Source organism: Mastacembelus armatus, chromosome 14, assembly GCF_900324485.2.
Source record: "Mastacembelus armatus chromosome 14, fMasArm1.2, whole genome shotgun sequence".
Classification (NCBI taxonomy): domain Eukaryota; kingdom Metazoa; phylum Chordata; class Actinopteri; order Synbranchiformes; family Mastacembelidae; genus Mastacembelus; species Mastacembelus armatus.
The window spans coordinates 23,731,895-23,863,696 of NC_046646.1; the positions used below are offsets into that span (position 1 = coordinate 23,731,895).

Genomic DNA, 131,802 nt, shown 5'->3' on the forward strand with positions numbered 1-131,802 from the left:
GGTCGCACTAGGCTAAATGCTAAACTCAGCATGCTAACATTAGCATGTAGTTTGTGCTGGACCTCGCAGGCGTCCACAGAGAGTTCCTGGACTTCATGTCCTGGTTTCTGTCCTGACGTGCAGTGGGAACTGTGGGAACCTATAGACACAGGTGTGTTCCTTTCTAGTCTCTGTCCAATCAGGCCAGTTTGCCTCAGGTGGACTCCAGTCAGGTTCCAGACACGTCTCAAGGAGAATGAGAATGAGCAAACAGGAGGAGCAGAGTTTTCCACTTTTAATAAGTCTGCAAACACAGCCAGAGTCCTGAGCTGGGTTTTCAGACTGGCTCTGAAAGTCCTGATATTTAGATTCATCCTCGTTTTCTTCCGTTTGTGACCTGTAATGGTTTTAAAAGTCGCAGGCGTCAGATGAGAAAATGCTTCATATGTGAATGTTTAAACATATCTGGGAGGTGACTGTAGTATGGAAGGAATAAGGGAAAACAGTAATATTATGTAATATATTCTGTTTTTCCCCAGTTACTCAGTGTCTTTCTTTACTTCGCTGTGAATATTTTCTCTGAGCTGCTCTCTGACGTGTGAAACTGATACTCACCCCCCGAGGTCGTTGTCATAATCCTGCCAGAACAGCTGAGATCTATAACCCTGCAGCCTCTGCTCTGTTTTTTCTGCTCTGCGTTCTCTGTGTTCAAAGTGTGGCCTCTTCCCCCCGTGTGTCTCTGCAGAGCAGCCTGAGGCCGAGGAGTCCGGCCGAGATCTGAGAGGGAAGAATTCGGTGTCCCGGCATCGTAGACGGACCCCTGAGTCCGGGCGGCGTGAAGTCCGACACCGTGACCAGCTGTTTCCCTTCACGTGGCCGAACCGGTCCGACGAGGTTTCGCGCAGCACCTCTGGGCTCTTTGTCGCTTCTGATTGGACGATGCCTAAGTTCATCTGACCCACAGCCCTTTGTGACTTCCTGCTTCAACTTCTTCTTTCTGATTTTTATTTCCTTTTGTCACTCGAGCTAAAGTTCTGCATCAAAAATCAGGTGACGATGCCACTGCAGTTTGACCTTCCATCAGAAAAGACGTAAACACTTTCAGCCACTGCAGCTGCATCCACCTCCCAAGAGGGTCTGATTATTGGAAGGAGTCTGGAGGAGGATTCAAATGGATGTTTGCTGCTGCTGAAACACCAGGGAAGGTGCAGGGTTGATCCGTCGACCTGTGGAATAACAGACTGAAGGTGTGTGTTTGTCCTGGGGTTCACACACACTCCCTCTAAATGAGAAGTGCAGCTGCTTTCAAACACATCTGGGCAGATACACAGCATCTGCAAACAGAAAGGAGAAGTCTTTTTTATTTGCAGGTTAAAGACTAAATTAATCCTTTCCAGTCACATAGTTTGGACCCGGACCATCCTGTGATCTACGGTCATTTATCGCACCAACAAGCAAGAAGTCCGTGACTGCTGTTAACGCCATTTCTCATTTGCATCTATTTTTTCACCCTGGGATTACAGCCCACAGGAAAGCTGTCAGCATTTTAATTAGTAATATTTTTATCACTGAACGTGGTGAATGTGCCAGAATCTGGCTCTTTGACCCTGGAGAGCCGACTCAGAAGTGTGCAGAGGACAACTGGACCTCATACACATCCCATCCTGCACATCTGTAAACTCACCTCTTCGGGCCTTGGGGGGAACTCGCTGCCCGTCCCGTCACCGCCATGGTGATGTCACAGGGCACCTACACCTTCCTGGCCTGTTTCGCTGGCTTCTGGTTGGTCTGGGCCCTCGTCGTCATGCTCTGCTGTTTCTGCAGCTTCCTGCAGCGCCGGCTGAAGCGCCGCCGCGAGGAGAGGCTCCGGGAGCAGTGTCTACGAACCGTAGAGATGGAGCCGCTCAGCTGTCACCCCACGGGATTCCCACCAGCGCCACCTGCTCCACCACCACCGCCACCTCAGCTGAGCAGGGAGCCGCCGCAGTTCTGCCCTCCTCAAACCCTGTCGCCACCACTTCCTCTGCAGGTTCCTCATCCTCTGCCACAAGCAACCTGGGTCAGCCTGCCAGGTAACATAAAGGCTGTTTGTCCGTATTACATTATATATGTGCACAGTGGTTTTTAATCCTGCTTTATGTTTCTGCAGTTGAGTTATAACATGTTTGTTGTTCGGTTTGTATTTCCTGTGTTTTTGCTCATTAGCACTGGTGGATTATAGGGGGGCTCTGTAATTTCTAGGATTTTCCTGGATAAATGAGTTGAACCTCGAGTGTGGGCTCAGCACATGCTCAGTTCCTCATCAGCTTTTCGGTATTTGGCATCGTGCAGCATCCAGAGCACAGGGCACGCTAACAGGATCTGTGGATACTGAGTGGGAGTATTTTATGCTTCGTTATTCTTCTAAAAGTTCTTGGCTCCATGAAGTTAGATCTGTTATAAAGTTCTTAGAATAACTAAGCACTGGGTTTTAAGATGCAAATAGAGCTGAGCTGAGGGGATGACGGTTTGGAGACTGTGGATGTTTGTTTGCAGACTGAATTTGACACCACTAGTGACACGAGCGTAAATGAGAACCCAGTACCTGTGAATGATGGTGGGCTGGATGTGTTTCTGGGGTTAAAGTTGGTTATGATCCGTTTTTACTACAAACTTTATCTGCGAGAGACTCAGCTCAGAAAGGTTGAAGGTTTTCAGAGCCGGCTGCCTCGGACTCGGACACATCCATAATAATCTATAATGCATGAAACAATCAGTGAGAGTTGGCTCCTTCCATTTCTCTGACACTGTAATTACACTTCAGCAGAAACACTCAAAATATCAACTCGTTCATGAATTAGCGTGGACGACAAACTCACTGCAGGGCTTCTCTCCAGCACATTACTCTCCTCTTTACTGCTGAGTGTGAAATCACTGACAAATACCAAACCTGTCACGTCCTGTTTTGTGCTGATTTAATTCAGTTTCTGTACTTTCACTGACAATCACGACAAAGACAGAGAAGAAAGTCCCTCTGAGGATCCAGACGCTGACAGAAGAGCCGAGGACAGGAGGAGGATCATTACGTAGTCTATCAGAGTGTTTTAGCCTCAGAGTGTTTAGGTCCTCAGCCTCCACCTCCCTGCCTGCAGGGCAGCTTCCCCCCCGCGGGGCGTCATAGTGACAGCTGCTGCCGAGGCGTAGGCGGTGGCTGTGGAGGATCGGAGCGAGCAACAACACGGCCGGGGCAAAGTCAGAGAGACGAGCAGAAAGACACAGTCAGTGGGAGAGAGAGAGAGAGAGAGAGAGAGAGAGAGAGAGAGAGAGAGAGAGAGAGAGAGAGAGAGGACCCTTCCCCTCAGTTTGTACATAGACGGTTCGTAAGCAGCCCTCCTGTGCTGAGACGTAGCTGAGTCCTAACACTCAAACTTGCTGATTTACTCACAATTCACAAGTCAAGTCTCTGAGCTTCCTTTACTTCCAGCTGTTCCCTGGGTCAGGACCCACAGACAACCTGCTGCAGACGAGACGGTGGAGGCAGCCGAGACTGGCTGGACGTCTAACCTGTGCAGCTGGGTCTGGTCTGGTCTGGTCTGGTCTGGTCTGGTCTGGGGCATCCACCAGGTGCATGTGCAATGGGAACACTGAGCTCACACATATGGATTCAAAGGCCCGAGTCAGCAACAGTTCATTGTGAATGAGACTGGACTTTGCAGCCTTGTGGCACCGAGCTACATCACAGGGGAACTTCATGCAGATGTTGTCTGCTGCAGTGCAGGGACAGCCAGGTGAGAGCCAGTCCGCTGCCTCTTCACCACAACAGTCCAGTACAATGTCCGCATCACTGCTGACGCTGCACCGATCAGATCCAGAGACAGTGCAACATTCAACTGTTAACCACAGAACTAAAAACATCTCTGCTAAAGAAAAAGTGTGTGAGAGATAAGCAGGAAGAGCTTCCACATTAACGCAGATCTTAGTTTTAAGAGAAGCAGACATTCTGTGATGAGTCTGAGGACTGGAACCAGATCCAAATGCTCTTTTCATCACCGCCCTGCCTCATTCATACAGTCACTACTAGCAACCACAGCCACAGTCTAACACTGCAGGTTATGTGCCGTGGTCCAACTCTGCAAAATGCCTGAGCCCACAACTTGTTCCAAGCATCTTTATGGAAATCACCAAACATCAGAGATAAACACGAGGCAACTTGGCTTTTCAGGAATTCAACCTTAAACCCTGGAACAGCCGGAAAAACTCATCTGAACTGGGAAAAATGCAACTGCAGAGAAAAAGACTGTCAGCAGCATCACAACAGTTAGAATCTCCAACAAGCTCATACAATCATACAATAAAACTAATACATCTAGACACAGGTGAAGAAGGCAGAGGAGGAGGGTAGACAAAACCTGTACAGAGACCAGGGGAGAGCTGGAGCGACTAAAAGAGCATCAGCTGCTGCCAAAGATGCTTAACGAGTTCAGGCAGACAGTAACGGATAAAACAAAAGGCTCCTGGAGCCTCAGTCACAAAGCAGACTGATGAAGAGGTTCAGTATCCAGGCAGCAGCAGAGCAAACGGAGAAGCAGGTGCCGACCAGCTGAGCACAGCAGAGGACGAGCGAGCTGAGACGAGGAGAGAGCCACTTGGAGACTCGCTGTGGATTCACGGAAACAGTCTGGAGCTTTTTGGCCAGTTTCAGCTGATAGTTTAGGTTTTTAGACCAGTGGATGTTTCTCCACACTCTGACCAAACCAGAGCTAAAAGCACTTTGCACATGTGAACAGTCAATTACAACTGAGGGCAAAAATCCAAGAAACTGGTGTTAAACTGGGAAACTCCAGGCTCCATGGAAACTGAATCTGCTGGGAGTCCGACCATCGCTGACCACATCCGGTTAGAGACATGGTCCTCACAGAATCAGGCGTCATGATGGTCCCAGTGGAAACAGTAGTGTTAGGACTGAGCTGATCCACTGTGAGAGTCTGATCCTGTAGGTGCAGTCTCTGTGAGGCGTGATAGACTATGGCCAGGCACACACACACACACACACACACACACACACACACACACACACATTTGCATCCATAAATACATGCAGCACCATGACAACAGCTCAACAAACAGCTGTAGGTTTCCAACACTGTGCTGTTTGTTTTTGTGGCTGTAAACAAGCTCAAGAATAAAATGTGGACTGGTTTTGTTTTGGTGTCATAAATAAATAATATTTAAATAATTTGACCTGGATTATGGCGTCAAACGAAACATCGGAGCATCACCAAAGTTTTTAGATTTTATCCTGACGGAAACATGAACGTCGCAACCAAATTTTATGCTAATACAGTCAGTAGTTTCTCTGAGGATGCTGCCTGAAAAACCTCCTGTTTTGCACCAGAAAATGACATTGAACGCACCACACAGACTCCAGCCGACGGCCAACCAGCACGTACGATCTGCACCTGGTGAGAGGAAATGCCTCTCCACACCAGCAGGGGGCGGTAGAAAGTAGAAACGTATACTCAAACATTTTGACCTACACCCCAGGTCATACTAGGCAGTGCTCTCTTTGCCAGGGATGATAATGTTCTTAATATTTTCCTAAATTTAGATGTCAAGCTGACAAATCTCTGCAGGAAACTGATGTTTTTTTCATTTCTCACTGCAACATTTCAGAAATAATCGAGCGCTTCAGTGAGACGGGAGCTAAATTACTTACTTAATTAAGAAAAATGTTTCATCCTGGGAGACATTTCACACTGTGATGTGCTACTGTTCGTATCTCAGCTCCACTGGAGTCTAAAAGCAGGACGGGAGGTTGTGTAACATTTTCACAGATATTGATCAGGATCTGGGCAGATTCTTTAGTCTGGAAATAGAAAGTCTCTTCAGCGGTTCCAAAAAAAAAACGGATGTTTTCAGCCCATGTGAGTCTCATCAGGTCAGAAATCTTTTCCTCTGTACTCACAGTACTGAAAGTAGTATCTCACTGTGCCCACAGACTGTGAGGACAAAGGGAAAGAGTTTTTTATTACTTCATATTCATATTACTTGAATCAGTGCAGTATGTCAAACTAATTCGTGTCAGGTAACTATGGGGGCCCCAAGCTGCTCCATTTCAACATTATTCAGCTGTACGGACAGAACCGAGACCGGACAGAACCCAAGTCAGCTCAGATGGGTCAGGATGGGGCGGGTACGGGGGCGCTGCGTATTCTGCTGTTTGTTTACATCTTGGCCTTTATTGAAAAAAAACCAAACTACTCCTCAGCTCCAACAGTCGGGAGCTGGAGCAGCTGTTGTCCCATAACACCTGAGAAGTCTGCACAGGTGTTTCTGCTGAACCAATAATACAAAGTCTGTTTGAACATTTTGCTGCTGAGCTTTTTAATTGCAAAGGAAAGTGAAATGAGAGCAGCAGCTGGGAAGGCTCCAGTTATCAGTCAGTCAGTGCACAACAGGCTGACAACAGGCTGAAACGGCTCTTTGATAAATCTGCATCAACCCCCCCAGACCACAGTCCCTGACAGATACAGGTCCAGACGTCTGGAGGACAAAACAACATCCACATTCAACAAAAAGCCACATTTGTTACAGGGAAGCAGGAATTAGAGAGAAAATCCAAACTGCTCATTTACGCACCAGGAGTTTGAAGTAGCATCAGTAAGTGCAGTAATCAGTGCTTTTTCTGACTTAGTGTGCAAACCCAGCTTTCAGGGGGAGTGGGCTTTTGTCTTTACCTTGAAGCGCTGGGAGCCGGTCAGAGGTGAAGCCTGCTCCCATCGTCCAGCAGATTGTGCAGCTGCTCTAAACGAATCCGGGCACATCTGGATGGAAACAATTTGCCCGATAATGTCAAACCACCACAGCAGCACAGTGTGAAATCACTCGTTCACGGCCTCGCCGCTGCCGACCGTACGTGACAGAGCAGCAAACAGCAGCAGCAGCAGCAGCAGCACACACTTATGACTCATTACAGTCTTCTCTGCTTTCACAACTGTAATTTTCACATCTGTAAAATGGTTTTGATGATGGGTTTGTTTGTAAAAAGGAGCAAACGAGCCACGGGCACAATCTCCTCCGACGTTACTGTTACTGTACGGTGCAGGAAGGCTGGAGTCTTCAGACAGAAGCAGCGTGAGCGGAAACAAGCGCGCCTGAAGAAGGAGGGTGACACGAGGGAGTGAAATGTGTGTGAGAGAGAAATGTGATGGGAGAGTTCAGACCTGACGTGATGGGTTTTGTTCCTGCAGCTGAAACACTCACGTGTGTCAGAGTCGGCTGGTTTCTGATGGCTGCAGTGGATTTATCATAAACTGCCTCCCTTCAGCTTCAAACACAGACTCTCCTCACTGTCCTCGTGAAATTGTGGGGAAAATGTATTTTGGGCTCCTGCAGATTTTAGTTTTGTGTTTGACCAAAATCAAGACAATGTTGTGATTTGACTCTTTCTTCTTTCAGACACAGAAGCTTTCGGGAAGCCGCCCTGCTACGAGGAGGCGGTCCTGATGGAGGATCCCCCGCCACCCTACAGCGAGGTCTTGGCTGACCCACGGGGGGGAACTTACCTGAAACCTGCTCCACATCGAGCTGCACCACTGCCTTTCAGGGAGCACCAGGATCCTGCGCCGGTGTTCATGTCCGAGACCAGCAAGCCTCCCGCGGAGACTGTGATTCCCGATCGGGGTTACTCCTCCCTGATACGCCTGCCTTCATCCCAGCGCTGGGACTCCCTGGGGCATCTCCTGTCCAACATGGACCTGAACCACAACAACCTCACCCCGCCAGGGGCCCACGCTCTCCAGGCTGCTGCTGCGATGGCCACCATGCCCCGCCGAGAGCCCAGGACACACCAAGACGGAATGGGGCTCCGAGGTGGAATGCAGACCCTCCAAGGGGGGATACACGGACTCCAAGGAAGGTTGCAGGGGCTTCAGGGGGTTCATGGACTGAGGGGACTGGAGCCCAGCTGTGGCCTACCGACAGCCTTCCCCCTGCTGGGCCGGAGCACTGCTGTCTAGGCCTGAATGTTTTCTGACCAACCCCTACGTAGGTCCATCCCCATAGAGCCTTAAGCAGGAGATCTTAAAAGACAGACCTCCATCTGTGCTTTGCTGCTTGGTGTTTACGGCACCGACGCCACCAGATGAAGAGAGAAAAATGGGATAAAGTGCTGCAGAGGCATCAGGAGTTCAATTCCCCGTGCAGCTCTGTGGGCGGCGGTGCCACTTACTGTGCTGGGACTGTGGATTTCATCTCTGTGTGTGGGTTAAAGAGGAAATTACACAGCGTTTCAAAGCGGTTTGTGGAGTCTCTGAGGTATCCGGGTGTCAAAAGCTAATTGAGTCAAGGTTTGTTTGAACAGCAGAGGAGACATCAGGAGCAGTAGCGAGGAAGAGCATCAAACGAGGAGACAGTCGTCCAGACTCCCTCCGGCTTCCTGTTCATCTCTACCTCCGCTCTTCATATCGCCCTCTCATTCTGTTCATCCCTCCTCTTCTCTTCCTGCGCCGGTGAAACCTATTGTACCAGTCTGCTGTTGCCATGGCTCCCGGGAACTGTCTGTTACCCACGACGACCTCGTCTCCTCTCTGCTCTGATTTTTGAAGAGTGATGCAGCTTCTTCTCGAGGACTCTGAGTATTAGCGCCTGAACAAGAACACACGTCGACCTTCGCTCTGACTTCAGTGTTCACCATTACCACAAACTCTCCGGTGAACCGAGTGTCCATGGCCTGTGTTTGGTAACATGCTTTTGTTACGTCTTTATCTGCTGTAGTTTGGCTCATCCTGGTACTTAGGGCCTCCTGGTGGCGTTAGCTGGCTCATTCATGACACAAACCTTATTTTTCACCTATAGATTCTTTCTTTTAAGCTTTGTGACAAAGTTTCTCTTGTAAAATAAGAACATGTTCAGTTGGCGTCATCCGCTACGTTATGGAGTGAAAAAGGGTTAAAATGGGAAAATAAAACTCTTGTTTGGTGTAAAAAGTCACACGTGTTTTTATGTTTAACACTATTTCCCTATTTCTCGTTCAGCAGTGGATTCTCTCTAAGCATCGTGGAATTAAAATCAACTGCATGTTCAAATAAAAACATATTTCTACCTTTCATTTCTATATTCTTCCTTTTTTATTGGATTCTTCTGTATTTACTTTTCTTTTACCTGCTCGTTCTTGATTCTGAGATTATTATGGGGAGTAAAAGGTTTTGTGGGTTCTTTCTGGTCCCACTGAGGCCTGTCCCGAGTCAGTCTGGGTCCAAACTCTAATATATTTACCCAGCAGGCGGCCTGGCAGCAGAAGTGGACTGTGATGAAATGCATGTATTGTTTCCCATTGGACCATTGGTGTAAGGATCCTGAGCAGGTTTTCAGGCAGCTACGTTTGTAAAAGTCTGTCTCTGTTTTTGATTTGGTTGTAGGTGGTAACATGCTAAGAAAAGCAGAAAGCACCAATAAAAGCTTCACAGGTGTCACGTTGTCTACTTTCAACACTAATTAGTAATTAACAGTAATTCTCTTAATTAACTCTAATTGCATTGGGTCTGACTGTGCTCACCAGTTTCCACAAAATAAAGTCACAGTTTCAGTTTCATCACCAACTTTACTGGGGAATAAAACCCAAGAATCACTGACTTTACTAACGATGGTCTGATGAAATCAATAGACTGAACCCTCAAGCCTCCTCAGAGGTCTGATCTTATTATGACGGGACACTGACCATGGATCCTGACTGCAAATCAAAAATAAAGGCCTGGTTTTACTGTGGGGGCCAGTGACCAGCAGCAGTTTGCATCTTCATCTGAGCAGCTACCGTCCAATAAGCATCAGTCCAATAAGCATCAGTCCAATGAGACCTACTTGTTTCCTGTTGCTTTTCTTTGGAATCGGACATGATGAAGCAGATGTGGTGGACGTCCTGCTCTGTGCTGACCTCTGAGGCTCTCAGATCAATTATTCAACAGGATTATTTATGTCTTTTTCTCTGCTTCTCTGTGAATAATTGATTCTGAATGTCTTTATCTGCCAATCAGAAAAGCCTTTGATTTCACTTTGACTCCATTTGGCCTCTGAGTCACTTTCATCCTCACTTTCTCTCTTCGTGCTCATTCGTTGTTTTATTCCCGTCTTCCTGTTCTATCCCAAACTATTCTCTTCTGCTGTCTCATTCAGCACTGGGGGACGGGGAAACGGAAAAGTCGGCACAGCTGCCAGGCCAGTCGCCATCGCTGGGGAAGCTTTTCGTGAGTCTTTCCTGCTGGTTCTGTGCTCCCTGCCAGTCACTTCCCTCCGGTCTCAGCCCAACACCGAATCCCAGAGGAATAAAGAGACACGAGAACTAAAGCTCAGAAAGTCCTGGGGTTTCAAAGGTTCCGATTTTAACAACATTTCTTAAACTAATGAGATTTTGCTTCCTGCTAACAGGCCTGATTTCTGATTAAATGCCCAAACTGTGTCACAGTGGGAGACTCTTCCGACCAAATGTGCAGTTAATGAAAATCAAATGCATGACTTAAAGCTGTGACATTTCCCTGCTGTTTGAAAGCACGCTGCTAATTTGACTTGTGTATAGTCTTATTATGTAAAACAAGGGCACAAAAACAAAATTACACACTGTGGTTATATTTCCAGCACGACACACTCAAGTCACAGCTCGGCTGTGTTTTCACAGCTCAGGAGATGAAGTTCAGCTTCTAGATTTTCTTTCTTTGTAGAGATTATTAGATCGAAATTGTTAAATTCAGCGTTCAAGCTTCTAAAAGTCTTTGAGGGTGTGGAGGTTCTGGGTTTCGATTGAGGGATTCTGGGGTTCTGTTGTTAGGGTTAGAGCAGATTTTGGGTCTGAGGCTCTAAAATCCTTTGGGGCTGGTGGAGTGTAGAGAACTATGACTGACTTTCCAGCAGAAATTAGGACAGTGGAGACTAGACTTCTAGAAAACTGTCTGTTTGTCTTTTGTGATAAAGATCTAAAGGTCTGGGTCTGACGTTCTAGGATCCTTTGAGGTTATGGACACTCCTGTGTTTGAGGGTCTAGAGTTCTCCGTCTGAGGCCATGGATCTAAGATTGTAGGTTCTAAGGCTGACCATTGACTTTCTAGATATTGTGGGTCATGCAGTTCTACAGTTCTATGTAGAATTCAGTATTAGGTCAGGTTCAGGAACAGATCTGTTCCAGAAGCTGTCAGTCATCTTGTCTTATTTGGACTGTGTGATCACACCTGGGCCTTCACAGATGGTCAAACGCTCCACGTTCACACCTTCAGAAAACTGAATCTGATTATCTCAGTTTTATCTCAGCACAGACACATTGATGATGATTCAGCCTGAGGTTACATAAAGAACCAGCGAGGCCATTTAACACTGTTCCACCAACGAGCTCGAGTAACCACAGATCTGCCGACACATCTCAGCATCCACAGTGTGACGTCTTTGTTTTTATTATTGTTCATACACTTTGTCATTACATCAAAATGTTCTTCCACAGAACACGTGCACACGGAGTCGGGCTGGTTTAGATGCTAAAACAGCCAGTAAGGAGAACAGGACGTGAATAAAACAGGCAAATACTTTAAACAACCTGCCTCAAATACAAAACCTGCACAGCACTCATTACTAAAAACTGAACCCACCATGAAAGATCTCATGGTCCGGGTCTGGGACCAAATGACTTGTCGTCATAGTCCAACTCTACATGTTTTCTCACAGGGTGAACTGTGTGAGCAGACTGTCCAGTCGACCAGTCAGGGTTTCAACCCTTTGTCCTGCTTTCTAAGAATAAAGTGGGGATTTGCTGTGTCTTTAGTCTTTGCAGTGCAGAGTAACAGAGTTCACATTTTACCTTCAAATTAGTCAGGAGAGTTTGTCGTGACGGCTGCAGGACTGAACCTAAAGCTCTGAAACTAAAGCTTTCCCTTTAAACCACAAATACTCTCTGACCCAAATTCGAGGAGTTTATGTGTCTTTACTGATTTCAACATTTGATCCACGTCTCTATAGGAGTAAGTTGTGACAGCGGCCCTGAAGAGACCCTGAAGTTTCCTGGTCAGCGTTTGGTTCCCGCTGTGACTTGCTGACATTTTTCCAGCAGAAGAAGACGCACACCGCTGACATCTCCTCCCCCCTCAGACCTGAGCCTCATCACATCACGGCTGGGGGGTTTATCTGTGGGAGCATGTGTTGCCTGGCAACCTGCTCAGCCTTGTTTACATGCGAGAACATCAGCCACCTCTCCAACCGCCTGCCACATCGCCACAGTAACAGCTGAGCATGCTGGCCTCTCATTGGAGCATCTGCTGTGACATCACAGCTGCACAGCAGGAAGTTAAAAAAACTGTATTTTTCCATTTTCTCTGTGTGTGTGTGTGTGTGTGTGTGTGTGTGTGTGTGTCACTGAGTCCTGATCCCATCCAGAGACTGGCAGCACCAATGAATGTGGTGTCCTCAGCCTAATGTGTGTGAATCCAGAACCTGGTTCAGCTTATGGGTCTGAGCCGTAGACCTCCATTGTTGTCCACAAACTATTAAAACCACAGCAGGGAGCCACACCGCTGACCTGGCTCACATGGTTCTTCCTCACCAACAATGGGAGGCCCGTCTGTTTCCAAAAACCAGCTCCAGAACCTGAGAACGGCCGTCACTGGTTACAGGCTCTGGTTCTACTGGAGCTTCTCTCTGCTCACAGTGACGACTGGAGCTGGTTTCTGTGCCTCACGTGATGAATGTGGAGGTTGTACAGACGCCATTTGTCCTCTACGCCAACAAAACTTCACCAGCACCCAAAGGTGCTACAGCCTGCAAAGGGTCACGTGACTGGACAACGGCTGCTGAACTGGCAGTAGCGTTTGCATGGTAACAAACCTGTAGCTCACTTGTGGCTAAAGCTGGATCAGACTGTAGATTATCATCATCTCTGGGTTGGACAAATATAAAGTTTCATTCCTGAAAGCAGCTTCTACCAAACTGCAGCAAAAAACAAATTCAGTTACCCAGGAGCTTTGAAACCCAACGATCAGTGTGTTTTACAGGAGGAAGGAGGCATGAAAACAAAAAAGTATAGAAGTGTCACAGCCCTGACCCGACTGGAGCGAAGCCTGTGGAGCTGCTGAATGAAAAGCTGGAAACACAGAAATAAAACTTGGACTCAACGTGGTCTGAGCAAAACCCGGCAGGTCGGGTTGAAATGACTGACAGCAGACACACAGGCCTGTTTGTCTGTAAATACACGTTTGTTGACACTAAACTCAACTGTTGCTACAATTGAAGACACTAACTCCACATGGTGGATACTTGAAGGAAGATGGAAGAAATGACTTGTAGGGGACATTAAGTTTCACTAATTCCTGGGCAGGAAAAATGGCGTTCTGTGAATGGAGAGAAACGTTCAGCTCCGTCCCAGCCCTGCACCAACAGGCTCAGGTTGTTAAACTCATGCACTGATGACTCTCAACCAGCAGCGTTTGATTCTACAAACAGAAACCACAACAAACCGGAAGCTGCACGTCCTCTAAGGGTCGAGTCCGTACAAGTAGGAATTTTTAACTTCCCATCATCCTGCGTCTGTTATGTGGAAATGAGGTTGTGCGATGTCTGTTTGCTCCATTGTCCCACCTCATCTCCAGCCGACATTGGGTCCTGAACTGCAGGGCCCTTCCTGTCAAGGAGCCCCCAGGTAGAGAAAGTCCTTCTAGTCTTCAGCAGCGGAACAAGGACGAAGAAACCGCACAGCCCTGACAACAAACATAAGGAAGTGTTTACACAGCAGCAGCTCTGGACCCACACAACTTTGTAGAGAAACCCTTATAGCTCATCCAACCATTTACGACGCCGCCTCTGACGTTTGCTCTGATCTGATCTCAAAACATCGTGTGCAAAAGCAGAAATTCACCAGGAAGAAATTGTGTTTTTCCCAGAGATGATTGGACTTTAATCCGCCCTAACACGTCAACGTTTCAATCCTCCATAAGAACGAATATCCGAACAGTGATGACAGATTTACAAACCTGACATGAGACCAAAATCCCCCCCCATGCAGACCTTCTGAAGAAACTAATCAGAAGCTCTCCCACTGAGTAATGAGTGATTAGAGGAGGCCTCTGGAGTATTCTCACCTGTCAGGGTAGTTACTGTAAACACACCTGCCTTCCCTCAGCTCAGAGGAATATTGGTCCCTCTCAAAAAATCTGCTTTAATGTGTCACCAGAACAGCACAACCCTGAGGAACATCCCTGTGCTACTGAAAATAGAACTGCAGCACATCAGCATCATTACAGTCTTTAAACCTGCACCTGAACACATCAACACATGATCAACCACGACCCTAAACAGGGTTTTAATTCCATCAATTCATTAAAAGTGTATTTCACCACTTTCATCACAGCTGGAAATGATCCTGATTGGCTCCCAGATCATCCCAGTCCAGATGTTCCAGGATGAAAATCCTCCAGTCGATGGGTTCTGACTGATCTATTGGCCTGGTGCACAAACTGTAATGAGAACATTTTCTTGTTTTATTAAGAAAATGTTCCACCATCAATCCTTACAATGACAGTTGGTGCTACAAGCAAACTAAAGTGTGTCGTGTTGAAACAGAATAAACTGGGTTGTTGCAATAATGAGATGAGAGTAAACAGTTTTTTGTTGCAGGTGTAAACCTCAGGGTGTGGCTGCATTAAAGAGATCAGTTGGCAGACACACAGTCTTTCCTTCAGAAAGTAAAGAACATCTGAACAAACAAACAAAGGGAGGAATGAATGTTCTGATGCTCTGAGCTGAGTGGAGGTTTCTCACCTGTCAGGTGGGACACAAAGTACTGGCATCCACAGGTCACAGGTGATCACAGTCTGTGGCAAAGCTGCGTCTGTGCTGTTTGTTCCTCACTCACAACAGAGAAACAGAGGAAGGACAGTGGTGCCCTCTGGTGGTGGGGGAGTGAACTGCAGGCGGAGTGGACGAGAAAAACTGGCACAAAGTCTGTTTGTTAAGACCCTTCAGATCTTCAGATAAAGTCCAGCTCAGCTCCTCAAGAGTCCACCAAACCTTCACAGACCCTTTCTGGACAGAAACCCACGTGAACAGAAGCTGAGCTCGGTCTGTGTGTTTTGGTGATTCTGGTCAGTTCAGTTTCTAAAAGCATATTCTCGGTCAGTGAGTGTAAACTGGAACAAAAGTGGAAGATTTGTGGATTTAAAGTGTGCAGAGTGAGTTCACCAGGAGCCCACACACTAAAAACACACAAACTGCTGTTTCTTTTGCACTTTATTGCTCCTGTTTCCATCAACGTGGGCAAAACTGGTTCCAGTCACTGAAATAAATAAATCTGCCTCATATCTCTAAATAAAGTTCCTCACACTGGAACCTAAAGAAACTTTACTGTCACCACTTTTAAATCTGAAAATCAACCAAGAAGAATAATTCTCTCTGAATCGTCATCCAGTATAAAAAAATCACCTGAAATTTGTATTTGTGCATTTTATTCCACCACTAGCTGCTAAGGGTCAAAGAGATACTACATGTCCCATAATGCAACTCAATAATGTCTTTCACTGGATTCACCCCCACCTGCTTTTTGTTTTGGTTTGTTTTTTTTTGGAAAAAAAAGGAAAATTTTCTATGTTTCATTAAATCACCAACAATCTGAAACAGAGAACAACAAAAGATACAAAAACAAAAATACAAAACCTTCTGTGTGGATCGGTCAGAAATAGACCGTGCACATGGGGGAAGGTGGTCTGGATTCAGCTGTGGTTCTAGGGTCACTACAGGTCATTACAGCTGAAGCTGTGATATGATAAATCCTGAACATCTGGGCCTCTGTACAGATGAGTGTTTGTGTTTCCAGCTGTTTCGTCCCCCCAGTCATCCAGGATCTAAACCAGCCTGTCGGACAGTATTCATATTTTAAAAATTAGAACAGGTGAGGCATCCTGTCTGTCCAAACACAAAGGAGCAAATCTCCTAAAAATGTTTATCTGTGGGAAAATATTAACAGTATATTCATCAGGTGTAAGAAGATATTTATTTCTGCTTGTGTAAATATACAGTTACATACTCCTGGCACAATCTGAGAAATATTGGCCATTTTCTGGAAAGTATGAGTGAAGATGCAGAGCATGTGTCTGCCTTTTTAAAAATCATGACTGGAATCACTAAACATACTATCTGACCACTTCCCCTATAAAGAAGAGTTTCCCCTCTTACACTGGGCTAAAACTGATGATGGAGGCTGATGGAGAAGCTGCTGTTTATACACAAGGAGGCAGAAGAGGAAATAAAATAGAAAGCCACAGGATTTACAAGCCATTTAATCTCGAATTCAGTCTCAGAATCATACAAAAGGAGTGAAAAAGGTCAAAAGGGAGCCACACCTGCACTTGTTTCAGGAATCTGAGAAGAGACTTCTTCAGGAACGGTTAGTAAAGAAGTTCAGATACATCAGAATAAATAAAATATTTCACCTTTGTTCCAGTAAAGCGAAGGCTAAATACAAGATTAACTGACTTGCAGAGGTGAATATTTTTGGGAGAAAGGCAGAAGGAAGGAAGGAAGTGAAAAAGGTACGAAAAGAAACAGTGAAGATATACGTCGCAGCTGGAAGGAGCCACTGTATTAGTTGTATAGGGTGTTGTTAAAGCACTACAGACTAGGCGTGTCGGCTGCCTGCCGCACACTGGGCTTCATTGTCTCTAATATGCAGCAGTGCGCTACGTTAACTCGTAATAAATCATGTACACAAACAAAAGACCCCCCGCTCCCAGCTATTACATCTGCATATCAAAAAAGAAAAAACAAATAAATAAAATAACAAACACACAGAAAAACCCCCAGAACTAAACCTTCAAACCATCGGTACCCAGAATTCAAACCACACCGTTTCTTTCAGTGGCTACCGTTCGCTCTTCCTCTAAAAGATAATACAGAAGGAGATTTGATGCAGGACTTGTTATTATTATTATTTTTGTTTGTGTTTTTTTTTGTTTGTTTTTTAGAAAAAAAAATCTTCATGAAGCGCACTTCCTACTTCCTCTTGGTCTGGTGGTGTCTGATTGGCCGGTTAGTCGTCATCGTCATCGACCACAGGATCCGTGTCCCAGCAGGTAATGTCAATCTCTGAAACACACACACACACACACGTTTTTTAGGTTGAGTTATTGTATTAAAAAATTCTTAATCAGAATAAATAAAACAACATTTAATGTATACAATTTATTTATAATGATTTTAATACCCATATATACTAATAACATAATAAAAATCGATTTAATAGAGTTAAAATGCCTTTATTTGTTAGAAACATTAAATAAAGTGGGAAAGACATCATAAAGAAAATAAATAAGGGAGCATTTGAACTATATTGTGTCCCTGTATTAAACCTTTCAATTAAACATCTTTATTTTGATGAAAACAAACTGATCTGAATATTATGGGACCACTATTAAAGGCTTAATGAAAACCAGAGAAGAACAAGTTGAAGGATGAATCGGGTAAACACTGACAGCAGTGCCTCACCTGGTGGCTTGTTATAAAACACTGCTGCAGGTTTAGCTGAGGACTCCTCTGATTGGCCAAACTCCTCCTCCTGTGATTGGCTGAAATATCCCTCACTCGCCTGAAGAAAACAGCAGGAGAAAGAAAATGATTAACACAAAAAACAAGCGCATGTTGTCTGAACTGACAGTCTATTCTCCATTTAGAGTGTAACACTCAACAGCTGAAACCTGTGATAGATTTTATTGTGGTTTTATTGGTACTGTTTTCAATACATTAAGACATTGTTTACTTTGTTGTTTTAATTTGAGTCTCTTAAGTGAATAGTCTCATACCTGAAAGAACACAGTATGTAAAACTTGACTGTTCTAAATCCAGATGTTCCTGGCGTTCCACAGGGATCCGTACTTGGACAACTCTTATTTAGCGTATATATTAATGATCTGCCTGTGCGTCCTGATGAATAGATCCAGCTATATGCTGATGATACAGTGATTTATCTGCATGGTCCTCTAAAAGTCCCGAATCAGAAACAAGACAGTACAAATTTTAAATAAACTTTTGAGCTGGGAAAAAAACAGGAATTTCTATTGATGTACATCAGAGAATTAACACCTACTGCTCTTGAGATTAGATGTGGATATTGGACTAATAGCTGCATTTACCTGCTGCCCTATTGTTTGTTGTTATCTGTTTTTTGTTTTTTTTTGTTTGTGAGTTATATCATATGAAGGTTGGATTGTTTAATAATTACCTTATTTTAATATCAATGTTTTGGATCATTTTGATTGGGTAAATTAGTTCTGTTTTGTTTCGAGGGTGTCTTTAAAATCTGGTCAGGGACCACTGATAAAAGTTAGCCTTGGCTAACTCCGACTCATTACTGGATTGTCTTCTGCTGATTAATGAGCACTGTCCCTGATAAACAAATGAAAAGCACAAAAACAGCGTTAATGTGTCTGACCTGAGTCCCTTCTTTCAGCAGTGTCTCCCCATTTGTCATCAGCAGCTGTCCATCGTCCAGCTCCTGCCCCTCGCCTGACGCATGCTGCAGTGCATGCTGGTAGCTGAGTGTCATCTGGTCAGAGCCTGCCACGTCCACTAGACTGGAGGGGTTGTCCTCTGCACCAGTGCCCGAGCAGAAAGTCCCGTCCATCATCTCATCGAAGCTGAGCAGAGGCTGAGGCCGACCGCTGGCAGCGGCTGGACTGGCTGCAATGTTGTCGTGCAAGACATCAGTGTCTCCCATCAGGTCCACCAGGTCGGAGGACTGTGAGGGGTTGGCGGGAGGGGCAGAGCTGCTGTCCCACAGGTCGACCAGGTTGTCTCTTCCGGACTCCCATACAAGGGGGCTGGAGGAGTCATGGGCCTGTGGGGCGACACTCTGCACGGGTTTGGTAGGTGTTGACTCCTGGGCTGGTGGTTTCTGCTCATGCTTTGTCACTGAATCTGGTGAAGACAAAAAACGTGGCTTAAGAAATAATTCTGAGGTGTAAGTGTCGTCATCATCAGCTTCCTGGTGAGCACTGATGTCATGATGTTTATTACTGAAATACTGTCGAAACAGTAACATGTAACTTAGGTGTCTAAAAACAACATGAAACAAAAGAACTTCCTGTATGTTTTGAAATGCAGTTAACTGTAGATGTGATAATTGGTCGTAGATTAGTCTTAGTTTCCGCTTGTTTGATAGCAACAAACAAAAACAACAAATCAGCAGCAGGTTTAAAAATGTTACATGTTACAGAGCCAGAAAAAATGGGCATGAAAATGTGACTATCGCTGTTTCATCAACATCAGACTGAATAAAACAAACTGATCTTTGAGCGGTGTGACGTTCGTTCTGTTCTCTCACCCCACTCATCTTTGCCGTCCTCGTCCTCTCTGTTGGAGTCTTCTTTGATGGGTGTAGTGACTATTTGAGGAATGGGTGACACGGCAGCCATGTTACGTTCTGTGCTCGCTTCGTCGTCATCGTCATCTGGAAGGACAGAACGACACAATGACAAACAAGCCAACTTCCAACAATCCTCCTGGACCGGACGTGTCGAACTAACACAGGATCTGTGGTCAACTAAGGCAAAGCGTAATAAGTTGTGTTTGAATGCTAAACTGGTTTTATAGAGTTTTTCTTTGTAACTGCAACTAAAATATTAACTATCAGCTCCTGAAACTCAAGTTTCATGAAGCGTCCAAGTCATGAGACATTTGTTTCTAACCTCCATCGTCATCCTGTGTTACTTCTACTCTCTAAACTGTGCACAGAACTGCAGCAATCACATCACTTTTCCTCTTGTAAGGTCCACAAACGCAGACACAGTCACCAAGCCAGTTTCCAGACCCCAGAACCAGAACCCAGACCTCAAACACTGGTGATGTCCCATTAATGAAAGTTTCCTTGGTCGAAGATTCAGTCAGACTTTCTGAGGATGGGTCTACAGTTGGTGACATGAACAAACTGCATCAGACCGACTCCTCAGATCCACTACAGCATTTTAATGGACTTTTAGTCTGCAGGGCAAACTCAAAGACACAACCTGAAACATGGACTTTGTGCTGTGTCCAGAGTCTGGTCCAGACCGAGACAACTCAACTGGTAGTGGCTGCATTGGCATGAACTACTATTCACGCTCCTGCAGAATGAAACCTACTGATATATGATTTTTCCTTCTCCAGATAAATATCTGAACATCTACAGGACAGGTTGGCACAAATGTTGAGGCCTGGATCCCCTGACCTTTAACCTCGCAGTACGAGCCGGTTGACATTTCTCAAAGGATGACTCCTCCAATCGGCAAATTTTAACATGATGAGACTCTAAACAAAGATGGTGAAGACTAAACTTTCCACTTGCTGAACACCAGCATGTTAGTATTTAGCACTGAGTACTGCTTTGCCTTCCTCTAATCTGCTGTGTCTGAAAGCGTGAGACTTGGAAACACTGTCTGCAGCACACTCTGGGCTTCAGCACCCACACACCGACACATAAACAGGAAAAGTTGTCGGGGGAGTAACTGGGAGCAAAGGTGATGATACTGCAGCTTTGGTACATATGATGGTGACGTATGTCAGCGAGGACACGGCGTCCCACACAAGTCCATTCAGAACAGTAATCAGATATCCACGGGACAGGTACCACCAGTGTGTACAGCAACACAAACACCCAGCAACACACGTCATCACAGGAAACGCTTCCCAACCAAGAGAATCACCACCACCACAAAACATCACATTCACTCAAATAATCAGTGATTTTCATGCTCGATGACGTCGGACGTCCTGTTCAGCTACTGGAACAAGATGATAAGAATAAAACAACAAACTGACTGAGCCGTGTGATCACATCCAGCTCACCGGGCAGATTCTCCAGTTCAACCAGTGGGTGAAAACTCTGCAGGTCAAACCCTCTTATTTTGAAAATTCCTCTAACGGCACATGAATGAGGAGATTAATTTGAAAGGAAGGTTTGAAAAGCCAGTTCGTCTGTTGTAGTTTGACTGTTACTCATATTTAAAGCCAGTGAGTATCCAGTGGTGGAAAGTAACAACTACATCTACTCAAGTACAGTGCAATTCTAAGTATTTGTACTTTACTTGAGTATTTCCATATAGTACTACTTCATCCTTTGGACTTCACTACATGTCAGAGCCAAACCTTGCACTTTTTCCTGCTCTACATTTATCTGAGAACTTTAGTTCCTTTTTAGAACCAGATGGATCCAACAAAATACAGACTGATCATCAAACTTTATTGATCCCTGGGGGGAAATTCCCAAGATACCCAGCAGTATGGAAAGTACTTCAAATTAGAAGTATACAAGGTAGTTAACGTCAGCTACCCAGCGGCATATAAAGTACTTCAAATTAGAAGTATACAAGGTAGTTAACGTCAGCTACCCAGCGGTATATAAAGTACTTCAAATTAGAAGTATATAAGGTAGTTAACGTCAGCTACCCAGCGGTATATAAAGTACTTCAAATTAGAAGTATATAAGGTAGTTAACGTCAGCTACCCAGCGGCATATAAAGTACTTCAAATTAGAAGTATATAAGGTAGTTAACGTCAGCTACCCAGGAGTATATAAAGTACTTCAAATTAGAAGTATATGAGGTAGTTAACGTCAGCTACCCAGCGGTATATAAAGTACTTCAAATTAGAAGTATATAAGGTAGTTAACGTCAGCTACCCAGCGGTATATAAAGTACTTCAAATTAGAAGTATATAAGGTAGTTAACGTCAGCTACCCAGCGGTATATAAAGTACTTCAAATTAGAAGTATATAAGGTAGTTAACGTCAGCTACCCAGCGGTATATAAAGTACTTCAAATTAGAAGTATATAAGGTAGTTAACGTCAGCTACCCAGCGGTATATAAAGTACTTCAAATTAGAAGTATATAAGGTAGTTAACGTCAGCTACCCAGCGGTATATAAAGTACTTCAAATTAGAAGTATATAAGGTAGTTAACGTCAGCTACCCAGCGGTATATAAAGTACTTCAAATTAGAAGTATATAAGGTAGTTAACGTCAGCTACCCAGCGGTATATAAAGTACTTCAAATTAGAAGCATATAAGGTAGTTAACGTCAGCTACCCAGGAGTATATAAAGTACTTCAAATTAGAAGTATATAAGGTAGTTAACGTCAGCTACCCAGCGGTACATAAAGTACTTCAAATTAGAAGTATATAAGGTAGTTAACGTCAGCTACCCAGCGGTACATAAAGTACTTCAAATTAGAAGTATATAAGGTAGTTAACGTCAGCTACCCAGGAGTATATAAAGTACTTCAAATTAGACGTATATAAGGTAGTTAACGTCAGCTACCCAGCGGCATATAAAGTACTTCAAATTAGAAGTATATAAGGTAGTTAACGTCAGCTACCCAGCGGCATATAAAGTACTTCAAATTAGAAGTATATAAGGTAGTTAACGTCAGCTACCCAGCGGTATATAAAGTACTTCAAATTAGAAGTATATAAGGTAGTTAACGTCAGCTACCCAGCGGTATATAAAGTACTTCAAATTAGAAGTATATAAGGTAGTTAACGTCAGCTACCCAGCGGTATATAAAGTACTTCAAATTAGAAGTATATAAGGTAGTTAACGTCAGCTACCCAGCGGTATATAAAGTACTTCAAATTAGAAGTATATAAGGTAGTTAACGTCAGCTACCCAGCGGTATATAAAGTACTTCAAATTAGAAGTATATAAGGTAGATAACGTCAGCTACCCAGCGGTATATAAAGTACTTCAAATTAGAAGTATATAAGGTAGTTAACGTCAGCTACCCAGCGGTATATAAAGTACTTCAAATTAGAAGTATATAAGGTAGATAACGTCAGCTACCCAGCGGTATATAAAGTACTTCAAATTAGAAGTATATAAGGTAGTTAACGTCAGCTACCCAGCGGTATATAAAGTACTTCAAATTAGAAGTATATAAGGTAGTTAACGTCAGCTACCCAGCGGTATATAAAGTACTTCAAATTAGAAGTATATAAGGTAGTTAACGTCAGCTACCCAGCGGCATATAAAGTACTTCAAATTAGAAGTATATAAAGTAGTTAACATTACAATCCAATAATATCAGATCCATTCATGTGAAATGGGCCATTCTGTACAATGAGTACTTTTACTTTGGATACTTCAAGTACATTTGGATGCTGCTACTTTAGGACTTTTACTACAGTAATACTTTGACTGCAGTACTTTTACACTGGTACTCCTACTGTTATTGCAGTAAAGTATCTTCCACCACTGTGTTGTTCCAAAAGATCTGAAGATTTAGAGGAAACTGTATTTTTGTCACATAAAGATGGATGAACTGGTTCTTCCTCCACCCAGTACAACATCTACCATCACAGTACGTGCAGACATGCAGTAACACACTGCAGATCCTACAGCTCTACACCGTTTGGCCCATTAACCACTTCACTGCTGACCATTACTCACAGCAGCTCAGGGGGAAAGATCTTAAATGGATGCAAAGAGTCTCTACACGTGTCCCGACTGCGACAAGACTGAAACACATGTAGTCGCCTTCAGGTGTAAATAAGAGAAGTGATAGTATAAAGTGTAAATTACAGTGTTTTTAGCAGCAGAGGTTTGTCAAAGGAAGGCAGGACACTGGTCAGCAGTCATCTCCAGTGTTTGGAGCTGGAAGCTAATGGGCTAAAACATGCAAACACACAGTTATGACCTTCAAACAGAATCAGCTCCACAGAAGCTGAACAGTAAAGGTTCAACGTTCAGTCGGACCCAGGCCACAAACTGCGGTGACGGCGCCACAAGCACTCACAGGTCGGTCGGAGGTTCAGGATTAAACGCAGCAGCATGTGTGGAGGAAGGTGAGAGAAAAACCAGTAAGACTGTGCAGTTTAACTTTCAGCTCTGTGGCCATGAAAGAAGTAAAGATGTTTCTACTGCAGCTTTAAGATTTAAAGCACAAAACATACGAAAATAAGCCAGAAACCAAAAACATCAGCAGCTGGACGACATCTAAAGGGGGCGACAAACTCCACATTTATCACACAAACTGACAAACAGCTTCATGGTTCACAGCCATCGAGGATTGTTAGTGGCTCAGATGCTAAAGAGAAACCGGCTCCAACACGGACTGTGGGTTAAAAACAGCATCACCTGGTTTAAATAGATTTGGATTAAAGTAACAACAACACGTGAAGCTCCTTCCTTTAAAAACACACAGGCCTTCTCTACTTTGATACTTAAGTATTTTTACTTAAAAACTACTTCTTATAGTGTAGTTTGAAAACCTGAGATCCTACACTGTCCGTGCTGGTGCTGTCAGGCAACCAGAAATCAGCAGAAATAAATACTCAGCCAATCAATGATCAATCAATCAATAATAATCAAGTCTGGCAATGCAAAGGATGTTTGTGCTTTTGGCTGGACCTGAAACAGTGAAGGTCACACAGGAACCAAGATACGGTGAGAGTCGTGTGCACAGGAAGATTAATAAGAAGATCATGTAGAGGTGACGTCCAGAACATGATCCAGACCACAGACTCAGAACTGGGACTGGGTCAGTGTGCAGGTCCGACTCTGTCTTGAGAGACTGGTTTTCCATCTGTCCTCCCTCTTTAGTTTTTCTCCTGCTGCTGTTTACCGGTTACCAGCTGTACCTACCGGCTGCAGCGGCGGGCTGCGTCCGCGATTGTGGCGGGGTGCGGATGGGTGACGCGCCCCGGGGTGGGGGGGTCGGACTGGGGCTGCTGGGACTGTGCTGCTGCCTCAAGAATGGGCTGTCCAAACGGCCTGGCGGTCGAGACGACACACAACAGCCGCACACACACACACACACACACACACACACGACAAGGACAGGAAGCGACGTACCAGGACAGAGATGTGGGGAAGACGAGACAGACAAAAAAAAAACAAGAGAGGAAGACAGCAGAGGTCAGAGCCAAGACAACAGAAGTTCAGAGGAAACAGGGGGAAAAACAGAGAGCATTGTGGGACAAAATGTGGAAATCAAACATGACAGAGAGGAGGAGCGAGTGATTAAAGGAGGAACGCCCGCAGAGAGAGAGGAAGAAAAGTGGTTAGTGTGGCGTTAAGACACCGACTGAACACAGCGGGCGATCAGACAGAAACCAAACGCTGATGGAGCTTCTTGTTTGTAACCTCAGGAATCAAACATCACGTTTCTGAGAAACAAACCCAGAAAAGAAAAACCTCACTCTGAGTCCTGGTGCACAACCTTACTGTGCTTTCCAAAACAAAACCCGACGCAGCCAAAATCACGTTTAGCTGCAAGTGATGTTGCGTTTGCATCTGCACTGTACAGAGCACTGGGCTTTTACTGTCACATCTTCAGCTCTGCAGGAACAGGAAATTTATTCCACCCCCCCCACAAAACAACAACATGTGAACCAGATGCAGATGCTTTTTCAGCCCTGAGCCTGCAGAGTTAGAGTCAGAGGCCGTTCAACACTGAAACGATGAAAGTCGCTTTGTGATAATAAGAAACAGGCTTTTCCAGCTGTGGAAGTTAAAACAACTGTTCCTACAGCTGTCAAACAGCAGACAAAGTGTTCACGGTGTGTGCTGTGGGCGGTCCTTCACCCTGGACTGGAACCACCTACCCAAGGTGAACCGGTCTCGGCCTCTCTTGGATTTCCTCCGCAGCAGTCAGAACCGCTGTAGGTGCTGCTGGTGTTAGTTGGTACCAGAGGTTTGGACCCTCTGGACCAGAAGTGTTTTTATTTTCGCACTGGGCAGTTTTTTTGGAAAACAGATCCCAATCTTTACACGCACGGCCCTTCAGCGTGCACTCTCTGTTGTAAAGAGGTGATTGGCTCAAATGTCAGTACTAAATATTTGCACGCTACCTGACGTTATGATGGAAACCACAGGTGTCACGGCCAATCGGACTGTGGTTACCTTCATGAATGAGCATTATCCTCTTACTTCAGGTGAGTAGGGGCCTGCTACACCTGCTGTCACCGCACGTTCGTTGCGTCATCCGGTGCTTTGACGTTGCACCGTCAGCCTTTATCTGGTTCAGCTCCTTCATGTTGTGATTCCAGTTTACGCTAAAAAGTTGTGATTCTGCAGAAGCAGCAGCTGGAAGGCAGATGTTGAACGTGATGTTGGATCTGACAAGTGATGGTCACACACCCACTGCCCCCCCTGAGTCGTCTTCAGGTGCTGAACCCCCCCCCCCCAGACCTTTGTTTTCTACAGGCTCCACAGGAATAATTAAAAAAGACATTATTAAAGATCTGTTGAAGGAGAAGAGCCTCAGACTTTGGACTTTGACTCTCTGCTCTGTCCTTCCTGTTATCTGAGCTACACAGGTGTCTGTGTGCTGATTCTGTAGAATTTACCGGTCCTGTGGATGGAGACGGGCGAGGTGTCCACACTGATGGTCATGGCTCTCTCCTTCTGCTTGAAGAACTCGCGAGGGTTTCCTGAGCGCTGAGCGATGATCGCCTTCGCCTCCTGGACAAACACACACAGATAAATACGACTGTCTGATGCCTGAAACTAAATTAAGCTCAGACACTAAAACTTTCACGGGCCAGTTACTCGTCAGACTCACCTCCACCTCAGACTCCTTCCTGTCCAGGTTGAGGTCTTCGATGCTGGGCTCGGCCGCCTGCACAGGAGACGGATACAGATGAAAACACAAACCAGCAAAAAAACCTTAAGGATTCAAACCTGAAACCAGTCAGACGCAGTAAAACTTTCCAGGTTTCCAGTAGCAGTTACACGCTGACACCATCGAGGGGCGACAGACGCTGCAGAAAGACCAGGAGAAACTATAGAGGGACCCTGACAGGTATTCTCTTATTTTTCTTTGAGTCTGTCCACAGACAGATTTTATATATGAACTTTTGCAAATGTGTTGGAACTTCGCCCCAGATTTTCTCCAGAACATATTTAGCTAAAGCTGCAAATGAATTTTCCAAACTTATTTCATCAAACAGAAACTTGTGCAGCATCAGCCCGTTGTCACAGCGCCCCCTTCAGAACAATCAGGAGACTCTCTGTATCTGTCTTGATTCCTGCCTGCTAACAACAGGAAGATGCTCAGAGCAAATCAGCAAAACGCTAAAGGTACAAGTGTCAATGAAAGAGCTTAATAATATATTAACCTTTTCAAATTAAAGTGTGTTGGATTCACAATCACTGACTGCACAGACAGAAAGACCAGACACTTACCATGGCGGCCTGGTTCCGCAACCGCTCTTTGGCCTCTTCCTCCTCCTGCATCTTCTTCCTGCACCAACACACACACACACACACACACACACTGCTCAGGTAACACTCAACACACCTGTGACTTTACACTTTATACATCAGGCAGATAATTTCCTCTCTTATCTGAACATGGTTCGATCAAAACAAAAACACCAGACCCACAGACGTATCTCCAGTCTTCAGGGAACATTTCTGAATCTAACGTGACCACGTGAATATGAGCAGGCCTCAGTTTTTTTAGGAGACCAGTCTGCAGATGTTCGAGGTGTCTGCTCCTCACCTGTGCTCCTCGATCTGCCTCTCCCTCTCACGGTACCTCCTCTCTCGGTTCTCCTGCTCTTGCCTCTCCAGCTCCATCCGCTCCTCCTCAAAGCGCTGCCGCTCCTCCGCCGCCTTCCTCCTCTCCTCTTCCTTCCTCAGCTCCTCCTCACGCTGGAAAGCAAAGGCAGAGAACATACGCTGAGACGTTCCGGCGCTGCAGACCTGCTGCTGCTCACCGACCAGGCGTCTGGTGTCGGAGACCGTGAAGGTCAAACCGGGTGAACGACCTGCAGCTGCACGACGCACGGTGTCGTTTTCTGTCTCTTCTCAACACAGCTGGAGGACGCACAGCTGGAGGACAACACCAACATCTGCCTGTTCCTCACTTCCACTCAGCTCCAAACATGACAGGGACTCATGGTTCCTACACTTTCTGCACCCAAGATTGATCAGACTTAGAGGAACAGTTCCACACTTTAGGGAGTAAAATTAGCTGAGAGTTGGATGAGAAGATCGAAGCCCCTCAGCCTTGTTAACAAAGAGCTCACTAATTCTTCACTAACTCACTTTCATCCTCTAGATTTAGTTGAGTCTGTACAGAAAACCAGAAACGTGAAAGTGTGAAGAGCCTCACTTTGCTCTCACTTCTCTGTGAAACTTATTTGGAGCAGAATCAAAGGGGATCAGTAAAAATGGCGGAAACCTCCAGACCCACCTTCCAGTTTCAGCTTTGACCCAAACACTTTCAGTTCTACAACCAAACAAACTGAGCACAATGTTATCACAACCAGTGGAAGCTGAAACACACCAGCATGATCCCAGAACGATCCATCCTGTCTTAAACTCCTTCACTCATGCTTTCCTTTCCTTATCTCCTTTCCTTATATGCTACACACTTACCTTGGCCTGCTCCCAAAACTCCTCCCTGTTGATTTTCTTCATCTCCACCTCTGCGTTGGTCTTCTGGTACACGGTGCCCTGCATCGCGACACAGACGGAGAGAGTTTGCTACTGGTCAGTCCCTAAAAATGAACCTAAACGTCGTCTGTCACTTTCATCGTTGTTTCATTAATCATCACGTTCTGGACCTTCGCTTGTGATTTTACTACAGTTCTGTGTGTTTACTGTGAGGAGTCTCTCTCTCTTCCTACCACGTCTCCGTGCTCTTCGTCACGAGTTTTCAGCCGGCTCAGGACCGGACTCGCCACCGCCACCGTCCCATTGGTCAGTCGCTGTCCGATGGCCGAGGGGTCGATGTCGTCCAGACTGCTGGCGTTGACGGTGACCTCCACCCCCTGGAGAGAGGCAGAAACCTGATGATGACAGGTGACATCTGACCCAGGGAATATCAAGAACAAATACAATCAGTAATGTGAAATTTAGCGATGACAGTAATCATGGCCTGGGTCCACACAGGCAGAGACGACTCCAAGAGAAAAATGAGCCTGAGAATGAGCAGCTTGTAAAGCTCATTTACCAAAGTCATATTTGACATTTATCCTACTGCTGTTTTGTTATAAATAAGTAACTTAGAATCTCAAGGTCTCGATTTGCTGTTGGCTGCTCAGCTACAGACTGTTCAGCAACAGACTGTTCGTGTCAGTAAAGACCTGTGGGATTGTGAGTTGTTCCATAAAGGGTCATTGAAAAGCCTGATGGTGTGATGAAGCCGAGGCTGCGTGGGAGAGAAAACTGCCAATGACACTTCAACACACACACACACACACACACACACACGAAAAAACACGTCGCCTCTGCTTTAATCTTACTCTTTTTATCTACTCCATGAATCTAAAAATACACAGTGAGCCAGGTGTACAGGTGCAAATACACTGTCACTCAGCTCAGAGAGACTGGTTTTGTGTTAGTCATGCACTGTAACACACACACACACACACACACACACACACACACACACACACACACACACACACACACACACACACTCCTGATTGATCCTCCTACAGGTTTATTGTGCTGCAGCTCCTCTCTGGTTGGAAATACTCCACAGATCTGACTATTTTAGAAAAAGTAAATTATGATTGAACCAGCGTCACCGTCGGAGCAACAACCTTCTTTCTTCAGGCAAAAACAATGAAACAATGATGTGAAGCCTCTCACATCTAATTATCATCACGCTGCCTTCATAACATCATGCACCGTGAAAGATGTGGACGTTGAGAACGTGAATCTCAGGGATAAACCAGTTCACTGAAATACTTCAGTCCAACTCCGAAGTATTTGTACTTGAGTATTTTCATTTTTCACTACTTCATAGCTTACTACATGTCAGAGCCAAACCGTGTACTTTTTACTGCACTACATGTATCTGATAACTTTAGTTCTTGTTTCTGGAGACACTAAAACCACGACAGCAGCAGCATCTGAGTCTCTGCATGAATGTAAGTGAACGCTGATCCCTATGAAAGATCGTCCACACGCGTCTTGTCAGGATTTAGATTAGGAATCTGCAGAGCGTGGTGGTGGGTCTGACCTGGAAGAAGTCCGCGATGGTGGCGACATGGCTGGCACAGGCACACTTCCTGGCATCCGGAACGTCTTCCCCGACCTGCCGGGGAGAGAAGTGGGTTATTACACTAAAATTAGAGAGAGAAGTGGGGAGAGGAGAGGGAAAGGAACAGCAGATGTGGTGACCTGAATCTTTAATCAAAATCCACTAATTCATTCCCCAAATGTTCAAATTCATGAGGACAGTTTTCCCTTCAGTTCATTAGGTCCTTTGTTGGGCCGCGGGCGTGTTCGGTTCCAGCCTCACACCAGGCTGGATGTGATTCAGTAATCACAGCTCATTCAGACCGACACAATGCAAATGCAATAAGCAGCAATTACAGAGAGAAAGAAACAAGAAAATTGCCCCATCTCATGTGAATTCATGGCAATTTATCTCTCAGTAACAAAATGTACCCGCATTATTTAATATCTGTGTGAGAGACAAACACAGGACGCTCTGAAGTGGCACGTTTAGGGCTCTTTGCATATTTTAGGGCATTTTTAACCTGGTCCCACCCGGTTTGTCACAGTCTGATCCTCTTGTGGATCTTAATGCTTCCACCAAGTGTCTATTCACTAATGACCAGATTTGTTGGTTTCTAGCGTTTATGCATCAGAGTCTCCTAATATCTCGATTTATATACGACACAGAGATAAAATCTTCCATGTTCCTGCTGATTTCATGTTTCCTCACAGTCCGACAGTTTTTTTATTCAGTCACGTGAAAAGTTATTTTAAGCTCGTATGGGCGGCAAAAAAAAAAAAAAAAAAAGCTTCTGCCAGTGGGAAAGACTTTGCCAGTTAAAGCGAAAACGTTCAGAAACCGCTGTCAAGAGTCACAAATGATTCATTTCTCCCATTTTATTTCCATCATCGATGAGTGTGTGGACACGTTTCTCTGCTTCATGTGGTTCACCTGCTCAACACCTGTAACACTCACCGCTGCACAGAAAACACAGGGACTGTAGCTGATTTGACCACCAGCTCTGCTGTAGATGCATCCTGGTCTTAGATCCACATGCAGCTCCAAGTTTTATTTCTTTGTGCACAAGTTTAGAAAATCGCTCTGTGAATAAGTCGAGGTGAGCAGCCTGGCAGCAGTGCCCTTAGCGATTTGATACCACTGACGACTTTTAAGGGTGTGTGTGAGTGTGTGTGTGTGTTTGTGTGTGTGTGTGTGTGCGTGTGTGTGACTCACCCAGTTGATGAGGATGTATCGGGGCAAAGTGGCGTTCGGCTCCTTCAGGCTGCAGAAGCCGTACATCACCCGGCCGCTGTCGAAGGTCAGTGTGATCTCTGGCAGCCCGCCTCCTGCAGCAGAGAACATCAGACCCATCACCCTCAGAGCAAACACCAGACCAGTCTCCACCGTGGAACAGTCCTGGCAGCTCTGCTTCAGGTCCATCTCCTGATTCTGTTTCGTCTTCTAATCAAAGCCTAAAGATCATTTTCAGCCCCACTCTGAACTGGTCCAGACTCCAAAGTGTTTTTGTAATCAAAGTTAAGTTAAAGTGCTACAGGACTTATTTCCTGTTCATTCTGCTGAGGCAAAACCAAACTTCCATCTGCGCCATGTTTGTGCTCCACTTCCTTCCACTAATGTGATTTTTACATGGAGAACTTGGTGATTACATTAGACTCGGAGAATAAGCTGCACCACGAGACACGTCCAGCTTAAAGTTCCCCAGCAGAGACGTTTTATTGCATATTAAAAAAATCCTGCTGGGAAAAGTGTTTTCAAACATTATTTTTCCACAAAAAGTTCAATTTTTCCGGCACATAAAAACTGTGGTCTTTGGAACAAGGTAGAGATCTTCTTTTTAGAATAAATTCAGAATAATGCAGAAGAGAGGGGAGACTACAGAGCTCATGTCGACTGACTGATTGACCAACAATGTTCCCCTTGTTCTTGGATGTTTTTTCGGGCAGACACATTTACAGGACTCCAACCATCGATAATATTACAGTCTGGAGAAAAACACATTTGTTAGTGCATGTGAGTATCTTCCCATCGAACAAGGAGGAGTCTCATTAAGCTGTAATCATCATGCAGGGCTTCATTAACTGGGCTAATAATGCATCCAGCCCTCTGTGGCTCAGTAACAGCCAGGAGACCAAGAACAGGATATTTTCCCCCAAAGCAGCAGCAGAATCTGCAGAGCTCATCAGAGTTTCAGCTGCAAATTACAACAAGCTCCACATGTGATGTTAACATGACAGCAGGCAGCCCTGTTCAATAAAACATGAAGAGAACAGCAGCAAAATGTCACACCTGGGGGAGATCAGATTGTAGGACTGGTGTTTGTGAGAGAAACGTGAGAAGAGAAGAAGAAACGTACCTCCTGACGCTGCCAGTATCAAGTCATTACTGTCGTCCTCATATGTGTACAAGGCCCTGTGAGTCAGAAAACACATATCAGCATAACGGTAACATGCTTAACAAACAGTCAATATCCAGACGCTGAACAGTCAACAACTTCCTGCCAAATAAAACGCCAGGAAACGTTGATTTATGGTGAAAATAACTGGCTGGAAGGAATAATTCACTGCTCCACAGGAGAACATAGCTGATCATAGTCGACTGGAGGATTCACAGCTGCTGGAGGGGGGGGGGGTACCAGTCAGTCCCAGTCCAGATGATCTAATGCTGTTTCAGCCTGAAGCTTTAGTCTGACCTCATGGCACCCCCCCTCCGGTCCAGCCTCTGTCTGCACTTTGTCTCGTCTTTGTGTCTCTTTATATCCCAGACTCAGTCTCTGAGCATTGATTTGACTGTGTTGTGTTTACATGGGGTGGACAAAATAATAGAAACACCTGTCTGAAACAAAAACTGAACAGTGTCACCTCCACTCTGCATTAGACTGGCGTTCCTAATAAACCGAGCAGCACATCACATACCGATCAATATCTAGGTCTGTATTGATAACGATGACTAACTGGGGGCAGATAGAGACGAGGCGGAGGGGGTTTGATTTGAAAACAGAACAATTCATGAAATAAATGGCAGATAATAGAGACGAGTGCGTGGAGGACGATAGAAGAAGAAAAAGAGGAAGCGTTTAAGATTAACAGAGCGACAGAGAGAACGTGAGTAAGTCTATAAATAATTCCCTTTGAAGCAGACAGCTGTTTATTATTCATATAAAACCCTCCTGACCTAGAAACAGCTCCGGGAAAGTGAGTGAGAACAGCTGAGCCTGGAGGAAGAGGAGGAAACGAAGACGATGGGAGAGAAGGAGATGATGATGATGATGATGATGAGAGGAGGAAGGGACTGAAAGAGGAGAGAACAAGCAGCAGCAGGAGGAAGAATAACGAGAGATTGGACTCAATTAATCAGCTAATCAGACGCGTGGAAATCAGTCCAGAGCATCAATGAGCTCCAAAGCTCATGTCTCTCTCACACACACACACACACACACACACACACACACACACTTTTCATTCATATTTAAATGGAGAAAATGTCTTTTCATGGAGATAAGTGTGAACTTCCTGGAAGTACACGCTGTCCTGTAACCACAGCTGCAAAACGTCCAGACAGAGAATCAAACGTCGTCTCTGGTCTCGTTACAGGTTAAAACAGAAGGAATTTGAAGTGAAGCCTTAAAAGATGCTTCAGGAAGCAGCTGCTGATGTTCAGCACCTTGTTTTTTTTTTTACATCTGTGGTGTCAAATCCAAAATGTTTCCTCGTGGAAGTTGTCAGATGATTTGGTATCAGCTCTAATTCAGTCACTGAAAACTAAGAATAAATAAAAAAAACATGAAATCACAATGAAACTCAGAATCATACAAGACTCTGAATCATTAGATGGTAAACACGCCCGTGACACCGTCTGAACCAATGCATGATGAGGTCAACTGAACAGATGTGTGTTTTCTTTTACAACAGAAATGTCCTGCACACACACACGAGCTGGAGTCAGCAGCAGCTGTGGGCTGGTTGGCTACTGTGCTGGGGAAAGACGGACGGAAGCTGCTTCGCCCTCGTCCCATTTCTGTTGCTGCCTCCGCCTCCTGTGTGCAGGACCGGCGGCGCAGAGACTCACTGTCGAGACAAACCTCCCCACACTCCTGCCCCATGGGGAGCGTCGCCATGGCAACCGGAAAGCATCCCTTATCGTTACCTCAGCAACAGCAGCCGGTAACCTGAGGGGAGCGAGGAAAGAAGAGGGCGAGTGCTGGAGACATGAAGGACAGAAGGCTGAGGACCCCTCATCATCAGGATGACTCTGTCTGCACCTGCTGTAGTTCCCCAAAGACCACGCACGGTGACGCCACAGCCAACGCTGCCATCACTAACAATCAGACGAACGAGCATCGCGTTAAGGGACGATCATGTTACTGACGGGATTTCAGTCAGGTCATTTTCTACACTTGACTCTGAGGCAGAAGAGAAGACGACACAGGACATGACCATCTGTGTTCGCCGTTACAGCGTTAGATACATAGACCCGGGGCAACTTCCTGCCTGACAACCACCTCTTTCCCTCAGTCCAACACAGGATCCAGAGAAGAGAACTACACGGCAAAATTACAATTTAACAAAAACTGCATCATTTTTCCCAAATCTCAAATACGTGTCATGTGGTGCTGCACGTCCCGCATGCTCAGTGACGCAGAAGAGTAAATCTGCATTGAAGGATAAAGCTGGTCTGAAGTCAGCTGCAGATGAACAATGGACTGTGGCCAAACCAGAGATGTTGTGCGAGTTATTTCAGATTCTATGTCTGTTTATGGCAGAATTTACGGCCGTTCGGGGCAACGTTCTAAAGAATCCTCAGCTCTGGGGTCTGGTAATGAACAAACGTCTCCCAGTGCAGCTGTGTCTGTTTTTAATGGTTTCTGAACAACAACAGAGTCTAGACCAACCAGCTAATCCAGGCTGGAGCCTGACACACATTAACTGAGTAGACGACTCATTGCTGGTTTCAGTCTCTGCTCATACAGAAAATGACTTATCCTTTCGTTTATCGTGCTCACACAATCTTCTTCTTGCTCCGTCCATGAAATAGGCACACCCTCAGTCTGAGAGCAGCCTGCTGGCCCTAATACTACACATTAAAACATTTGTAGGACCCCACACGTTAAAACGATCCCACTGGGTTTATCAGCATCTTCTCTATGTTACAGATCCTCTTGTGAAAGGTTTTATAGCGACATATTAAAGGTTTATTTGTTCACACATAAGAACAGATCATTGTTAATGCAGCTGGTCTCGTCCAGAAGGAAACATCATAATGAAAGTGAAATAAGACACAACACACAGAGCAATTATTTGTAGTAGTGAGTCAAACTTTGGAAAGAATTAGGGTAAAACCACTGAAGCAGCAGGAGCTGCTGCTCACAGGGTGTCTGATGAGAGAACAGGGCTGAATCAGGGATGTGGGTTTGACCATAATCTAATAACATGAAACCATCAGCTCTAAAAAGCTGCGTGTTTATTAAAATCAGTTTTACGCTCGGTGAGAACTGCACAGCTGCCATGAGAACCTGATGAAAATTGGTATAATTTACCATCTGTAGAAGTTAGAGGAGTCCTGAGTGTACCACAGGCTGAGCACAAAACAAGGCAGTAAAGCTGCCAGAGCCCCACAGGGGTATCCGGCCTGGGGAGCAAAAATGTTAAACATGTCCACTGGTTCTCTTTCCAGGGCCTCCTGGACACGCGTCACCAGACTGATGTGATGAATGGTGCCTGAAAACCTCTGAGCTGCCGTCGGCCTTTTCTACCGACACACAGGAGAGGAGCCGACCGCCGAGGCTCATTTACAGACGAGAGCGAGACAAAACTCTGAGCCAGAGACATTTATGGAGCCAGACCGAATGAAGGCGAGACAAACGGAGCAGGAAGACGTCATGAGGTCACTGCTGCTTGTCGCATTATCCCCCAATAATCAAAACATGTCAGTTCTGACGTTTTCATTCAAGAAAAGTCTTATTTGAAACAGACGATGGAGATATGACTGCAGTCTGTACATGGCTGTGTTTTTTTATTTGTGCAGTTTGAGAAGTGAAGCACAAAAAAATCCAATATTTGCCCCCGAGGTTTGAGCTGTGGATTCCTCCTGGGCTGTTATCGGCCAGAGGGAAAAGAAAAAATGTGTGTGGTTCGAGACAGAACAGAGAGACCGTAAATACAAAGGGCCGTGAGGACAGAAGCACTGCATTGTGGGATGGGACAGAGAGCACTATGGGGGATGATTAAGGATGCTGGCATTGACTGTGGTCAGATAACGTCATGTGATTTATTGAGGAAGAAAATTTCACAATGACCTAATGTGAAAGAAATGAGGCCGCCAGACATGAGGGCAGGGGATTATGGGTAACGTATCAGCCGTGACTCCTGCTCACTGTCAGCCTGGGAATGCAGAAATGTGAAGGCTGATCCCATGAGTAAGTAAGAGTGTGAGTGAGCGCTGTGAAAGGCAGAGACGGGAAACAAGATGAATAATGTGCAGCCACCCAGGACCGATCAGAGAGCACAGATGGAAGAGCTGCTCTGTTCTTCACCACCAGGACCTGATACGACTGCTTTGTGTCTACCTGCAGAACGCAGCGGAGCTGGTGCAGTTTGTGCATCCACTGCACAAAGGTGCAGCACTGTCTTCAGCTCAACTACACAAATACATCAACAGGCAATAGAGAAATAATCTATGAAATGTTGATTTTGGCTGAATGTGCCAGACGCAGCCTGGTTTTAAGATGGTGAACACCTCATGGAGCAGCGTTCTGGGTCTGAGCTTCCTAAAGGAGGAAAAACTGCAGACAGTAAGAAAGGAACTGAAGGCGGCGTCCTGTCCCAGTCGTTCACTGTGCATGTTATTTGTGTAAACACTGGCTCAGACTGTTGTAGAGTTTATTCCTCTGACATTTCCACAGCAGCACATCATCACAGACTCACAGACGATGAGGACCAGAGGAAAGTTCTATTCTATTCTAGTTCTATTTCATTTTTTTCATATTCTAAATGTATTTTATATTTTCAAAATGTCTTCCCCAAAGTCAGCTCATAACCAGGACGGGATGTATCATACTAGCTTCTTTTTATTATCTTGTTATTGATATTTCAGTTATTAACATAAATAGTTTGAGAAACCAGCCCCTCATGCTGTAGACAACGTTAACTAGTTATTACACGGACAAATTAAGATTTACTATACAAGATTCATCCTCAGGGCAGCAGGAATATGTGAACACTGAATGTGCAGACACAGACATCACTGGTCTAAAATAATCTTAGTCACAGGCCTGATGTTACGACCCCAACAGAAAAAAGAAAGAAGGAACGAGCTTAAAATAACAGAAATATTTCTCTTCAGCATGTCATAAGAGCAGAGAAGGAAAAGAGAAAGGACAAAAGGATGAGCATTAGTCGGCATCTGTCTGGGCCTCTATTAAATTATAATGAGTGGAGGAAAATGTCTCTGGTAATGGCCTCCCCTGAGTATCACATCATTGCAGTGGTGTGTGGTGCAGAGCGGTGGAGGGGAGGGTGCAAATCAACACGATATTAGAGTTTTTGCTTTACAGGGAGCGGTAAGAAAGAGAAATCCAGACACAGTCCATTACGTGGCCTCTGTGGAGCTGAACAATAACCCAAAGTGCTGCGGGCTCTGCAGTCATACCAGTCCAGCTGACACAACAGCAAACTCCCAGTCAGTGGGCTGAGACCCTTTTATCTGTTTTGGGCCTTTAAAGGTGCCCTGTTTAGTCACATCTGGGTCATGGGTCAGATTCTGTTCTGTACATCATCTCCAACTTCATCACTACTGAAGTCCAACATATAAAAACTGAGTTTTCCTTTTCTTACAGGTAGAGCTGGGTAAACCTCATTTCCCAGCCAGCATGTCCATGTGGGCCCCATAAGGGTCAGGTTTAGGCTGCAAATATGGGTCCAAAGTGGGTTTGTCCACAGTTTCCATGGTGGCCCCACTTGTATTTGCCCATATGGGACCGAACTCACCCATATATGGGGCATGTAAGTCAACCACTTGGGCCCCACAAGAAGTTCAGTCAGAACCCACTTGAACCCTGGACAAACCCACTTGGGGCCCATATCTGCAGCCCAAACTTAAGCCTGATGGGGCCCACATGGACATGTTGGCTGGGTTTCTAATTCATCATTCAACAACAAAAAAATCTAAATTGTTAAATGATTTCTGAACACAAGCAGCTGTGCATCAAATAAAACAGTCTGAAGAGTAGAAATCTGTCCTGGTCCCAGGTCATACCCAGATCTGCTGCTACAAGGGTCTTTCAACCAGGACCAAAAAAAAGCTCTTAGTACTGTACAGTACTTAGTACCATATGCCAGGCTGGTTTACTGGAATATATGTCAGAAAGAGAACCACAGTTTTGTTCTGTTTCCAGACAAACACATGGACACAAATCATTTATGTGATACAGAGGTCGTCCAGCGGTCAGATCTCAAACAGAGTCCACATCCCCGGGGTGATAGACGTTTCCTCCAGCAACACAAAGATAAAGAGTTGGGTCCACACAAACAAAACTCCATTCTGCTCTGGAAACACATGTTCATGAAACACTGTGACAAACTGAACACACGTCATCTTATTCAAGGGATTGATCATCTGCAGCAGGATCTTTTGTCCTCGTGAGTTACGTTATGCTAAAACGACCCTTCTTTCAATGTACTTTTTGGTTCTGAAACAAAAGTCCAGTGTCTGAGCAACGCTTGATGTCGGGAGACAGCAGGAGAAGAGTCAAAGTGCAGCACATGAAAAGAAACATGAAATATCAGCGCGACTGAACTTTTTACAAGGATCTGACACAGTTCAGGTCTTTTATCCAGAGTTTATTCCGACATCTACAGCTCCACTGCTGCTGCTCTCCCAGTAATGGGCTCACCAGATGGAAACCAGTGTTATCTTGCCAAACCAGTAGCTGCTGAGGCAGGGAAATTTTTGAGGGAACATTTTCCATCAAGACTCAAGAATCTGGTAAGAAAATAGACGTACTGCTCAGTTCAGCTGCTGCCTCCATGTTTGGCAGTGAGCTCTTTGTAAAGGCTGACTCTGATTAGGTTTTTGAAAAGAAAACTGCTGAGATCAGCAGCTGTTGGCGATTTCTGAAAGAGACAGTACATTCATGTTCTCGGAAAACCATGTATTTATCTGAACACTGGCTAAAGACCACTCTTGCTTGGCTTTCCACTTGTCAACAGTGACAAAGACTTGAGCAGAAAGACAAAGAGCAACCTGGGGTCATCCTGTTGTGAAAAGAAGATTTTGATAAAAACAAAAAACACAGAAGTTGTGTTTCCTAGAAGGGAAGTTGTCAACAGATCTCTGTTCCCGAGCTGAGGAGAGAGATTTCAAAGTAATCCAAAAGTAAATCTTCTCAAAACCAAAACAAAACCAGCACAAATGAAACAGAGAAGTTAGATGTAACATCTATGAACAATGAGACGCTAAAAAAAGGAAATTAACTTTGGTCCCTAAACAGTTGGTTTCGTTTCCCTTTCTGGCCCCAGGCTGGAAACATTTCAGGCATCGATCAGGTGATTTCACTAAAAGCATAGAAACAAGTTAAATGAAGATGAATGTGGAACATCTCAGTTTATCCACATCAACTCCCAGAACAGAAAGTTGTTTTTTAGTTTTCTGAATTTATTTGGAACAATACTCCAATAACCAAAACTCAATTGGTGGAGCTCTGCAAACTGTTTCGTTGCAGAACACTGATCTACCAGGGGAGCCTAGGATTTAGATCTGAGAGTTCACACTGATCTATGCTGTTTATCTACAGTAGAGGTCTAGAATATTGATCTGCTAAGCAGGCCTGGTGTGTTTCAGCTAAAGAAAACTAATATTTATTTTCCATAAAGGTCTAGAACGTTCAGGTGTCGGTCTATCAACATAATGTTTATAGTCAAAAGAAGTCTAGAGGAAGTCTACACTTGTCACAAATGAGTGTTTCTGTTTTTCTGCTAGAGGTCTAGAGTCTTTGTACTCCACTCTCAGAACCTCAGGACTGATGAATGAGACCATGTTCGTCAGCTAGATCAGTCAAGAACACAAACAGAGGTCTAGAGTGTCTAGAGGTCGATCATGTTATTTCTTCGGAACATGTTTATTTAAGTGTAGAACAATCTATACAGTCTAGGATGTTTATGTGCCAAAGAGGTCTAGAGCCTCTGTGTTCCCAGACAGGAGTGTTTAGTTTGTCCTGGACCTCATCAAACGCTGTGGAGTCCGACAGCACTGCAGAAGAACCGGACATCCAGATCAGCCTCAGCAGTGGCCCAAAGTCTGTCCCAGTCAGCATGATGGATTTTTTTTCTCATTCTGGGCCCTGAGGCCTCATCTCATACTCACACACATCACCATCCCTGCCTGGGTCCCTAATCAGCTCTCTAGGGACCAGAACGAGGGTTGAGTGCTGTATGTGAGTGTCTCTCTAGACTCGTAGGGCTGGTTGAACACTGACTCAGCAGTGACAGACATACACAGCTACACAACACACTCTCAGCTCAGTGTTTGCCTGTGTGACAGAGGCACTGCATTGTCTCCAGGGTTTGATTGAGCATTCAGTATTCATCCGTCCTCGCTCTGCTCGTTCGTCCTGCTTCCCTGACAAAGGCAGAAGTGCCTCAGGGAGAAGTTCGGGTACCAGCCCATTATTTCAGGAGTAGCTGAAATACCCTGACAGATTAGTTAAATTCTCTGTTTAAGATTCTGCTCAAGCAGCAAGGCTGTCTCTCTACATACAGCGTAGAAAATAATTCAACTGGTGAACCAGCTTGGATACAGGTAGAGCATTTTGCCATTTGGGATGAAGGATTTCTTCTGTCACCTGCCTCCACTGATATTAAAACCCCAAAAAACAACAGTGATCAGGATCGGTGCGGAGTTAACATGAGGCTGACCGCTCGTGACCCACAGCGCTGCAGCAAAACATCAGATATCATTCCTGAGATTCCTGCACACGTCACTATCAAAACTCTGCCGTTTACTCCCAGAACACACGGAAAGAAAGGAAGCTGAGATTTAAAGGAGCAACAGGGAGCGATCTGCGAGTAAACCAGATTTAAAGTCTGGAGGTTTAAAAATCCCATGAAAAGAAGGAAACCAACAATGTGTTTGTCCGTCTCTCAACACACTCACTTCCTTCCTCTGCTTCAGCCTCACTGGTTCCTGCCGACAACAAAACCTGCAGCTGCTCACTGTGATGGGGACTATTTTCACCAGCGGATGAATCTACATTTGCTGCCTCAGTGCTTAGTTTTGGCTTCCGACTCTTCTATAAAGCACAGAAGGCAAAGATAATGATAATGTGGTGCAGCAGGATTTTTGTGTCCTTGTGATCCATTAGACCTGTCATGGGACCCCGTGTTAGGAACCAGCGCTCTATTTGTGTGGTTTTATAGTTCCTGGAAACAATAAAAGTTTGAGATTTACTGGGTTTTGATGCACAGTCACAATAGTTGTTGGGTCAATTACACCCAGTGATGGTTTTGTTGTTTCCATGGGAATTGTTGGCCATAAAAAAATATAGATCTCTTCTCCAGATGCACGAGTCTTAGGGTGTTTTTTTAAGAACAGTCTGTTCATTCAGACGCTGCAGGTCCGTCTGGCTCTGTGTGTGCATGTGTGTGTGCGTGTGTGTGTGTGTGTGTGTGTGTGTGTGGCAGCATCGAACAGAGATGTCTGTGTAGTAAAAGCTCGACTTAAAACAAAATGAATGCATTTCAAAGGGCTACACACACACACACACACACACACACACACACACACACTCCTTGTGAGTTGTGATCGAAGACTGTGTGCTGGGGCGTTGTGGGCAGTCATCCAGTGAGGGCTTTCATCGTACCTCCCTCTCGCCCTCCAGTACATACACTATGTCTCTCGACCTTTTTTCTTGTCTCTCTCTCTCTCTACTTAAAAACACACACTCCATTTTCCGGCCTCTCTCCATCTCCTGCTCTCTCTTCATCTAATATCCGGTGAGTGTGTGAGGCCGAACGGCGACGTGCCAAATGACGCCCACCAACACACACGCACACACGCACACACTGTACACTGAATGTGAAGTAGGTCAGCTGACATGCGGCTGAACGCTGCAGCAGGGAGGGCACATTAAAATACATCTGAACGAACATGTTTAACACTGTAAATATGGGTTTGTACTTATTTAACACACTGCAGCTTTAACTGGAATCAAAGGCTGGAAAATGACACACACACACACACACACACACACACACTCACACACTCACACACTCACACACTCACACACACTAACTCCACAGTTTCCCCTCTAAAAAAACTATTTCTTGGTCAAATGGACAAACTGCTGTAAAACTGGATTATGGATGCTCAGCTGACAGCACCATTATTTATTAAAAAAGCAGAAGCTTTATTGCACACAGCAAATTGACATTTGAAATGTCTTCTTCTTTCTCAGGGGATAGAGATGTCAGCTGCTCCACCACTTTGGTCCAGATTGAATATATCAAAAACTATTAGGGGGCTTATTGTCAAATTTCCCTCAGGACAAAGGTAAGAACTGATCGTTTCATGTGGGGGCATCGTCAGGTCAAGTTTCTGTTCTGTGCTTGAAAAGCACTGGGATCTAGTCGGTTTATTAGGAACCCCTGTGTCAGACCCAGTCGGTTTATTAGGAACCCCTGTGCCAGGCCCAGTCGGTTTATTAGGAACCCCTGTGCCAGACCCAGTCGGTTTATTAGGAACCCCTGTGTCAGTGCAATCCAACAGTTCTAGAGTAAATCCTCCTTCATGAAGGTGAGAAAGTTCAGTTTGGGTCCAGACTGTTTCCGAGCTGCTGACTCACCTGGATGATCATTTAGGAGGCTGCAGTTTGTGCTGCACTGTACAGAAACATTATCACCTCCATGAAGGGAGGATTTATGCCAGTCACTGCATTAGTTTAGTCCCATTGTACCTACAGTATAAACTGCCAGCTAAAAGTTAATCAGGTTGGTCTGTTCTGGTCTGTGTTTTGACATGACTGAGGGTCGGACATCCTGCCCCCTCCCTCCCTCTGTAGCACCAGCCCAGAGAAATGATGTCATGCTCCAAAGAGCCACTGAAACCCACACACAAATAATGGAGGCTTGCATAACAGTGAGTGTGTGCTGTGTTCGAGTGTGTGTGTGTAGCTGTGTGGACAACTTTTATTTTTATACCATCACTGAGGACGTTTTGGACGGTCCTGGTTTCGGGGTTCAGGGTAGGTTTAGGTGATGGTTAAAGTTAGGGCCAAGTACCAAATGTTTTGGATCCTGTGGGAAATCACTGCAAAAATGAGAATTTAAGAGAAAACTACTCAACTTTCTACTGAATGTGAAACAAGAACATCCAGGGCTAATAAGCAGGTATTTAACCAGGGCTGTGTTGTTTTTTTTTTTTTTTAATGGAAAATTTGGTTCATTTGAACTTGAGCTTTTTGGTCCTGAGGATGAAAATCCAACTGGCAAACAAAGTTCAAGTCGTCAGAAAAACATCCCACTTGTTAAAGAAACTAAAGTCTTGCAAGTTGCATGAATACAGAAATCCTATAAAAAGATGCTTCTTAAAACTCAATAACTGCCTGAGAATTATAATTTTTTAAGTTTATTTGATGTCAAAGTAACTGATGATAAATCCAGAACTGCTGATGGTTAATTCAGCATATTTTTTAATGGCTGACAAATCTTTCTCAAACTGTGGAAAACTGTGGCCGGGACTATTTTCAGCAGTGGATGAATCATATTTGGTGCCATAGTGAAGGTTTCAAGACTTGATGCTGATCGATGATGTTTATGGCTGCAAAGAATCTCTAACACCAAACAAAGTCAAAGAATTCAGTGAATATTTTTTCCACAAGAGGTTTGGGTTGAGGTTAGCTAATTTTATTTTCTAATACGTCTTGGTGGTTCCTCAGAGAAGTCTGAAGGTCTTCAATGGACCAAATATAATCAAGTGGTGAAATCCTGTTTCTAGACAAAGTCTACAAGTCATGTTTAGATTACAAGAAGACAGTGATGGCTGCCAAAAAAGGCATCTGATCTCGTTCTCCGCCTCTTCCCCGTCAGACGGTAGAAAGAGACGGAGCGAGCGGTGGTAGCCTGTCATCGAGCTCGGTTGTTGTCCCCAAAGTGACGGCGAAGAGCTGTAATTAACGGCTGGAGAACGGAGGCACCGCTTCACCCACTCTCCAATTACTGAGCTCAGCTGGAGGTTCAGCCATTCCACCTTTAGCTGTGAGGTCTCTGTTATTAATACCTCACGAAAACACATTTTGGATCTAAGGTGATCCAGATGTAGGATGTAGGTTACAAACTACTCGCAAAGGGCCTTAAAACCATCAGATCCTGATTAGTGACTGAAGTCATAATGCAGCACTTTACATCAGGACCAAGATCAGGGCTGCTCCAGGAATATTTTGATGCATCTTATCAGTTTCCAGCCAAAGATCTTTGAATTTCTTGCTTTGTTTTCTCCAGATACAACATCTGTCAAAAACATCCCATCGTACACTCCAGCAGCTCCAAACAAATATTGAACTTTCACAGAAAATGTGATATTTGGGAATGTTTTTGTCCGCCCGTCAGGTGTGGTTAAAGGTGCAGCGTCTAACTGCACCAGTTAATACTCATCAATAGCTGCAGTTACACGGACAATGTTTCATCAATCTGACAGAAATCATTCAGTTAAGGTTCCACCTTAACTATTTACATGGATACTGATCTGATCAGATGAGAGTTTACAGATTCAGAATAAACTTTGACATGCACAAAGTGGCTCCACCTGCTGCAAAGTTATGAATCTGCTGGAAATACAACAGAAGAAGAAGAAGAAGTCTGATTGGGTCAGTGGTGGATTCTGGCTTCGTTCATCTTGTTTGAACAGCTGTTTGTTTGGAGCCTTTTGACCATCAAAATGTTCAACGATCCTTAAATCTCTGAAAGTCTCCAACAAAAACGTATCAGCTACAGACCAGTTTGGTTTTGGTTCCACCATGTTTCTGTTCCCTCCAGAAATCTGTCCAGTCACCTGATGTTCCCCCCATGTGGGTCAGACATGAGCAGAAAGAATCTATTTATTCCAACAATAGAGAAATGATGGGATCAAGTGTTTCCGTGGCCAATATTTTCCTATTGATCAGATTATTAAAGCTTTACAACCCCCACCCCCCAATTCCCATTGGAAATTTCTTCTGATCGGCCCAGTGTGTTCCCAGTGAGTTGGTCACATGATGCAGTAGTCTGCACCGTGTCCAAACCCCTGTCTCAGAACACTACAAAGAACCATAAAAGGGAAGTTATGACGCAGACACGCTCAGCAGTCAAATTACTTTAGATTTATTAGCTATAACTACAGTAAGATCTCTGTCATGGGACCACAACCACGCATGCTGATACCAGTCCAGCCTGGTACAGCTTGGTCTTTCTACTGAGTGTGAAAAAATTAGGTACCAAAAAAAAAAAAAAAAAACCTATCATGGCCAAGAAACTGAACTTTCACAAAAAGCAGACAGAGCAGAGCCATTCTCTCGCTCAGGACGATCCAAACCTGAAATGGATGCATCACGGTGCTGCTGACACAATCCTGGCAGGACTGTGATGGTGGGGGGGTGGAGAGCCTTGTTCATATTTAGCCTGACATGAAAGCCATCGCTCACGAGGAGGAAAGAGAGAGGAAGGAAGGCGGGGATGAAGTCAGCGGGAGCTAAAATTGGCGTTTCTCTAAAGACAAATTTTATGTTATGTAACCATCAGAATAATTCATTGAAGATTTCCAGCTGTATCACATTTAGAGCTAAACTAACGGATAGTAAACCTCCTCTCGAACAATGAGGCAGTGAGAAAAAGAGAAGAACGTGGAAAACGTCCATCTGCAGAGAGAAGGTTTCCAGGCAGACACTGGACCATCTGCTGGTTTTTGTAAAACAGAGCTGGAGCTTATTCTCAATCTCCTGCTCATCCACTTTTCCTCTCACAGCAAATAAACATGATCCAAAATCTTTTGCTGTACTGCAGATTGTCGTTAAAATGTCCTCCAGGCCGCGTTTTAAACACTAATTATTCTAATGCACTAATTTAACATTTAAGTAGGTGGCTTGTTACTGTGCAGTTGTCTTATTCCACCTACACATATCCCAGTGCACAACATTTAACTGAATATCTGCTTAGTCCTCTGTGCAGATTGGAAAAGTGAGAGGACGAACTGGATGGACGGTCGACAAAAACACGAGAGAGTTGACTGTATCCGTGAGTGTTTGCCAACATAAGAATAAAAGCATATATACAAAAAAGAAATCTGTGTTCATGCTCCAGCTGCAGTGATTCAGACCTGATGTTTCCAAAGTGTGAACAGACCAAACCAGATGTTCTCAGACCAGAATCCATGTGGTTGTTATAATGTTTCCCTCATCTGGAGGGGGGGGGGGGGGGGGGGCAGTGGAGAGACCAGGACGCTTCACATTGGTTGGACTTTTATGGAGAAGCTTCTAATGGAGCCAAACTGGAAGGAACATATGGGAACCCAGCAGCTCTGGAGGAAACTGTGCACAAATGACATTGTTGTTGCTCTTGTAGCACGTGGCTCACACTTCCCTCCACGGGTGCAGGTTATTGATTGGCGCCGTCAGCCCAGACCGTCCCCGAGCGTGTTAATCTGTTTGTGGCTGGACGTCAGCGGCTGCTGCAGCTGCTGCTCGGCCACAGAGGACAGCTGTGTCCCGGCCTTTCACCTGGAAGCTGTTGTTTGTATTTTATTTCAATATGGAGGAAAAAAAAAACCAGACAAATGAATTGACTGATGTTTATGTTATTTTTAAAACATCACATGATTCTGGCTTTTGCAGCTGCTTTTCTTGTTTTCTCAGTTCAAATCTTCAGCCTGTCGATCAGCTGTAAGATATCCGAAGACGTCACCTCACAGTGGACGTGTTTTCCATATTTTCAGGCAGTTTAGACTCTGAACATTTTAATACTAAACGCGGTTTGAAATATATTGGTTTTGATGTCCTGAAAGCCTGAGCTGTTGTGAACAGTGTGTTCAGTCCAGTCAGCGCCTCCAGCTGTACTTTGCTGTGACATTCAGCCTCTCGTCGCTGATTCATTCTATAAAATGTGTTGCCCAGTGTTCCCAGCAGGGCTGCAGACTGGACCTTTAAGTCCCAGCTACTCACAGAGATAAGAGACGCAGACCTGCTGCTTCTAAAGCCACAGATTGTGTGTAACCAGCTGAAAGTGCGTCCTCTGGTCGATACAGGTGAACAGTAATAACACAGCCCTGCAGGAGGGCCAGGTCCTTAAAAAAATCTGCAGGACAGACCCCCGGGGTTAGCGCTACTTCTCCGGGCTCTGTGGGGACCTGAAGCTCAGGAGGGAAGGAAACAGTGTGCAGGGGAATGGAGGCGACACACACTGGAAATGGAAAGGTCAGAGGCTCCGTCATCGCTCGTATCTGACTCACCAACATCCCAACAGGCTCTGAAAAACCACATCACCAGACCGGACAAGCTCGGCAACAACCACATCCCTAAACAATCAACTCACCAAAACACACGTTCACAGGTAAGCTGCCGGACGACTGATCTGTTAGTAAGTGCTGACATCACACTGCACAGATACCATGTCAAAATCAAAGTATAGAAAAACATCATCTTCATATTATTATCTCTGATGCATTAATGTGGGAGCAGCGTTTGATGAGGACAAGTCAAACACATGAAAGAAAAATCCATAAAACCAGTTTTTCATTTTTCTCTTGTTTGTTCTCTGGTTTCAGAGGGTCAGGGTTGCAGTTAGTAACTATCTTACTTGGGGTTTGCCATTTTCAGGGAATGGTTACTAATGTAAGGTTAACTCATTACTTTATCAAATAACTCTGTGGAGAATAAGTAGTTAAAGGTAAAAGTACCTCAAATTTGTACCAAAAGCTTGTAACTAGTCGTCCACAGGCAGAAAATCCTGTCCCCCTCACACTGAGCCCTTATCAAAAGTATTCAGCTTCAATATTTTCAGGTAAGAACAAAGTAAATAACTTTGTTCGCAGTGAGAGGTTTGAACGACACGTCCACTACCTGCAGGAATCACCTGAAAATGAAGCAGCTGCAGCCCCACGTTTAAAATCTGCCCGTGACAAGCTCCTGCCAGCTTCAAACGTGGATCTGTGTTACTCTGTTTATTAGTACGTGTTCCCATCAGAGAGCAGTGATCGCTCGAGGACAGGGAGAAATCTAAAGTGCTGGTGTTTGCATCAACAAAACTCAACTGTAACCTATTTCTGCAGAAAAATGATTCCATCCAAACTGGTCTGGAAGAGTCCACACCCTGAACTGGAACTCAGTGAAGCTCAAAGAGCCTCAGATTCTTATCAGCAGAGATAAGTTCCAGCTCAGCTCCACCCAAACTCTTTCACAGAGCTCACATCTGCACCCACTGGTCATGTTTGTGTGTTCTGGGGGAAAAGACATGAAATCTTCTTACCTGAGCAGGTCAGAGAGCAGCACAGGAACCATGGAAGAGAAGAGAAAGGGGAGGTTAGTTTATAGCAGCCCCACAATTCTTCTCTTCAACAAAAACAGACAAAACTAATGACACTCCCATCATCCTCTGCTGTGCTTTGTGTTCAGAGCTAATTAGCAGATGTTAGCATGCTAACAAGCTCATGGCAGACACTGTGCCTGATTAGCATTAGCATGTTAGCATTTAGCTCAAAGTTCCACTGTCTCAGAGCAGCTGTGGACCAACAGGAGCCAAAACTGCAGTTTTTGAATGTACTGAAAATCAAAGTACACTCACAGAATCCCTGTACTTTATGTGAGTATTTGAAAATACTTCCTATCTCCAATCCAATTCAGAGGGACACTCCCCATGACTGCAGTTACTCTGCAAATATAACACCTGTGCATGTACAAACCACAGTGGTTCTAGTACCAGTATCTGTGACATGAACACAACCTGTAGCCAGGAATCCTTTGACCAGACTGTGATGTTTTCAGCCTCATGTTATCCAGGAGGATCGACATGCAGTTCCACATTCACAGCCACATTCACACCACCGAGCCGCCATATGTGGACCGAATGTGCCAATACGGGCTGATAGGGAGCCAGCTGCCTGCTCCAGATACATCATACTACACCACGCATCTCATTATCAGCATGCAAACCGTCACTATGAGGAGAGATGACCCTCCTGCGCCCACTTTGGCTCAAACCAACCATTAGCGTCTTTCAGCTTCAGCAGGTTGCAGGCGGCTGAAGAAATAACTTGTGAGTGCAGAGGGAAGGGAAGCCCTGGTTATTCCCCTGGCAGGGCAGACTGCAGTGGATCCGAGCAGAGAGACCCGGTGACCAGAACCGGAGAATGTGTGCCGAGATGTTTTTAGCTGGAGCACAAAAAATGAGTCAGAAAAACCTCGGCCTGCTGGGAAATCACGTCTGCAGACACAGATACGAGGGGAGGAAGGTGGAAGGAGGAGCTGGAGGAGGGGCTTGTGTTAGTACCTTTTTCCATTCAATGTCAGTTAAACTCCTTCCATTCTTGTCTCACAGCAACATCTGGATTTCTGTCCAGATGCACAGTCAAGGGCTTCAAACAAAGACATGGAAAAACTACAATTAGTCTAAAATAAAGTTAGTTGGACTCACTAACATTACCAGAGTGAACACAGCTGCAGGTTTAGTGTTAGTGAAGGCCAGGACAGTTATTTCTCCACTCTCTTTTATGAGAGGCAGGTTCAGAGAAATGGCCAGAACTGGAATATTAGGCATCACAGGGTTGGAGAGAAGGTGCTACGTTGCTAATGGGGATCCAAATAAAAAAAATAATAAATGATCCCATTAAATAAATAGACCTGATGGGAAAATAAGAATGCTGTGTCTTATGCAGATCAGAGGCTGTCATCTGACAGCATGGCCGTGCTCCATGCCAGGACGCCACATGGGGTCTCAACATGCTGTTTTCCCTGCAGACAGATGGCCGCTCTCTGTTCCTTAGAGGACAGAGGGCCAGAGCCTGTTTGTTTTCTGGCGTTACGTCTGTAATTGTTGACAGTGAGGAAGAGGAAGGGCAGCTGCTGGCCAGAGACCAACATGACGGGACCCTGCATCGTCTGCACTGCAGCACTGCTGCGATCAGGACGCGCTGCTGCATCAGCGCATTGGTGCAATCAGCACGTTTTTCCTCAGGCACAGCTCTTCAGTTCATTCCTCCAAGCAGCAGCACTACTGCTAACGGCTGGTACTCCTCATACGGAACCACCAACAATAACATCGCACGTCAATATTTCCTGTCCTGTTTGTGCAAAACACTCAAGCTGTTCCTGTCTGATGCTTGTTCAAGCCAAACTCGACCTCTTCGATCATATTTCCACTTTATTTACCTGTACCTGAACCAACATGACCCCACCTGCAGTAGTAGCAGTAAACGAAGTAGTAACAGTGGTAGTAAATGTGACAGCAGCCACAGGAGTATGAGTAGTTCCAACAATGGTGTGGGTCGGCCGATTGCATACAAAAAGGTATCGACAACTTAAAAATGGACATTGCAATTATATTTAGCAGCTGAAAGAACCCAAATCAAAAACTGAACAAAAGCCAGTGTACAGTTTTCTTAATACTGTCAATAGCTGTCTGTGAACAGAGCTGCACTGAGGATTTAAAGGGGAATGTTCTTAAACTGCATATTTCTTGTGTTTTAAGTCTGTCTGGAAACTAAAAATTCCTTTCTTCCACTTTCTCACACATTCTTCTTCTGCCTCTCTTGTACAGTTCTTAGCATATCTTGTTGCTCCCAGATGTGTTTCCAGCTGCACAGATGTGATTTCACTGACCTGGTATGTTAATGTTATTTTAAGAGCAATAGTTTTACGACACTTTATTTACTACCTTTTTGCTAACTGTGTGATCACAGTGTTTTTACACAGTTTACTGTACTTTAGAGATAACATGAAGTAAATCTAAGAGTTTATGATCTAGTCTCACTTCCATGTCATCAAATATGTAAAATCATTGTGATATCTATGTTTTTGTTCAGCTGCTGAGATTTGCACGTAAAAGGACGTGTGCAGGAGGGTGGGTGTCATATCTGAGGGTGTTCATGATGCATGTCTGCATTTCACCCAGTGTCTGCATGTGACACGCTGATAAATAAAACTCATGAAATCAGAGTAGTACAGGTCCATACATACATATTCAGCTCTAATGCAAGCTATGGTTTCAGGGTGTCGAAGGTTTGTGTGTCAGACAGCAGAGACCAACAACACGAGAGAAAAACAGCCTTAAACCAAACTGTGCCACATCTAACACATGACACAGCATGGAGAGGCAGCCCAGGGGAAAAACACTGAAACTAGTTAAAGTATTGATCCTGGGCCATAGACGTGATTGGCTGAAACACTTAACTGTGCAGCTGGAACCATCAGAGTTCACTGTGTGCAGGAGCAAAGTGAAAGACTGAACCTCTGGCTCTCTCCACCTCCAGTCCTCTCAGATCCAGTCAGTAACAGTTATTAAAGCCTGAGGGGAAACTGGAGCCATTACACAATCAAATAAAAGGGTCCAGATAAAACTGCATTAAAGGTCAGCAGGGTTTGAAACAGGTGACGTGCTGCTGAGCAAGACACCGGTTCAGGATCAGTAGCTGCTGATCTCATCTTTGTTGCACAACACAAGGAAGCAAAATGTCAACTTATAAAAGTAATGGGCCGCCAGACGGGTCATTTTCAGATCAGCAGAGAGCTGCTGTCGCACAGCTAGATTCCTGCACATAGATTTGCACACCTGGCCAAGGTCAGAAGAAGCCAGTAGTGGTTTCCAACAGCAGCCATGGAGGAGTCTCTGCAGCTCAAAGTGGGAACCAGTGGCTGCCAGAGCCAAGAGGCGGCGTTCTTTAGCACAGAGAGAGTGGGACAAAGAAAGACCAACAACCAGGGTCAACATGGCTTTGGCTTTTTCACATGGAGAGAGTTCAAAGCAGCCAAAGGGCTCACATTGAATCCACATGGGGCCTTCTTCCTTCTGGATGTGTTAGCATCTAAAGCTAACCTGTTGGTTTGGTAGCATTAGCCACCTAGCATGGTCCTGACTGGATTGAATGGATCTGATGTGGATTTGGGAGGAACTGGAGCTTTGGGTAACATTTGTGCTTTGGGTCACATTAGCAGGAACCAGAGCGTCTACTGGACTGACACATTTACTCCTTAGCCAGCTAACGCTAGCTTTGGACTGGACACTTTGACCCAACCAGGCACCCGTAGTTCACGTCAGGAAACAGGACGGGATGGGAGGGGCAAAGAGCAGGAAGGAGTTTAGACGCTGTAAAGCAGCTGAAAAGAAACGTGGTAGTAACACCTGCACTTGTTTTCAGTCACAATTCCCATTAAAAACTAAATATTATATATAATTACATATATTATAATTATTTTTATATTTATGTAATTTATTTTAACTATTTTTATTACCAGTACAATGAGCCTCATTCTTCCACATGTTGGCCAACAGACATTTATTATGTTTGGTCTTTATTCATCTTAATTAATTCTCAATTTTACTGTAATATAAAAGTCACATTTCAGCAATTATGTTGCATGTAGTTTCCTCCAGAACACACCTTCCACTCTCACACAGACTCACACAGCAGGACTGTTATAACCTGGCTTAGCACCTTCGGCTCTCAGCGGGAGTCTGACAGAAATAGACGGAAGCGTGGCAGCGTCCTGCAGCCTGAGTCTGTGTTTACCTGCCTGTCTGCCCGTCTGTCACACCGGACCTGTTTGGAAGGATTTATCAGAGAGCCACACTGCCTCAGTCGGCTTCATGCGTCCAGGTGAGAACACCACCAATCCACCATTTCAGGTGTTATCCTTCTATCTCCTACTTTAAAACCACCTGTCTGCTGATTAACCATAACACAGCTCAATACTGAATCAAACTGGCAAACAGGAAACATCAGTAAATGTGTTTCCATCCACCTGTTCATGCACATTTTCAATTTGTACATAAAAACTAGATTTGTATGGATGCAGCAGAACAGAATGAGGAGTATGAGGGTAATGGTACGAAAGAAACTTGGAAACAGTGAAGACAGTAGGAGGAGGGTCCAAACGCAGAGAGGAAGGTTAAGCAGATGTGAGGCGTGATTCAGAAACAGAATGGGTCCCAAACAGGTCTAAACACAAGGGAATAACTGGGAGCACCAAGAACCAGGAAAACGGGGAGGGAACGATAGCTGTGGCTGCAGAAAGCAAAGCTACTGGGAAACACATCGGATGAGACAAAGGGCGAGCAGCACGGGGGAGCTGATCAGGTGAGTGAAGACAGGTGTGGTGCTGTGGCCATCACAATGAGGACTGGAAGTCTATGGAAAGGTCCTGAAGAAACAGAGCTGAGAAAACACAGTGAATACAGGACCAGGACTGAGATCTTTAGACTCGGTGACTCACATTTAACGGACGTTAAATGGTAAGAAGTTTCTTTTACATTGGCACAGGAAGAGAATCGGCCCTGATGGAGGTGTAGAAGTACAGAGGAAGTAACATGACATAACTCTTTATTTCTAGATGAACACAACACGCCACTGCAGGACATGCCGTTAAGGCCTTGTTCACATGCAGCCACATTAAAGTGAAACCAAAAGAGCATCTAAAAACTCCAACCACAGGAAAAGAAGCTTGACCACATCCTGCCATTGTCTGCAACTTCTCACTCTTTGCCCTCTGCACCTGACTCTCTGCTCGGAGGTGAAATAGAAGAAAAACCCACAAAAAAAAACAAACAAACACCGTCTTCAGTTCCAGGTGCCATCCTGCAGGTTATTTTTAGCCTGCGGTCGATATCTAAAGCCACTTTTCTCCTCTGTCACAGAAGCTGCAGCTGCTCCTTCACCTTTTCTATTATTTACCTCTACATTTATATTTGAGCTATTTCCCTGATGCTTTTATCCAGAGTATTACAACACTGCAGAAGCATTAAAACAGCTCCAGTTTTGTTATATTGCAGATGAAGAGGAACCGTTGCTGTGGTCTGAGCAGTAAACCAACACTATTCCTGTGATCTGAGAGCTTATGTGGGAGTGAAGAAGTGTAGGTGCAGAAATAAGAGAAATTAGAGCTCAAGCAGGTTTTTTTACTTCAGGATATGAGATTAAAAACCAACCTGAGCACAGAGAACAGTTTTCAGGGGTTATAAAAAGCCAAAAAACTACAAACTATACATGCATGTGCACGTTACATAAGCATGTACACTCAACATACTAATATGTACAGGATGTTATAGCCTGTTTTCTCTCATTAAAGCTCTCAGGGATGAATGAGAGCTAATCCCTGTAGCCAGGTCTCAGCATCTTGTGGGAACCCGTCTCAGTGTAAACACCGCGACAGCAGGGCCTGTGTCTGCGAGGTAAACCATACGACCAGTCTACAAACATCCTCCCACTCATTACAGGACTCGGGGACCAGTCTTCAAGCAAAGCTCTGAGAGTGACAAGATGTTCGACTTTTAAAACATATGAAACACGAGTGGAGCCGCTCCTTTTTTCCCAACCTCAGAATTTGGTCAGCAAGAGGCTGCTGCATCTGCAGGCGCTGGCAGAGAGACCAGTCAGCTTCCAGTTCATCGGGTCAGACTGGGAAAACCATTTCTTCATGGAGCTGGTTTCGTGCACCGGAACATTGTGATGTGTAAACCACAAAGGGTCAAATGTCAAACTGCTGGTATGGAAATTACCCGACTGCTGAAGATTTATTTTTGGTAGTAAAACCAGCAGAAACAACCTGACACACACACACACACACACACACACACACACACACACACACTCTACATATAGCGGTTTCCTCAATTCCTCTCTCCTTACATCATTTCCTAACATCATTTCTTTGTGTCCTACATGGACAGGGAGGGAAATTAAAGGAACTGGGACGTGTCCAATGACATATCAACGTTGGACCAGGAATAAAACCCTGCACCACAGACACTGGACTGATCCACACAACTGATCAAAATCCAAGAGTGAATCAAATCAGATTTCTATATTTAAACAAAAAAAATAAAAATCTAAGTTCAGCATCAGCCCCTGCTGCTGCACGGCAACAGAACCAGCAGCTCTCTGATTGGATGTTTCTGTACTAATCTGGAACTTGAAAATCCTAATTTCTGTCTCATTGCTGATGATGTGCTGATGATTTCTGATACAATCCCTCAGCAACCAGCAGGAACTTGGACCCTAGACATGCATTTTTGCATATTTCACTTCATAAAAAATCTGTCATCCTTCTGTCTGACAAATCCAAAAATAAGTGACTGTAAAGTTGCTCAGAAGTCCTTGGTGTCAGATTTTAGAATCAATACTAGCAGCCTATTTCAGTCTGGTTGATATTCAACACCAGAATTTCAACCCGTTTCTTCCTAAAAACCATCCAGGATGTCCGTGTGATGTGGCAGCCGACAGACTCTTCATTTAAAGGAACAAAATTTTCAACTGGAAACCAATTTAAGGCTTAATGTCCAAATGAATGTCAGAATATTTATAATGAATGACGCCCAAGTTGATACTTGATGACATTTAACACAATATTGATGTATCAAAGCTTTTACTCTGGAAATATTAACACAGCTCAGGTCACAGTGACGTAACGAGTCTGTAGAAAATGTTTGGAATGACCTTTAAAATGCTGCAGATATTGTGTGTGTGTGTGTGTGTGTGCGTGTGTGTCTGGATGCTCTAAATCTGTGTGCAGACTAAGCTTCACATTTTACATAATACCGTTTTTCTGCATGTGTTGCCAAAAAAAGAGAAACCATAATCCCACACTGTGGAGCGGTCAACACAGCGAGAAGATAAAACCACCTTAAATGACACGAAGCAAAGCAGCGATGTTGGACTTTAAACAAATATTTGATGACAGGATGAAGCAATGTTCAGACACAGCTCCTCCATGGCTGCTGTCGGAAAAACGCTTCTTCTGACCTTGGCCAGGTGACGGGGGGGGGCTCACTGTCAGAGCGGACTTTACCAACACAGGGTAGAGGAGCTGGAATAACAACAGAAGGGCTGTAGGTAGCAGAGAGTCCTTGGGGGGGGGGGGGGTAGTATAGCTGAGAGACACCAGGGCCTGGATCTGGGACCAGACTGGGTGGAGAGTCTTAGTCGAATTTGGACAGACAGAGGCCTGAAAATCTGAACAGACAGGATAAAAAAGGGACTCCAAGCTCCTGACTCAGAGCCCCCACCGTCCCGGTCGCACATCCATCTGGATTACATCGTGAAACTGAGACCAGTTTGACATTTGGTGCGGGTGTCGCTCGTCATCGTTGCTGCAGATGAAGTGACACGCTGACCAGACGCCATGCAGGAAAAAGCAGATTCTGGCTGCTCTGAAGGAAGCCTGAGAGCGCCGAAGGCACCGAAGTGTGAAGATCATTCAGAAATTATTTGTCATTTAAATTTCAAACTTCAAATTGTGCATCAAGGGTTTGACTCGTGTAAAACCATTTTCCTCCCTGTAAACAAGGACAACGTACGTGCAGCAGGGACTGTGGCTGATTTAGTGAATCATGCTCACAGTCCAACATGAATCCGGACTATGGCTGAAGTTTCTGAACTGAATCTGAGGGTTTAACAAGGCCAGAAGAAAACCAACTTGTTTGAGAGACAGAGGGTAAAACCCTTCACAACGAAATGCTTTGTCACATGCACATTGTTTTTCCTCTGGGCTCAGTGTTTTATATTCCAAGTTCCAAACAGCTTGTGAATCATCCGTATCTCATAGAACTTGGCGTGTAACACCTACTAATTTACCAAGGCGGGTTTTCCTGAATTCACTTTATTTTCCGTGCAGCTCAGATCTTCAACATCTGAACACTGAGTTTCCAAAAGAGCCGTGTTGCCTAAAATAACAAAGGAGGCTGATGGTCATGCAAAGACAGTTTCCTCTTCAGGTCCAAATACAGTGAGGTGCTAAATACTTTCATACTAAATTACTAACAGTTATGGAAGTTAAATCTCTTTAAAACAATAGTTGAAATTGAAGCAGACGCTCAGATACATTGACCTTTTATCCATTAGACGTCAAGCCACATATAATCTGTATATTCTTCCAGACTATAGTACTTTAAAACTGCATGACTGTCTTGTCTCGGCCTCCCTGTAGTATTTGTCTCTGACGTTACCATGCAGCTCAGAGTTTTGTGGCTGTGTAGTGTTGTCAGGCGTGAGGAGAGCGAGGCAGCGCCCAGATGGTCTGAGAACGGATGTGTGAAGCGTGAAAGGAGGAAGGACGATGAAAGAAATACAGAGAAGGAATATTATCAGCCTCCATCTCTCTCGCTGTCTCCTGTGTGTTGGCTCTGAATTCATCCAAGAGGCCGCAAACCCCCTGAAAACAAAACTAAACTCTCTGTTATTCTGTAGCTGAAATAACCAGAACTCCAATAAAAGATTCATGTAAAATAAAAGATTAATAGCGAAGGGAATGGAAGGGACGGAGCTGCAGGTCTTTGTCCCCGGGCTGGGACAGGACTTGTGTAACAAAACTATGTACACTGGCTCACTGTCATGTTCAAATAGCTGCGAGGCATCGAGCGCCAGGGCCTGATTTATTGGGAGCAAACAGCCGAGCGCCGACTGAGGAGCTGCAGGCAGAAGACGTCAGTGTTTCCACCCGGCCGTTTGTCTTTTTGTTAGTTATTGTGTAACACGGTTTAATTTCACACACGTTTGAAACCAAACACATTTTCACTGTTAAACAGTGTTTAACTATTAAACAACATTTCTCAAGCAGAACCACAGAAAACTCTGTGTTTGGTGTTTAAACACACTGTGTTTTACAGATCACTACATGTTAATTATTAAACCAGCATTAACTCATTTATTTGCCACATAAACACTGATGCAGCAACATAATCAGCAAAGAGTCCACACATCTACTTTGATTGGAATCTCAGCCCAGTGTTCCCTCAGTTTGAGCTCTGGGTTTGGTCTCCACCACCTCCTGAGGGAAATCTCTGGTTCTTTAGCTGCTCAATGCTCCACTATGTTCCCCAGCTGGTCTCTGACTCTGTGTCTGCTGTTTGCTGCTCAGCTCTGAAATAGCTCTAAATGACAGGATCTGACTAAAACCATGAAGCTGTGAGGTAAAACAGAGGAAATGCAGAGTCAGACAATTATTAAGCAAGACCTTTTAAACCCACAGTCATGTGACCCATCGTTAAAATACAGCAGCTTCAAACTTGGAAACATTTCTCGCACTGGCTGTTTTGGCAACTCCTGTGGTTGGAGACAGCAGGTCTTAATAAACCAGGTCTGTACCCAGGACTTACACTGCTTTCAAAATGTCTTCCAACGTGGTAATAAAGTAAAACCTCTGATCCAACGTCATCGTCTCACATCCTCACATCAGAGTGCACCAGGCTGAGTCCTCTCAAAGGGAACCAGACTACACCAATAAGATGCAGAGTTTAGCATATGAGGATTTATCAACAACCATCTTCCATCCATTCGTATTTCGGGTTTAAAAAGGCAGATTTGGTCACGATTGGTTGTACCACTAACAAAGAGACTGAGGGAGCAGAGTCTCCAGTTGTTGCGTCAGAATAAAAGCCACATGGTCGACACTGAGGATCATACACAGCCTGAGAACTGCTGAACGGAGCCTCGCACAATGGAAATGTACCGAGAGAGGACAGAAAAGGGAAAGTCTGATAAGGAGAGAGAGAGAGAGAGAGAGAAAATGCTGCACTGCTTGTTTCTAGGCAGAGGGAGAAAACCTGTGAGGAAACTACCCACAATGCCCCTGTGGACTCCCATAATCTGCCACCCTCCCTCCTCTTAAAAACACACACACTCTCCAACAGGGCAGAGCGCTTAACTCAGCAAACTGCAGGCCAGGCTGCTTCCGTTCTTCAGTGTTTTCACGTTTCTGTTCCTCGCTCTGCTACTGAAGAACCTTTCCCTCTGATTTTAAATGTCTCATTTCACTAGAATCAAACCAGTTTCTGCTGATATGTCTGAGTTGGTGGACACATGGAACAAACTGGAGCACAGTTTTCCATACTGATGTTAATGGAGGCTTTTGGGTGGTGGAGTCGTCCTTGCAGTCCAGGAAGTGTAAATAAAGATATTTGGAAATAGTCTGCTCATATGACCGGATCCAAATCACAGACCTGCTTTACCTGTTAAAAGCCATAATTTAGATTCAGGGTTAACAAATAAATAACTTCCAATTTGACTTTGGCAACTCTAAGGCGGCTTTGGCCTGATGGACGTTGGGGACAATGACTATAGATGAGGGGCACCCTGAGGCTGGGGGCCAGATGTTACTTTCATGACCTAAATGTTGGACACAACATTTTAAACATGTATTTTTGACGTAGTCGTGAGCTGAGTGACTTGAACATCAGACTTATCTGGTGCTAAACCGGTTCACTTAGCTGCACTGGACTCCTGAGACCTGGCCCAGACTTCAAACTTCTATATCTTCACCATAAAACTGACAAACTGTTTATTTCCATGTTTGACCAATGCAGCACATCAGACCATCAAAGGTGCAGCTAATGCCCAACACCTGTTGTGGTTTGGTTGTTTTCTGGTAGGACTTTCTGTTTCTTCCAGAGCCATTTGCTGGTCAGAACCCTGTGGTATCGGTTGGTATCGGCTCAGGCCTGACAGCAGGTTGGCCACTGGGAGCAGCAGAGGAGAGTTGATTTATTCATGTTTGCAGGCTGCTGGGAGTAAACAGCCTCACAGAAAACAGTAAGTCAGCACGGACAGAACCACAGACGAAGACTGGAGGCTGGTTTTCAGCATCTACGGCACAAACTGTGAGGTGATGTATGAATGTGGATATATCAAGTCGTCACATGAACGTCACCCTCGTAAACCATGAATTAGGTTCTGCAAGAAAAGCTGCTATTTCTATCTGGAAACACAGACAAACACTGATAGTTTTCCTTCTTAATGAACCGTGAGTGGAACCGTGGAGACCAAATGCATTTATCATGGCCACACAGGTGTTGTGCTCTTTCCCAGTTTGGATTTTTTTGGCTGCAGTAAAAGACAAAGCTGATGGCGAGCTGCAAACCTAGTCTTTAAATCGTCATTCTAGAGATTCTGCTCAGTGTTTTTCTAGCGATGACTGGCCTTAGGGTTAGGGTTAGGGTTAGGGTTAGGCACCAAATCCTTCGCTGCAGACCCACTCCTGCCATCCAAATCCCCGTTTAATGCAGGATAGACTAACGGAGACGGCTGAGGAGGGGGGAGGAGGCCAACTCCCCCCCATCACACTCAAAAACACACTGAGCCTTTGGCAGCGCACCTGAACAATCCCCTTAACATCAAACAGCACAGCAGACAAAGCTGCAACGATCACAATGTGAGGAAACGCCTCATTAACATATGACAAATCTGCTCAGTCTGTGTCAATGTGTCTCAGCTGTTTTACTCCTGACAGGAAGTTGCAACTTGCATCACAAGTCTGTCCCCAAAAAGCCATTTTAGTGGTTAAATAGTGAAATTTCATCTGATTTGGAGAGTAATTGAAATTAATACTAGATAAACATCAAAGCGTTATACGACCCGATTTAAAATATATCTCTAACCACAGGAAGGTGACGGTGGTTAATACAGGAGCGACAGCCTTCAAATACTGGAACAAAGCTTTTTTTAAAGCTGTTCAAAAACCTGAGGTTAAGGTGAATCGTTGAGTTCATGTTTCTGGCTGAGCTACGAATGTGAGACGAGCTGCCTGCAGCTGAATCCGCCTTCAAAGCCTTAAAACAATGGAGCCGACCATCAAACACACACAGGCAGCTGCACGCCACCTCTGCTTCCACCCTGCGGTGTGCGCTCTGCTCGCCAACCTGAGGCCTCAGCAAACAGCCATTTGTCTGCACACTTCAGTCTACAGGGACAGAAAATGATCACCCTGCAGGCACAAAATAACAAGTGTGGAAAAAGATTTTTCTCTTCTACCCACACTTTGCTTCACGATCTGGAAAATACATTCAGCCTTAAATCACGTGTCAACGTGAACAGAGATATTTTACCCTTTTAAGGAATATTGAAAACAAAACGCTCACTGGCAGCAGACCCAGAGGTTTGTAAGCTGCATCCTGCTCCGATCGCAGTGAGAGTAAGAGGACAGACGTGAGGACAGACGTGAGGACAGACGTGAGGACAGGGGATCAGCTGTCTGGATGAACAGGCTAAAACAATCAGAGCCAACAGCCAAACGATGCAGAAAACAAGCAGAGAACACGTAACACGCGTATGTGACACTGACCGTTTCACAGTTTGACAGGGCCAGGTCAGGGAAAGGTCGCGGTTTCTCTCAAACGTTAATAAAGTTAAACAGTAAACCGGGTTGTGGACTGTTGTTCGGCTGGCGGCCTGTGGTGTCACCTTGGACTTTGGGAAACACCGAGCTCTGAGCGCCAAGAGCAGCCATCTTTCCATTTCGGCTGTTGTTCAGACTAAAACTGTGCTTCTCCTCCCATAAGACTGAGCGTTTCCAACCATGTGAGCCAGGTCAGCGGTGTGGCTCCCTGCTGTGGTTTTAATAGTTTTTGGACAACAATGGAGGTCTACGGCACAGACCCATAAGTTGAACCAGGTTCTGGACTCACACACACAAAATCTCCTTCCTGTAATGGACGTTAATAGATCTGGATCAGCTAGAAGAAACCTGATCTAACTCAGATCTTTTCTTCACTGCAGCAAAGCTTTACAGCAGCTGCTTTGGCACATTTTGCTGCAGATGGGACAATTTCACTGAACTCAGATGCTAGAAAATCTGTTTTTATCTCTTATTTGCAGAGATCAGTCTGGTAGCAGCTTCTCAATTCATCTGCAAATGAGTGTAGCACAGTGCAAATGTAGTTCAGAGCCGCTGTGACATGTGTCTAACAAACCTATCGATTGTTTTCAATAACCAGTTTTTCTGCCAAAACACCAAGAACCGGGCGACGCAGAAAAGCCTCAGCAGGGACTGTCCTGGCTGAGACTGAGGAACATTGTGAGTCGGACAGAACGTCAGTGCTCTCGCTGGACTGTGGCTGCTACACACCGGAGTGCTGACTCTTAATGGACGGCACTCCACGTTTGATAAGTCGAGCTGTGCTCAGCTGCATGTGTGCCAGCACGCCTGCCGGGGCTTATGGGATTTAATGGACAGAGACTGACAGAGGGAGTTTGTGACTCTGACATTTGCATCCACAGTGTAGGTCAATGCTGCAGCCTCGCTCTGAGAGCAGAATCAAACCACGATGAAAAGTGGCTCTGTGAAACAGTGACAGGTGAATATTTTTGAGAAATAGTTCAACATTTTGGGCAAGTCTTAGCTCAGCCTCTGTCTAAAGTTAAAACACCTATGAAGCTCTTCTTGTTTGTTCACCTCGTGAAGAAGAACAACTGCAAAATCCAAAGTATTTAAAAATATCCAAAATAGCCCGAGAGTCACGAGCATTAAAGGGATAAGACGTGAAACTATAACTGTTATATAGAAATATAAATAACGTTATAAATAACATTTCCAGACTCTTGTGTGACCTTCGCTTGTTGAACTCTGGATGCGTTCACCTGTTCAGGCCTCCAAAACTCCTTCAACTAAAAATCGGACAGACGATCCCCGTCGGCGGGGTTCTGCTCAAAACACAACTTGTGTTTTGAGCAGAACCAAATAAACCAGAAACAGAAACAACCACTGAGTTATAATAATATAAACTAAACAATGTCCAGTAACAGTCTGTCCTAATCCAGGCTGAAGGAATTAATCACAGACATACGGTTTAATAATAAAAGGATAGAGAGAGAGATGAATATACACTGCATGAGTGAAACGAGAGAGAGCTGTTTGAGAGACAAAGAAAGGAGGGCAAACAGAACCACAGCACAACTAAACGACGCTCCTTACAAATCCCTGCCTCCTGTAACCCACATAACTGAGCCGACCGCTGGGCCTCAGCCCCCACACATCAACCTACGGCGCGTGAGGAGTGAGCTGGCGGCGCTGCAGGAGGAGAAATACCAAGTAACAAGTCACTGCAATATTTAGGTGAGGAGAAGCAAGAGAAACGTGTTTTGGTTCATTTCTGCCCTCACATCCTCAGGTTTAAACCACCAGCTCCAATTCACGCTCCAGGTAAAGCTGCTTGGACCCATCGGGCTCCGAGCTCTGACTCCAGTGCTGATGCCGTAGCGTTTGCAGGTCAGAAACTCCCATGTGACACATGTTTAGGACCGGATCGATTTGTTTAAGGGACGTGGCGTGATATTAAGATTACCTGTGTTTGTTGCAGGGTGGGCTGTGATTGGTTAAACTGCTGTTGAGTGGGAGCCAATGATGTCTGACCTGGAGTTTACTTTGAGTAATTAAAGTTAAGACGTGCACTCGCTCATTCATCACATTAAGCCAAAGGCTGTGCTGCAGAACCATCCAATGAGAAGGTACCTGCCAGGCCCATCCAGGTGTCCCTGCTTAAAACCCGACTTTAATGCTAAACTCTGCACATAGAGCGGTCGGCACAGTGGAGGGCACGTTGAAAGGTTCATCTACGTGGCGATTAAAGACACAAGCACCTTTTTGTTTGATTAGGTTTAAAGGACAGAGCATGTACCACAGCTCTAGACTCAATGAGTTCCAACTCTGCAGGCTCATGCCCAGCTAACGGTGAGTGAATCATGCCTGGAAATGACAACTTACTGCCACATCTACCCACTGAACTGGAGCAGCGCTGCCCTGCTGCCCCTGCACTACAACTGGTCCAATTTCAAATACTATGAGATGTATTCTCCTTAAAATAGCAGTCACTTCTGTCTGTCCTTCTACTGCAAACCTCAAATCTTCTGAATGACTGCCTGTTAAAAAGGAAGCACTGCCTGCTGTTCTCTAAGAAAATGCCATATTTGAAACACCCTGCACCTCTGCAGAGCCTATAAGCTACACTCTGTTCCCTAATTCACTTCTGCAAATCCCTGAGCCTCAGTCCATCCAGTGAACGTATGAGACAGGGGAGGCCTCAGCAGAAGCAGCATCTCAGTGGTGGGGGGGGCAGCAGCCTGGGTACGGGTGTGTGTCAGTGGATTATAATACATTTCTCCACCTGGAGTTCATTTATAGCCATGTCAGGATGGAGCGGGGCTTCTTCTGCTAAAACATGATACTCTGGGACAGAAATGGAGCAAAGTGAATTTAATTAGAGTGAACATTAAGGCAGGAGAGAGGAAGGAACAGATGGATCATGATGGGAGATAAGGAGAGCAGGGAGAACAGAGGTAAAGAGCTGAGCTGGGTCCATAAACCTGCTGTTGACACAAAGCAGAGCACAGAAACTAGAAGCACATGGAGGGCGAGGGCGGCGGTCTGCCTGACAACACTTCATCCATCACGGTTTGGTTTTTACCTGCTACGGGCCTCGTGATTCATTATCACCTTCTGCAGGTGTCAGGCTTGTGTTCGCAGCTACAGAAAGTATATACGGCCGAGGTTAACGTCACGGTGGGTGTCTGAGTCATCTGCCTCAACACCTACGTGATGTTATGTGACACCATGGGAGTGATCGTCTTTCTCTCGTTTTATTCATTTACCCTTCATTTAACGGTGAAACTGAGATTAAAAACCTTGTTCCCGACAACACAGACTGGAACTAAACACTAAATCAAAAGATCCAAATCAAACTATGCAAGATACGAGACAAAAAACAGAAAACACCTGACGTTGGCACAGACAAACCAGTAGAATCTTCCATCCATCATCTGTACCCCCTAAGTCCTAACCAGGGTCCCAGGGACCTGCTGGAGCCTATCCCAGCTCTCTTTGGGTGAAAGGCAGGGGTCCACCCTGGACAGGTCCCCAGTCCATCACAGGGCCACATAGAGACAAACAACCTCACACACTCACACTCACTCCTATGGGCAATTTAGAGTCACCAATCAACCTGACATACATGTTTTTGGACTGTGGGAGAAACTGAAAAAGGCCCAGGCCCACAAGAAAGGCCCCTGCTGGGTTTTGAAACAGGAACCTTCTTGCTGTGAGGCAACAGTGCTGCCGAGGAAACACGGGGTCTCATGTCTTTACAATTTCATAATCTTTTTTCTGTGGCGTTTGTTGATCACAGTGAGATTCACTAAATGACTGTAAATGTCAGACTGATGAGCAGCTGCTCTGTGAAGCAAAGAGCTTCAGGCCACATGAAGCTCGACAGTAAAAAACAAAAAAACATCTTTCTGAAGCAAAACATTCATTGACTACCGTAATTTCCGGACTATAGGTCACACCTTTATTTTTCAGCTCGATTTATATTCCAGTGCAGTGATACGACTGCGACTAATACGGCTAAGGCTGCACTGCTCGCAGTAATAACTCAGTAGAAAATAACACCACAAAGAAAGAGAGAGTTTAAGCTGAACTCTAACGATCCCCAACAATCCAAATGCTGCTGAAAAGAGAGAGTTGAACCTAAGGTGCAGATTCCAAACTGATCAGCAAAAAGTCTGGAGGGAACCGGTACAACAAAGACAGACATCTTGCAGAGTTTCTAAATAAAACACTGGGCTGCCTTCATGCTCTCACACCATCAGCGTCGCCTCAGTCAACCTGGAACCCAAACACCAGAAGTGTTAAAACATCAGTGCAAAGGAGTTTCATTTTTAGAGCTGCTGTGTCTGACGGTTTCTTAACTCCAGCACATTTTCTGCTGCATCCTTCGCCTGGAGACGGTGACGTCAGCGTGTCTGCAGGTGTTAGCAGCGCCAACTCAAACACAGCTGGTGATAATTATCGCAAAATAACTAAATATACATAAGACACGGTCAATGCAACGTCGGTAAAACAAACAGCCAATGAGAATGAGAACAGCACCACGTTGAACCAATCATGGTGCTGGAATAGCGTTACAGCAGCATCAGGTTAGGTTGACGCAGCAGCACACATGCTAATCTTTGGGCTGCAGCAGCCGTGAGATGTGTTGGAGAAAAAGTCAAAGCACATCCAAGTTTCATTGTTTTCCCGGAGCCCCCAGCCCCCTCATTAAAAATGAGTCAAAGCTGTGAGCATTTCAGTATTTCAGTGATTAGTGAGGATGTGTAATGAGAGTCTAATAAAATATCAAAGAATATTGATCAGCTGGATCAAAAACTCTCTGGTTTCAGTTTCTCAGCTGCTTTTCTCTGTTTTATGTCACAGTGTTGTCCCATCTGCTCCACCCAAACAAGACAAACTGAAATGTCACCCTGGCTCCAGGAAGCTGATGACACTTTACAGACTTATGTCTTGAACACAGTGAAGGAATCTGAAGGACGTCTGCACGTCGAGGAGGGCAGAGCCCAAACATCCTCGTGTCTCACCCTCGGTTCAGCCTCATCAGGCAGAAACACAGATGATGATTCAGTTACAGGGAAAAAGAATTAGGACAACAAGCGATCACAATGAACAGGACCACTTGGTCTGTCGTTACCGCTGCAGTTACAGAGCGATCAGATGGAAAGAGACGGCTCCGGGAAGTAAACAGCTCTGCAGTAATTGTTACCACAGCTGCATGTGATAGGTGTGTTTCTGGTAAACCGTGCCCATATGAGGCCACGTCTTCTCTGACTCAACTTACAGCAGCGATTTGTGGTCAAAGCCTCGATCGAGAGCAGAGGCAGAGAAAGATAAGGCCGAAGTCAGTTTATCAAAAGGCTCCGGCCACACTAGAGACTTTGTTCCCTGTGGAGCCCAGGGATGACAGAGGAAACTTTAAAATCTGATCCAGTTCTCAAGTTAAAAACAGGCCTTGAGCTGTGATTAAAATAGACACAAAACAAAATAAGTCAGATTTAGTGACTTCGTTTTTTAGCTAATAGCAATTTTGGCATCGCTCTCACAGCAAATCTGTAAATATAATAATTTCCAGTTTGTTGAGGCTGATGATGCCTGACCAGCTCAGTAGGAACAGACTGGCCCGGTTCAATGGGAATGGGGGGGGGGGGTTGTACAGCTTTAATAATCCGATCAATAGGAAAATCGTGGCCATGGAAACACTTGATCCCATGGTTTCTCTTGTTGGAATAAACAGATGTCTGACCCACGTGGGGGAACATTAGGTGACGGGACTTGTTTCTGGGAGGGGCAGAAACATGGTGACACCAAAACCAAAAACCAAATCAAACTTCTTCTTCTGTTATATTTCCTGCAGATTATTTCCCAGCATGTAAAAACGAACACTCAGCCTACTCCGTAGAAGAGACGTGAGGAAACACGATCAAATAAAGCCCAGGTTGTAAAGAATAAAAAAAACAGGTTGACAGGAAGTGTTTTAGTCACAAAAAGTCCTGGAATCCACCACAGTCATAACGTAGCTGTGCCCAGAGGGAGCGGTTTGGAAATACAGTATTTTCTTCTACAGCTGCAGGAGCTTCACTGACATTAGCTCAAACTGACATACGATCAGTTCGGACAAGCATCATTTATCTGCACTGGAGCTGCTGGTCCGACAGTAAACACCTGAGAGGCTTATTTCAGCTTCTCAGGTCCTCACAGGACAACAAAAACCATCCAGAGATGGGACCGAACACATGTGGAAGAAATCAAGGCCGCAGGCTGCAGGGGCGAGGTGTGACAGCTGGGACTCTTCCTCCACGTCCACTCACTGATTTAAGAGTTTTCAGTGACTCGCTGAGACCACTTAGCAGCAGCAGCTGGGCCAGCGCCACAGTGAAGGTCGGGCCAGGTCACACACACACACACACACACACACACACACACACACACACACACACACACACACACACACACACACACACACACACACACACACACACACACACACACACACACACACACTCTCAGTCTGCACAGTCTGTCATCCAACCCACAACACTATATGTACAAAAAAAATTGCACAACAACCTGCTAGCATGGACAGGTTACTGAACTGGACTACAGGGCCCAGGACCAGGGGTCTGGGTCCTAAAGGGTCAGGAGGCTCCTAGACCACAGACTTTCTATTGGAAACCAAATGACTACATGAAGCTACAAGACAAAAAAGATGCAAAACACGTAACAACTAAAAACAGACACAAAATGAGAAAAAAGGAAAGAGAACAGACCCACACACAGAAAACAACAAACAAACTAACAAAAATGTTAAAAAACAAATGACAATCTACAACAACAACAACCACACACAGTGACTACAAACCTCTTTGTTGTGTAGGTGGAGGGTGGAGGCCTTTTGTCTCAATCTGTCAAATCAGCAAATCATGAACCAAAATACAGGAAGTGGTGTTCGAGTTCATTCAGACAGTTTCCCCTACAAATTTATTTTACACTGCGTCTCTGCAACGATTTCAAAAACTGTGCCAACGCACCATTTTTCTCCTACACGGTAAAATTTTCACAACTGTCCTCCAGCTTCTGGCCCGAGCTCTTTGGTGAGGAGTCCGGGGCCCAGTGGACTGGGGTTTGTAGGGTTTAACAGCCAGAGCTCTCAGCCAGGCTCATACTGAAAATCTTCTCAAACCTTTCACCCTGAGCTGTGAAGATTAGACTGGGATTTTCTGGGCTGGATCATGGGCTGTGTCTTTGTGATGTTCAGTTTTCTGTCCTGTGGGACACCAGAGACCAAACCGCTGGGTCTGCACGAGCGGGTTGGTAACTGCAAATCGTATTTATGGAGAAACAGAGAACATCGTAGCTTTGTTCTAATCATTTGACTCGTCTGGGTTGTAAATAACTATGACCAGAGTGAAAAAAGCAAACACTATAAAATTAGGGTTGATTTGTTGGTAAAGTAAAGGATCCAACTTTATTATTGTTATTATTATTATTATTATAAAACTTCTGATTTTTAATCACAGAGAACCGAAATGTAAGGAATGGTTTTAATGTGCCGCCTTAAAAGGATCAGCGGCGGTTTGTGTGTCATTAAACTGATCCGGATAAAGAGCAGCCAACACCATCACCATGCAGACACAGTGAGTCTGTAAATGGAAAAGGAGACGACACTGAGCAAACTGGTCAAACCTCTAAATACAGCCCATACAGTTGGTACTGACCCCCCCCCGGCCTCTTTATGTGCCAGCTTCAGTTTCTATCTCTTCCCAAATCCTCATCCACTCCCACTAACCTCTCCTCTCCCATCCCCCCGTCAGCGTCTGCAGTGCTGCCGTATTTGGAAGCTGCTCGCACTGAAACAATCGCTGCACGTCACCGTGGACACGTAAAAAAAGAAACGGCTCCCCGCTCGGCTCCCTACTTTTCTGCAGTTGTCCGTTCGGGGGAAAACGGATCGTTACTCAAAGTGAGCTGATTTTTTCCTGGAGCTTTTCCACTGAATCTGCCTTTGTAATCAAATGCTGGGCTCATGTTTATATGTGCATGATGCAGCACAACTGGAGCAAAATGGTTTAAAACAAATTCTTTCATCGCCACGGAAATGAGGCTTTGGGTGTCTGAGAGGCCGTTTGGCTCACAGGTTATAAACAAACAGAAAAATAAAACCCAACGTTTCTTTGCAGCAGGAGACAAAGTTAAACTTCAGGTTTCTAGTGAAATATTTTCATGTTTGAACTGAAAAAAAGTCTGTGAGAGTCCACGACATAAAACTCAGGACGTGCTGACTTGAACTGAGCCGATGGACTCACAGTGTGATGCTCCGGTCACACTGGTCTGGTCTGGACTGTGACCAGGGGCCCACAGTCTCAGACTCCGTCCCTGTTTTCATCAGTTCGGTTTGGGATTTATCACTAAAAGTTTTAGGTCGTCACTAATGTGTCGTTCATCTTCAGCCACGTGTGTCCAGACAAGACAAAACACAGTGACGCAGAGTCTCTCTCTCTCTTGGTCTCATTGTCTCTCTATGTCTCTCGCCCCCACTCAGTTCCAGGTCGTGCTGCTGTGACTCACAGGTCCACAGGGGACAAACACTGGCCTCCGTCCTACGTCCACTGTTTGCTCAGGGACTGAGAGGGACCAGCTGCTTCAGTCTGTGTGTCGAGTTTTAAAGGCACCAGAGGAACATGAGGACAGTTCCAAAGTCTGTCTATTGTTGAAGGGAGACAGGGACAATAAAAACGTTCCAAAAATACAGATTTCAGATCAGTCAGCTCTCTGAAACAGTTGAAATAGCAGAGGGATGTGGACAAATCTGCTCTTTTTTTGTTTTTTTTAAAAAGGTACACAGAGGGAGAAAAGAACCCAAAAGTGACGAGGTGTCAGATGATTCCAGAAAAAGCAGAAACCAAGAGAAAAGCTGCTGCCTGCAGTCACAGACGCCCCCTCACAAAACATATTTACCTGTGGCTGTGGGTCATGAACTGACCTTTGCAGCCATCATTCGACCTCGTCAAACAACAGAGGCCAACGTCCCTGAAAACAGAGCCAGTAAAACTCACTTTGTGCAAACAGTAATGGCTCTAAAAATCCATGACGCTCAGTCCAGAGGTCAGACGACGAGCCCGGTCACAGGCGATGGAGACTGAACTGCATTGACTTCCAATGTGAATCCAGTCAGAGTCAGACAGGCAGCAGCTTCAGGTCTGATGGGATTTTACCTCAGAGTGGAACTAAGTTCAACAGACTTTTCTAAAGACAACCAACCTTTAGCTAAAGAACTGAAGAGACTACAGGCCAAAATCTTCCTCTGTAATAATCTGTGAGCATCTTTAAAGAACAGGGTTTGCTATGAGTTCTGACGTTAGCTGCAGACAAAAGATCACGCTGCTGATTTATTTTGCACAAGTCCCAGTCCCAAAAATGATTAAAACCACAGCAGGGAGCCTGCACTGTCTGTTTCCAAAAACCAGCTCCAGAAGTCGCTGTGAGCAGAGAGAAGCTCCAGTAGAACCAGAGCCTGTAACCAGTGACGGCCGTTCTCAGAGTCTGGAGCTGGTTTTTGGAAACAGACGGGCCTCCCATTGTTGGGTGAGGAAGAACCATGTGAGCCAGGTCAGCGGTGTGGCTCCCTGCTGTGGTTTGTAATAGTTTTTGGACAACAATGGAGGTCTACGGCTCAGACCCATAAGCTGAACCAGGTTCTGGATTCACACACATTCATTGGTGCTGTCGGTCTCTGGATGGGATTCCTGAACTATAATGATGAAGACAGTGGTGAATAAAACTGAAAAAGATCAGGAGCTGAGAACTGAAGCTCACATTCACAAGTTTTAGTCTTTTCCAGCTTTATTCATTTCTCCTGTCAGACTGAGGCTTGTATGACCTTGACTGTTTCAATAGCTCCCACTCTAGGCCACAAAAGTCACTTAAACTACATATAAAAACACATCACAGCTTTTCTTCTCCTCGTCAGTTTCCTCTTTCTCACTGTGGATGTTCAGATGAATCAGTCAATACGTGACTTTCAGACTAAACGTGTGGAGGAATGAAGCAGTAACAGACTCACACCTGATGTTAGTCCAACCTACGGTCCTCGGGGCTTCTGCTGGACTAAACACACCTGATCCAGGTAATCAGCAGTGGGTGGAGCAGGGACAGTTGGAAAACAAGCAGGACAGTGGCCCTGGAGGACCAGGATTAGGGGCCCCTGATCTAAACCTTTGCTCATTGGTCAGCTCAGCCTGAGATTTGCATGATTTTGTCTCTAACTAGCATAAGGCCTGACTGCAGTGTGTGTGTGTGGACGTGTGTGTGTGTGTGTGTGTGTGTGTGTGTGTGTGTGTGTGTGTGTGTGTGTGTGTGCGCGCAGTGTGCTGCACTTGGCTCATCTGAAATCAGACTCATGCTGAGGTTTATTTTTTCACCGAGCACTCCAGAGAATAGAAAAGCGACATTTCCGCCTCAGTTCTGACGGCAGCAGGTCACATGCTCAGACCCAACAGAAGAAACCACTTCTGCTTTTTAACAATCAGGACAATCTGGTTTTGGATGGACACTGAAATTGTGAACCCGCTGGATGGAGGAAGAACCTCGGAGACAATTTAATGTTAATGTTGAGCTTGTTTACAGAAAGAAATGTGACACACACTCACAGACACATTACTGAGCCCAGGGGCCACAGGGTTTATGGGGCCCCTGGGCCTGTGATTAGCCTGTTTGAAATGACTGTTTTGTTGCTTTTTCAAATCATTTGATTGACAACAATAAGCAACAACCACAGACATGACAAGAAATAGGTGCCAAGACTAAAAGCGACCACAGACAACTACAAAGATGCACAGAGACACAAAATGACGGCAGACAGACGACAAATGGCAGCGCTGAGTTGTTCTACTCATCTCTAGTACATATAACATCTGCACAAATGAACAAAACAAAGATTAGTAGACGTCCTGTATGTTTGATGGTGATCTATCTCCGGCTGCCACATCAGGTTTCATTCACACCAGTCACCAGGTGAGCAGTTAGCCATCACAGTATGTGCAGCAGCTTTAGAGCAGGTGATATAATGTGGACGTGACTGACATGGCTCAGAAGCAGGTAACAAAATGAAATCACATTAATGTTATTTCTGACTGTTTTTTTTTCCACTGTGGCTTTGGTTGGAAAATAAATGTGCTCTGTGTGAGAAAGCGACGCTAAAAATAAGAACTGGCTGACTCCTCTTTTCTGGCCAATTTAACCTCCCTCTTCTTCTCCTCTGCCCCCTGCAATGAAGCTGCCAGGGCAGAGTGCAAGTGATTCACACGGACGACAAAACGGCTGAAAACCTCTGAGGTTACAACTGCAGGTAGCTGTTCGTGCCACATTGCTCTCTACTTGAACTGGAAGCCTTCGCCTGCAGCAGCAAAATGACAGCCTGACACTTTTTTATTTCAATGCACTTTGTGCAAAGTAGCTTTAGTTCATTTAACAAAGTGCTGGTTTTTGGCTCAACAGCCTTTTATAGATTTTCCTGGCTGAGACAAACAGACTGACGTCTGTGTTGAATATTTTTTTTTTTTTTTTTTTTTTGAAATCACATACCTTTTAACCCTCAGCCCCACAATTTGTGACGACCTCCTCCCTTTGTGCCCCAAACACCAAATAGCAAAACGCACATTGTGTCCCTGGTGTCGAGCCACGTGGACAGTTTTGGACTCTTTGTGCTGCCACCCCAGTGATGGACAGTAATGTCTCCTTCCCCAAACACACAGGAGCTGTTTGCTTCTGAATCTGACGTTTACCTGCTTTGGAACGAACTAACCAGCCAACTGTCCTAATTCACACCAAACTGTGGTCACTGGTGTCGCTATTAGAACCAATACGGCTTTTTCCCACTGATTGTGTGGGAACTTTTCTCTCTGTATGTCAAGTATCTGCTGAGGAAAATCTCAGGATCCATCTTTACCCCCGTTAAAGCCTGAGCCACGTCTGGGACTGGTTGGTTGGTTTCATTATCTGGACGGCAGTGTAACATCACTCAGTCCTCATCACGGTGCTGACCTGACACGCCAACGTCCAACTCACTATCTCACGAAAGCAGCTGTGATAAGTCTGTTTTGCATGTTGTTCAACTGGCTGTACATTAATCTGAGGGAGTGCAGGCAGCAGTGCACGGGTCTGTCGGCACGCCACGAAGAACACCGTCTGCAGGCTGCTCTCAGCTTCCTGTGGCCTTAGACTCAAACAGACCAGAGGAGGTGACGGATGCTGCGGCCACAGAAGGCGGCGCGTCACCACGTACCGACATATAAACTACAACAGGTCAAAGCCGCAGGCTGAGAGTCCCGTACTGCAGCACATGACATCTGAAATGAAACAGTGACCACGAGGTTAAAGTGCTGACTCATCCCAGAGCTCTGGACGTGAGTCTTCACTTTTACACTAAACCCTGCAGAACTAATCACATTCCCATCAGCCCCTTTGCATCACCTGTAACGTAGCAAATGTTAGCATGCTAACATGCTAACCAAGAGACTGAACCAGGTTAAAGATTAAAAGCTGCTCTGTCAGAAAAGCTTTGCAGCCACTGGACTTTAAAGCTGATGGGAAACAGCTCTGTAAGAGACTGAACACTCATCTTTACACTGAAAAATATATAGAAACATTTGCAAAACTTCCTTTTCATTTCTGTTTGAGGGACTTTTGTGGATGAATCACATGACAAAAAAAAAAAGTTTCCTGATCACTAGTTAAGTTGAGGCAACTGAAACTAAAGGGTGAGAGAACAGGACACTGACAACACACTGACTGAACCACAGTCACCAGTGTCAAAGTACCTTAAAAAAAAAAAAAGGACCATGCTGGGGTTTTTAGCAGCATCATAACCGTTGGTGCCAAATGACCTCACTGCTTAATTTAAAGGAAGTGACACCAACAAGCTGCTCAGTACATGTCTGCATTTAGTCAGATATAAAGATGACTTCCTGTAGCATCGAAGGGGAGCGTCTGTGAGAGTCAGGAGCAGCTTTGGTTACTTCTTGTCCTCATGTTTTTTTGATTATGTCAAACAGGAGCGCTGGTTTGAATTATCACTCCAAAAACCTGCCAGTTCAGAGGAGGTGGTTCTCTCGATTTGTCACACATCCACGGTGAAAAATCCACCACCAAACGTCACCAGGGGCCACTAACCACGTCTCTGGTGCTTCACTGGGGCCTCCCATTGAGTCCAGACCTCAGCAGGAACACAAAGCTCTACCAGGAGTAAATAAACTAACTAGTAAAGAGAAGCAGACCTGGATATGTCAGCAGTTTAAAAACATGAACAAATGCCCCAGACCTGAAGGTCAGTTAGCCTGTCACATGACTCAGAGCTGGCCGACCTCCTCCTGCCCTGTTCGGCTTCTCTTACCACATGTTCCTATTCAGTGAGCCCGGCAGAGGTGACTCATCAGGTAACAGCTTCCTCGCACAGCTGCAGGGGTCGGGGGGTCATATGACAGCAGCCTCCGGGCAACCTGCAGCCACAGAGCGTTTTGCATTCCTGGAGGTCTGCAGACTGTTTGATATTGGATCGGCCTGAGTCGCTTTTCACCTTATCGCCTTCACCGCAGTCTGACATTTGGGGTAGGAGAGCCGAGGTTTTTTCCCTTATAGCTTCGGGCAGCAGATGAAGTGAGGACAACAGATTGTGAAGTCTGTCCCGTGTAGGTTTAACATAAATCCACCTGAACTGTTTCCACCCAGTGACCGACTCAAGTGTCGTGGGTGTAAAAGCTGAAATCATTTCCACTGTGCCTACGAACATGGTTTGAAACTGACGTCAGGGTTCGGTTTGATATTAGACTGAGCCTCCACGTCTCAGGTCATTAACGGCCGATCAGCAAACAAGGACCTCTAATAAGGAGCTGGGCTTAAGGGCCACCCAGTGGAGCGTGCGCTCAGTTCAGCACATTGCACTGTGATGTGCTCATACACGTACACTTTTGTTCTGGCTTTAATCAGCAGACGATGACATGTTTATCACACGGACTCCTTCGGCTATAGATAAACTCTGCACTAGAGAACGTTCTGCCAGTGTTAGTGAAGAACAAAGTGGGCAGCAAAGCTGAATCTAGTCATGCTAACAGCTCTGTGAGCAGGACGTAAGGCAGGAAGCACACTTTGAAATATTATCTATAAATAAATCAAGATGGAGGCGTCTTCTCTCACAGATCCAGTAGACAGGCAGATTGGGGGGGGGTCCCGTGTTGATTGGGGTCAGAGATGTTGGGAAGTCTCTGCCTTTGTTCAAATCTCATCGAGTGTGAAAAACGGGGGCAGGCCCAAGGCCCCTGCACCGCTTCCTCCCACACAATCAGAAAACACTCGAAGGCCATCAGCATGAAGCTTTAACCTTCGGCGTGACTGTCGACAGTCACTCACATGACCAGCACACGGCGACTGATGCGGTGCCAGACGTCATTTACGCTTCGTTTTGGGAACTCCTCAGAGACGCAGGGTGGGAAACGCATCATTTCCTGCTGGTACCAACAACAAAGCTGCTGCATCCCTGGACACCTCCGTGTTACCACAGACACGCCTGAGAACCGCGGGGTGTAGGGCCACGGCTCTCGCAGTGACAAATGTGTTATTGCGTCAGTTTTTCCAACATTATTCCAGATTATAAACTTTCAGAAGCAAGTAGACAAGTCCAGCTTCTGCCCCCGTTTGCTACAGTGGCCCCCTACTCCTTTAAAACATCTGTTTCATTTCTGAATTTGGAATAAAGGCCCTTAAACCTGTCATTTATTCAAACTGGCCAACTGGTCTCACTGTGGGATCCGGTGCAGACACTGATCACTATGGATCATTAGCTGAATTCTTTATTTTCATTATCAATTCATCAGTTTTATTGTCCGTAATCAATAAATAGGTAAATAGATGTGAAAAACACTCATTAAAGATCCTTCCTGTACAAAATCTATTTCAGTTACAGCAGATAAGAGAAGCAAACCTGGGAAGCTGGAACCAGATGCTAAGAAAAAAGGATTTAGAGAATAAATCAATAAGTAATAATTCAGTTATCAATACAGCTGCCAATTATTCTTCTGTCTATCGGTTTGTTCAAAGCTCAGGACGTGTTATTACTTTATATTCAAGCAGGACTGACCGTCACCAACCTGCACTGGAAACCTTCGCTGGAGATCAAAACATGGAAGTAAAACCAAAATCCCTGAACCTCAAAGCAGAACCAGTGCCTGTGTATTCGGGGGTTTAGACCAGAGACCAGGAGCAGATGGCACCGGTTCACGTTTCACCATCAGGACGACTCAAAACAGGATCTGTAATCTGAGCTAGACCAGCCCGTGACCCCTGGTGATTGTGATGTTAGAGGTCACTCAGCCTGCGATTGTAGAGATTTGAACTTTGCGGCACCACTTTAACAAACGAGCGCAGCTCTAAGGTGGAAAACCATTTTTGGTTTTGGCATTATGGGATTTTTCTTTCTCCTTCAGCAGCAGCGACAGGACCAAGGACAACAGGTTACAGTTTAACTTTAAACCCAGAGACCTGCACTAACGGCTTTACCTGCTGTACCTGCAGCGGAATAAATCACCTCGTCACTGTTACTGTCACAAACAGAGAGAAGGGGGACACACGCTGCTGCAGGAGAACCAAAACCAACACATCACGTTCCCAAGCCAGGTTCCTAAAGTCCAGCATGTGGGACTCCTGGCTGGCCGCTGTGTCAGAACCTCAGACCCCAAACCTGGAAGAATTTCGTTATTAAACACCAACACAAATGAGTCGCTGCCTGATAAAAGTGCATGTTGTGTTGCTGCACCAGTGTGTGTGCGCTCCGAGGTCTGAGGTCTGCAGCTGCAACAGAGACGTCACCAAAAACAAGTTTCCATATCAGGACACTTGGGAGGTAGATTTTGGTTTTTTACGACCCAACATAGTCTGGAATCGATTTAAATTCCGAGGGTGTAAGTGAATCCAGACTGAGCCTCAACTTATCAGCCCTGTTGGCTTTTCAGAACCTTGTTTCCTGAGGAATCATCCCACACTCAGCATGTCGCTGCAACCTCTTGCACAATTTCCAAGCGAGGAAAGGCCACAAAGGGCGACGGTGGAAACCCCCTCCCCGCTCGCCCCCACACCAGCCCCGGCCTCGCCCCTCTCCTCTCCGCCCTCGATTGGGGGATGCAGGGGCTCATCTGTATCTCTGGACCAGGCCCGTCCACCTCAGGCCCCGCACACGCGCACACGCAGGCAGAAATCGCTTCCAGTTAAAACCCGACAAAACTGATCGGAAACAAAGCTCTCCGTCTGCACTTATCAGTCCGGTGCGCACACCGTCCCCGACTCCGCAGTGCAGCTCGCTCCAGGCTCGAACCCGAAACCTGCTGCTGTTCGATTCCGAACCCAACGACTAAACTCACTTTCACGCGTTAGAGCTTCGTCCTGCTCGCGGCGTCTTAATGCGCTTAAAAGGCGACGCTGAGAATTTCAGCCTGACAGCGTTCAGGACCCGGTGAATCGTAAATCACGGCCTGCGCGTCTGTCCCGGCCCACCACAGGATGAGGAGGGTGATGGTCATGGTGGCTGGTGGCGCACGGTGCGTCCCTGCCCTGCGCATCTTCAGCGCGCACAGACCCGGACAACAAAACCCCGAGACGAGCCGAGAGAGGACCCGCCGCAGTGAAACCAGGGGAGCGGGGAGATGTGGAGAGACAGACGGGGAGGAGGGAGGGGGTGACCGGCCGGCAGCGGGACTCACCAGTCGGTGTCCGAGGTCTCGTCAATGACGTCCTGGTAGGCGGTCAGCAGGGCCAGTCTGTTCTTAGCGAGGTTCACAGCCATGTTTCCGTCCCTGCGAGCATCCAGACCGCTGCTGATGGAGAGAGACACGGAATGAGACGACACGGAGGAGGAGGTGGAGGAGCAGGGGAGGAGGAGCAGGAGGAGGCTGGGACTGGCGGAGACAAAGAGACCGTCCCGGTGTCCGGCAGGTCCTAGTGCCGCAGGTTTACGCACCGTCATCCTACGACAGGAGCGAACTTTATACAGTAATTCAGTACATTTACTCAAGTACATTTACTTCAGTCCAATTCTGAGGTATTAGTACTTACCTGAGCATTTCCATGTAGTACTACTTCATGCTTGGACTTCACTACATGTCAGAGTCAAACCTTTTTCCTGCTCTACATTTATCTGATAACTTTAGTTCCTGTTCAGGATCAGATGGATCCAACAAAATACAGACTGATCATCAAACTTTATTGATCCCAGCAGTATATGAAGTACTATAAATTATGATCAACACAATAATTCATCAATAATTAGAATCCAGTAATATCAGATACATTCATGTGAAATGGGCCATTCGGCACAATGAGTACTTTTACTTTGGATACTTCAAGTACATTTGGATGCTGGTACTTTTGGAGTTTTACTGCAGTAACTTTTAGAATGCAGTACTTTTACACTCTGGTGTTTCTATTGTTACTGCAGTAAAGGAGCTCAGTACTTCTCCTACTTCTGCATCTATATCTTTTATTCTTCAAGTTATTTTCTGGTAACCTGGTATTTTCACTGAAGCCATTTATTGCAAACAGATATTGAAACTATTTCCATAACAAAACATATAATCAGGAACAATCAATAAACATAATAAACTTGGGTTTAAATGAAGCAGTTGCTTCAACAAATTTGACATTTTTCCAATGATTATTTCCAAATTACGTTTCTTTAGTTATTGAGAAGCTGAATGTGTATAAAGGTTTTACCCTTATTGTTACTCAGTGTTTACCAGCTCATTGCTCTGATTATTAAATTCTCTTTTCTCATAGTTTCCAGCATTAAACAACATTAAACAGTAAAATAACAAGACAAAGAAAATGTCACCAAAGCACAGACATTTTATCCAACTCTAATTTCATCTTGGTTTTATGAACACTTTTTCCAAATCTGGGTGTGGACCAAAGAACTGAAGTCAACTGGAATGAGGTCATCAGAGACCAGCTCCAGCTCCAACTGTGGTGCATCATCCAACGATTCAGAATCGAGCAGCTTTGGAAGAAACTGGCTGATTTGAGCATTGAAGTCCGGGATGTGGAGCAGCCTAAGGGCCGTTGTTTCAACTTCCTGGTTTAGTTGTGATTGGGGTATTTTCATGTTTCAGACCCGACTCCTGGTGTTAATGGATATGTTCTCCAAGTATAATTCCTGTTTTGGACTCTGATCTGACACTGAATGTGACCTTCCTACTCTGTCTCTTAAAACAGCCTCTCTGCAGCAAACAGACTGTGTCTGGCTGCCTCTGAAGAAGAAATGTGTTGGCGTGTCTCCCTGCAGCCTCTCAGCAGCAGCTCCGAGTCCAAGGAGTGTTTTCAGAGAGGAGTAGGAGCCACATGTCGCCTCCTGCTGCAGCTTGTTCCTGCAGGCTCATAATTAGGACCCAGGTCCTGGAGCGACCACAGGCTAATGCTGAAATCAGATCTTCATAATGTCCCACCAGGCACCGAGCTCCCAACAAGCACCGAGCTTGGCAAGCGCTTCACAGATGGGGCCGTGCAGGAGGCCGAACATCTGCACCAACAAGTGCAAAATCACATTTATTATGTTTACAGCTTTCTATGAGGTTCTTCACACAGGAGCCCATATTTGTTGAACTAATCAAAAAAGACGTCTATGATGAGTGGGTCAAAAACCAGTTTGGCCCTGAGGATGCCAGAGGACTATGGTGTCACCTAAACCCAAAGAATTCTATCCTGTCTGTGTTTACATCTGATGAATCAAGACTGCTTCATCTTTGGATTTATGTCTGTGTGCATTCTGTCCAGAGACCTGGTCGTCGAGGCCCCCGCCTTCGTCCACCGCCTGATCCACATTGCACCAACCCCTTACAGCTCCTCCTGCGGGTGGTGGGTCCACGGGTGGACGGTTCCACGTTGCTCCTTCAGGCTTAGAGTTCCCCATGGAGAGAGACCAGCTGCTGGCATTCGAGCCCGGACTCCAGGTTGGGGTCCCAGCTGGGCCATAGTGGATGACATCACGGTCCTTGATTCACCTCTTTCCATAAGGGGCTTTTGAACTGCTCTTGGTCTGACCCATCACCTAGGACCTGTTTGCCTTGGGAGACCCTACCTGGGGCATTTAGCCTCTGACAACTGAGCTCCTTGGATTATTCCGGCACTCGGACCCCTCCACCACAATAAGGTTCAGGGTTCAAGGAGGATGTAAGTTAAAAAGGTCAATTAAGAGAAGAAGAAAAGGCAGATGTGAAACAACCAAAGAAGAAGAACAGACAAATGTTTGGACAAAATCCAAATAACATAAAGGATAATGCTTCATATTTTCATAATATGATATTTTAAATGGCCTAATGTAAATGTGCTCGTTGGAAGCTTTGACGCTGCAGTTTTCATCGTTTTATACGATTTACGGCACAGAAATTGTGGTTGGCGTTAGCATGTACCTGCTAGCTTGCGGCTACATGTCTCTCCACAGAAGAAAACATCATTTATGGATCCAAAAACAAACTGTGGCCTCGTTCTGAAGAGTCCACTGATTAAAGCAGCTCAGGTCGCAACCACCGTGACAACAACAGCAAAATGAAAAGTTAGATTTCATACTTTGGCTAGTTTTACAGCAAACGGCGCAACTGGCGAATTTAAGTGATTGACAAACGAGTTGACCAATAAGGATGAAGAGCGCAACACGCCCAGAATAAAACAAACCAATCAGCAGCTTTCTACGATCAAAATTCCCGCGTAATGGGCGGGTACATAAAATTAGCCTATTGCAAAGCTGCGTCGCTTTATTGACAGTTGCGTCGTCCAATGATGTCCAATACTGCGGCCTGAACAAATTACAGCAAGAACTACAAACACCACAGTTCATTAAATGATACAGTCAAAACTCCTGAGTATAAGAAACAACAGGTGCAATGATAAATCAATGAAAATGAACAAAACTGTTGTTATTTATGTCTAAAGTTTGTCAGATATGATAAACAGAGTTTCAGTGGCCTGATGGTCCAAGAATCCCTCTCAAAGCCCTTTGTGGGATTTTTGTAGACCGCATGCAATAGACTGAAAATGAGGTCCTTTTCTTCTGGTTTCCAGAAAAAAGATGACATTTAGGAGGTTTTCCCTGGCTTGGCAGCAGAGGCCGGTTGCTGTGGAAATCCTCCTGTGCTTTCTCTCCCAAGCCGGGCTGGCACTGAGCCCACATACCTTCGCTCTGTGCTCTGTGTTCAGCGCCGAGGCCACGGGATAATAGAGGAGGGATGGATGCTGGTGGGGGCTCTAATTGGCACAAACAGTGATGTAGTACGAGGTGAACGTCCTGAAGCTCAGTTTGCACAACTTAGCTGCTCTTACCCACTTTCTCTATCCAGACATGTTCTGTTCTGAGAAATCAATAGATAATCAGAATATTATTGGATTCTAATTATTGATGATTATTGTGTTGATCACTTTAATGTTGGAGCTGGTAAAGGTGGAGCTGATGTTAACTACTGTTAATACTTCTAATTTGAAGTACAGAGTCTTCTCAGGTTGTTCTGAGCTGCAGTGATGGAGTCAGAGTGTAAATCCTGTTGGGAATCTTTGTGCAGTGAAAATGCAGCGTTGACAATAATTGAATGTTAAACTCTTCATGTGTTTGTTAGCATCTCTCACTTATGCACCAGGCCCGAAACAGCAAAATGATTTGACTGAGCTATAAAAATACTGATTTCTCTCTTTTGTCCCTGCCAGGATCCTGTAGGGATGATGTTTTTTCCTGACTGGTCAGTGGTTGGGCCGTTGACAGGTTTTGATCCAATCCTCTGGTCCTGGTGTAACACTGGTTATCCTGATGTAACTCAGTTAAATGGTACCAGATAACCCGAGTTAAGCTCAGTGAGCTGGATGACCCACTAACGCACTTTATGTAGAACATGTTAGAATGTAAACAAAGATGGAATATCCATCATTTTAGGTCGATATTATTATGCTGAGTGTGTCATTTTTCTGATGTTTATTTTTAATTGGTTATTAATTTCAGACTAATTCTGATGATTGATAACTTTGATTGGCAGCCTGTGCAGAATCTGGTTTGAAAGTCACAAAGACAAGATGGCAGTTTCTGTACCTGCAATATTTGGCTTTTGTTTTGCTCAAACAGGAAGTGGTGATGTGTCGGCCATCTTTATTTATAGTCTCTTGTACCAGCGACTTCCTCAGGTTGTTTTAAAGGACGAGCAGCCTCCTTTTTAACATGACATCAAGAACTGGGCTGCAACATGACCATTAATTTAGAATGAGACAATATGAGCAACAGAGGATATACTTCATTCATGCACAAGCTTTTCCTTTTTATTTCTGTGCACATCTGTTCTAGTTTGAGCATCTTCCATAGTGAAAACTGTGACTCTGTCCCTTCTCTACTAACCTGAACCTTGAAACCAGGTCTGAACCCTCAAACGACGTGAAGGTGTGAGGCCTGGACGACATGTTGTTGTTTGGCTGTACTCTCACACACACACACACACACACACACACACACACACACACACACACACACACACACACACACACACACACACACACACACACACACACACACACACACACACACACACACACACACACACACACACACACACACACACACACACACACACACACACACACACACACACACACTCAGTATCTCTTTGATGAATGAATATACTATTGATAAATCCTCTTCAGCCTGCAGGTGTTTGTTAGTGTGAACGTGTCTTTCTGTGCATGAGCAGGAGCCTGCGGTTATTAAAGAAGACAACCCGAGAAGTTAGTGAATGGTTTAATTCACAGCAGAAATGATATGAAAAGCTGCTGTGCTGGATGAGACAGACTGAAATGAGAGCCAGACCTGCAGACTGAGCTGACACTAAAACGGTCTTTTCTTAATGGAGCCTCTGACTGAGCAAATTAGCCTGTCATGGCTGAGCGCTGGAGAATCTACTGACTCCGCTCCCAGCTGCAGGAAGGAATAAATAACAGAACATCAGAGTTTAATCCAGTAAATGGACACAGAGAGCAGCTATAAGTCCTGCTGCTCATGAGAAGGTTTGCTTTTATATTTAGTACTTTGAAAGAAACTTTTCTGCTGACGTGTCTGTACAGAGAAGACGGAAGAGATCAGTTTAAATGTAATGGTCCAAATGAAGTGTGGGGGCCTCACTGACACTTCAACCTGCAGACTCACTTTGTGGCCAAAGTAGTGAACACTGCACTGACAGGTCCTCTCAGGTCTGGGGCCCCTGGTCCTGAGCATCATAGAGACAAAACAACCACAAAGAGACACAAACTGACCTCGAGTGGTCTGAGACAGGAGCGGTGGGGGCCTTTTACCTGGGGGGTTCAGTTTCTTATAATCCATATGTGGCCCTGGCCCAAAACTGGGAGCTCAGACTCAGATTAAGGTCGAGACAAGCTGCAGATTCACCACAAACACATTGCACACTGCCGTTTGCTGCGGCTGCGAGTAGATTAAAAACTGCAGTACTGATACTGCACATACTTGTGATTTTAAGTATCTACTGCTGGAAATGGAAAAATGAGCCTGGCTCATGTCGGGTCACATGAACACACCGGCCCCTGGTGATATTGTAATAAGTGCTGTCCTTATAACGTTTCTCTTATTGTCCAGTTCTGGGCTCTTTCACTTCCTGAGTCTCTGCAGCCATAAATCGTTAAAAACACCCCGTCAATATTCAGCTTCAGGGCTCAGTGATCTCCTTAACCATCTGGTCTCTGCGACTTAACAGACTATCAGGAAAATGATCAATTTATTGAAGTTCTTATTTGTTTTACCTGCATCTTGTCGGCTTGTTTTGTTTGGGGTAAAAGAGTAAAGTTGGGAAGGAAACAAAGAATCTGGAGTCTGGTCCAGTGCCAGTTTTCTAAATCCAGTGTGTGACGGGGGAGCACCGATTGATTTATTGATCAGTTTCTGTTCTGGGAGACAGGTGGACAGATGGAAGCCAAACAAAAGGGCAGGAAACACACATCTGTCTTTTCTCTGAGTCTCCCTTTGTTTTCCAACAGTCTCTTTGTCTTTAAGTGTCTCACTTGAACAAAAGACTCTTAAAACCACCTAAAACCTTGGAGCCCAAATCAAGTAACAGGAAACAAATCACATCTTTGACCGAAGGGAACGAAAGTGCAGGAAAAACAAGGATAAAAATTTGATTCACGGGTCTGAGCTGGTCGAGTCTCAGGTGAAGAGGAGGAACGTTGAAAGAAAATATTCATGAGTCTCACTGGATAAAAAGTGCAGGGAAATGGATGCACATACCAAAGCAATGAGATGGAGCCCCACAGCGAGTCCTGTAACTCAGAAACCAGAACTGGAACACGAGAAACTGAACCAAGTTACAATCGACACATGGGAGGGCCCATCTTTTTTCCAAAAACCAGAACAGACGTCACTTTTTAGTCTTTTCAAAGTTCTGGCTGCAAACATGAAACGTGCAGTCTGGTTTTATTGAAGCTTTGTCTCCACCTGCTGTTCAGTTTGAAGAATCACAGGAACTTCAGAACAGCAGCTTGGAGATTTGTTTGGTTAAGTACCTTAGTTTTCTACATATTCTAGGTTTAATTTTAATCAGATTAATTTGCTGATGCTGCCACGCTGAGATTATTTTGTAGAATCATAAACATCTTAACCTTTTTTCTCACCTCAACGTGAAAGTGACAGTAAATTTTGTTTCTCCATCATGTACAAACACAAATATGCATCAGAGAAACAAAAGACCAAAACAGGCCTGAGGTTTTATTATCAGATTACTTTTATTATAAATATACAGTGTTAAAATGGAATGGTACCTGACACTGCCAGCTGTTTACCACCGATACACACAAACAAACAAACAAACACACAGTGGAGTTTGTGCGGCACATTTGCAAGAGTAGGAACCAAAGATTCAGGTCTCGGTGGTCCGACTGTCCTCCTCAGTGTCCAACAGTCCAGCACAGTTTGGACAGAACAGAAACATAAAGTCTGAAGGTTGATCTGGGGTTTGGGAAGGAAACGGGGACGTGACTTGGACATTCATCAGGATGAAACCTACGAAAACCATTTGGAAAAGGAGCCACAGGCGGATTTTTAACACCAGCGCATCGTTTTCACATCGTGGGAACAAACAGTTTTTAACCCAATTATTAATCAGTCAACTGATCAAATGGCCGTTAGCCGGAGGCCTGATCTCAGTCAGAAACAACTGAAACATGAGGGGAAAGAAAAACCTGCTGAGTTTCTTAGTTTTGATGAAGCTAAACTGAAACTAAACTTTAGACTTGAGGACGATGACGGATGTGAATTCACAGAAACGCTTCATCTGCAGACGCTCAGTGTTTCCCAGAGCAGTTTTAACAAACTGAAGCTGTTTGCTGTCTGAGAACTGGGCCCCTGGTTCCCTCCAAATCCGACCCCAGAGGTTTAAAAGTAAAATCCGGACCAGACTGAATTTCCAGAGTTGATGTGGGAACAAGTCACAGCTGTTAAAATGTCACATGTGGCACCGTTTTCAGTTCATCGTTTATCTTTATGAATGTTTTGGATGACTTGCTGAGCGCTCGCATTTCCAGACAGCCCAGACGCCACTAGGGGGTCCCCGTGGCCCCTGTGGCCCCCATAGTCAGGTCCCGTAGGTCCAGTTTGCTCCAACAGACACTTTTCAAACAGACGATCGTGTGATCAACCAGCCTGCGGAGGCTTCAAACACACATTCAATGAAACACCAGGTTAATCAGCACATTTCAGGGTCGTTCCTCCTCCAACTCTCACTTTTCCACATCAGGCACTTGATTTTTGAAGTGGCGAATGAACGAGCAGTGCCGGTCAGGGCCGATGCTGAAGTAGTGTGCAAAACACTGGATATAACAATATATCTGCATATCTGTTTAACATGCATAAGAAAATGTAAACACTGAAATCTTTAACAAAAGGGGAAAATGAAATGAAACCTTAACAAACTAAAGCTTAAATAACCAAAACAGAAGAAAAACAAACTAACTCTCATACGAGTGTGTTAACAAGCTGCTCAGGTCTAAACTAGAAGAGACCCCCTCCCCGGTAAGACCACCCCAGGCGTTCTGCCCCCGGTAGCATGGGGACACTAAGATCCAAGACATGCAGCAGAAAGATTTGACTGACCCGCTGAGACCCAACCGTCCCAGCGGAGCTGTGGTTTGACTGGGATGCTCCCAGTGCGAATGCTGAGGTGCAGAGGGGTACACTGGAAATGAACGAGTTCGTACGGACTGTGAAGGAAAAGTGTTCGCAGCTGTTCGCCTGCAGGACAAAGGTGGCGTCTGCTCTCGGTGGAATATCCGGAATAATATAGAAAAGACTGGGGGAACCTGACGTGGGATTTGTCCACATGCTGAATCAGAGTGTGGTGGGCTGAAGTCAGAATACATCAGATTTTAAAAACCCAAAAAAACCTAAAGTCTAAAGTGTCTTTTCTCCAATAAAACCTACAGACATGCAGGTCCAGCTAATTATAGTAAACTCAGATGCTGATCTTCTGGTTTTGGACTCTGGGCCTTTCCAGACACTCCCGCACTCCCCTTTCTGACATTTTCCAGACTCGACTCTTTAAGTTGAGGAAACAACCCTCACTGGACACGTTCCGCTCCTGCAGGCTGAGGAGCAGAACGGCCCCGAACACTTCGGCTTCAGCCGCACGAACTCCCCCCCTTTGAGCAAACCGAGGCCTCTGCTGCTCGAGCCGCCACAGACTGAGCACGCTCAGAAGCGGCTCGCCCTAATAAATAGAGGTTTACTGACAATGAGACACAGTAGAGGATTTATCCTGGCAGAGATCAGCAGACTTGCTGTGAGATATATTAAATCTGAAAGCAGTGATATGAAAAAATGACTTGTGTGAAATAATCACATAAAAAAAAGAGTTTTCCAACAGTTCAGGAAAAAAAAAAACTGCAAATATTTCTAAAACAAGTTACAGCATCATTCAGTCAAATCAACTCGGCTGTGAGAAGTTCATCTTCCCTCAAACTGGGCCTGAAGTCAAGACTGAAGGACCTGCTGAGACCGGAAGGATTTGCAGTATATCAATTAAAATATCAGCTACATAAGAATAAACAGCACCAGGTGATTTCGGTGTTGATTCCACTACTAAAACAAAATAATACGTTGGCAAAGGACAAAAATCCATGGCAGATATAAATATGCAAAAAAACCAAAAGAAGAAAATGGGCAGATGTGCAAATCTGAGGCAGAAAAAGAAGCCGAGGCGAAGGAACAGGCTGCGTTAAAGAGATACCTTGACGTCCGACGCGATAAGGGCTCGGGTCGGTGTTGGCACTTTACACGAGAGGCGGGAGACACAAGGCTGACGTCCGGCTCTGTCCAGCATCTCCAAAGCTCGTTCGTTCAGTCGGAACAAAAACAGAAGCGTAAAAGTGACGGGTCGACTCCAGCCGACAAACAGACAGACGTTAGAAAACTACACCAAGGACAGAAGGCCCAGCACGTTTCCTCAGGACAGCCGGGGTTTTGTGCGTTTTATGGATGAAACCGAGTGAACCTGAGAGCCTGGGCCCTCGGATGAAACCGTAACAAAACCAAATCATCACAAACATTATTGCACACTGGAGACTTTTTGGTGACTTCAAAAACTACTTGCTGTTCAAACTTGTAGTTTTTATACTTCAGGTCCTACTGATGCCAGACAGTCGGGAGAGTTTAAAATGCCTCAAAAACCAGAGGTTCGGGTTCAGCTCAGGGGGCGAGATGATCCGAACACAGTCAACATCTGCTAAAACCGCCAAGGTTTCACGTCCGTGCAGGACGAGCTTCATGAACAGGGAACTCCAGGAACACGCCGATTGTTCTGCTGCAGACACGATGACGTGACGTTACTTTTCAATAATTGAATCCTAATTTTCTCAGGTGAGTCGTCGTCTCGAGACAGTTCATCTACTTTGCACCTGATTGGAAGTGGATCAGAATCGGGTCTGAGCAAACAGGTCGCTCAGGTCAGAGTCTAGATTTTTGTTCTGTGTGTTCAGTATTTTTCTTACTGCCAAGAAAACCTGACTAGAGAGCAATAAGAAAAATAAAACACATTTAAAACGACAAAGCTGAGGTAGTCTGGACGTTGGGGCTGATGGCAAACAGACTTGGAACTGAAACTACTTTGCTGCCATCGACTGTCAGAGTTACACTCGTCTTTCTCCTTAACCCGACCAGAAGACGCTCAGGTGTACGACGTGAGCTACCTGAGTTGTCCACGCCCACATTTCACACGAACGGCCCCGCGGAGCCGTGACGCAAACCAAACAACATCAAGGTATCTCTTCGAGTGGATGTGTCGGGGCCGGCGACGGAACCGCAGGTCGTTTAAGGCACATATGTGGAAGAATATAATTTCATCTAACGAGCAGGATCGTAGAAAAGGCTCCACTCAACGAGCTATAATGTGAAGCTTCTCTCTCCCGGTAACATCTAAACACTTTATCAGAAAATAACTATCTCTCTACAGAAGTAGAGTACAATTTAAAAATCAAACTACCAAACTACAGTACACTCTAGATGCTAATAATGAAGTCTTGATGCATAGCATCACCCATATATGCAATATTGAGTTTTATCTGCAGTAAAATGGATCTTATCCAACATGTCACCGTGACATTGGAGTTAATAGTGTTATGGAGGATTATGGCAGTGTTTGTAAAAGAGTCAGTCTCACTGCTCGGTCTCGGTTTTTACCGTGAAGGAACCGGATCAGCAGAGGAAAGAGGAGAAACCGAGTTGTGATTGTCGTCATTCCTCTGCAAAGTTCAATCGATGATGTGATGGAAAACCACAAGAAACGACTGGAAACAGAAACTGGAAACAGAGAAGTCGTCGGTTTGTCAGAAATGAGGAGAAGGAACCTCCCTGCTCCAGGTTCAGGCTCTAACCCGAGCCCCCCCGGCCGACATGAGGTTCCACATGCCAACAAATCTCAGGCTTCCCGATCACAGCAGAGGGAAAAACACTAAAAACAGTGTGTGTCAGTGTCCGAGGGCCCGGATGTCTCCAATGCTGCTGGGTCAGGACCGGAGCACTGGGGGGGAACCTTCTTCTCTGGCTCCACTTCCACAACCTCCTCCTTTAATTCCTTCTTTCCCAGTACTCCTCCCTCCCCTCTCTCAGCCTCGGTCCTCTGCCCTTCAGCCTCAGACCCTGAAGGAAGAAATTTCCCAAACCTGGTCCCGTTCAGGTCCTCCTCCAGTTTCACCTGGAAGGGTGGCAGACCGAGCAGGAAGGCCCTGATCCTGCTGGGAGAGCTCAGGTCTGCAGGTTCCTCCTGGTTTTTTATCTCCACCTCCTGCCCTTCTCTGTTTCCCTCAGAACTGGACCGGCCCCCCACAGTGAAGTCCCCGGCCGGCTCCGTGCAGCCACTTTTGGGTTTCTTGGGTGACGGTTGATCCGAGTTCCCGTTGACAGCTGCCAGGCTCGGCTCCGGCCCCTCCGAGGTGGGTCTTTTTGCCATGAAGCGCTTGCTGAGGTTGAGGGGCAGCGTCTGCTCGGGGGGTGGGGTCATGGGGGAGCAGGGGGGCTTGGAGTTCAGGTCCTGGGACAGAGCCTCAGACAGCCGGCGGGTGAAGGTCTGCAGCTGAGACGAGTCCAGACGACGAGTCCTCATCAGCTGGCAGACCTGAACGCTGCAGTCCAGGTTCAAAGGCAGCACCCGGAGAGGGGGCAGGGTTGGCCGGCTCCTGATGTCCCGACCGCCTCCTCTCTGGCCCCCCTCATCCACGTTACACCCTGAGCAGTGGTTGTGGTGTTGGTGGAGCGGGTGGGACTGAGGCTGAAGCTGGTCCCCGCTGGGATGAGGAGTATCTGGGCTTCCGCTCTTTGGCTGGAGGGTGTAGATGGTCAGATGGCGCTGCGTCTGGTCTTGAGGTGTCAGGGCTGGGCTCTCTGGGCCCCTCTGGAGGCTCGGGCGGTTCCTGAAGACATCCAGGGGACAAACGCCTTTGATGGGGCTGAATCCACCCAGAGATCCTCCGATGAAGTGGCGCGGCAGCGTGGAGAGGAGCACGCCTGGAGGAGCCGCCCCAGAGTCCAGCTTCAGCTCCTTTGGTTTGGGCTGGAAGGGGAGGAAGGGGGCGGACATGGGGGAGAGGTCAGGGGTGAGGGGCATGTTGACCGGGAGGATGGGCTGCAGGGGAGAAAGGACAAAAACCAGTCACACAAACAGCTTCATGAAGTCTCTTACTATTCAAACATGATCCTAAAATGGATTTAATTTCCAAAATTCTATTTTAAGGCTGAATCAATAATCTGTTCGTCACGTGGCTGCCAGTTCACTGAGCCCTGTTTTAGGTTTGGAGGAGTTTTAACATCAGATTTGGTCCCAGCAGCTGGGACTTGTAGAAACCGATGTGGGTCTGTGCAGGTCTGTGTTCTAACTGCTGCAGCTGGACCTGCCTCTGCTCTAACGGGTCTCTGGCGTCTCACAGATCAGCCCGTCTTCAGACGGAGCTTTTTTAGCAGCTGCTCTGAGGACACAACGCCGACTCTGGATAAGGTTTAATAGTCTGAATGTCAATGGTTGAGATGTTCCGGTCCTGAGCCAGCAGGGGGAACCTGAGCTGCTCTGTTTCCTTTAGGCCCATCTGTAATTAGGACGTATTGGATGCTCTTAAACATAAACCTGACCAAGTGGATCTTTGTCCCAACCTGGTTTGGACTGATTCTCTACAGGACTTAATATTTTAGTTTAAAGTTGCCTGTGCTGGACTGAGCTGTACCCCCTTCCTGGTACACACTGACAGATCTTGTTCTGGGTCTAACTACAAACCAGTAAAACAACAAAATCAATAAATAAAGCAACGTGGAAAACAGGACCCCCTTTAAAGCTCATCAGCTGCATTTTCAGGCCACTTTGTTCATATTGTGGAAAACTGGTGACCTCACAGAACCATCAGGGAACGTAAAAACAACAAGTTCTGCAGAATCGCAGCATCTTCAGCTCCTGCACTGAGTGTTACCCTGTGAGTGCCGCCTCTGTCTTTGGCTGGAAGTAGAGGAATCTGCTGCTGAGGTTCAACCGTCGTCGTCGTCGCCGCCGCCACTTTGGCTCTCGCCTGCTGCTGAGCCAGCAGCTTGGCCTGAGCGATCAGCGTGGCCTTGTTGCGTGTGCCCGGCGGCCGCCCTCTGCCTCGCTTCACCACCACTCCGCCATTCGGGTTCACGATCTGTTCACAGAGATCAGACATGTTACTTGGTGGTCAGTTTATTAGGAACCCAACCCCTGTGCCAGAGAGTCCTGTTCAGTCTGTGTTCAGACGGTTTTAGACCTGCAGGTTGTCAGTGTTGTCACACTCAACCACCCTGCAGACCGTCTCTGCCATGCAGACCTGGAACAATCTGTCACTTTGTTCCCTAAAGGCCTGAAGTGAGGAGCCAGAAGTGACAACGACACAACCTGAGGATCCTGAATAAGAAATGAAACGGTGCCAACCTAAAACACAACAACTCCATGTTGTACTTACAGTGTGAGGAGGAGGAGCAGGGGCTGGGATCTTCTTCTCCCTCGCTTTGGGTCCTGGCTTCCTGCCTCTGGGAAGTGGTTTCCTTCCCCGGATCCCTCTGGGTTTGGGGGGCATGGGGGATTCTGGGATTTTGAATTCTGTTCCTCCTGCTCTGAGATGCTCCTCGTAAGGAAGCATCAGCCTGAGCGGACACACAAACACACAGTTACACACTCACACTCCAACCTGTTCGTTCAACCGTCTGTGCGTGTCCTCGGTGTTTGGCCCGACCTCTCGTAGTGTCTCCTGGTGCAGGTGGCGGCGCTGGTGCTGCCGGGACATCCCCCCAACTCGTTATAAACCACTTTCCAGAGCCGCTCCGAAGTCACCTGCAAGACACACACTGGTCCCTGTCAGTGTTTCCTGTTACACCTGATGAATATTCCTGCTGCATTAGTGTGTATGTTGAAGTTTACTGCATCAGACCAGGTTGAAGTACTTTATAAACTGTGAGTAACTCACATGTTGGAGGTTTCAAAGTAAAAAGTACCTTAAATTTGTGTTTGAATAAAAAACATGTTAATTGAAATGTGTGTGTGTGTGTGTGTGTGTGTGTGTTCCATACATTACATACACTGTGTGATTACTGTTACTGTTGTATAACAGTATTGTTGGTGCCAGGCTCAGTTCAGTACAGTGGGTGGGGCGAGCGGCTGAGCAGGCCTTTTGTTGTGAACAGTGAAACTGCCCCGTCTGCCTGTTTGGACTCATTGCAAACCTGCTTTTGTTGTGTGTTTATTTACTGACTGATCTGATTCTCAGACATTTTCAGATGATTAATCCTGAGTCTTCAAAGCTTCTGCAGCGTTTTTCCTGCTGGAGCTGCTTTAAACTGCAGGTTTCAACATGTTCAGACCTTTTTTTAGACCAATCTGGAGACAATTTAAGACCCGCAAGTTTCCATCTAAACAGGACCGACTGTATTTTACCGCCTTCTCAATTTTACGCTCCTGGTCAACGCTGCCTAAACAAACTTCCATGGGCATCTTTGCTTATTACACTTTCTGTAGGAATCTCTCAACATTTTGGTTGTGATCTTGACTTTTAATATAAAGGCTGTAGGACCCCACACTCAGTGACTTCATGCAACATTTACAAACACAAGAAGACGTTTCCAGACTCCTTAGGACCTTATTCAGGACCATATTTATAAGGGTCTGAAGGGTTTTTATAGTAGGTTGAATACAGACGGAGCTGAACAAGGTTGGGAACCATTAGTTTCATCAACACTGGACTTTATAGAACAGTTGAGTTTCAGTCTGAAGAGCCACTGATTATTTTATACAGTGGAATATTGGACATATGTGTTTGTACTGAAAATATAATCGATTGGACTTCAGATCAATCTGCAAAACTACCAGTGCAGTTAAAGGAACAGTTCAACATTTCAGGAACTAGTGTTTGTTGCTGGCAGAATCAAGTTAACCTGAACTAACCAACCTAGTTCAGGTAGGCTGATAGTTCACGAGTGCTTTCAATCTCCTCGCGTGTCTGAGCACAAACAGGTGAACAAAGTGAAGACTCACCTTTTTGTAGCCGCCGAGACGTTTGACCACAGAGTACATGAGGAAGAGGTCGACTGAGGACACAGAAGACACACGTGTTCAGCCCAGACATGCAAATACAACAGGCAGAGCAGGACAAAGTGGAAATCAGGCTGGAAACACTCGACAGTTTGACTCATGTTCTGCAGATTATGTGCTGAAGTTTAAATTTGACTAACTGCTTAGAGAACGTTAAATAAAATTAAAACATTTTCTGAAGGTTCTGGGTCACTGGGAGGATTTGAGCTGTCAGGACTGTTAGATTCACGTCTTAAAGAAGGAAAGAGAGAAATACGGAGAGAAAAACTGATGGAGAGGAAAGAAAGGAAGAGCAAGAAAAAGGAGGTTGAGGAGGAGAAGCAGCAGCATTAGCAGCAAGAAGCAGAAGAAGAAGAAGAACCTACTCTTCTTGAAGCCGAGGTTGGGGACTTTGTGGATGGGTGAGCCCTGACGGTCCATGAAGGCGTACAGCTGGTCCAGGAACAGCTGCTCTTCAGGATGAGGGAGCCAGCTGCCCTCACAGTCGACCTCCACGCTGCCCATCACGTTCTCCTGGGAGGAAACACCACAGAAGAAGACACACGCCGTCAGCCAGACGGGTGAGGAAGAACCATGTGAGCCAGGTCAGCGGTGTGGCTCCCTGCTGCTTTTTAAATAGTTTTTGGACAACATGAGGTCTACGGCACAGACCCATAAGCTGAACCAGGTTCTGGATTCAGGCTCAATAAACACAGAAGACAACAGTTTATTCTGTTTACACAAACCAGCTCCGAGCACATGACAACGCCAGAGTCCGTAAAGAACAAACCTTCATCCTATCGATCCAGGACTCTGATTGGTTGGAGGTCGGAGAGTCTTTGCCATCGCGGCCTCTTCTCTTGCGAGGTCGTCCTCGAAGACTGAGAGACGGACATCCTGCAGGAAAAACAACAAAAACAACAAACAACAAACATTCAAACGATGCAAAAACATTGTCCTGTGTTTGATTCATTAGAGGGCTGAGAACTGGCAACAAGAGGTTTCCCATGGTCCCCTTGTTGCCAGTTTGAGAGCTGTCATGTGAATATTTCATTCTGGCTTTTGTATTTTTTCTTCCAACACAAACTGCAGCGTCCAAAACAACGAGCAGCTCTGAACACAAACTGAACATTAGCACCTTCATGAAGGAGGATTTACTGCTGGATTAGCTGGAGCTGGTTCCCTGATCGAGCTGAGAGCATAACTGTTCCTAATGCTCTGCAGATCCATGTCCAAACACAAAGACACATTTCAGTGCTTCGGTGCAACCCCAGCACGAGGAGAAACCGTGGAGTTTGGTCCATGTCAGACCCATTAGAGCCTCAGAAAGGGAGAACAGTCAGTCACAGACCAGTCGTACTGGACGTACAGGTGTACCTAATAAAGTGGCCAAGTGTAGAAGCAGTATTTGCATTAAAAACAGCTTCTACACACACGTTGCCATGTGCTGAGAAAACAAAGTAGTTTCTTCACACCCAGTTTGTTTCGCTCACTAAAGATCAACAGACGCAGCACAGACATAAAAAGCCATCTACAGCCGGCAGTGTTAGCATTGAAGCTAAAGTGGAGCCAGCAGCAGATCATGAGGGGGGGTGTTTTTCTGGGATAAGGTGACTACACCCTGAGAAACCCTGGGAACAGGTAGAGTTAATCCACTGTAGGTTTCTGGATCTCTGGACAAATCAGGGACAGCGTAACATCAGCAGCACTGCCTCAGGGATGTCACTCACTGAACTGCCAGTTGAAGCCGGCGCTGCTCTCCAGCGTCGGGTGGTTGAACGTGTCCCTGCAGTACATCACGCGGGTGTTGGGCAGGGCTCGGACCCCTCCCAGGGCCAGCAGGTGGGGGTCCTGCAGCGCCGGGCCCCTGGCTCCGTCCTGGATGCGCCTCTGCAGGGAGCGGAAGCGGCAGTACTGTGGGTAGCTGAGCACTTTGACGCCCTCTGGGAGAGAAAGACACAACACGGCACCGTCAGTCTGGGATCAGGAAACTGAGCTTCAGATGTTCTTAGATCCTGTTCACACAGGGGACCTATCGATACTGAATCACTTTCTTAAATTCACCTTATTTAAACCAGCTGCTGACAAACCTGTTTCCAAGGAGACAAGTGAGTTTCACTGTTTCTTACTCTGGGTTTTGTGTCTGAGCGGCTCGCTGCTCTGCTCCGGCGTGTTGCTGCCACCGTCGCCGCCCTGTGCGGCTTTGTGGAGGCCGTTGGTGCCGCAGGACGGCGACGGCTTCGGGCTGCTGCTCCAACCTGCCGGCTCCGCACACGACCATCTCACCAGATCCTCCACCCGCACCACCATCTTCCTGGACACCGCGAGGACCTCATCCTAAAGACAATATGTCTTGTATGAACGGTTACTGCAGTAGAGGATCTGAGCCCTGCTACCACTGCTGCTGATAAACATTAATGCTAATGTTCCAGTCATGTACGTGTATTATTCTGCAGAATGACTTTTACTTCTAACAGGATTTGTACTTTACAGAAATTGAAGTACTTCTTCTTCCGCATGTGTTTTACTTTGTTTTGGTTCTGAAGTTTGTTTGAGCTGATCTAAGTCCCGATGCACAGTAAAACATCTGTAAACCACCGTGCACAGAAACCTGTCGACTCTAAGGCTCATTTTAAGTCCTGTTTTATTTTGCCCGGACTCAGACTTAACACATATGCAGCAAAACTAGTTCTTCTTGTTTCTCATTAGTGACGGAGGGCAAAAATGGAGGAGGCAGGCCTGTCCTGGGCTCACTGCCTTTTCACCTTCAATGCAGTCAAATTCACACACTACTTCTCTCATGTACGTGTTTCTCTGTGAGATACGACCACGGCTCATACGGCTGCAGGTGAAATCACCACGTGGCCTGACGGACGAACAGAAACCAAGCGAATGAGAGCAGCTTATTTGAAATGAGGACTGAAAGTCAGACGAGCTGTTTTTAAAAATGTTGCTGGCAGAAAAAAGTGTTTAAAGCAGAAAATTGATCAGATTAAAGGGAGACTTCACTGATTCCCTCCTGTGTGTCAGCTGTTTGTTTCCTCTGTGTGACCTACTGTTGGACACATAAAGGGCTGAGTTCATTAAAGGATCATCTGGGGAGAAACTCTGTTTGCTTCCACTACAGCAACGACATGTTCCTTTTCCTCAACCTCACATTATGTTTGTTCTGCAGAGACATTTATGTGAATAAAACAATGTATTCATGGAGACTGGGGACCTGTCCAGGGTGGACCCCTGCCTTTCACCCAAAGAGAGCTGGGATAGGCTCCAGCTGATCCATGGGACCCTGGTTAGGACTAAGGGGGTACAGATGGTGGATGGATGGATTTATGGACTCAGTCTCCATATGACCTCTGACCCACCTCTCCGTGCTCCCTGGTCCGGCCCTTTGGTGTGTCCTCAGGTAAGAAGTAGAGTCGGGCACTGGCCAGTAGGTGGCGTCGAGCCTGGTCCTCCCACAGTAAAGTCACCTGCACACGAAGAAGAAGAAGAAGAAGAAGAAGACACTTTTCAAACTGAAACGGTTAATGAGAAAAGAAGGTCTTCAAAATGTAAATGTGTCTCTGAGCTCATCAGATCATCAGCAACAGGTTCCTCAACCTGAGGTCCACAGACCTGCATACAGACAAAAAGTCATTTTTGTGGACTGAGCCATCAGAGCAGAAACACCTGACACCGTTTCAAACTGAGTGCCGTTTTGTTGAGCTGGGTGTTTGTCCTCCTTTCTGTTCTGGCTCCGTCTCCTCTTCCCCAATTCTGTTTCTTATCTCTGCCGACGCTGCTGCTGCTGCTGCTGCTGATACGTCAGCGAGCAGCTTTTTCTGAAACATTATGTAAATAAAAAAATCCTTTCACACAGCTCCATTGTCCCGGCTCCATCCCTCAGCCGTGAGCGTGTGCAAAGGCTTCGGACAGATGCTGCTGTGGCGTCTCAGCCTCACGGATGTTTAGCACCATAAAGGTGATTTGGTGTTGAACATACACACACACCTTAATGCAGTAACAGGGACCAGTTTTACTCTCATACTTCAGGACACTTTTACTTACGTAGGATTTGAATGCAGGACCTTTACTTGTAGTGGAGTATTTTTCACAGTATGTTGCTGCTACTGTTACTGCACTAAGTGTTTCAACAGGCTGCGTCATTTCTCTCCTGTGTTGTCTGAGTAAAAGACCAAATACACCACGGTCTCATTAGCACGTGTCCTAAATGGACTAGGTTTAGCTTGGGCACAATAAACTTCAGCCTCTTCCACCACCTCAGTAACTGTGCAAAGAATATTTTACTGACTGCACCTTTAATTTTCTGAATTAGCCATTTCCATCATGTTACCCGATGAACATCCCGACACTGAGTCCTGAGGGGAAAACTTTCAGAGCCTTTGTTTTCTGAACTGTCTGCTCTGTGCGAGGATCCTCCCTCCTTCCTGGATGTGCTGAAAACAGACTCAGCAGTAACGCAGCAGGTCTCTCACCTCGGCGATGCACACCGGATCCTGCGGCCCACAGCGGATGAAGTAGAACTCCCCGAGCCTCCACACGCGGACCGGCCCGTCGGCCTCGGCTCTGCTGCCTACCGACTTGTAGAAGGCGTAGCTGCCGCGCTGGCAGGAGGGAGCACCCAACCACTGGAGAGAGAGCAGAGAGCACAGGGTGTCACACACCTGGACTTCACTCCGATACACCCTGCTCAGAGACACAAACAGCGTGTGTGTGGTTTCAGAGGTTTCACCTAACACAATCTCAGACTGAAGGAAAAAGGAAATAAAAGAAGCTGAGACTCTTCAAACCTGCAGGGAGAAATCTATGGATCTGTTATTATTCTTTACCGATTCATCAAAAATCAACATACCAGTGAATGAAGAAACTAAATGAAACCCTTCAGTCTGTGGCGCTGCTGCTTTCCTTCTTATGCATAACGTTTTACACATTTCTGTTTCTGCACTAACTGGAGTCTGATCCAACAACCAGCGCCACAGTTTAAACATCAGCCTGTGCAAACAAAACGTTTGACTGAAACAGCAGCTATAGGACAATTCCACATTTGTGTTCATTAAAAAAAGAGGAAAGACTCTGACACTAACATGTAAACACCTCCGTGTCCTAACCCTAACCCTAACCCTAGCCCTACATTTGCTCGGCAGCATAAACAGCTGTGATGATAAAGCTGCATGATCCTGCAGAGAGGAGTTTTCTCACATGACACATCCAGACCACAGACTTTCTAACACACTGAACAACAGAGAGGACACGGTAAAAGTGACCTCGCCCACCGACAGGGGCAGGTTTCCCTCAAAAACCATCGTCGGGCTAATAAACACGTTTAAACCCGTGTGATGTTGTGCAGCGGCTTCGTGTTAGCGACACGTCTTGAGGTGAGTGCCTGTGATATAGAAATGAGCACATTAAAGGGTTAAAGGTTAAACTAATGAACCATATGCTGCTGTTTAATCTCCAGCTCCACAGGCAGGAGGCCCCATGATTCCCAGACAGCATCATAAACCTGAGCTGCAGTTAATCCTTGAGGTTATTCCGACTATTAATTAAATAATAGTCGAGTCGTGTAATAAAAATCTGCCGGGACTCATTTGAATAAAAAGTATTTGGCTCGACTCTGTAGTCCTGGCTCTGTTTTAATGTGTGAAATGTGTCAGTGATGTGTGTGCAGGTCAAACACCACATTTCAGTTATTTGCACACTATGGCGAGAAGTCATGTGACTTCTCTCAGGCTCCTGCACACACGTGAAAGTTATTGCTTTTATTTTGGTAGATTCTGCTGCAAGACTGAAACGTGGATGGCGTCATTTTTTTCAATACAAACTACAAACAGGAAGTAAAATGCCTCCATCACAATCTCAACACTTCCTGCAAGGACTTCAAAGTAAAAGCCATTTATTTGATTTGTTGAAGTGATGTCTTCAAATGTCTCGTTTCAGCCAGTAAACAGTCCATAAAAGCTCAAACTGGAGAATTTAGACATGTTTTCATTACAAAACACAGATTGATCCACAGAACAATCATTTACAGCTTTGCACAGAAAGATTCTAAAATCACCAGATAAACAGAAGCCATTCCACTTTGAGTCACGCTTTTATTTTGAAGCGGCAGCAGGGAGTGCAGAACCAACCGTGGTGTGCTGCTGCTGCTGCTGTTCTGCAGGAGAACTTTGACATAGCGAAGTGTTTTCTCCCTTTAAGCAGCAGCTGCAGGCTGTGATTTATTTCCTGATCAGTTTGTGTATAATTTTCTTTGAGGTTTAAAGGTGGAACTCATCATTTGTTTGTGTCTATAACGTCAGAAAACACTAAAAACAACAGATCATCACATCTGAGGAGCTGCACCCAGAAATGTTTCCCTTAAAAATGACTCATCAGATTCATCTTCTGCTGATCGACTGCTGCCGCTCTGATCGATCACAGGGCTGGAAAACCAGGGCCCAGTGTCGCACATGGAAAAGCAGCAGACCAGAGAAAACAGTGGCGTTAAAATAAACAGCATTAAAGCTGCAGATTTTATGTAGTGACCAAATCTGGTTTCAGTTTTCTTTGTTTGTTTGTACCACAAAGAAATATATCGCCTGCTGCAGATCAGCAGCTGTTGCGACATTTTAAATTCCGACTTCATGTCAGTAACTTGTAGTGTTTTCATTTCCTAATGCAGATGAGAGTGTTGCTGCTCAGGAGCGATGGAGGAAAAACAACAACAGGAACAGGTCTGAGCTGGAAACTGAGAAATGAGCAGGTTCAGAAAAGGAACCAAATGAGCTAAACACAGAAGAAGCAGGTCAGAGGCAGGTTTTCATTTTCACTGACGCTGCTAAAACGTCGATTAACGTGCTCTGTACTGCGTAAAACAGGAAATATAAAATCGTAACCTAAAGTATCAGGTTCCTATAGCAGGATACTAATATTTTGATGAAACTATCAATACCTGATAATAGTGATAGTTATTGATTCAAATGTTATCGATGGATTGTGTGTTTCAATCCCACACTGAGACAATGAGTGAAGAAGAACAGAAAATGAATCTTTCTGTCTGAAAATGTTCGAAAACGTTTTGCAGTCGACGGATAAAAACAGAAGAAACCTGCAACCGGGCTGAAGAAAACCGATCGATTATCAAAACGGCTGATCAACTCATGGATTCGATGATTTGGTGCAGCTTCTTTTCTGTCGTTCACGTCGCTCTAAGCTAAGAGCTGATGGAAATATTTGACTTTACCTCTAACAGAGTATTTGTACTTCATAGAGTTTGTACTTTCCCATAAGTGAAGGATGTAAAACTTCTTCCTCGTGTCTGAGATTGTCGATCAAAACTCACAGCCCAGTTTCTGTTGAGCTTCCTGTGTGTTGGACTCATCTCACTTCTCTTTGTCCACTTGAGTTAACGCAGGATGGAAGGATGGGAAACCCCTTTGAGGCACTTTGTGACGTCGAACCGTGTGAATCTAAAATAAAACGGGCAGGTAACGCTCAGCGTTTGTGTCTGGAACCATAAACCGAACACACCTCGAGCGGGTTCACACACCTGAGTTCAGGACTCTGTGAGAGGAAGCACGAGGAAACAGGAGAGGCCTCGACCGGACGCCCCTCAACTCCTCCCTGTGCCCTATTCTGTAGGAACAAAACCTCGACGGGCCGAGCGACACCCAGATTATTACAAATAATCCTCGGGGTGTTTCAGATCAGCTGATCGTTTCATCTGAAGGACACGTCACACGTCTCTGACCAGAGTCTCACTTCAGGTTTTTGGGCTTCAAGTTATTTTGGTCCAGATCACAGTGAAGTTTTCCAAAAACATGGAGGTTGTTTTTGTATAAATAAGGCCACAGAGGGACAAACCCCTAAGAGTTTTCTGTTTAGATTGACCTGGAGAAACTGTTTGTTCTGCAAACTGTCTGAAAATGACAACGTCTTGAATTATTTGTGTTTTTGTCAAACCAGCAATCTAGAAACATAAATATCAGCAGAGTTTAGTTTAACAGGAGACAACGGCAGCAAAAGCTCAATTAAAAAACTGGTACAAAAGAATTTTTAGTATTTTGTCTTAAAAACTAATTAATGATCAAAACTGTTGATTTATTTTTGCCTGATCGATGAATAGTTTCAGCTTCAGTTCGTATAAACACACGTTTTCCTTCATGACAGGCTGAAATTTAAAAGTCTAACAACATGAACATGTTAATTAAATGGTTGCTATTATTAATCTGTTGTCTTTAAAACAGAAATACAAGTTTCCAAAGCTTCAAAATCCCAAAATATTCTGTTCACAGAGAAAAGCAGAAAGATTTTTTTTCTAAGATTTGATTAATCACAAAGCTGCCAATTATTAGTCATTGCAGCTCTGATATTAAAAATGAAGATGTTGCTGTAACAAACAAATGTGGTTTAATTCATCCAGTCATTTCCTCAAACAGCTGCTCGCTGGAGTTTCTACCAAACAGGAGAAACTAGATTTTTGTTGGGGACTATTTTCAGCAGCGGATGAATCCGCATCTGTTATCTGTGGGTCTGAACTACAGCGTGTGTGTTTCATGAGATGATGTAAAATATCGTTTGTCCTTCATGTCGATCCAGCAGCTTCACTCAGAGACATTAAAGGAGATAAAACCAAAGTGCACGGCCGACGGGACAGGCCCGGACTGAGCCGTGTGCTGATAGTGAATCCATCACACGGCTACAGGCGAGAAAAGGCCAAGTTACAAAAGCTTCAGCTGAAACACAACACGCAGCCCTGCAGCTGCTACACACAAGACACAGCTACTCACACTAACGAGCATTTTCATTACTGGACAACCTGCAGAATTAAAAACACTGCTGCTGAAATCTCACATTAGGAGTCACAAGGAAACGGCTGAGCTCATTTCTTATATAATATAATATATATATATATGTCAGAAGTACTGCACCAACCCTGTACCTGATGAAACAGTACCACTGTATCTGCAGGAGATACCTCCAAACACTGCACCGTTACAAACAAAACGACTTCAAACAATTAAGAAAAATTTGTGCCTGAACCATTTCAAGTATTTAAAGCAGCATGAACTCAGATGTTGCCCACAGTCCGGTCCCTGCAGGTACCCAGATCCAGGCCCTGGTGTGTCTCAGCTATAACTACCTACCTGGAAATAAAACATGAGGCAGAGCAGCTTTAAGTAAGAAAAGCTTCAGCACAGGCCTATTGTCAGCTCCTTAACGCCACAACAATCTCAGTTTTCACTCGCTTCATTAACTGAACGAAGCACAGACACAGATCAATGAGCTGCTGTTGGATGTCACTGCACAAACTAATCAGAGCGACGAACGTGACGAACACTTTTTGTCTCGTTCGTCAAACCACATTTTAATTTTCATATAGTCCCAAAAAGGAAGGAGCTGCTCCACGAGGAGCAGGGATGCAAACTAGTCTCCTTTAGGTTAATGAGGGCCTGTTTCTGCTGGATGCTGCTCTGCAAATGTTTGGCAGTTATGAAAATCAGGTTCGGCTGCTGCAAAAAATCCTCAGGGAAACTCCAGAAACAAAGAGAAGCAGCAGGTCGTCCCGTTTGAGACGTTCTGACATGAACGACAACTGAAGTGAATTATTTAACCAGTCGACTGATTATTGCAGCTGGACGGTTTCAAGTGCGTCGGGTAAAGTAGAATAAACGAGGCCAAAGTCACAATCACAAAGTTTCTCACCCAAATGAAGTGAAAGGGCGAGCGTGCACGTGGAGGGTGGGGCCGCCTCTGCAGCTGCTGTGCATGTACTCCTAAAATGATATAAGGGACCTAAAGATTCACCCAAATAAAAGTTGGACTCTGCAGAGGCTTCGCTCCCTGATCTGCAGCTTCTCACAAACAACCTGTCCTTCCTGTTCGCCTGCAGCCGAGAGTCACCTCTGGACGAACAGGCCATATCCCCGAACTCTCACTCCTGTGTGGATCATCCACGGCCCCCACCCCACCCAGCACGACCTCCCGGCCTATTCCCACAACCCCCTGCCCCGCCCCACCCCCACCCGCTGCAGCTCTGCAGACCAACCGCGACCTGGGATCAGTTTTTAGAAAGAGACAGAATAAATGTCAGAGCACAGTATCCGCCACCAGCCGCTACGTCACAGAGGCTTCGTGACGTCACGGTGGAGCGTCAGACGCCTCCAGGCCCAGAGGGCAAACTGCAGAGAAACGGACCACACGGATCCGGAGGAGCAGGAAGAGCCAACGGGATCGTATTAAACGAGACAAGGCCACTGCTGCACATCGAAGATCACACACAGACACAACATGAAGCAACAGTGACCTGCACCGCAGAGCCAAAGATTAGATATTACACACACTGAGTCACATTTCAGTCCGTACAACGTGACACGCAAACATTATAATCCACTACAGACTTAATAATTAGACACAACCGTCACTGCATGTTTCATATTAAACATCAACTCAGGGACTCTGAGATTAAACACTTCAGGATCATTGATTATTATTATTACAGGGAATAAAACGAAGAATAAATCATGAGTGAAACATTAAAATGAATTTTCAGTTGAAAAAGAGAAAAACAAACCACACAAACACACAATGAGCCGCTGAGGGAAAACCCAAACTTATTTATGGGAAATTAAAACACTATAAAGTCGACCGTGAAGCCTCTACAGGACCATTACAGACGGTTATAGCGATGAAGACGAAGATGAAGACTCCGCTGAGGACGAGAATAAAGAGCAAACACGAGTCGACTGAGTATAAAAGACTAAATATTACTCATTAGAGCAGTAACTAGTAGTTTTGAGTGTATTGGTAAAGAGTATTTGATCATCTGTTTTATAAAACGTCCCAAAACAACAGATTTTAATTTAAAATAGAAAAAAACTAAAACCTGAGAATTTTTGATTTATTGATTAGATCAGTGATTTGGATTAACTTCCTGTTTATCGATTCATTAATGGTTTTTAATTGTTTGTTCGAGCAGGAAACAAAACCATCGTAGCTTTTGATGATTTTCCTGATCTTATTGTTTGATCAGCAGAGCTCAGGGTTTGATCGATCAGTCGATGAACAGTCGTTACCAAAGACTCAGAACAGATGGAGCTAAATAGTGAATTTAAAGTCCCATAAATCCTCTTTAGCTCATGTTTTACATCTGGAGCCAGAAAATCTGGTGGATTCATTGATTAGAAAAGTGCAGCCAATTCCTTTCATGCTCATTAACTAATCAATAAGCTCCTGATCTTTCAATATAAGATCAGCAAAGTCCTGAAATATTCAAGAATTGTATTATTGATTTGTCCTGAAGTAAAATGTGCAGATGTAAACAGGAGCTGAAATGTGGATTTACGATTCATTATCTATTAACTAATCAATGGATCCTTGAAAAACAATCGATCAATCGTGAAATCAGTCGCAGTAAAGTCTGACACTTGGTAAAGTTGGAACCACAACACTTTGCTGGTTTTTGCTTAGAAGCTGCACATAAAACCACAAACCTCCTGCCGTGTCCCACCAGGGACCAGGGGCAGGAATCTGTGGGTGCTGGTGCAGGAAAACAAGACGAAGACGAAGAAGAAGAAGAAGAAGAAGAAGAAGAAGAGTGCAAAGTTAATGACAGTGAGAGGAGCTGCATCATAAACATGGTATTATCTGGTGTAGACGCGCAGCATGAATCTCTCTCATTACACGGCGGTTCTGTCTCCGGGCTGGGGGAGGAGGGCGCAGTGCTCCAGCCTAGCGGTGGAAGCAGGCAGGAAAATAAAGCCACATAATATAATGTGAGCACTGGGGCGCGCACATGCACGCGCGCACACACACACAAGAATTTAAGATGGAAACCCTTAATCTGCACCAGCCGACGTCAGTTCTCGTGATATTTGTGGTAATAATGCAGTTTTTTTTTTTTGTTTTTTTTGTTTTTTTGTCAGGACGAATATTAAAAAAATAAAACGCCTCCGTTATTTTAGACAATAATCACAGAAATAAAAGCCTGAACACTGAGCTGACCTTGGCTGTATCCTGTTATTGAAAAAGATCACAAGTTCACCAGTTGGGGAGGAGGAAAAAAAAAATGCTGCAATAAATTAATATTTAAACAGAGATGTTATAAAAATATACAGCCAGCAGTGGGATATTAAACATGAGCCGCGCCACACATGGAGCATTTCTGTCCAAATAAATTATGTCTGCTCCTTTTTATTCCGACTCAAGCTTCATATGTGTGTGTGTGTGTGTGTGAGAGTGTGTGTGTGAGTGTGTGTGTGAAAAAAAAAAAAATCCTCCTTATTTCAAGTCCCCAAACTCCACATTTCGCCCTCACACACACAATATTCACATTCCTCCTTAAACTGGGCCAATTAGGCCGGAGACAAAATGTCGGGGAGGATTTGATAATAATATCAATATGCTTCCCATTATAAGCAAACAGCAGCTGCTCCACCTCGTCCCTGCCGAAAAATACTCTGATATCAGCTTTTATTTGGAGCGTCTGCGGCCGAAAAGGGAAAATGTCGAAGCAACGAGGCGCTTTTTGTGAAAAAAGGTGGAGCAGCTTAAAAGTTTCCTGATATTTGCAGCCGAGAAATTTTATTTTATTTGGCTTTAATGTGCAGTTGGTGTGGGTGGGGGTTGGTAGCCACAGGAGAAGCTGAGCCTGTCGACACGACACACAAAGAAATTAATCATTAACACCGAGAAAATATCAGAAATTATAAAGTGGAATTAAAACGGCGGAGTCTCCGGTAGGAAGCGAGGCGGCTGCTCGGTGTCTCAGCCCCGAATCCCCCGAAAATACAAATATCTGCGCTTTATTTTCCGGCTCCGGGAGGAAAAGTTGAGTCTGGCTGGATAAAGTTGTAATTGCAGTCAGAGCAACTCTCCGGGCTGCCTTTGCTTGATATGGGAAAACAATCAATGCGACCTGGCCAAATAAATGAAATAAACCCCGCAGTCCGGCGGCGCTTCGCCGCGACACACGCCGCAAATATTCGCCCCATCAACAGGTCACGAAGCGGCCGCGGGGAAGTGTCACAAAACCGGATTCATTTGGAAATTATTTCGCCTTTACCTGGATTGCATTGTGCTCCATTGCAGTCCCGCATTCCCCGTGTGAGGCCCCTCTCCGGTTACACCGCCGGGACTCGCCGTCACACAAACAAACGCACCGGAGAGAAAAAATAAAAGCCTGCCTCTTTTTTTTTTTTTTAATTTTTTTTTTGTGTGTGTGTGGAAATGGGACAGGATCTAGGTGTGGCCAAAGTTCGAGTCCAACTTAATGTTAAAGTCACACAAACGGCAGTTGGAGCATCTTTAGCCTCGTACGGTGACGTACTTCCGCCCGAAACGCAACACGAGGGCGGGGTTTAGCTCCGAGCACCGGTGCAAAAAGTACTAGTTAATTTACTACAGTGAAAATATCACAAACATTTTACTGCTGCAAAAGTAGCACTACTGCAGTTAATACTTGTATATTTTACTGCAGTAAAAGCAACACTAGAAGTACTCAGATATCTTACTACAGTCAAAATATCACCGGAGCAAGAAGTACTGAGACATTTTACTGCTGCAAAAGTAGCACTACTACAGTTAATACTTGTATATTTTACTGCAGTAAAAGCAACACTAGAAGTACTCAGATATCTTACTACAGTCAAAATATCACTGGAGCAAGAAGTACTGATATTTTTCCTGCAGTAAAACTAGCAGCTCTGCAGGAAATACTCAATATGTAGTACTATAAAAATTAGCACTGCTGCAATAAGTAGCACTAGTGCAATTAATACTCATATATTTTGCTGCAGTACGCTAAAAATAACACTAGATGTACTCAGATATTTTACTACACTAAAAGTAGCACTAGTGCAAGACGTACAAAGATATTTTACCACAGTAAAAGTACAAAAATACCAGTGGAAATAGAAGTAAATGAAGTACTTTAGAGCTGTAATTATTGATTACTTGACATTTAATTGTCAGTTATTTGATTTGAACAACTGATTAAAGGTTTAAGGTATTTCTACCAAACACATACTTTCACCGACATCGTAAGTTTTTCAAGTATTTTCCCTATATTTCTGTATATTTCTGTGACGATAAACTCAACAAAACAACAACAATACAAACAAAGTCTGGTGAGATTTGAACGCAGCCACTTTACAGGGTTTGGGCCCTGGACTCTTCTGTGACACACAACAAACATCAGAACAGCTGCACATTATCTCTCAGCTTCCATAGCTGCACCTGACAAAGGTCCGTTTGTTTTCCACCCCCACACAAACATGTGCTCAGAGCCAATTTTGAATTATTTATTATTTTTATTTATTTATTTATTTAAAAAACTTCTTTTTGTCTCAGTCTCAGTAGTTTTTTGTGTCTTTGCTTTTATTTCTCTCTACAAACTTTAGTTGCCCCATTTGTCTCTTTGTTGTTGTTATATTGTTGTGTCTGTTGTTTTGTTTCTTTGTTGTTGTTGTTGTTGTTTGTATTGTTGTTGTTTTGTCTGTTTGTTATATTGTTGTTGTGTCTGTTGTTTTGTTTCTTTGTTGTTGTTGTTGTTGTGTCTGTTGTTTTGTTTCTTTGTTGTTGTTGTTGTTTGTATTGTTGTGTCCTTATTGTTGTTTTGTTTCTTTGTTGTTGTTGTTGTTTGTATTGTTGTGTCCTTATTGTTGTTTTGTTTCTTTGCTGTTGTTGTTTTGTCTGTTTGTTATATTGTTGTTGTGTCTGTTGTTTTGTTTCTTTGTTGTTGTTGTTGTTGTGTCTGTTGTTTTGTTTCTTTGTTGTTGTTGTTGTTTGTATTGTTGTGTCCTTATTGTTGTTTTGTTTCTTTGCTGTTGTTGTTTTGTCTGTTTGTTATATTGTTGTTGTGTCTGTTGTTTTGTTTCTTTGTTGTTGTTGTTGTTTGTATTGTTGTGTCCTTATTGTTGTTTTGTTTCTTTGTTGTTGTTGTTTGTATTGTTGTTGTTTTGTCTGTTTGTTATATTGTTGTTGTGTCTGTTGTTTTGTTTCTTTGTTGTTGTTGTTGTTGTGTCTGTTGTTTTGTTTCTTTGTTGTTGTTGTTGTTTGTATTGTTGTGTCCTTATTGTTGTTTTGTTTCTTTGCTGTTGTTGTTTTGTCTGTTTGTTATATTGTTGTTGTGTCTGTTGTTTTGTTTCTTTGTTGTTGTTGTTGTTGTTGTGTCTGTTGTTTTGTTTCTTTGTTGTTGTTGTTGTTTGTATTGTTGTGTCCTTATTGTTGTTTTGTTTCTTTGCTGTTGTTGTTTTGTCTGTTTGTTATATTGTTGTTGTGTCTGTTGTTTTGTTTCTTTGTTGTTGTTGTTTGTATTGTTGTTGTTGTCTCTTTGTTGTTGTTATATTGTTGTGTCTGTTGTTTTGTTTCTTTGTTGTTGTCTTGTCTCTTTGTTGTCCTTGTCTTTCTTTTTTGTCGTCAGTCCTTTCACACAGAGGTTCTGGTCCAGGTCTCCAGAGCAGCATCTGACCATGAGGATGACTGGACACACTGTTCATGTGAGTATCAGGACAGTGTGACCACTTGGTCTTTTTAAAGGAGCAGTGCAGAGATTTATTTTTCAGCTTTGTGCTGCGACACTCAGCTGCACACACTGATGCATGAATGTTATTGAACACACAGCAGACTCACTGTGAAGATCTTTAAATTGCTGTTCCAGGGTTTCTCCAGCAGGGGGAGAGAGGAAGCACGTGTCTATTTAACACCCCCCCCCATGAGGCTCCAGCCTGACAATCATGTAGTGGCAGGCCTTGATAAAACGCTCAGCTCAGGCTTTGTGCTGGTGAAAATGTGCCTCGCTGCTTCACTGGGTTTCACGTGTGTTTAGATCTGGTGAAATCTCACAATTAGAACAAACAGAGACTCATGGGAAACAAAAGGAGCCACGTCAGCTGTTATTAGGGTGGATTCCAGCCTGGTAAACACTGCTGGAAGAAGTATTCACATGATTTACTTAAATACATTGACTACTATGTTGTAAAAATACCACATTATCAGAAAGAATCCTACAGTAAAAGTACAGAAGTATTGTAAGTTAATACACATAAAATATTTGAAATAAAAGGATGGATTCTGACCTTTACAGTTTAAATGATTCTCTCAGACATTATTAGACAGTGGGCACTGAGGCAGCAGTTTACTGTAGGAGCTGGAAGGTCAACTGGTCAGGCTTTTATCAAGTTTTATCAGCAAAATATACTCAAAGTATCAGTAAAAGTACTCATTGTGCAGTAAACTGGTCCCTGTTTTCCTGTTATATCTGGATGAATATTCCTGCTGCTTTAATGTACATGTTGGACTTTACTGCAGTAGCTATTTAGGATTGGACCATCAACTTCATTGATATTTCCCAGTACTCTGTGCAGCATTTACTAAATTATTTATTTCTCCTTTAAACTGCCCAATCCTTCACTCCTCGTTTTCCAGTCTGAGCTTCCTCCACTGTCTTACTCTGAATGAAATTACAGCGTGAACCTCGGGCTGTTACGAAGCGTCACCGCTGCCTGCTGCCTGTTTATTTCAGGTTCGGGCCTTCATGGACCAGATCAGCTCATTAATCAGCTGCTGGCTGCAGGTTTACTTGTTTGTTTGGCTTTGAAATTACATCTAAATACCAATTTGCAGAAAACACTTGGACCTTCCTATTTTTTCTCCTGAACACTGCACCACTTGGCCTGTGTGCTGAGAAATGAGGCCTTAAAACCGAGGAGCAGTAAGAAACACTCCAGCAGCTGGAGAGGCTCTTGACTTTCAACCCTAAAACTCACAGGCTGCAGCGACTGTCTGTAAAATCCCAGAGGCTTCAGGCTGCAGCTCCGATTTGTCCTCTGCCCTTCAGTGAGCACTGCAGCAACACGGCAGGCGAGGCTGTGCTGCTGTGGACGGAGCGTTTCTGCAGGGAACAGGGCTCGGATAAACCACATACAGCGAACAGCCTCCCAGAAAAACATCCAAGATCTCAGAGCGTCACGGGATTTTTTTAATGAATGGCCAAAAAATCCGCATTTGTCATGTAAACAGCAGAAACACTGGACAACGTTCACATTCACAAATGGTAAACACAGATGACGGAGAGTTGACGGAAGAAATAAACAGATAATAAAAATATAATCTATGATTAAATGAACAAATCATCAAATTATTCTTTTGCCTCTCATTTCCCAGAGATCCCAGATTTGTGCATCGTCCCTGAAATGAACGTGAAGCAGTTTTCTGGTAAAGTGTTTCACATCAAACATTTAAAAACTGATCTGTCAAATATTTTGAAACCATGAAAATCAGCTTTGAACTATAACTACACGTCAAAAACTTCAAATATCTCATTACACAGTTTGACTCGATGACAGTACCAGCAAAAATAGACACATGTACTCAAATACTGTACTTCAGTACAGGTACCTGTACTACACTTTCCATTTTCACCTACTTTTACTTTGCACTCTACTGCAATTCACAGGCAAATACTGCACAATTTACTGCACCACACGTATTTAAGATCTTGGTCTTGTAGTTATTTTGTAGATGAAGGTTAATAACACTGAACATATAAACGGATGAATTATTTTCTGTCATCTGTTGTGGAAGAAGGACTCAGATCATTTACTTCAGTAAAAGTGGAAACAACAATGTAAAAACACCAAAACATTCAGAGTATTTAGCAGTAACGCAAAGAAAATAAAGCTTTGGATCAATGCAGGGAAGTAAAACCTTGGACACATGGCTTTTAATATGAAAGTGGATTCCTGAACTGCTGCTTTTACTGACGTCAAGGTAAAAACTTCTTGCACCTGTATGAAAATAAAAACCAAACAACTCATGTCCACAGCCTGAGCTTCTTCTCGCTGTGGCCCAAAGTGCTGTTCATCACCTGCAGCCTCCTTAACCTTATTTCTCCTCCTCGCTGTCGCTGTCCTCTAACAGGCGGGACTGAGACGCCAGCCGCTGAGCCACGGCCGTTACCATGGCGGCGCCCTTCCCGCTCCCGTCCTCCGAGACGAGGAAGGTGATGCTACACTCGGGGGCGAGTTCACGCACCGTCGCCTGGAGCTCCTCACTGAAACTACAAGAGGAGGAGAGAGGGGAGGAGAGAGGGGAGGAGAGAGTGGGAATGAGGGGTCAAGATCAATATAATAACATAAAGTGTAAATAACAATAAAGAATTATTTTATCAGAGGAAGATACAGCACAAGGTCTCTTCATGGTCATGATCATGAAAAAACTTCAACCGGTTTGTGTTTTTAATGAATTATTATTGAATAAAATTAAATTAGAGCTTTGCTTCCTTTTAAATTAAAAGGTTTTTGTGTTTGACTGGCAGGAGATATGGTGTCTGTGTTTGATTGACAGCGGGTGGAGGGGAGTGTCTGTGTTTGATTGACAGCGGGTGGAGGGAAGTGTCTGCGTTTGATTGACAGCAGGTGGAGGGGAGTGTCTGCGTTTGATTGACAGCGGGTGGAGGGAAGGGTCTGTGTTTGATTGACAGCGGGTGGAGGGGAGTGTCTGCGTTTGATTGACAGCGGGTGGAGGGGAGTGTCTGCGTTTGATTGACAGCGGGTGGAGGGGAGTGTCTGCGTTTCATTGACAGCGGGTGGAGGGGAGTGTCTGCGTTTGATTGACAGCGGGTGGAGGGGAGTGTCTGCGTTTGATTGACAGCGGGTGGAGGGAAGTGTCTGCGTTTGATTGACAGCGGGTGGAGGGGAGTGTCTGCGTTTGATTGACAGCGGGTGGAGGGAAGTGTCTGCGTTTGATTGACAGCAGGTGGAGGGAAGTGTCTGTGTTTGATTGACAGCAGGTGGAGGGAAGTGTCTGCGTTTGATTGACAGCAGGTGGAGGGAAGTGTCTGCGTTTGATTGACAGCGGGTGGAGGGAAGTGTCTGTGTTTGATTGACAGCAGGTGGAGGGAAGTGTCTATGTTTGATTGACAGCAGGTGGAGGGAAGTGTCCGCGTTTGATTGACAGCAGGTGGAGGGAAGTGTCCGCGTTTGATTGACAGCAGGTGGAGGGAAGTGTCTGTGTTTGATTGACAGCAGGTGGAGGGAAGTGTCTGCGTTTGATTGACAGCAGGTGGAGGGAAGTGTCTGCGTTTGATTGACAGCAGGTGGAGGGAAGTGTCCGCGTTTGATTGACAGCAGGTGGAGGGGCATGTCTTTGATTGACAGCTGGTGGAAGGAAATGTCTGTGTTTGATTGACAGCAGGTGGAGGGGCGTGTCTGTGTTTGATTGACAGCAGGTGGAGGGGCGTGTCTGTGTTTGATTGACAGCAGGTGGAGGGGCGTGTCTGTGTCTCTCTTACTTGGGGTGTTTTCTGTAGACCGTCCCATCCACCCCCACAGTGGTATTCAGATGGGCCACCCCGCGGTTGGCACGGATACGGTTGGCGATGGTTGCCAGGGCAGTGGCGCAGAGACGGGCGGAGCGGGAAGAGACGGCGTCACAGACCAGACGCACCACACGGGCGTCGACCAAATTCCATTTCAGATCCAAGTGAGTCAGGACTTTCTGGGCGTTCTCCAGACCGTGGTCGGGCCTGAACCAGAGACACAGACAGGAAATACAGAAAACCACCATGGAGGACAAGAAGGACTTCATAATGACCCAGTCATGGAGACTCCCCCCAGACTGAAGGAGGAAAGTGAAACACAGTTTAGTCTTTTCATAAAAATATAAACTAGATTTTGTGGTGATCTGATTTTTGTTAGGTTGAATCCAGAGGTATTTCTGATACAGGTGTAGTAGATGGAAACTGAAACTATATTATTGCTTCCTGAGAAAAACCACAATACTTCGCCACAGCCATAGTCGTAGTCCTGTTTGTGTTTTCAGACACTCACTCCTCGATGTCAGAGATGAACTTTGTCTGGAATTTGCTCGGGATCAGCAGCGCCTCTGACGCCTGGCCTTCGAACAGCAGCTTGTCCTGGGTCAGCTGTACCAGCACCAGCCGGACGATCTCGCCCAGATACATCCCGCTGATCATCTTCTCGAAGCTACAGCAGGAAACAAGCAGAGGGGACCTTAAAGCAGTGGCTCTGTGAAACCAGTAGTTTCTATGTGCTACTGTTACGCCTGCACACACAAAACTGAGGAAAACAGTCAGGCCTCACATTCAAAGGTGAAGATTTATTCATGACATTTTATTAAAATGACTGGGGCTCGACTGACTGATGATCCATCATTTTACTAATCCTCATACACACATGTGGACGCCGGGGTTGATGGACGTCTTGTCCACCTCTATATCAAACTCGGTCTGGATGTCTTTCAGGCTGCCGTCGTCTCCAAAGCCGCCCCACTCTGTGTTGATGCACATCCGGCCGTCCTCGCCTTCCACCCGCTTCACGTTCTTCATCTCCTCCATGTAGCAGGCGTTGGTTCCCGTCCCTGCAGAGGAAAAAGTTCAAAAGGGTCTAAAGGTGAGATCAGCTGGAATATTCATGTCTGAGATTTAACATGAGACAACACATCTCTGTTGTCTCTGTTAACAAGGAACTAACTCAGCCGTGTATTAGTTTCGACTGATGATGCTTTGCTTTTCACTGAGTGGCACAAAAACAGCAGGTAATGATCAATAACCAACTAAATAATGAGGAACTGCCTTATAACTTGATTTAACTCAGTAACTGTTCAGGATGATGTTTCGCACTGTCTCTTTCTGTTCACTCTTGTTTCTAAGTGGTTATGTAAGAAAGTCTTTGAGTCTTTGTGGTTGTTTTGTCTCTTTGTGGTCTTTGTTGTCTCTTTGCTGTTGCTGTCTCTTTGTGGTCTTTTCTGTCTCTTTTGGTCGTTTCTGTCTCTTTGTGGTTGTTTCTGTCTCTTTGGTGTTGCTGTTGCTGTCTCTTTGTGGTCTTTTCTGTCTCTTTGTGGTCGTTTCTGTCTCTTTGTGGTCGTTTCTGTCTCTTTGTGGTCGTTTCTGTCTCTTTGTAGTCATTTCTGTCTCTTTGTGGTCTTTTCTGTCTCTGTGGTCGTTTCTGTCTCTTTGGTGTTGCTGTTGCTGTCTCTTTGTGGTCTTTTCTGTCTCTTTGTGGTCTTTTCTGTCTCTTTGTGGTCGTTTCTGTCTCTTTGTGGTCTTTTCTGTCTCTTTGGTGTTGCTGTTGCTGTCTCTTTGTGGTCTTTTCTGTCTCTTTGGTGTTGCTGTTGCTGTCTCTTTGTGGTCGTTTCTGTCTCTTTGTGGTCTTTTCTGTCTCTTTGTGGTCTTTTCTGTCTCTTTGTGGTCTTTTCTGTCTCTTTGTGGTCGTTTCTGTCTCTTTGTGGTCGTTTCTGTCTCTTTGTGGTCTTTTCTGTCTCTTTGTGGTCTTTTCTGTCTCTGTGTCGTTTTGTCTCTTTGGTGTTGCTGTGCTGTCTCTTTGTGGTCTTTTCTGTCTCTTTGTGGTAGTTTTCTGTCTTTTGTTCTTTTCTGTCTCTTTGTGGTCTTTTCTGTCTCTTTGGTGTTGCTGTTGCTGTATTTGTGGTCGTTTATGTATCTTTGTGGTTTTTTGTTCTCTTGTGGTCTTTTCTGTCTCTTTGTGTTGCTGTTGCTGTCTCTTTGTGGTCGTTTCTGTCTTTGTGGTTTTTTGTCTCTCTTTGGTGTTTGTGTGTCTTTTGTGGTTTTTGTCTCTTTGTGGTCTTTTCTGTCTCTTTGTGGTCGTTTCTGTCTCTTTGTGGTCGTTTCTGTCTCTGTGGTCGTTTCTGTCTCTTTGTGGTCTTTTCTGTCTCTTTGTGGTCTTTTCTGTCTCTTTGTGGTCTTTTCTGTCTCTTTGTGGTCTTTTCTGTCTCTTTGGTGTTGCTGTTGCTGTCTCTTTGTGGTCGTTTCTGTCTCTTTGTGGTCTTTTCTGTCTCTTTGGTGTTGCTGTTGCTGTCTCTTTGTGGTCGTTTCTGTCTCTTTGTGGTCTTTTCTGTCTCTTTGGTGTTGCTGTTGCTGTCTCTTTGTGGTCTTTTCTGTCTCTTTGTGGTCGTTTCTGTCTCTTTGTGGTCTTTTCTGTCTCTTTGGTGTTGCTGTTGCTGTCTCTTTGTGGTCTTTTCTGTCTCTTTGTGGTCTTTTCTGTCTCTTTGTGGTCGTTTCTGTCTCTTTGTGGTCGTTTCTGTCTCTTTGTGGTCATTTCTGTCTCTTTGTGGTCTTTTCTGTCTCTGTGGTCGTTTCTGTCTCTTTGGTGTTGCTGTTGCTGTCTCTTTGTGGTCTTTTCTGTCTCTTTGTGGTCTTTTCTGTCTCTTTGTGGTCTTTTCTGTCTCTTTGTGGTCTTTTCTGTCTCTTTGGTGTTGCTGTTGCTGTCTCTTTGTGGTCGTTTCTGTCTCTTTGTGGTCTTTTCTGTCTCTTTGGTGTTGCTGTTGCTGTCTCTTTGTGGTCGTTTCTGTCTCTTTGTGGTCTTTTCTGTCTCTTTGGTGTTGCTGTTGCTGTCTCTTTGTGGTCGTTTCTGTCTCTTTGTGGTCTTTTCTGTCTCTTTGGTGTTGCTGTCTCTTTGTGGTCTTTTCTGTCTCTTTGTGGTCGTTTCTGTCTCTTTGTGGTCGTTTCTGTCTCTGTGGTCTTTTCTGTCTCTTTGTGGTCGTTTCTGTCTCTTTGTGGTCTTTTCTGTCTCTTTGTGGTCTTTGTTGTCTCTTTGGGGTGGTGTCTGTATTCTTACCGATGATCATGCCGATCTCACAGCTCTGGTCCTTGTAACCACAGCTCATCATTGTGCCCACTGTGTCGTTCACCATAGCAACCGAGCCTATACGGTAGTCCTGCAGTGAGAGAGACAGCGTTTACTTATAAATAACCAACAAATAACCAGCACACCTACACACACATTATCCTACAGCTGTCCCACAATGCCATGCTGCTTTTAAATCACAGTCTGAGAAAAGAAAGAAGAGACACATCCAGATCCAGTCACATCAAAACAGCCTGAAGCCTCTGAAGAAGATAAATGAGTCCAGGCTGAAACGTTACAGCACAAATGAATATTCAGGTTCTTCATTAATCAGAGACCAGGTCTCTCTAACTTCATTATGACCTCGAAGGTTGAGCGCTGAGGCAGCAGAAACTCCTGTCAACAGTCTGAACATTCACCTTCATGAAGGAGAATTTACCACAGCACTAACAAACACTCAGTACTCAGACTGTTTCAGACTGACCCCTCTCCTCTCGATGGCCTCTTTCAGTAACTTCACCACGTCTTTCCCCTCCACTCCAGAGCAGTTGAAACCTTTGGTCCAGCGGATCAGGAAGCTCTGTGGAAAAAAACGGACCCAGAACCAGAACATATGAATTTCTTCATGATAAAAAGTAAACTCACTGTTTTAAAACCTGGGACAGTTTAACATGATAAAAGACAAAAGCTTCAAGTTGCTTCAGTTATTGTGTGTGTGTGTGTGTGTGTGTGTGTGTGTGTGTGTGTGTGTGCGTGTGTGTGTGTGTGTGACCTTGTCGATCTCCTTCTGTTCGCAGGGGAAGGAGAAGGTGAAGCCCAGAGGAAGAGTCTTTCCCTTCAGGTTCTGAGAGTCGAGGAACTCCCCGAGACATATGGCGATGTGGTCGAACAGCTGCACAGACAGACAGATGTTTTCAGCTTTGACATCTGGAGGCCAGTGTGTCGCAGGTCAACGATGGTACACAGAGTGTTAGATATATCTGCGATCAGGTGTCCTGCTGGTTCGCTCTGAGCTCCAGTGAGCAGGTTAAACATCAGAGGTCACACAAATACAATGTCTGTGCTGTGAATTTGCTCAGACGCCTGAACCTGCTATGAACCAGGACTGACACTGAGGTCTGTTGATGCAGCTTCTGTGTTTTATGTAAATCATGTAGGTTTTGAATAAACTCTGTGTATTTGTACAGTTTCCGTCACCTGTTTTCCAGTTCCCAGCATGATGCTCTGAGGGATGGCACAGATCTGACTGTCCATCTTCAGCACTTTCTGCTCCTCCACACGCACATGAAGGACACGGAAATTTGTCCCACCAAGATCCAGGGCCAGGAAATCGCCTCTCTCTGCCGGGACAAACAAGGCGTCAGGTGATCAGGGGCATTTTCTGCACTTTCAAACCAGTCGACTGCAGCAAAGACCAAGGCCAAGTAACAGAAAGGCCCCAGGTCCATTGGGATTCAGACCCACAACCTGCTGCTGTAAGGGGACAGTGCTAACCACTGCTCCACTGTGCCGCCCATCAATAATCAATAATGTATCAGACTGTGATTTACTGCCATAGGGGGAATATGAAGGTAAACAAATCATTTAAAACACAACTGTGCTCTGGACTTTGGTGGAGTGTTGCATGTTTCTGTCTTTCAACACGTTTCAATAATAGATAATAAATCATCTTCCTATAGATTAGATCAGAATCCTAATAATAATGATATAAACATCTAAAAAGATCTGAAAATAAAAACTGAACTTTACCTGATGACAAAAAACAGTATAAATAATTTTACCCGTCCCGTCCGGCGTAGCCCTGACGAAGGTAGGCAGCATCTTAACCGGCGCCCTGTGATGAGTTTGTTTCCCCAAACCTCGGACCAGATCCTTCATCAGCCGAGCAGAAACCTCCTGCAGCTTCTCCAGAGGCAGCTGGAACTGGTCCAGGTGGGTCTGCACCTGAAAACACACGAACACAAAAACCTGAGTGGACGCGAAACAGGTCGGAGTCACGTTTGTTCTTTTTCTTCAAAGATCCTGTTTCCAAAACAGTGAAGGAAAAAGTTCACATCTTTGTCCACACGATGGCAGCGTTTCAAACACAGACAGACTACGGCTGCTGAACTTTTCCTCCTCAGACTGTTTTCTCACTGTGTTTCAGGTCTCTGGCCCAGTTTCAGCTTCAGGGTGTCAAAAATGAGATTAAAGAAAAAAGACCAAACAATCGAGCAGAAACAATTTAACGAAGCAGGAAGTTACATCTTTAACTCCAGCTGAATCTGAAAAGCCCCATTCAGACAGAATTTGAGCCACAACAATTAGTCAGTGAATCAACCAACAGAATATTTTGATAACAGCAAAAAATAAAAACCACAAATAGAGAATCTCAACAAACAAGTGGGAAAAACACAGAGATGCAGGACGACTGTTTAATTCAAGTGTTTCCTCTTTCATTAAATCTGCACTTTGTCTGCAGTGAAATGACTGGTCCACACAAACCGACTGGAAAAGAAGGTGAGCTGAAGACTTTTATCTAGAAAGAGCGTCTCAGATTCAGAAAGCATCAAACTGCGACACATTGAAGTGACATTCGTAACATTTGACCTCTGTGGTTTGTCACCGGCTGTGCAGGAAGAGACAATCAGTTTCAGGAAGTCCTTGTTTGATACTGGGCAGATTCTCCGATTAAGAAATCACAGAGTTCAGATTATTGTTACTCACAAAATCACATGAATCATGACTTTTGTTTCCTTAATTTCACATTTTTAGAATCCCACTTTACAGCGTCATGCTCATAAATTTCTCAGAACAAACTCTGAGCAGGACACATGGAGGAGTTGCACCCAACACTCCCAGAAAACCTCCTACAGATTCTTCCCAGTCGTGATGTGGAAATGTTTTCAGCCGTTTACCGGAGAAGCAGAACTGTGTCACACAAACCGTGAACAGCTTTCTGAGAGGTTTTCCTGCAGCAGGCCCAGGGCTTCATGCTTTTACCTGACAGACAAGTGGGAGCACCGTGATCCACTACTGGGTCAAACTCTCAGGGGACGTACCTTCCTGAGCGTGTCTGCAGGGATCCCCTCCAGGTGCGGGTTCGGGGCGTCTCCACTCATCTTAGCCTTTTTGTCAATGGTGGGGCGGCTCTCACAGTTTGCCTGAGTGTTGCTCATCTGGACAAGATGAAGGACATTAGGACATTTTAGACATTAAAGCACATCTGAAGCTGGAAAAATGAAATATTGACCTGATGAACATCAAATCTGAGAATTATCAAAGTTTTATGATTCGTCGTGAGGGTAACACAAATGTTTTGATTCGATGTGAATTTATCTGAAAGTTTCTGAAACTTTTCACCCACAGCTGCAAATTACAACCACATGGTGGCGCTATAGACAAGATCACTGAAGTCTTTACAGTTCACCCTGAGTCTAAACCTAATTTTATTAGTTACTGAGGTAATTTAGTGTAAAATGGTCCTAATGTCTAAAAAACACTTCACCTCTCATTAGTCTGGAGCAGCAAAAAAACAATATGGCTGAAAAAGAGTTAACTGCTTAGCTTGGCATAGCTGCTAAAGTCAAATACATGAAGAAAACTATGAGTTTAGTTTTTAATGATTTTATGGATTTCAGTTCTAAGCTCTGACTGTCAGCAGGCAGATGTTGTCATTTTAAAACATGTTTCATTAGCATCCGACCAGTTTTGCCATCAAACCCTCAGCAAGTGATGAAATATACATATGAAGGTTTTGTTGTGCAGCTTCATGACACGTCCTTCACAGAAGCAGCAACAAAGCAGCTACTACCTGCACGAGCTTCAACAGCCAATTAAATCAGATTAGCCTCAATGATTAGAGCTGATAAAACTTTAGACTTTTTATTTCTCACTAAATATCACAAGATCCCAAAGAACAAAATATCTCAGGAAACTATACTTTTTCCTGTTAAAACTCAAATAAAATCTTGAAAACTGAACAGCAGCATTACAGCAACTACACAAATCAATAACAGTGATGATAGTTTCCAGATTGATTTTTGCTTTTCTGCCTTATTAAAGAAAACAACACAAAAAGCAACTTTCAGAGCAGCAAACACACGAATAAAAGAGTGTGTGACCCTGTAAACTCACCAACCACGACTCTCCCTCTGGAAACAAATCAGAACTAACGCAACTTTCATTGGAGCTAAAAACGCTGAGCGATGAGGTGATCGTCACAATACTGAAGAGGAAGAGGAAGAGGAAGGACAGTTTGACTTTATGTGTTCACTCAGTACGTGTGGTTTGTCCTGATGCAAATATCTGTCGTACTTCAACATTAAAAGTAGCTACCCAGCTGGTATATGAGGTACTTCAAATTAGAAGTATATAAGGTAGTTATATACTGAGCATACTTGGATTAGACTCAGCTCCTGACAGGTGTTCCTAATAAAGTGACTACATATAACAGGTTCTGACATAAACAGAAACCAAACATTACATCTTGCGCCAACAAGACACACCTGTGAGGCAGGAAAAGAAGAGGAACCAGAGCAGATATCAAGAAACTTGAACTTTCTGTTCAAGGACTCTGTTTTTGTCGACATCAACGACACTGTTGAAGAGTCTATGACAATAATTTAGAATAAGCCCAACGATTTGTTGCCAGGGGAATATTTAATATTAAAAACGTCTTATGGACTGGGGTTAGGGTTAGGGACTGGACTGTTTTGTTTTTTTATGAATCACTAAAAACCCCTTGAATAAACACAAAGGTCATGACCTCAGCGAATCCCCAGCGGACGACAAGACTCCGGATCAAGGTCCTGTTTCTTTTCTGGGAGGAGTCTCCTTCAAGATCAAATTACAGGCCAAGTGGAGGCTGTTGGACTCAGCCCAGGGAAGATTAACAGACTAATCTGACTTGTGTTTTGAAAACCACAAAAATGTCACCATCCTTGAATTAAAACCTGCAACACTACTTTTCCAGTACCTGGCTAAGGTATAGGTGAGCCACACCCTGCCAGTCACACCTGAGCAGGTACATAATCTACGTCAATGTGTCACTCTGGCTGATCCCAGACCGAGGCTTTTCTTTTCTTCCAGATACTTTAAAGTTCAGCCCTAATCCTCCAAAAACCACTGCCCTGCCTGTTTTCCACCTGCCCTGCCATTCCAGCTCCTGATTGGCTGAAAGCACCTGATCCAGGTCATCAGCAGAGGGCAGGACAGGTGATCAATGGAAAACAAACTGGACAGCAGATCTCCAGGACCAGGATAAGTGACCCGTTTTAAGTAGGAATCAAAACCAAATGAAACAGGTTCATGAAATCCAGGTGTGTCATTTCTGTGTGGAGCAGCAGCTCCAGCAAATAAGTTTGTGTGAGCCGCCTGAAGGCCACAGAAAACACGTCCAGACAAATCATGCGCTGACATCCTGAGATGTTCACACACCGGCTAAGTCCACATCAGAGGGACTTCAGATCTGGGCTTCAGTGGGGCCCCTGGGCAAGAGGAGCCGCTGGTCTATGTTTTAAATATCAAAATGTTCTTTAAGTCGTAACTTCATTCGTAAAACGGTAAAAAGTGTAGTGACTCACCTTTGCGTCCCGCGCTGCTACAACTGACAGGAGTCAACTTCCTTAATGAGGAGCCGAGTGTTCGAGAGCCGAGTCTGGCACCGCGGTGACACCCACCCACCTGGGACGCGCCTGTGGCGTTTACGCGCGGCGGCACGAATCGAAACAGTTGATTTCAAGAAACGACCCGACACTAACGACGAAACCCGAGCGGGTCCGAGTGGTCACGGAGCCGGTGGTCACGGTGAGGTCAAGGTGACCAAGGAGAAGCGCTCGTGCAGTTTGCAGCCGCAGGTGCTTCTCCGCGCGTAAAGGCGCACGAGGAGCGCACGGTGGAAATACTGCACGTGGATCAGGCGAAACTACTTCAAGTTAAAAAAATAAAATCGTTTTGTGACTTTTTCTTGTTTCCACAAAGAAAGAAATGAAGTTTTCACCAAAACAAACCGCGTTTAAAGTCACAGAGACTTGAATCAATTATTGTGGTTTTATTGATAACAACAGCCAAAGAATGACGGGAAACCAGGTGGGACAATAAGGCCCGCTATTATTTCTTAAGAACATTAACTTGTACTTGTTAATGTTTTGTTAAATAATTAGCAAACGAATGTGACTGCGATCACTGTCCACAGCAGAACAATCACATTTAAGACTTTTTCAATATCTAAGGCCTTTGTTGAATTTCAGTGGCTTTGTTCACACCGGACAGACATTTTTGAATCTAATCCTCGGCCGTTTGGTGAAACTGAACATTGTGACAGAGTCTTTCAAAACAGCAGGCTGCAGGTCTCGGCGTTGCATCAGGGCATCACAGGAAACACAGACCTGATGGTGTCACCGTGATACACAGGAGGAGAAAACAGAAAAACAGAGAAGATACGTGTTTAGTGGTTCAGCTGCTGTGAAAACAAACAAAACAGAATCTCTTCCATCAACATGCAGCATGTGCTCAGTGCATCACAGAGCTCCCTGCAGGCTGACGTGCTCAGACTGTGGCGAAGGCCAAAAAGGGGAACAAAGAACAACAGAAGAAGAATTTAATCACCAGCAACCGCAGGAAAAGTGTCAGACACTTCCCTGTGTTTTGGTCAGAAGGTGGAGAAAATGGTCCACAGTGAAAACAAGTGATGGTCAGAGCAGAAACTGAAGGACAGAAGGACTGAACATTTCTGAGGGCCCACTTGAAACAAACCCACTCCCTCAAAAACAAAAAGGTTTATTGGTCTCTGCTACGTTCACTGTCAGTGGGACAAAACAAAGATGTTTCTCATGATGCTGTGATGAAAGACTCACTGCACTTTGTTGACCGTATAAGGGAAAAACAGTTTCAGGCTTCAGGGGCACAGCACTTCCTTTCTCGCGGCAACAACCGGTTCCTGACCAGAGATCTGAGATTTTTAAAACTAAGTATTTCAGTTTCACAGCTGGTAAAACGCCGACACCCTCCCCGTGTTAGTGAAGAGGGTGTTTCAGTATCATTTGGCACCTTAAAGATGAAATGATCGGTCGAATAAACAACGAGGAAACGTGCAACACTAGTCAGCTTTTCAGCTTGTTGTCTCCGACCCTGTGACCCGGACTCTCGACACCGACGATCCAACCTGCTGCTTTTCTGCAGAAGTGATGAGCATCGAGACGCAGGAAGTCACAGAAAACAAACCGCTTGTGTTTCAGAAAAGTGAATCTAATCGCGAAGTAGCAGCCGTCACAGGTAAAACTAAACTCAATTTGGACAAACTTTGCTCTGTAGTTTGGTTATAGAACGTTTCATCTAGCAGCCTCCCAAACAATGACCTGACACAGCTCTGGGGGCTGCAGTAGTCGTCACTACTCATTAACCCGCTGATGGTTTTCTCCATTTATTGTCTTTAAAACGTCAGATACAGCCAAAGAGGCCTGTCATGCAGACAGCACACCAAAGGAAACGCTTTGGTTCAGGAGAGGTAGTCTGGAACACCGACAGCACAACATTTAGTCGCACAAAAAATCATAATCAGGCTTCTAATGCATTTTGAAGAGATGTGAGATTTTGAACATCCAAGTGTTCGACCTGCGGAAACATCCAGAATTTGACATCAAGAAGAAGGTGATTTAAACCGTAACGCGACATCGTCACTTAAGGCTCAGGGTTTCCAGGTTTTCGTCCTCATCGTCGTCTGCGGCTCAGCTTCTTGGCTCGCGGCTGCTTCCTGAAGTCGATCAGGCAGTCGGTGGCCTCTGAGATCGACGTGAAGGACCTGATGGGAGAGTCACTAATCCTGAACTCCTCTTCATCCTCACCACCACCATCATCATCATCATCGTCCCGCAGATCGATGATGTCTCTAAGGGCGAAACAGAAGATGAACACACAAACCATTTGAAGAAACTGCACTGGTGGAACCTGAGGTTGTACCGTTACACAGGTTCTGTACTAGTACTTATGTGTACTGATATGAAGTACTTTACTTTCACAGGGAAAATATACTTTTTACTCCACTACACTTATCTGACAGCTGTTATTAGATATAAATTATGTTTCTAAATATTACACATTTTAAAGACTAAACTAGTTCCTGAAGGTAAAAGTATCAAATATTTCACAAACTGAAAAGTAAAATTTGAGCTTTCACTACTTGTTAACTGGTTTTACTAGTAAACGAAAACATCTTTAGTGGTTTCAGCTCATATTCGTTTTCTGTGGCTCCAGTTTCTGTTTTGATTTCACTTGATCTCACTCACCCCGGCTGCAGTCTGAATCCAGACGGTCCGGCCTCTGTGGACACAGGACAACAACAACAACAACAACACGTCAGTGGATCTACTGAAGGTTTTGATTCCACTTTCACTGAAACACGCAAAATCTACAGATTTTCAACAGTAAAAAATAAATAAATAAATAAAAACAAAACAAAAAAAACAAAATCAAAGAGAGCAGTGAAATCCTCAAATTTCAGACAAGCGTTTAAGCCCTAACTCCAGGAAAACATCCTAAAAGTGTCTCTGTCCCCTGGAAAGCAGCCGAGGTTGAAGTTGGGATTCTGGCTGAAACGCTGGACTGATGTGAGATGTTCATTCAGTGCTGTCATCAGGTCAAAATCTGGACTCATCCAAGTATCCTGGTTTATGACCAAAAACCTCTAGAACGTACTCCCATCATGCTCTGCTGTACTTTGCTTAGAGCTAATTAGCATTAGCACATTAACATTGCTGCTGAAAGACTTGCCTGAATCCTGGTCTGTCTGCTCCAGAGCCGACAGCAGATTTCCTTTCTGGAATATCAGAAATATACAAAAAATGATTATTTATCATTAACAAACAGTTCACATGGTTTAGGGCTGTGTGACGTGTCATCTCACTGTGTGAGCTGCTGAACAACAGGACTCACCGCTTCACACTTCAGTGCGTGTCGCTGGATGCAGAGCTCAGTGTGATGGCCAAAGTCCTCCCCACAAACCATTTTCTGACAGACGTAACATTTCTCCTGCCTCCTGTGGAAAATACAACAAAAACCAAACACAGTAAAAAAAAACAAACAAAAAAAAAAAACAGTCGGAGCTGCTGCCGTTAAATCCGACCCGTCATCCCTACTTACTTGTTGGAGGGGTTGTGTGTCTCTTCAGCGCTCACATCCGCTCGCCTTGTTCTCGTCCTTCGTGGCTTTAATGACACTACACAGAGGAGAGGAAGGGGTCATCTTAAACCATGAGCTGAACTGAAACCTGACGGGAACAACGGTTCAACTGACGATTACACGTTTTCCTTTTCACCACGAGTCAGTTCACGTGGTGAAAAACATTTGGTCTGGGTGTCTGCAAATATTTGTTTTGCTAAAACTTAATGAAACCCAACTGAAATAAGGAAAATAAGGACTATGAAGCATGATGCATTTTCTGTTTGAACAACTCCACCTCTTCATTTGTTCCTGCCCAACCAAAGACCAAGTCCTGCCCACAGCAGCTCCACCTGCAGCTTCTTCTCAGACATGTTCTGGATCAGAACCAGCTATAAACCGTCTGTGGTGTGAAAATGGTTTGTATATCTGCAGTATAGGTCTTCCACTTTCTGAATGACCAATACAGACTACCGCCCCCTGCTGGTGTGGAGAGGTATTTCCTCTCACTAGGCACAGATAATACAAGCTGGTTGGAGTCTGTGTGGTGCGTTCAGGGACAATTTGTGGTTCGGATGAAGGCGACGTTCAGCAAAGCAACAATCAGCCAGAAGTACTACATTTCTTAAGTCAGTACTGATGAGCTGAAGAAAACCCGATGGCATTGGCTGACTGTTGCTCAGGTGAAGCAGGGGAGCACCACCCTGAACTGTCAGTAAAATCTGACACTAACATCAGGATCGAACAGGCACCAAGAATAAAGTTTGTCTCACCCTGCAAGGAGCCGACTTCAGGCCTCCTCTCATCCACGACGGCCACCTCTGTATAACAGTACGCCGCGTGAAGCTCGATCTCGGTTGCAGGGAAGGAGCCCTGACAGATGGGACAGTCCACACTGGTTTCGGGAGTTGAAGGGATGGGACCAAATTCCAGCTCAGGAGACACTGATCTTCGAAGCTCGCAATCCTTTACCTCCTTCACATCTGGATGCCCTCCGTCCGTGTCTTTTCTCACATCTTGTCCTCCAACATTCGTGCACACAGGGATCTTTTCCTCCATCTTCCCTTCCCTTGGGGCTGAAACAGTCACATGTGTTTTTTGTTTTTCTGACATTGGCCTTCATTCAAAAACTCTATTAACCGAGAACCTGCAGTCTTACCATCCACTTCCATCTCCTCCTCCTCCTCCTGCAGCTCGTCTCCAGCTGGAGAATCTTGGAGAATTATCTCCACCTCCGGGCGCTCTGGACTTTCAGATCGGAGCTGTGAAGAAATCCCAGTGGGGTGAGGGGACGTTTTTTGGTGCTAAGCAGTGAAATGGGTTTTGCACCATAAGTTGCACGTTTGGTCTCATGCATTATGTATTTTAAGGTATTCCTCGGGTATTCCTTTTTGAGATCCAAAACACGAACTCACCTTTGCTCCGTCGTCAGTGTCGACCTGCAGGTCCTGCATGCTGTCGTTGTCGCTCAGTTGTGTCTCTGATGTTAAAAGCAGAAGGAAACATCAACATGCTTCTACATCCCAAACATCCCCCAAAGCAGTGAAAACATGATCCCACTGTGGTGGAAACATGGAGAGTTAACGTGGCGGCTTCAGTACCTGGACAAACGTCGAAGTCATCAGCCTCCACCTGTCCTCCTTCGCCTTCTCCTCTCTCATTCTTCTCTTCTTTATTCTTCTCTCTTTCCCCCTCCTCCTCCTCCTTGTCTTCATCCTCCTCTGCCTCAGCTGGAGAGGAATCAGCTGCTTCACACTGTTTTTTACCTCTCCGTCTCAGCCTGACAACAAACCGATGCAATCCCATTTAATAATACATGTGTAATCATGAAACGCGAAACGACATCAACACAAATCTTCTTTCTCTTCGCTAATTAGGGTTTTTATCAGGAGTTCAAACTGTGAGTGTGAGTATTATCAGACTGACACAAAGTTAATACTGTTCAGTTACTGCAGGAAAAGTCGTGTTCACTGTGTTTAAACTGAAGCAGACTTCAAAAACACCAGCATGCAAAATAAAGTCCTCACTTTGTCAGTGAGGTTTTGAATGGGAGAGTCAGAGGAAACACAGCTGCTCACAGCTCATAGAAACTGAAAATACAGTGTAGGATTCCATCAGTATCCATTTTTGGTTTGAGAAAGTCTCATTTGCTTCCACCTTTCTGTGTCTGACCCTGTGTGACAGGCTGTTAACTCTCGGTTTGGTGGAAACGTGGACCTTAAGGAACTCGTTCTGTGTCAGAATCAAATTCCAACATGAAGCATTTCTCACTGAACCGGAGGAACAGCTCAGGCCGGTTTTACCTTCGAAGAACGTGAGGCTGAGGTGACTCAGAGGCTGACTCGGGTGAAGGGGATTTCTGTGAAAACATGTGTCATATTTGTTGAATGATTCACTGAACTGATCAAACTGAAACAGCATCAGGTTATGAGCATCATTCCCTAATCTCATTATGATGAATACAAAGTGTCCATGAACCACAGTCAGACTGAAGCTGAACTGAAGCATTTTAAACAGGATTCATATTACTGCACTGTGCAAATCCTGTGTCAGGTGCTGCAGAACCTCAGCTCCAGTCTGCTGTGGGTTTGCCGATCTCAGTTTTTGTCTGAAGCTCTGAATCTTTTTTCGGCAGGAACACAAAGACGTCTGAGACAGACAGAGTTATTAACTGGACAACAAGACTCAAGAGGCACTTTCAAGCCGCTGTCGTACCTGTGGCTGTGGCAGGATGGCCTCCCCCCACTCCGCCTTCCTCAGCAGACACCTCTGAGCCTGCTTCAGACTTTTCTCATACACCTCCAGCTGAGCCAGGATCACCTGAGAGCAGACAGCGTGTTAGACTGGTACACCGTATTATCTTTTAGGATGGGGTGACTGAGCCTTTTCCAGTGTGGGGCCTAAATCCCAGAGCTCCCTCTCACCGGGGAATTGTTTTAGATGGATGGGCTGTTTTACATTTTACTGGTTTTCTGATGTTTATTTAATGTTGATTGTTTTGTTTGTCTGCACATCTGTCAGACACCAGATGTTTTCAGTGGATAGAGACAAAGACTGAATGTTACTTATCGTTGCTCCTCAAACTAAAATGTTTTTTTTTAAGATATTCAGTGTCAGATATTCTGCTAAAGATTAAAGCTGTGTCTCCTTTTGCTTTTACTCTTGATGCTTTAAGTATTTTTTCCTTCTGCACAGTCACTAAATTAAAGGACTTTACTGCGTCTTCTATTAAGTTCGTGCCTTTTTTGTCTGTATTATTTAGTGTAGTTATGAATAAACCTGATAAAGAAACGGTTTACGTCACCCTAAACCAGTGGCCTCATGATCAATGCATCAGTTTTGGTTTTTGGTCTGGTCACGGTCCACACTAACAAACCCAACACACAGCAGATCCCACTACAGCAACGAAAACTGAAAGAACCTCAGGAAGTCAAACATATTCACTTTACAATAACACAAGTCAGACAGACAAACAGATCAATTCATTGTGTCAGATGAAACTCACCTGTGTGTAGCTGTCTGGGTCCAGGCCTCGTGGGCAGAAGGGAACCCCCCAGTAGTAGTGAACCGTCTGCCCGCCTGTGGGCTCCCTGGCCTGGGCTATCGCCCTGATGGCCACCCCCTCGCTGCTGGCTGGTTGTGGATCTTGCTCTGTGGTGGAAAGCTGGCTGTGGATGCAGAAGAAGAAGATGATCTGAGGGAGACGTATTTGTTCAAGCAGCTTTGGTCCTTGAATGTCCTGAGACTCCAGGTGGAAACTGGAAACTGGCAGCAGATGGATTTAATATCAGCAAAGTCTGGATGCTTCTCGCCCATCCACTCCTTCTTACCTCAGCAGTTAATGACCAGACCTCAACCACTTCAAGAAACACAAGCTGAAGCTTTGAGCATCACGGTCCTTAAACCAAATACGACTGAACATCCGTGAATCTTAAAAACAAGCTGAACTGCAGGAACAAAACATCTGTGGGAACCTTGATGCACATCATCAGGCTAATTAGTGACTGTGTGGAGTTTTCTCTACCTGCTGCTGGACTCGGGTGTCCCTGGAGAAGCCACGTGGTTCAGGGCTGCAGCCTGGACATCAGCCTGCTGAACAGGCCTCTCCTCTGGGAACACGGGGCTGGGAGAGCCCACCGGCTGCAATGAGGCAAAACCACAGCTGATGACACATTCAAAGAAAACCCTCACTTCCCGAAAAAAATATTTGAACATATTTCGACATCATTCTTCTATTTCAGTGTGTCTGGTCAACAAAGCCCATGAAAAGGCCTGAACTAACAATGAATGAATGATCCAAACAAACAGGAGGAAACATGCATTTGTTAGGGACTATTTTTAGCAGCGGATTAATCCACATTTGGCCTCCAGTGAGTTTTCGTGGCAACAGGACGGTGTATGAAGGACTGAGTCATAATAAACAACATCTGATGTGTTTTTACTATCGATGTCACACATTCACTGTCCAGTTCTATCGATGGGATTTACTGACCAAGACTGAACATTCCTTAAAGTTGATCAAACTAAAAGTGCTGCAGCAGAAATCCAATCACCCCAAACGCAGGATTAAAATGGTTTCTGGTGTGTACCGTGACATTGTTGTCCTCATCAGACGACAGCAGCGTTATGTTGCTGGTCCGCTCTGCTGTGGGTGAGTTACACTTTTTGGGGGCTTCAGTCAGCTCCTGTGCATCATCTAAACCAGAGAAGAGCAGAGAATCATTGAACCACACGTTACACACCTGGACCCCCGCAGACAGCGCACTGTGACATTTGGCCGTACCTGACTGAGAGGACGTGGTGGTCTTAGGTCGACCACCTTCACTCCACTCAGTCTTGTCATCCTGCAGAGAAAAGTGACAGAAAAACGAGCAGGAAATTACCAAGTGTGTGCATGTTGTGACTGACGGGGAGAAAACGTCCCTCTGACGACTGAAAATACATTGATCCATAATTAAAATGACACCTGCTGCTGCTGTTTACTAAGTTTATAAAACATGACACTGTTATGGATCAAACTATTGGACAACAATAATATTACAGCTGAAATGGTAAGTCATTTAACTTAGAGTATTATTGTTATTACCTTAGTATCTGATAATAACTAAGTAATTTTCCTGCCTGGAAAAATATTTCATGGTTCCATCTTCTCAGATTGTTCTGATTATATTTAAATACTGCTTCTTTAAAAACGCAGCTGGTGATTGTGTGTGTGTGTGTGTGTGTGGATGTTTTCTCCTTTCAGAAAGGAAAGGGCCTGATTACTCTCTGCATCACTGCTCCCTGAAACCCTGACTCACCGGCCTCGGACTCTGAGAAGGACCCTCGACACCAGGTGAGTTCACTTTAATATCTGAACCTCTGAGCTCTGCAGCTGAAGGAACCACACACGACGTCTTCTCAAGCTGACTCTCGTGTTGCTGTCCCGTTGTGCCGAACACTGGGCTTGTAGAACAGCCATGACTTTGCTCAGTCTGTCTTTGGTGGGTCTCTGAGAATACAGGACTTGTTGATCTTTCTAAGGACCGGAGATTCCTGGGAAGGGCAGGACTTCTCGGGAGCTCAGCACTCTCAGGCTGACAGGACACAAATCTCACAGAGGAGGTTACACTCTCCTGAGAAGAGTTTAGGATCCCTGAGTTTGCACAGATAAGGATGTGGGGTTTGCAGGCACTTGAAGAGCCGTCATGCTGAGGATTCCTGCCAAATACTGGACTATTCCCACGCTCAGGACTCAGCTCCATCTTGCAGCCATCACCCTGATTAGTCTCGGAGAACACAGGACTTTTAGGACACTCTATTGTGTCACAGGGACTTTTGGCAAACGTGGGGCTCCTGTGATGCACAGGCAGACATGGTTGAGTGGAGGTCAAACTGTCCGAAGAGCACAACACAAACCCTGAGGTTCTGCAGGTTTCCAGCAGGTCCTGGCTCAGCCGAGGGACGTGGACCTCAGCTCTGCATCCTGTCAACGGGAAGACGGGGGATTTACGAAGCTGACAGTCGTCCTTCTGGTTTGAGTCAGAGCTCTGAGAAGACAAATACGTGCACAGTTTAGCAGGTTGTATAGCAGCAGTCTTTAAGTGAGAATGTAACGGTAGCTAAAGCTGATTACAACGAACCTGCGAGTACAGTACCTGCTCAGAGAGAGAGTCTGACGCCTGAGAGCAGATTTTCTGTGTCTGTGACAAGTCTGGCATCTCCAGCAAAGGGCTTCCATGTGTCCTTTTCCGCTTTTTATTCCTGTTCTCTTTTTTATCTCCATCTTTGTTTCTTTCTGGGAACACGCCAAAACATGCTTTCAAACCCACAGGAACTTCATGTAACCACTTTTTTCTTTTCCTGCTGTGGCACTTCACTGACCAAACACTATTTATTGACAGAAGTGAATGTTCAGAGACTCACCTTGGCTTATGTGGGTCTCCGTTTGACAGACGTCCCCTGACGCTCCCTGATCAACGGCAGACGTCCTCTTCCCCTCTGAGTACAAGAGTTTCCGCCGAGAGCTGAGCCTGAGTGACGCCGCAGCAGGGAGCAGGCGCTGGCTCTGGGAAGGTTGTGTCTGGCCAACCATCTACGAAACAAAAAACCAAGAGGATCCCTGAGATAACAAGTGACAACTGGATGATGACGCAGCACATGTCCCCACAGAAAACCGACCGTGTACTCACGCTGTCCTGGATGGCTTTCTTCATGGTGTCTTCCTCTTGCTGCAGCCTGAGCGCAGTGACA

The 131,802-nt window shown here is 45.1% G+C and overlaps 5 protein-coding genes and 1 long non-coding RNA gene across 11 annotated transcripts in view; 2 read left to right on the top strand and 4 right to left on the bottom strand.

Moving 5' to 3' along the window:
- The first annotated feature begins 1,318 nt into the window (after nucleotides 1–1,318).
- Nucleotides 1,319–7,976, top strand: prr7 (proline rich 7 (synaptic)). The gene is made up of 2 exons (XM_026329111.1): nucleotides 1,319–2,051; nucleotides 7,417–7,976. The coding sequence occupies exons 1-2, from the start codon at nucleotides 1,709–1,711 to the stop codon at nucleotides 7,974–7,976; spliced, it is 903 nt and encodes a 300-aa protein (XP_026184896.1). The 5' UTR covers nucleotides 1,319–1,708.
- A 7,975-nt stretch (nucleotides 7,977–15,951) lies between these two features.
- Nucleotides 15,952–78,138, bottom strand: dbn1 (drebrin 1). 2 transcript variants are annotated; one of them, XM_026328193.1, is made up of 14 exons: nucleotides 77,981–78,138; nucleotides 32,280–32,335; nucleotides 31,139–31,251; nucleotides 29,924–29,998; nucleotides 28,581–28,724; nucleotides 28,330–28,407; nucleotides 27,449–27,600; nucleotides 27,130–27,187; nucleotides 26,507–26,563; nucleotides 26,292–26,406; nucleotides 19,295–19,420; nucleotides 18,404–18,888; nucleotides 17,461–17,560; nucleotides 15,952–17,061 (listed from the first exon to the last, which is right to left on the bottom strand). In XM_026328193.1, the coding sequence occupies exons 1-14, from the start codon at nucleotides 78,061–78,063 to the stop codon at nucleotides 17,006–17,008; spliced, it is 1,698 nt and encodes a 565-aa protein (XP_026183978.1). In that variant the 5' UTR covers nucleotides 78,064–78,138; the 3' UTR covers nucleotides 15,952–17,005. The 2 variants fall into 2 exon arrangements, with proteins under 2 accessions (XP_026183978.1, XP_026183977.1); XM_026328192.1 differs by lacking the exon at nucleotides 77,981–78,138 and adding an exon at nucleotides 48,880–48,962 and having other exon boundaries at nucleotides 28,581–28,742.
- Nucleotides 78,139–85,009: 6,871 nt separating this feature from the next.
- LOC113143253 (AT-rich interactive domain-containing protein 5B) lies at nucleotides 85,010–106,682 on the bottom strand. Its single transcript, XM_026328774.1, has 12 exons — nucleotides 106,398–106,682; nucleotides 97,831–97,983; nucleotides 96,718–96,825; nucleotides 95,482–95,689; nucleotides 95,083–95,295; nucleotides 94,143–94,249; nucleotides 93,739–93,886; nucleotides 93,317–93,369; nucleotides 92,022–92,119; nucleotides 91,752–91,932; nucleotides 91,248–91,454; nucleotides 85,010–90,415 (listed from the first exon to the last, which is right to left on the bottom strand). The coding sequence occupies exons 1-12, from the start codon at nucleotides 106,416–106,418 to the stop codon at nucleotides 89,246–89,248; spliced, it is 2,667 nt and encodes an 888-aa protein (XP_026184559.1). The 5' UTR covers nucleotides 106,419–106,682; the 3' UTR covers nucleotides 85,010–89,245.
- Nucleotides 106,683–110,291: 3,609 nt separating this feature from the next.
- Nucleotides 110,292–121,647, bottom strand: LOC113142702 (hexokinase-2-like). 2 transcript variants are annotated; one of them, XM_026327851.2, is made up of 11 exons: nucleotides 121,500–121,647; nucleotides 118,977–119,093; nucleotides 117,717–117,879; nucleotides 117,133–117,275; nucleotides 116,708–116,827; nucleotides 116,420–116,515; nucleotides 115,927–116,026; nucleotides 113,530–113,713; nucleotides 113,164–113,319; nucleotides 112,626–112,859; nucleotides 110,292–111,392 (listed from the first exon to the last, which is right to left on the bottom strand). In XM_026327851.2, the coding sequence occupies exons 2-11, from the start codon at nucleotides 119,091–119,093 to the stop codon at nucleotides 111,218–111,220; spliced, it is 1,488 nt and encodes a 495-aa protein (XP_026183636.1). In that variant the 5' UTR covers nucleotides 121,500–121,647; the 3' UTR covers nucleotides 110,292–111,217. The 2 variants fall into 2 exon arrangements, with proteins under 2 accessions (XP_026183636.1, XP_026183637.1); XM_026327852.1 differs by lacking the exon at nucleotides 121,500–121,647 and adding an exon at nucleotides 120,052–120,159.
- Nucleotides 121,648–122,799: 1,152 nt separating this feature from the next.
- Nucleotides 122,800–128,292, top strand: LOC113142703 (uncharacterized). The gene is made up of 3 exons (XR_003296979.2): nucleotides 122,800–123,189; nucleotides 127,255–127,494; nucleotides 127,706–128,292. It is a non-coding gene; the product is annotated as an uncharacterized LOC113142703 (long non-coding RNA).
- uimc1 (ubiquitin interaction motif containing 1) overlaps nucleotides 123,307–131,802 on the bottom strand; it is a 9,689-nt gene continuing 1,193 nt past the window's right edge. For 3 of the 4 annotated variants that reach the window (XM_026327848.1, XM_026327847.1, XM_026327849.1), the window contains 19 exons: nucleotides 131,742–131,802; nucleotides 131,476–131,644; nucleotides 131,193–131,347; nucleotides 130,371–131,099; nucleotides 129,854–129,914; nucleotides 129,660–129,766; nucleotides 129,095–129,210; nucleotides 128,576–128,738; nucleotides 127,786–127,890; nucleotides 127,374–127,429; nucleotides 126,672–126,850; nucleotides 126,486–126,550; nucleotides 126,230–126,332; nucleotides 125,844–126,146; nucleotides 125,053–125,128; nucleotides 124,846–124,948; nucleotides 124,684–124,729; nucleotides 124,200–124,233; nucleotides 123,307–123,802 (listed from right to left, as the gene is read on the bottom strand). The exon at nucleotides 131,742–131,802 is cut by the window's right edge and continues 58 nt beyond it. In XM_026327848.1, coding sequence (XP_026183633.1) covers nucleotides 123,625–123,802; nucleotides 124,200–124,233; nucleotides 124,684–124,729; nucleotides 124,846–124,948; nucleotides 125,053–125,128; nucleotides 125,844–126,146; nucleotides 126,230–126,332; nucleotides 126,486–126,550; nucleotides 126,672–126,850; nucleotides 127,374–127,429; nucleotides 127,786–127,890; nucleotides 128,576–128,738; nucleotides 129,095–129,210; nucleotides 129,660–129,766; nucleotides 129,854–129,914; nucleotides 130,371–131,099; nucleotides 131,193–131,347; nucleotides 131,476–131,644; nucleotides 131,742–131,802 — 2,809 coding nt within the window. In that variant the 3' untranslated portion in view covers nucleotides 123,307–123,624. The remainder of the gene's footprint in view (nucleotides 123,803–124,199; nucleotides 124,234–124,683; nucleotides 124,730–124,845; nucleotides 124,949–125,052; nucleotides 125,129–125,843; nucleotides 126,147–126,229; nucleotides 126,333–126,485; nucleotides 126,551–126,671; nucleotides 126,851–127,373; nucleotides 127,430–127,785; nucleotides 127,891–128,575; nucleotides 128,739–129,094; nucleotides 129,211–129,659; nucleotides 129,767–129,853; nucleotides 129,915–130,370; nucleotides 131,100–131,192; nucleotides 131,348–131,475; nucleotides 131,645–131,741) is intronic. The other variant, XM_026327850.1, reaches the window with a different exon arrangement.

Coding starts and splice junctions, on each gene's coding strand:
- prr7 (XM_026329111.1), top strand. CDS start 1,709: ATGGTGATGTCACAGGGCACCTACACCTTCCTGGCCTGTTTCGCTGGC. Junction 2,052..7,416: donor AACCTGGGTCAGCCTGCCAG/GTAACATAAAGG, acceptor TTCTTCTTTCAG/ACACAGAAGCTTTCGGGAAG.
- dbn1 (XM_026328192.1), bottom strand. CDS start 48,959: ATGTGGAACTGCATGTCGATCCTCCTGGATAACATGAGGCTGAAAACA. Junction 18,889..19,294: donor GGACGGCAAAGATGAGTGGG/GTGAGAGAACAG, acceptor TGTCTTCACCAG/ATTCAGTGACAAAGCATGAG. Junction 17,561..18,403: donor TGCTGAAAGAAGGGACTCAG/GTCAGACACATT, acceptor TGTTTTCTTCAG/GCGAGTGAGGGATATTTCAG.
- LOC113143253 (XM_026328774.1), bottom strand. CDS start 106,418: ATGGAGCACAATGCAATCCAG. Junction 95,690..96,717: donor GGACCAGGGAGCACGGAGAG/GTGGGTCAGAGG, acceptor TATTGTCTTTAG/GATGAGGTCCTCGCGGTGTC. Junction 90,416..91,247: donor ACAGAGGCGGCACTCACAGG/GTAACACTCAGT, acceptor TCTCCCCTGCAG/CCCATCCTCCCGGTCAACAT.
- LOC113142702 (XM_026327851.2), bottom strand. CDS start 119,093: ATGAGCAACACTCAGGCAAACTGTGAGAGCCGCCCCACCATTGACAAA. Junction 116,027..116,419: donor AGGCCATCGAGAGGAGAGGG/GTCAGTCTGAAA, acceptor CTCTCACTGCAG/GACTACCGTATAGGCTCGGT. Junction 111,393..112,625: donor GTCTACAGAAAACACCCCAA/GTAAGAGAGACA, acceptor CTCCTCTTGTAG/TTTCAGTGAGGAGCTCCAGG.